The 142,615-nt window shown below is 40.9% G+C and overlaps 10 protein-coding genes and 1 long non-coding RNA gene across 25 annotated transcripts; 6 read left to right on the forward strand and 5 right to left on the reverse strand.

The window, feature by feature from the left end:
• Positions 1-4,351: 4,351 nt before the first annotated feature.
• On the forward strand, positions 4,352-50,322 carry pth1r (parathyroid hormone 1 receptor). Its single transcript, XM_058068816.1, has 13 exons — positions 4,352-5,354; positions 25,985-26,087; positions 32,136-32,246; positions 33,572-33,696; positions 35,519-35,613; positions 37,107-37,293; positions 41,209-41,362; positions 44,328-44,388; positions 45,977-46,043; positions 46,190-46,284; positions 47,674-47,815; positions 48,145-48,186; positions 48,264-50,322. Exons 1-13 carry the CDS (start codon positions 5,283-5,285, stop codon positions 48,645-48,647), a joined length of 1,638 nt encoding a protein of 545 aa, XP_057924799.1. The 5' UTR covers positions 4,352-5,282; the 3' UTR covers positions 48,648-50,322.
• Positions 50,286-68,747, reverse strand: tmie (transmembrane inner ear). 4 transcript variants are annotated; one of them, XM_058068817.1, is made up of 5 exons: positions 68,635-68,747; positions 66,092-66,165; positions 62,117-62,234; positions 58,257-58,406; positions 50,286-50,659 (listed from the first exon to the last, which is right to left on the reverse strand). In XM_058068817.1, exons 1-5 carry the CDS (start codon positions 68,675-68,677, stop codon positions 50,409-50,411), a joined length of 636 nt encoding a protein of 211 aa, XP_057924800.1. In that variant the 5' UTR covers positions 68,678-68,747; the 3' UTR covers positions 50,286-50,408. The 4 variants fall into 4 exon arrangements, with proteins under 4 accessions (XP_057924800.1, XP_057924801.1, XP_057924802.1 ...); XM_058068819.1 differs by lacking the exon at positions 50,286-50,659 and adding an exon at positions 56,951-58,140; XM_058068818.1 differs by lacking the exons at positions 66,092-66,165; positions 68,635-68,747 and adding an exon at positions 65,843-66,017.
• Positions 68,748-75,158: 6,411 nt separating this feature from the next.
• On the reverse strand, positions 75,159-81,049 carry LOC131126285 (coiled-coil domain-containing protein 13-like). Of its 4 annotated transcripts, none has more exons than XM_058068648.1 (11): positions 80,941-81,049; positions 79,980-80,125; positions 79,771-79,913; positions 79,618-79,701; positions 79,191-79,304; positions 79,011-79,115; positions 78,789-78,953; positions 78,557-78,724; positions 77,381-77,590; positions 77,212-77,300; positions 75,159-75,804 (listed from the first exon to the last, which is right to left on the reverse strand). In XM_058068648.1, exons 1-11 carry the CDS (start codon positions 80,958-80,960, stop codon positions 75,768-75,770), a joined length of 1,281 nt encoding a protein of 426 aa, XP_057924631.1. In that variant the 5' UTR covers positions 80,961-81,049; the 3' UTR covers positions 75,159-75,767. The 4 variants fall into 4 exon arrangements, with proteins under 4 accessions (XP_057924631.1, XP_057924629.1, XP_057924627.1 ...); XM_058068646.1 differs by lacking the exon at positions 80,941-81,049 and adding an exon at positions 80,509-80,750 and having other exon boundaries at positions 77,212-77,297; XM_058068644.1 differs by lacking the exon at positions 80,941-81,049 and adding an exon at positions 80,509-80,750 and having other exon boundaries at positions 75,160-75,804.
• On the forward strand, positions 80,863-85,329 carry LOC131126288 (uncharacterized). 5 transcript variants are annotated; one of them, XR_009129129.1, is made up of 5 exons: positions 80,863-81,007; positions 81,852-82,234; positions 82,333-83,520; positions 83,612-83,699; positions 83,843-85,329. It is a non-coding gene; the product is annotated as an uncharacterized LOC131126288 (long non-coding RNA). The 5 variants fall into 5 exon arrangements; XR_009129128.1 differs by having other exon boundaries at positions 82,333-83,699; XR_009129131.1 differs by having other exon boundaries at positions 81,852-81,949; positions 82,095-82,234; positions 82,333-85,329.
• Positions 81,086-84,299, reverse strand: LOC131126286 (coiled-coil domain-containing protein 13-like). Of its 3 annotated transcripts, none has more exons than XM_058068651.1 (10): positions 84,187-84,299; positions 83,754-83,911; positions 83,539-83,687; positions 83,334-83,476; positions 83,192-83,257; positions 83,013-83,126; positions 82,833-82,937; positions 82,294-82,443; positions 82,050-82,226; positions 81,086-81,990 (listed from the first exon to the last, which is right to left on the reverse strand). In XM_058068651.1, exons 2-10 carry the CDS (start codon positions 83,906-83,908, stop codon positions 81,784-81,786), a joined length of 1,266 nt encoding a protein of 421 aa, XP_057924634.1. In that variant the 5' UTR covers positions 83,909-83,911; positions 84,187-84,299; the 3' UTR covers positions 81,086-81,783. The 3 variants fall into 3 exon arrangements, with proteins under 3 accessions (XP_057924634.1, XP_057924633.1, XP_057924632.1); XM_058068650.1 differs by having other exon boundaries at positions 83,192-83,263; positions 83,754-83,930; positions 84,187-84,284; XM_058068649.1 differs by having other exon boundaries at positions 81,091-81,990; positions 83,192-83,263.
• A 105-nt stretch (positions 85,330-85,434) lies between the features above and the next one.
• Positions 85,435-88,109, reverse strand: higd1a (HIG1 hypoxia inducible domain family, member 1A). Its single transcript, XM_058068652.1, has 4 exons — positions 87,943-88,109; positions 87,608-87,682; positions 86,732-86,866; positions 85,435-86,237 (listed from the first exon to the last, which is right to left on the reverse strand). Exons 2-4 carry the CDS (start codon positions 87,675-87,677, stop codon positions 86,164-86,166), a joined length of 279 nt encoding a protein of 92 aa, XP_057924635.1. The 5' UTR covers positions 87,678-87,682; positions 87,943-88,109; the 3' UTR covers positions 85,435-86,163.
• Positions 88,110-89,590: 1,481 nt separating this feature from the next.
• LOC131125371 (5-beta-cholestane-3-alpha,7-alpha-diol 12-alpha-hydroxylase-like) lies at positions 89,591-91,829 on the forward strand. Its single transcript, XM_058066856.1, has one exon. The coding sequence runs from the start codon at positions 89,637-89,639 to the stop codon at positions 91,176-91,178; it is 1,542 nt and encodes a 513-aa protein (XP_057922839.1). The 5' UTR covers positions 89,591-89,636; the 3' UTR covers positions 91,179-91,829.
• A 6,979-nt stretch (positions 91,830-98,808) lies between these two features.
• Positions 98,809-112,561, forward strand: gjc2 (gap junction protein gamma 2). Of its 3 annotated transcripts, none has more exons than XM_058066862.1 (2): positions 98,809-98,907; positions 110,601-112,561. In XM_058066862.1, exon 2 carries the CDS (start codon positions 110,630-110,632, stop codon positions 111,878-111,880), a length of 1,251 nt encoding a protein of 416 aa, XP_057922845.1. In that variant the 5' UTR covers positions 98,809-98,907; positions 110,601-110,629; the 3' UTR covers positions 111,881-112,561. The 3 variants fall into 3 exon arrangements, with proteins under 3 accessions (XP_057922845.1, XP_057922846.1, XP_057922844.1); XM_058066863.1 differs by lacking the exon at positions 98,809-98,907 and adding an exon at positions 99,220-99,249; XM_058066861.1 differs by lacking the exon at positions 98,809-98,907 and adding an exon at positions 107,200-107,683.
• Positions 112,562-113,903: 1,342 nt separating this feature from the next.
• iba57 (iron-sulfur cluster assembly factor IBA57) lies at positions 113,904-116,164 on the forward strand. Its single transcript, XM_058066864.1, has 3 exons — positions 113,904-114,389; positions 114,538-114,872; positions 115,355-116,164. Exons 1-3 carry the CDS (start codon positions 114,040-114,042, stop codon positions 115,744-115,746), a joined length of 1,077 nt encoding a protein of 358 aa, XP_057922847.1. The 5' UTR covers positions 113,904-114,039; the 3' UTR covers positions 115,747-116,164.
• jmjd4 (jumonji domain containing 4) lies at positions 115,331-120,288 on the reverse strand. Its single transcript, XM_058066857.1, has 6 exons — positions 119,597-120,288; positions 119,360-119,525; positions 118,335-118,460; positions 118,003-118,270; positions 117,782-117,928; positions 115,331-116,939 (listed from the first exon to the last, which is right to left on the reverse strand). The coding sequence occupies exons 1-6, from the start codon at positions 119,859-119,861 to the stop codon at positions 116,604-116,606; spliced, it is 1,308 nt and encodes a 435-aa protein (XP_057922840.1). The 5' UTR covers positions 119,862-120,288; the 3' UTR covers positions 115,331-116,603.
• A 328-nt stretch (positions 120,289-120,616) lies between these two features.
• On the forward strand, positions 120,617-126,269 carry snap47 (synaptosome associated protein 47). The gene is made up of 4 exons (XM_058066858.1): positions 120,617-121,570; positions 122,600-123,096; positions 123,226-123,350; positions 125,574-126,269. The coding sequence occupies exons 1-4, from the start codon at positions 121,071-121,073 to the stop codon at positions 125,718-125,720; spliced, it is 1,269 nt and encodes a 422-aa protein (XP_057922841.1). The 5' UTR covers positions 120,617-121,070; the 3' UTR covers positions 125,721-126,269.
• Positions 126,270-142,615: the final 16,346 nt, after the last annotated feature.

Raw genomic sequence — 142,615 nt, forward strand, 5'->3', positions numbered from 1 at the left:
TACAATCAAATACCTGCCCTCTTATACAGATGATGTACATGTCAGAGTCTTTTTTTTCACCACAGTGCCATCTAATGGGACAAGTGGTGCCACTGCTGATGACATGGAAATACTGTATAGGTACACATATACATATATGTATACAGTGGTATGAAAAAGTTTTTGGATCACTGGTTCTTTGGATCAGCAATTTCATTTAAATATATCATATAGCAGACAAACACACCAATGTATGAGAAGTAAAATTTAGGATTTACAGAAAGTGTGCAATAATTATTTAAACAAAAGTATGCAGGTGCATAAATCTGGGCACCCTTGTTTTATTGATTTGAATATCTTTAACATTAATTATTGGAAAACCTGCATACACAAAGAAGAAAATCATGAAAAACGAGTTGCATCCTCTCTGAAGATCAATATAGTCGCCTCAAAACAACTGTCAAATTATCTGAAAGCAAGGATTGTTCAACATCATGGTCTAGGGGATAGCTCTGAGATTTCAGCTGTCAGGTTCCACTCTGAGGAACATAGTGTGGAAATGGAAGACCACTGTCACAGTTCTATTTAAGGCCCAGAGTGGCAGGCCGAGAAAAATCTCAGATAAGCAGAGGTGAAGGATGGTTGGAACAGTCTTGATCTTGGTACAGACGGTGTCACTGTGCATCGTTCAACTATTCAGTGCGCTTTGCACAACGGGAGGCTGTACGGGAAAGTCATACGGAAGAAGCCTTTTCTGCGAACATGCCACAAACTGATTCGCTTGAGGTATGCTAAAGGACATTTGGATAAACCAGCTTCATTTTGGAATAAGGTGCTGTGGACTGATGAAACTAAAGTGGAGTTATTTGGACATTGGCGGTGTGCGTGGTGAATGAAGAACACAGTATTCCAAGACAAACACTTGCTACCCACAGTAAAATTTGGTGGTGGTTCCATCATGCTGTGGGCCTGTGTGGCCAGTGCAGGAACTGGAAATCTTGTTCAAGTTGAAGGTCGCATGGATTCCAATTCAGTATCAGCAGATTTTGCTGACAGTGTTCAAGAATCAGTGACTAAGTTGAAGTTGCGCCAATGCTGGATACGTCCAACATCACAATGACGCTTAACACTACTCAAATTCTACTAAGGCATTCATGCAGAGGAACAATTATGTTCCGGAATGGCCATCTCAGTCCCCAGACCCAAATATTATTGAAAGTCTGATTTAAAGCGGGCTGTCCATGCTCGGAAACCATCACATCTGACTCAACTGCAGATGTTGGTTTACTTTTATTTGAACATGCATTAGGTTACAATGGAATAATAAATTCACAGTTCAACGTGTCCAAAAGGAGTTGGAATAAGCAAAGCTTATTAAATCCTAGCAATGAATGTGAGTGTAAATGGATGTGTATGTGTATACAGTATTTGCCCATTCAGTCGATCCCCCCATCTGTTGCAATGAGTAGCAAGCAGATAGTCATGTGGGGGTTAAATGTTGCATTTTCTGCCATATCCTGCCATCATGCTGTCAGCAACATGGAGATGAATGACACTTTAATGGAGTTCTCTTCATGGCAAAAGGCCTCTAAAGTGTACCAGCAACTTGCAGGCATTGAATTATTTCGATGCTTGTGCTTCGTCCTCTTTCACACCAAACAACATGTTGACAGTGCTTTTATTTTCCCCGCAACTGTGAATGAATGAAATCATACGCTTTTTCCATCAAGCGAGTGGTACCATTGCTGTTAATGACTGGAACATTTCAAACTATGGGCTTTGGACGCATAAGAAAAGGAAGCTTTACAGGAGGTAATTGCGTGGATGCATTCACGTCATGCAACATACATGTTCCAAGAACTACTTATAGGCCACCAAAGACCAGGTCAACCAGGCACCCACCCTCGACTGCTACCCTATACGAACTGCACTAGACCCTTCTGCTTGCCCCCTGCAAGTGGTGTGTCTGCAGTGTGGTGGTGCGGTGTGATCCCGTGTGGCTTCTTCATTGCTGGACTTCACCTGACCACAAGGTACTCGCCTGCGAGGCCCTCTGTGTTTGTCATAGGGTCTTTTGCATGTGCATTTTATTCTGACGCTGGGCTCAAAAAGTGACTACAATACATGTATTTGTCTCATAATTTGCTTCCAGCTTTTTGTGCAAAGATGAACCCTTCAATCTAAGATGATTGAGGTTAGATTGTAAGAGGTAGTCGGGTGGAAGGTTATATTGTAAGTACACATTATGATCATCACCACACAGTTTTCAACACACCTTCAAAAATACATACCGCTGAATACAAGAGACAAACCGATACAGATTTTGCATTGTGTTTGATCCAAGATGCTGGAGGTTGCTTGGTTAAAGGGTCACAGGACTATGCACGAGTCCCACGGTTTTCCAATTATTTTTGTGATGTACTTGTTTCATGATGTCTAGGGCACTCAGAGAGCCCTGATTGACTGCAATGATCTGTTTGTTTCTCACCTTCTTTATCAAAGTGCTAGCTATTTTCCTTCTGCCCTATGGTTGGTTATTTAGCAGTTGCATTCAAAACAAAATGCACCGACAGACACCTCGTTATCTTTTTGGATTTGTTCTGTGGTGCCTGTTTCTGTTTGATCTCCATGCACCTCTTTGTGTTGTCTGAACAAAGTTTTTTTTTTTAACTATTAACAATAAAAATCTATCATTTCCAATCCAGTCCTTTTGCAACACATCACAGAATAAACCAGCCAAGAATATGGACCCCGTGGAAACAGGGCAAACAGAAGGAACAGTGCGCCTGTATGACAAGCATGGCCGAGCATCAGAACGCCCGTTAGGAGGCTCTCGAGGGCCAGATGATCTCCCCCCTAACCGCGCTGCAGCTCAACGCCGCCGTGACAATGCTCCTTGCCATTGAAGCGGCTACAGCACTCCAAATGCTCCCGCACCACCGGATGTTTACCCATTACTTTCTAGTAGGGGTGCTCCGATCGATCGGCCATTGATTGGTATTGGTTGATTTATTTATAATTCATTCGTTCATTCATTTTCTATACCACTTCTGACTCCGTGAGCACAGTCGTGGTGGTTGCACGAGCTCCGATGACAGAAGAGAGTTCAAAGTTTCATAGTTTTAATGTTTATGTAGTCTAAAACTCAATATTCAGTGGGTCTTGGAAGTTCAGCAAAAATGCCCAAAACATATAACTATAAACATATAGTCAGGATGTGCTATATATATCACTATATTGACAGTTACTATGGTACCCATTATGTCATTGTATGGTCATATCACCTCGTACTTTGGTATGTGACAAAAGAAAATAAACTTAAACTATATTAAGAAAGCAGGAAGTGAACAAATGTAACAGTTACTGATTGTAAAAGTACCGGATGGAGGGGTAGGATTTAATTAGCTTTGCTTCTTCCTACTCCTTTTGGACATGTGGAACTGTGAACTGATTATGTGATGCATTCAATTGTAATCTGATGCATGTTCAAATGAAATAAAACCATTACCATAGTTAATAAGCACACACCAGCTTGTCACCTCTCTCATGTAGCAACTCCAGAGTAGAACAAGGTCCAGCCCCTCTTGAGGAGTTTGGTTCCAGAACCCAAATTGTGGGTCGAGGTGAAGTCCGGGCTCCTTCCCCACCAGAGAAGTAACATTCCATGTCCCAAGAACCAGAAATGTCATTTGACATCAAAAGAAAAAAAAAAATATATATATATATATAACGTGGATAACGCATGCGATGGACCCACACTACCTTTGCAATCAATGAGCGCGCCTGATCTAAGCCGTTATGACCAGGAAGTGAAATTGTGTCATTAAAAAGACTTCCTCCCAATAACACTCTCACACCCGCATTTGCCCCCTTTTGATTTCATTGAATTATTGTATTAAATAATTCCTTTACTGTATTGTACGTTGTTCATGTGTTCTGTGTACAGTGTGAGTGTTAAACCTAAAACTCGACTTGATTTTTTTTTACAATGAAAAACTATATTAATTAACCCATGTTTTCAGTTGCAAGTGTTTTCCTCATTTCTGAGCAAATAATGCATGAATCCTGGTGATATACTACATATATACATATATATATATATGTATAGCGTGTAATTCCTACAAGATGTAACATTTTGAGAGGCTGAAGGAGTTGGTTGGGGTGGGTGTGGGGGGGTTTGGCAATCTGTTGAATGTACAGTTTGTTTGAGTTGCTGAGAAAATATGTCATTTCAGAGTGGTGGTTTCTTCCCACGTAAGAGGGAGGAAGCCAATGAGCTTCTACCTGCCTCCTTTCCCTCCTCCTCCTCCTCTCTTTCCCCCTCCTTCTCCTCCTCTTTTCCATGCCCACACAGTCACTGCCGACCTCAAGCCTGACACATCTGGAGTCTCTTCTACCACGCAAGAAACTTCTTTTGCGCATTTATTCCACGCTCAACCACGAAGTCCTTTTACGCTCCAACCGGTGTGCTTTGTTTCGGACTCTTTTGTGCGTTTTTTTGGACTCTCTTGGAGACTACTCGCTTTTTTTTTGTGGCGGGGAGTGTGCCACGCGTGGAAGTGGCCGTGGCTGGACGTGATGAGTGTAAATGACGCTAGTGGCGCGCCCCCCACTTCCACTTTCACGGTTGCCAGGCAAAGTGACGCTTCGCCTCAAGGCAAATTGATGCGTAAAAGTTTTATTTTTGTTTAAAAAATAAAAAATAAAACAGAGATCTCAACTTTAGCGTGGGACCATGCTTCTTCTGTGGACCATCACCATGGATGGTGGCATGGGGAGCAACCTTGTCAGCTGAGTGACACTCCAATTTCTTCTCTTGCATTTATTTTTACCTAAGCGTTTTGGGGAAGTGGCGTTCGGACTAAACGGTTCCATACTGAAGGGTTTAAGTCTGAGGGGGGAATTTTTTTTTCTTCCATTTTTTTCTATTTAAAAAAAAATCTAAAAATAAAACGTCGGTTTCTTCCCTACAAAGACTCATTTGAAATTGCCACCGCAGAGCCAGAGCGACATAAATAGTCCTGACATGTGGATGTAATTTCACAGGAGGCAAGGGGAGGGACGGATACAAAGTGAGCATATAGATTATAGGAAATTAAAGCCTAGCTGCTGGATTATAGAGTTATGATTTCTCTCGCATAAGCAACCGGGGCGCCAGATGGAGTGAAAAAAAAATGTTTCTCATTCTGCTTTGAGGACAGTTAAGTCGATTAAGTAATTCAAATCTAAGCATCATCAGCATCTTTTGGAGCCCTGCCAGGACTTGAGAGTGGGGAAGTGTGACTGGTAGCAGGTCATCAGTGATGGGATCCACTGTGCTCGTACTCCGCAATCTGGATTTGCTTTTCATCTCACTGCTCTGCACTTTCTGCCTGGTAAGACTTTCTTTTTGTTATCTACTGACAAGCAATGCTGGCTCGATAATAAAATGCTGATTTTAAGATGTCTGTCCTGATTCAGCGAGATTCCCTGCATATGCCTGCTTAAGGTTGCCAAAAATGTTCTTTATTTCCACTTTTACTTTGATTGAGTGGAGTTTACGCCGCTGGAAACGACAACCACCGTGATGAAAACTGTTAAACAAGAAATGCATGGCTGTCAATGACCACAGTGCATCCCGTCGGTTATCCCGTCTGGGAAAAAATGTCTTAATTTTGTCAAAATTTAACAAAGAAATGCTATTTTTGCCCATTATAATCTGGTAAATCGGGCTGCACGGCGGTCTAGTGGTTAGCATACAGACCTCACAGCTAGGAGACCCAAGTTCAATCCCACTCTTGGCCATCTCTGTGTGGAGTTTGCATGTTCTCCCTGTGCATGCGTGGGTTTTCTCCGGGTACTCCGGTTTCCTCCCACATTCCAAAAACATGCTAGGTTAATTGGCGACTCCAAATTGTCCATAGGTATGAATGTGAGTGTGAATGGTTGTTTGTCTATATGTGCCCTGTGATTGGCTGGCCACCAGTCCAGAGTGTACCCCTCTTCTCGCTCGAAGACAGCTGGGATAGGCTCCAGCACCCCCGCGACCCTCGTGAGGAAAAGCGGTAGAAAATGAATGAATGAATGAATCTGATAAATCAACACCACCTGCCCTGATAGTGTTAGCAGTAATGGATGGCGTATGCAAATTGGCCGTACTGTACAGTACATATTACTATCTACACTGCAGCAACTTGTGATTTAGTCCTTGTGGATTTTACTACAGTAAATAGTCTGGTTCTTTGCAGAGTTCCTGAACTTGCTTGAAGCACTGCTTGCTAACCACATGCCTAGGGCACCCTCTAATCAATGAATGTTTATTGGCTGCAACCTACGCAATGAGTGCTAGAGAGACACCCAGCGAGGGGAAATCATGCTTAACCACTTAACATACTAGATCCAGTGCAGTATTTCTGCCTGTGCTAAGATGATGATAATGTGTTTGCACATTCTTGATCAAAAATGGAAGACTAAGAATTTAGAATTTAGACCAAAATTTACATTTTGCAATGTTGGATCTCAAGGAGGTTCTAAGTAGAACTTCAAAATGCAAGAAGAGGAAATGGGAGTGAAATAATTATAATGAAATAATAATTGCAAACGAGCATTAAACTGAAATAATGTTCATAATGTTCAAACTTTGACCAAAAGTTTAAGACATAGCTCATGAAAACCCAAACTCTCTAAAATAGAACTAATATTTTCAAAAAAGGACTCAGTAATGAATAGCTGCATCATTCTTGTTAATGGTAATGGTTTTATTTCATTTGAACATGCATCAGATTACAATTGAATGCATCACATAATCAGTTCACAGTTCCACATGTCCAAAAGGAGTAGGAAGAAGCAAAGCTTATTAAATCCTACCCCTCCATCTGGTACTTTTACAATCAGTAACTGTTACATTTGTTCACTTCCTGCTTTCCTAATATAGTTTAAGTTTTTTTTTTTAATGTATTATTATTTTTTTAATTTTATTTTTGTCCCATACCGAAGTACAAGGTGATATGAACATAAAAATTGGCATGCTCGATGCTAGTGTTTCCAGCTAGAGTTTTGTAAACTTGCCAGCCATGCACAAATGTTCTCAGTTGGATTTATATTAGGGGAATAGGCAAAATGGTCCAAAAAAGTGAGGTTATTCCTCTGGAAGAAGTGGTTTTGTCAGGCGGGCATTGCAAAGCATTGTCCTGTTGAAAGAGCCAGTCAGTCATTACCACACAGACGAGGGCCTTCAGTCATGAGGGATGCCCACTGCAACATCTCCACATAGCCAGCTGTTGTTCGATGACCCTGCACAACCTGACGGTCATTCTTCCATTGAAGGAAAAAGCACTCCAGATCATGATGCCCCCTCCCACTGTGCTGTGTGGAAAACATCTCAGGTGGGACCTCCTTGTCATGCCATCAATGTTTGAAGGCATCAGGACCGTCAAGGTTATTTTTTGTTTTATCATCACAGAATAAGACTTTCTTCCACCTTTCACTGTCCCATATTTGGTGCTCTTGTGCAAATTCCAAACGGCCCATATTGTGGCGTTGAACATTTGGTGAGCTGATGAACAGCCTATTTCTCTTTTGGAGTGAATGAATGAATGAATTTGGAGTGCATGAAAAAGTGGAAAGGAAACAGTACCTCTCTTTGACCACATGGTCATCCATGAACAGGTATATTACAACACAACAGCAACAGAACCATTGTTGTAATAGTGGTACGGCGCAAACTGCAAGTGTGACACATATCTGTTTTACACTGACAACTGAGTAGTAATTTTTAAGCATATAGGGGTAGATGGAGCTTAATAACAAGATATACTTTTTTTTTTATCTGGGGGCTAATTAAAGACCCTGGTCATTATTTGCCTTTGTAGACCTCATACCCATAGACTAGGAGTCCTAGTGGTTGACTAAATAAGGTGCTAATTGGAGCATTTGGTTTAAATGTTACAGACAGTGTAGTTTACCTGCATTGGCAGTTCCCTTATTAAATGCAGCTATACTCTGTATTAAGTGATGCTTTTTCTTATTTAAAGTGCACCTCTAGTCCACCATACTTGTGCTGTAGTTTGTATTTCCGTGGGTGTTTTTCCTTGATTCATCGCAGGTGTGTTGTTTGGTATAGACGCAGATACTGTATAGCCGGAATATATTCGGTGGAGTGCTCTTCTGCAACCATATCTTTCTAGTTCCATAGTTTTAATATGCTTTATTCTTAAATCCAGCACAGGAGTAACTCCTTAGTAAAAACACTAGAGATCTTTTGAAGTGGTCCTAAAGCTGTCAATATGACAGGAGGCTTGCTGCTTTCACACAAAGTTACTCTGTGTGTCTTGGCTGAGGCTTGTTGTGGATTCAACAGGCCCTTGGCCCAGATTTTGAGGAACATTGCCTTTTTTTTTTTTTCCTCCCAAGCGATGTGGTCCATCAGTGCCACAGCAGCGCACCTCCAGCCTCACCAGCATAAGTGATACGATCGTAACATCTTCAAGCAATGTGTACCCACTTTTAGCTCAAGCTGTTTGCTCACTCACTCTTCCTTCCCATCCCATTTCGCTTTTTTCCAAGCTGTGAATGAGCAAAAAGAAAAAAGGGACGTGGACACATCGGATGCCAAGGCAAAGAGTGGAAAGTCTGTGTCTCTATTTGTGGAAGGAACACAAAGCTTTTTCAATTTGAACGACGACGATGGCTCATGCCACTTTTCCATCCATTTAAACCCCCAACTAATCATTATTTTTTTCAACATGCTGATTAATATGACATGTCACAAACCCCAAATGGATATTTTTTTACTGACAATATTACAAAGAACAAGGAACTAGGAGGAAGAAACTACACTACATACACCATTGACACTCAAAATCAGGAGTTTCCAATGTGAATTTTTGATTGGCCTGTGGTGCAAATTAAAAATAAAATAAAAAAAAAGTAAAAAAAACAACTAAATTTTTCAGTATATGGCTCATCTCCGCTGGTCTAAATCATTTGCCAGAACTGGTGCCCTCTGCATGTTCACCATCAGTGCCTTCATTGTGTATCGCACCACAAGCTAGACCGATAGCTCGCAAACAAACAACCTCACTTCAGCGCAACAACTGTCCTCACTTACGTGGTTATCACATTTATTAAGCGGAAGCTACGAGAACTGCAATGAGTGTTTAATTTGGATCTCATGACAGCGGTGGCTCGCATGTGTTTGCATGCAATGGGTAGCTCTGATGACATCAGACTTTTGTTTGTGCCACACATGCCAGTTTAATGTCCGTGATCACTGTGTGATGTGAAGAGAAAGCTTCCAGCATTATTCTAATCATGACCTGTGTATGCATCACCATTCATATAGCATGTGGCTCAAGTGACATGTCAACAGAACAACAATCACAATAGACTCTGGCAGAGATGCTGGGGAGGCGAAAATCACACGTACAGTAGGGTGACGTGTTTTGGTCTTGATTAAAATCATCCCAGATGATCCTTGCAGTTAAGTGGATTAGTATTTAAACAATAAACAAATGTGGATGAGGCCATACTGACCAGTTTAAAATATGACAGAATAATGTTGTATGATTTTAATAAGATTATTATATATTATTATTCATTCATTCATTTTCTACTGCTTATCCTCACGAGGGTCATTGGGGGGTGCTGTAGCCTATCCCAGCTGTCTTCGGGCGAGAGGCGGGGTACACCCTGGACTGGTCGCCAGCCAATCACAGGGCACATATAGACAAACAACCATTCACACTCACATTCATACCTATGGACAATTTGGAGTTTTGGTGGAAACCGGAGTACCCGGAGAAAACCCACGCATGCACGGGTGAGAACATGCAAACTCCACACAGAGATGGCCGAGGGCGGAATTGAACCCGAGTCTCCTAGCTGTGAGGTCTACGCGCTAACCACTCGACCGCCGTGCAGCCCAGTATATATTATTATAATTAATATAATTATATATTTGTAAATTAAGGATGTTAGTATATATCACAATATACAATACAAAATACATACATTTTATGAGTACAAACTTGTATTATGGAGAAAAAGTTTCACTTTCAGTGGGCAAATATTATGTCTGTTAATGATGTTGTATTTTGGTTATTAAGGAGAGAAAAATTAGCAATTTTCACAAGACTAAAGCTTGACAGGAGAAATATGTATATTTCCCTGAAAACAAATCCTATATTTACAAGAAAGAATCAGCATTGTAGGAGAATACAGTTGTATTATTATGCAAAAAATTGCCATTTTTGACACTACAAACTCTATAACATGCTTGTCATAGTCATACCTTAAAATCAGTTTTAAACATGAACAAACAATTACAGACATACAGTGTACAGTATTGTACTTACAAAAGGTGCAATTTCACAACATCACATATTGTCGACGTATCTTCCTGCTGTAAAATGTTGAATCAATTGACTAATGAGACCTGAGATCTGCCAGATTCATTGCTGCAGCACTTTTTCGCCTGCAGATAGTGCCATAAAACCATTTTCTATTTAAATTACCATTAAAAAACATATTTACAATTTACAGCAGAGAAAGAAATCTAAGGATATGGAGGGTATGTATCATAAATACATACCATTAGCATGCAGACTGTTGAGGATGATGTAAAATTAATATGAGGTAAAATTAAATATTTATGTACTATGATAGTCTTTGATTTTGAAATTTCTGAAATACACCCAGTGGGGCTGTTTTTTTTTTTTTGCACCACAGTAAGTAAAGATGTAAGGCTGGCGACAGCGCATGTAATCAGAGATTGACTCCTCATTGACATTCAAACCGGTTCAAAGTGTTTCAGCCTTGATCATGCGGTTCTCTCTGATCAGGCCTCATTATGACATAAAAGGTCTGCCAAGTCCAATTTGAATCCACTTTCAGTTTGCTTTCATTTTCTCAACCTGTAAACTGTAGAAGGTCTCCTCCTCCCTCTGTCTCAGTTTATTTCACGCTGTTTATTCCATATGATCCGTGCGCCTGAGTATTTGAAGCCGACATGTAGACCACATCATATGCGTGTCATCTGAAAGATTATGGGATGTGTGATGTCAGAAAAACATCTCAAGCTGCAAGCAGGCGATTTTTTTAAACCACAGGAAACATGCAGCTCTGTGGTGGCGGTGTTCATATCCCGCTCTTACTTTTTTGAGTGAAATTTGATGAAATCTACCAAAAATAACATATAATTTTGGGTGCTGGACTGTGAAGAAGTGGAGTTGAGCTGCGGCGTGAAGGCTGAAGGACTTTTTTTTTCTGTGCAGAGATGGTATTTACACAATCAATCCTTGGTCATGAGTGTTCGCGGTGTTACGACTTGTCGTATTGACAATAATTCTTGTTTCCCATAATATTATAGTCCCTCATTTATAAATGGAATATTTTCATAGTGCTGCTATTGGCTGGCGACCAGTCCAGGGTGTACTCCGCTTCTCGACCAAAGTCAGCTGTGATAGGTTCCAGCATACCCCCTGTGACCCTAATGAGGATAAGCAGTATAGAAAATTGATATATGGATATTTGTATAGTTATACATAATTATATGCTGTTCATAGAGAGGCTATCTGTAAGTGGCAGAATTGTTATGTTATTCAACATGCATGCATCATTATGATTGCGACTTTCAAAGGTCTTCTGATCTGATGATGATGATGCCACGGTTATCTATCTCTTTAAATTACCCAGACTTTTAAGGTGTTGGGTTAATATGTGAGTGTTCAGTTTCGCCTGCATGGCGAGGCTCTGCAGTGGTCTGTGTTTGGCTCAGGAAAGGGCTTGTTTTCTTGACTTACTGTGACCTCTCTGCTTTTTTCCTGAGCCTTTCCATCTGCTAAAGGGCAGAGCATGTGTAACTCAATGCCACTTTTACACCGTCTTGAACAGATATTCTTAAACTATATCACTTCATTGGGACTTTTAACAACCATGAACCAGCATGACTTATTAATCAGTTTATGTTTGAAAAACCGTGATTGAGTTAAGCCCCGCATTTGAAACTGCGACGTGGCAGTGTTATGATGACATAACACCATGCCTTAATTAATCATTCTTTATTTTTTTTTTAATGCACAATTGTGAACATTGGTATTAATATAAATGCAAATGTAAACATAACACCAGAAAGTCAGACTCAGGGCAGATTCATGAATATTATAGAATTGCAATCAATCTGGTTGCCATGGTAAGAACACATATACTATATATTTGGAAGCCTTATGTTCTGAAGCTACTTAAGAAAAGATGTGCTCGTAGAGATGAAGCTCTCCATTCACTATTCATTGTCCCCAGTGTGTTAATAATGATATTCAATTCTCTTGTTGACAGCCAAACACCTGCAATATGCCTAAGGTGTTATCACTATCGGTATTAAAGCCGCTGGCATGTGCTGACCATTTGACCTATTTCACCACCTCCTTCCAGTCAAAGATCAGGTGAAATATCATCAAATATTAATGTGGTATACTCTGTGTGGTATTCAATCGGGAGTGCAATGACAGATTGCATGGCGTAATGTATCAATACAGTGCCGCAGGCCTCCTCTTGGGTGGCAATATGCTCAGAGTAAATTTTGTGGAGTTCCTTCCATCCATGTGAATATTCTCAGCTATGCCTTTTGTATTGACTGTAACCACAGTCCCCCCCCCCCACACACACACACTGTTTCTCCAGGGATTGAGTTTCAAATATACAGAATTCTTCAACCCCACTCCCACAGTCGTGCTATAATTCCGATAGAAGTTGGGTCATTTTCTTCCAAATCAACACAAGCAGGAGTTGCCGAACTTGTTTACAAGAAAATCTTTGCATGCCACATGGCTTAAGGCTAAGAGGGATGTCAGAGAGTTGTTATTATTGCCTTTGTTGGAGCTTATTGCTCAATAGGCATGCAGTTAATAGTCCGAACAATGAGTGTTAAAGCATTTTGTTTCTTTCTGCAATTTTACCCAATTTACTCCACTGGAATTCACATAAGTTAGTGTACCACTATCAAAAGAACATCAAAGGATTTTTTCATTCATTTATTTTCTATACCGCTTATCCTCACAAGGGTCGCAGGCATGCTGGAGCCAATCCCAGCTGTCTTCGGGCGAGAGGCGGGGTACACCCTGGACTGGTGGCCAGCCAATCACAGGGCACATATAGACAAACAACCATTCACACTCACATTCACACTTTGGAGTCGCCAATTAACCTAGCATGTTTATGGAATGTGGGAGGAAACCGGAGTACCCGGAGAAAACCCACGCATGCTTTCACATTCCTTTGCATCTATTATTCACTTCCTGCATTTCATCTCTACTTTGTAAACATCAACTGCTTGTATTGTTTCTTGAAATCGCTCATCTTGGTACATTGTTGTGGTTCTTTACCTTTTACACTATTTGGTTCCACATACTGATATACTGTGGGTTTTTAGCATTGTTCTCGCGTATAAGTGTTTAAAAATGTAATCCCAAATATAAAATTCAAAATCATTGAATTTTATATTTGGGATTTTCGAAATAGAGGATTTGTTCTCAAAATGCAGCATTATAGATTATCCTCACTGATCTTTATTGCAATACATTTAGCCAGAGAAGATTGCTTTTACAGTTATTACCCCATATCTCCTCACAATAAGTCATCTGGTAATGGTAATACCAACTTTTGCTTCATTCAGTATTGAGGTATTTATTTCTTATGTTGTATATTTTTGATATGAGATTTCCAGGTCTTTTTCTTATATTACGTATGATCCCCCAAAATATATTATAATTCACCCTTTCAATGTTCACACCGTCAATCTGTATTTTTGCTTGCATATCCTTTCTGCTGTTACCAAATAGCATTGTTTTTGTTTTACATGGGTTCAAGGATATCTATTTGTATCAAACCATCTTTTTGGTCTAGCTATTTAATTTGTAACTTTCTAAATTAGCTCTTGTGTGTTTTCTCCAGAACAAAATGCAAATAATATTAGCTTTAAATCTTTTGTCGCTTTACACATGTCATTAATATACAAGTTGAACAGTTTTGGTTCTGGTATTGACCCCTGGGGTACTCCACATGTAATATTTAAACTTGCAGGTGTGTGCTCTCCTATCGTCACATATTGTTTCCTGTTAGGTATGTAGCTTCTGACCCAATTCAAAACAAATTTTAATGTTAAGATGTTGTGATTAATTGTATCAAAGGCTTTTGTCAAATCCATAAATACGGCAGCTGCACAATTTTCCTCAGTAATTTGGATCAGTGCAATAACAGACTAATCATACTAATACGAATCATACTGTCAGTCTGTTGCAACTATTTATATACAGTATTTCATAAAAAATAGTACACCCCTAATATTTCAGTATAGAAAGTCATAGAAAGTAAAGTCATCAGTGTACAGCTTTTAAAGCAGTATGTACTTACTATCTGCTAATACATGAGTCAACACACAGCCATTGTAGCTTCCAACACAAGTGAGTACATCTCACGGTGAACTGGCAAATTGCATCCTTGATGTGAATATTTGTTGTGAGCATCATTGTTATCTAGCACTGCTTTAATCCTCTTGGTCATGGAAATGGCCAGAGCTACACAGTATGTTATTAGAATCCTCTTCCACTCCTCCATGATGACATCACCGGTGGAGCTAGTGGATGTTAGACACCTTGCGCTCTTCCATGTTTCTTCTTTCTGCTTAAGGATGCCACACAGGTATTCAATTGGGTACAGGTCTCGAGGAAACATACAGTACTTGGCCATCACGTCACCTTTAGTTCCTCAGCAAACCGTGTGGCATCTTGGAGGTGTGTTAGTCCTCCTTATCATGTTTGGCCCACTTTACAGGGAGCATGCTCCACTTCACAATGTCACAGTACATATTGTAATTTATTTCCCCTCCTAATGCTAGCAGCACTCATGCAGCTCAGACGATGACCCTACCACTTCCAGACACTATTATGTTGCCAGCTATTCAGACAATAATGGCTGTGTGTTGACCGTAAATTCATACCCTGAATATTGTAAGGTATATCCATGTTTATTTTTTATAGTATTATTGACCAATAAGAAGTATATTCTGAAATAAAAACTGTTGCTGAATTGTGTAGGTATACTTAGAATTGTGAGATGTATTTGACTTACTTTCTATGAAAGTAAGTCTCTATGTCCAAACACTATGCCTTTGTCATGTCTAAATTAGACAAAAGACAAAAGACTAGGCCAGGCTAGCAGTTGGATAATCACACATGTTTTTATTCATGTGATTTGTTTTTGTTTGGACTTTTGTAATATAATGTGCCTTATTTCCCGGAAGGCATTACTGTACACATTATGTATGTTAACCCCTTGCAACACAGCCTTGGGCGGGGAAATATGCAACATACATTATGCACTGACCATGACTGCCAATTTGAAGGTCATGTTGCACTAAGAAAACATCTTGTTTTCTTATGTAAACAATCACACCGGGATTGAACCGTTGAGACAATTGAGACAACAAAAGAACTGTCAAAAACAATGTAAAGTCAAGTCAAATTTATATATATATAGTCTCAAAGGTTTTTTTTTTTACAAGCTGCCAACAATAGATGAGAATAGACAACATCCCCTGGTTGAGCAAGGAAAAAATCAATACCCATGTGGGGAAGAAAGAAACCTTAAGAAGGGATGTCGAGCGGGCAACATACTGTATGACACAATATAAGTATATACAAAGTAAATTCAAATAGCATAATAGTCGGCAACCTTCACTATGAAAAGAGCCATTTTAGCCATTTGCCCAGTAAAGATAAATAGCCTGGAGCCGCAAAACATACATTTAAAACAAGGTCTTATAAACTAACAATAGAACACTATTGAATAGAATAACAATGGAATACTAACAAATAGAAGTGCAGTGAGCGTGCATGTGTAATGGATGCCAACAAGTATGGTTATCATGGTATCATCTTGGTTAAACCTCACTACCTAATTGACAGCCTGTTTCTTTTAGCTGGCTGTCATGAGCGCACATGCTAAGCCAATTATGAGTCTCCCACGGTTTTGGCCGTCAAATTTGAAGGGAACTTTGGGCTATCAAAGTAGTTCAGATACAAAAAGGACGTGTTGATTGAGTACTCTTGCTAGTATTAGAGATAAACTTAGAAAAATGTATGTGTCAAATACTGTAAACTTACTTGATTTGTTTACTCTGGCACAAACAAGTTCCCATGCCGCTGTTTTTGAAATTATTTCTAATTTATTTTTGAGAAATGTGAAATATCTCTGGGAAAGAATGACTTTTTTTTCCTCCATATTTACCTGTGTGACAGAGAACTGAATAGCATCCTATCTGCTCATCCTTGTGCTCATCCAATAAGCAGTTAGAACTCAGCCAGGATGCATTCATGGTCTCACAAAAAATTGGATTTTTTTAAACTCATTACAAAGATTGCATTTTCCCCACTTGGGTGTTGAAAAATATTCAAGCATTGCAAAGGGAGCCGCAACAAAGAAGCTGAAGAGCCGCATGCGGCTCTGGAGCCATTGGTTGCTCACCCCTGGTTTGGTTCATGGATATGTTGATATATCAGGAGAGTTGGTCAGCCAAAGTAGAGCAGCACCTCGAAGAAGTGGACCACCTCAGATCTTGTCCGATTCTGTCAGGGCGAGTTCCATGCACTTTTATCTCATTAGATCTCCTCCTGTGTCAGCAGTTTTAATGATTGGTGCCAGAAGTCCTTCAATCAAGATGACTGCACCACAATCAAACAGGATTATTTTCGATAACGAGGTGCACACCTAAGATGTGCTTAATGAGCTTTTATTGATGAGATGGTAACAATCTGTGAAACGCCGTTAAGACCATCACCAAGGTGAAGACAGCAGGGTGCTTACCACCTAATTGCACTCACCTTGTAGACGCACACACTATGGCCACTCCTCTCAGTTAGGGAAGGGTAATTGGTGTTTGATTCATTTTCTTTGATTGGTAAAATTTAATCTCACCATGCTCCAGTGCCTCAGCCTATATTCATCATCATATTTGGATCTAAGTTGTCACAATGTCTATTAAAACAGGACTAGGTCAACATTCTCATGTCCTTTTAGACGTAACACAGTGATACATGAATGAGAAAGACCCCTCCTTGCCCCTCCAAATCCCTGCAGGCTCCGCATTACGGCGTTGACGCTGAGATCAGGCGTCTACAAATGAGGTGTTTCATTAGATGCTCAAGAAAAGAAAAAAAAACATGTGTTTAAGCAGCGCAGATGAATGAATGTACGTAGGCCGAACATGGCCCCTGAACACCTCACTCACGGCCACCCCGGCAGGTATGAAATCACCGTCATCATTCATTCATGGAATTTTTCTTTTATAAAACAATTACCCCCTGAGAGCTTTCAGACATTTTAAGCTTTTCCTGTTTTTCTTGCAGCTGTAGATATTTTAGTTTAAAAGAGTCACTGAAAAATGTATGAGTCCATTAGGAAATACATGCTGTCTATCTTAATAAATATTGTACAGCGACCTCACCTTTTCTTACAACCAGGTCAAGGTGCTTTGAAAATAATGAGGCTGGACCTGAAGGCATTTGACACTCATATTCAAATTCATACAAAAACAATCCAGTTAAATCCTGTTAAAATGGAGTCAAAGAAAATAGTGGCACTAGGGATTAACACTTAGTACATTACAATGTACATTACCACCCCATAGCACAGCTTTTTAAAGGTTTATTGTGTCCATCTATCCATTTTCTGTATTGCTTATTCTCAGGAGGGTTGCAGCCATGCTGGAGCCTATCCCAGCTGTCTGTCATTTACAGTAATTTCCAATCTAACCTACTTTATTTATATAGCACAATTTATAAACACACTTAATTTACGTAATAATGCCGTTAATTGGTTCCAAGTAGGGCTGCATGGTGGTCGAGTGTGATTGGCTGGCCACCAGTTCAGGGTGTACCCCACCTCTCGCCCGAAGACAGCCCGAAGACCCTCGTGTGGATAAGCGGTAGAAAATGAATAAATGAATGAATGGTTCCAAGTAGGATTCCTTCTTAAATTGAATATTTTCATAGTTAGAGCATAGAAAAACATATTTTCATTAATAATCAAAAAGTTTAAAATCAAAGTCTTCCCTCAATGTCGTAGTAAACATCTAAAACTAAAATCCAGTTAATTCATTAAAAATATTTATTGACATAATATTGTTAATATTCTTACAATTTCCTTTTTGTCGATTCATTTTTTTAACAAATTTAAAACATTGAATATTTTTAAATACACTACAATATGATATAAAACATATTTTATTCAATTATCTATTTTTTATATAAACCTTATTTTTTAAAATATAAAATGTATTTTAATGACATTTTAAATGTTAATGGAATTTTCTATTTTTTCTTTTTACATATTTCTTCTTTATTTCATGTTTTACATTTTATTTCATCACCTCTGATATATCAGTTTTATTCATGTGCAATATAACTCAATGACACATTTTACGTGCTATATATGAACATTGTACTGTGATTTTTTTTTTTTTTTTTGAGGATGGATGTCACTGTGTGTATCATGTACACTTAACATTTGTTACATCTGGCTCGTGGCTTTTATAAATGATATTTATAAATGATAATCTTCATAATCCATACATTTATATGCACATAATCGCTCATTCACGACTAAATTTACATTAATTTTGAGCAGCTGAATCCCCAGTGTCAGGAGCGGGTCCATTATAATATGATGAATCTTATGTTACATAACCGTTAGTAGCTTTTAAGCCTTTGATGAACATAAAAAAGCTCTACTCTTCATTGGAGGCTTGGCCCACATTATGTTGTATTATATCACTTATATAACATCAGAATTGTCCTTTTTTGCATGTAGTTTGACTAAGCAACACAGCTGCAGCTTGATGTGCACACAGTGTTTCCATCTGGGCCTGTGCTTGCGTCTGGCGACCATAGGAGGGTATAATTAGGAGCTAAATGCTCCTTTAAGTCAGAATGTGGTCTGCAAGCATTTCCAAAGGACAACCAGCCTTGCGGTTTGTGGTTTTATCATCAAATGTAAATTGCAGCGTTGAAGAGGAGTGGCACTGACTCATAGGCTTCATAATGTCCAGGAACTCTCATCCGCTAAAACGTTCAAGCGCTGCCATGCGTCTAAAGTAACATTCATGCTTTTTTTTTTTTTTTTTTACCCCAGATATCCCACTGGCCACTAAAAACAAGATTCGGCCCAGTTATAATTTTGTAGACGCTCCTTATTTTGTGGAGGGGAAAAAAAAGCCATCTAGCAAAGTCCAGAAGCCCCCGAGACCCTTATGTTGAATACGTGCCAACAACAAGGAAGTCAATGTTGGCCGATGGTGTAAAGAATGGCAAATGACCAAAACAAGTACATTAAACAAACATCTAACTGTATGCCCATAAAAGGCAGGCTTTACAGCAAGCGGGGTAAATATTTTATATATGTTTTTTTTTTATCTTCCACGTGATGAAGTGTGATCTGGAAAGGAAAGGATCTGGAATATTTACCCCAAAAATCTCATCCTTGCTGACAGATGGGCCAACGGAGACTAATCAAACGTTGGAAGTCGCCAAAAACGCCTCAGCAAGAATGTTTGTCTATGCCGTGCAGTTTCCTGGCAAGGTTTTTATTATTTGTGAGATTTAATTAGAGGGTGATCAGGCTGTCAAACAGTCTGCTTTTCGGATGTTCTGTTACATGTTTAGGTAAATCACACATCCTGTATTTTATTGCAGTTTTGGGCTTTTTTCCTGATTTTTCCAAATAATGCCCCAATTCAATTGTTCACCATCTCCTTTTGTTAACGTTAATAACCGTGGGTCAAAAAACATTGGCTGCTACCTCCTGATGTTGTTTTTTTTAATTAACAGTCGCTATTTGAAGTTTGAAGTATCATGAATAATTCAGCATCAAGCATTTTTACTGACCTCTGCATGCACTTTAAAATGTGATTTGTGTTTCACACGTGCTCTTGAACTCATCAGCGACATTCATGCTGACTGACAGTTTGCTTCTTACCTCTATTACAACACTGGTTCTGTTCCTGCTGTGCATTATTAGTAGTTGTTAATAAATGACCAAAGAAATATACTTTTTCACTTTCTAAGACACTTGAAATTATTACATTTTCAAAAAATGACCTGATATCGTTTATCATGGCGAATTGGTTCACGATAAGTGCATTTCCGTAAAGTATGATTCAATAGTAATACGCTGATTTTTTTCATAGTTAGAGCATAGCAACTGATACTGTTACTATTCGTTAGAAATTTCCCAGTTTTTCAATGTTTAATGCGAACGGCGAATTGTCCGACTTTGTATGACAGTCAGTGTTGACAACTTAGCGATTTTGTTGCTAGATCTGGTAACATTCCAACCCGTTACTGCGCTTCAATCAAACTACGGTGTGGGCTGAGGGTCAAACAGGAGGTGCGCACATTAATCGTGTGTCAAAAAAATCAACGTTGTTAAAAGAAACTTACGTTAATGCGTCATTTATGCGATAACTTTGACAGCCCTAGACTAATAATAGACCATAGTCTATCACATAATAGGGATTGATACAATTTTCTATTGATTAATACATTAATAATAAAACACAATATAGTAAGGGAGTGATAATCTAACTGGAATATTAGAGGGACGACTGTAAGGCTATTCTCTGGAGAGGAAACACAGTAAAATATTAATAAAAATTTCCAAATGTTAATCTACCTTAACTCAACTAAAGCAAGTGAGGCCTCTAAATAGTGGTGTTATTATTTTTGTATCAGAGATTTTACATGTTAATGAAATATGACAATAATCACTTGTTGATCTTGGCACTGCTCTTTAAACGTCAATACTGCTTTAGTTGTTTCCCTTTAAATATTATTTGTCTGTAATTTGATTCTATTTCTAACTTATTACACAAAAGCAAGATGTAGGATTCATTATGTTCTGTTCTTGGATCCGTGTACATGTTTTGTTTCATGCCTTGTGAGGAAAATGTACCATGCAAGCAAGCGCCAGACTTTGACTCTCATATTCTCTGTGGCGAAGTTCAGGAAATGACTTTGGTTAACCACAAGTTGCTTGAAGAGCAAAGAAAAAAGTGACATGTATTCAAAAATAAATGCACAGTTGCCCCAATCAGGACTCATGGTATTGTATTTGGCGGCCTTGTGAGTCCCTTCACGAATGGAAGATTTTCTTAATAAAAATGTGTTGAATAAAGAGCATTTGTTGCACAAATAATTTCAGCATTCCGTGACCAAATGCCCACTGGCTGTGATGGCGTGCGCAGTATACAGTAATACTCTCAGTCCTAAATAAGCTCTCTCAATATTGCTCTAATAGAGAGCTGCAGTTTAAATCATGAAACCACAGTTTGCGCAGTGAAATAGAAACTTGTGGTTTATTCAAGTGGCGTTTGTATTCTAGCGTCCCGGTGATGAAAAAACATTTATTTACATGGAGCGTTTTTTTTTCTTCCAATTTTCGTTTGGCCGTGCTCTGAAAGGCACAAAAAGAATACTGTGTTTTTAAATGAAACACGGTAAATAAGAATGTGGATGTTTCTCCGTGTGAGCAACGTGTTTACACTGTTGGTTTGGACTGAGGCCAGAGGAGGAAGACTTTTCAGAAATAATCATGTGGGGAAGGTTCCCCCGGTTGTAAATTATGTGAGTGAAGAAAGAATTCAATTTTGGATTAGAATCACAATGATAATCAACTTTATTGGCCAAGTATGCTTAGTTAAATTAGCTCTCACAAACACAACACTTAATAAATAAATAATTAAAATGTTAGATTAACATATGCAAAAGCGCTAATAATATAATGACAGTGCAATTCAAGTAAGTGGGTGTGTGATGAATAGACAGTACTTCTCTGCCATGCAGGCCAATTTTGCCCAGTGGAGTTATGAACAGTGTTCATAAAGGTCAGTTTTTATGTTATGCTTTTTCTATTATGCTTTTTCTACTTTTCTGACCTATAAATGTACTTAGAAAGTTGTATTCTCGTGTTAAACGAAGCAAATGTTTCAGATCATGAGGATTGCACATTTGGAAGTGAGCCCTGAAAGAAGATTAGGTTGGCTCTGAACGCTCGGTTCCAGGGAGCTTTTTCTAACACTGCCTCTCTGTGACATCACAGGGAGTGGGTCTTTCTTTATATGGGTATGCGCTGTAAGCCAGATACGCTCTAGGGCTGCCCTTCCCACAGTTCTGCTTCGCTCTGTTCACGGTTGTTAGCAATGGCTTCCAGGTAGTATCCAGGTAGAAGTGGTTGGAGTTGGTGATGCCCAGCAAGAGAAAAATATCTGTGAACGGGATTTCACATGGCACTGTTTTTGTGAACAGGAACAGAAAATATCCGCCTGTTGCTGAAACCAGGAGCAACGTGCTTTCGCCGTGAAAGGTGCTTTAATGTCGCACACACGTGCCTGCACTGTGTAAACGCAGACCTACGTTACCAAAGGTTTTATTCATTTATTATCAACTCCTATACCCACAGAATTAGAAAGTGCGGTTCGGCTGTAGTCTGGAAGTACTGGGGAGTGTGAACAATCACAGAGAAGTGGCCGTGCTCAGTGGATTAAATTAAAACAGACCATTTTGGAAATCCAAAGAAAAACAGCTGGAAAAGGAACAGATTCTGAAGGATCTAGAAAAGCTTCTGTGGTGGTTATTGTGTGGAGCTGCTCTATAGGAATCCACAACTCAATACAAAGAGCAGAAAAATGAGTATAACTTAACTGAGACAAGTGAGGCCTGCAGTACTGTGGATGTTATGTTGGGGTCTTCAGGGGCGGATTCAGTCATTTGGGGTCTCAAGGTAAAGCTTGCACATCCTGGGGGGGGGGGGGGGGGGGGGGGGGGGCTTCCACATCCTTTTTTTTATATTTGTGAATATGTGAGTATGTAAGTTAGCCTTTTTAAAAATCTGTCCACTTAATTTGCTAATTACATAAACCCTGTTTACACAACCCCCCCAAAAAGATTTGAAATAAGTCTGTATATGAGAAAATTATCCGATTACCTGAACTATATAAAGCCCTTAAAATCCTCCTGGGGGGTTATTATTACCTAACAAGTGAATAATCTAAATGCTTTCACTGTAATTGATGGTAATTAACTATAATTATTTGATTGAAGAACATTAAGGGACAATCAATATAGTTTACCACTTTAATACTCACTACTCACTACTACTAAATGTGCTAACAGTGTCAAAGCATTATACAAGTCAAAAATCATTTAGTATGTAGTTTAAATGTGTGACAAACAAGCAAGAAAAGCTTTTTATTTTTAAATTGTGCCCTTTTTCTTTTTTTTTGCTGAGTTTACTTTATTGATTCATTTTCTATCGCTTATCCTCATGAGAGGGCGTGCTGGAGCCTATCCCAACTGACTTCAGGCGAGACTGGTCACCAGCCAATCACAGGGCACATATAGACAAACAACCATTCACACTCACATTCATACCTATGGACAATTTGGAGTCGCCAATTAACCTAGCATGTTTTTGGAATGTGGGAGGAAACCGGAGTACCCGGAGAAAACCCACGCATGCACGGGGAGAACATGCAAACTCCACACAGAGATGTACCCGAGGCTGAAATCGAACTCAGGTCTCCTCGCCGTGAGGCCTGAGCGCTAACCTCTCAGCCTGGTTTACTTTAATTATTTAATTTTATTTCTACCCTGGGCCAGTAATAAATGAGCAATATGACGCTGTATCTCATTTGGAAGTCTTTACTGGTGACTAATGCACATCCACTGCCGAAGAACTCATTTATTCCCTTTCAAAGTAGGGAATAATGATAAAGACAACATTTTACAAACGAGCTCGTCTTGCCATTTCTGTAGCAAGCCTCTCACTTCTATAGTCGGAGAGGAAAAAAACCGGAGACAAGGTCCCATGAAGCCTCCTGTGGAATATTCTATATTGACTTACGGTCGCACAGCCAAAAGGTAGCATCTATCCTTGTTTGCCTGTGGTTGGAGATGTTAGTCCATGTGCGGTTGTTTACAGTGTGCACAGTGTTAGCGTGTTCGGCTCCTCCACAGACTGGCCGTTTTTATTTCCAGGCTGAAAATAGTCAAAAATGGGGGTGCGACTGACGTATTGTGGTTTTGTGTGCAGCGAGGCCACTCACTAAATTAGGGGCCGGGGTTTCGCATTCATTTGGTCGCAGTGGAAACAATGCTTGCTTACACTTTCATTCTTAAAATGTTTCCTTGTCAGCAGCCTTTCAAGCTTCTTGTCTTCTATTTGAAGATATAAAGAAAATGAGGGTCATAACTTTACGATTTAAGTACATGTTGTTCCACCATATATGTTGTTCATATTGTGTGTAGTTCAAGAACAACATGTTATTCAACATCATGTGGAACAATTAACTGAAGATGAATCCACCAAGAGCGATGTTGCCTAAAATTAATTCCTCTGGCGTGTGTACCGTCAGGGGCACGTTTTAATCTTGTATCACCACTCATCATTAACCATTATGCCAGTAGCAACATGCTACTAACATGCATTAGCATCTGTGGTGTATGCATTGAAATGCATTGCACAAACAGGCGCTTTTATAGGTTACAATAAAGCTGTTTTGTTCTTCTATGGTTATCATTACACATTCTCTTTGTGGTGGCATCACAAAAATCACTATTGAGCATCATTATCTCCGCAAAAGGCAGGCAAGTTTATTTATAGCACCATTCTGACACAAGGTAAGTCAAAGTGCTTTACAGAAAAGAAGGGTAAGATCACTTCATAAAATCATTCCATAAAAACATAGACTCATTCTAAAAATATTAAACGCAATTCCCTAAATGAAGTCATAAAACAAAGCAAAACCCCCCTAAATAATTGAAAATAAACACGATTCTTTCAGTCGCCAGCCAATCACAGGGCACATATGGACAAACAACCATTCACACTCACATTCATACCTATGGACAATTTGGGGTCGCCAATTAACCTAGCATGTTTTTGGAATGTGGGAGGAAACCGGAGTACCCGGAGAAAACCCACACATGCACGGGTAGAACATGCAAACACCACACAAAGATGGCCGAGGGTGGAATCGAACTCGGGTCTCCTAGCTGTGAGGCCTGCATGCTAACCGCTCGGCAGCCGGTGCTGGACTAATATGGTCATGTTTTCTGGTTCTAGTCAGGACTCGAGGAGCAGCATTCTGGATATACGGCAGCTTTTTTACAGCTTGTTTAGTGAGCCTAGTGAGAAATCCATTACAGTAGTCTCTCCGTCAAATTAGTCAAATCCGGCTTAGACACATTTTTGAAAACAACTAAGCTGCAAAGGATTCCAGATTAATAAATGTAATATTTCTGTAGTTAAACAACGAAAACCTATTTATTTATTTTGTAAATATAGTTTTGACCATTATTAGAGCCCTCAAGATGTAAAATAATACCCCTATAGTCACCTTCACACTTGTTTTACCAATGTGATAGACATAATAATCAAAAATAAGCAATCTTATACATAAATAAATACGAAATACTCACAGTAGCCTTGACAGCATACTTCCTGGTGACTGTTGTGTCAACAATGTAACATTACTGACACATAGACACCACTGTGCAATACTACTCTTCTGCCAGTGTTTATGGTTAAGGACAGACTCATGATGCACTTCACTGCTGTTAGCACTCAGCTAACAGTCAACTCTAACTGGCTGATGGCACACACGTCACTTCACAGAACTTACAACAAGTCACAGATACTGTATTATACTTCATAACATGTCTTTTGAATACCTTTTGTTTGGATTCATTTAGCCACTTTTATGCTTGAAAATGCTTAATTTATGCCACAAATGCATCACATTTGTTTAGTTAAAAAATAAACAACTAATAATATTCAACCAAAAAAACAGTGATAATTTATAAATCCATCAATTTTGTGAAAAACCCCAATAGAACACTCTAGTGGGGGATGACTGCACTTCAAAGCGAATGCAACTGCTGGTTGTTCATGGACTTCATTTGTTTTATTTTTCTTGCAGGCACATGCAGACGATGTCCTCACTAAAGAGGAGCAGATTGCACTGCTGTTCAAAGCCAAGCGAAAGTGTGAAAGCCTCATCAAGTCAAGGCACAAAGTTCCTGGTAAGTAGTAGTACAGGATGTATTAGTGTGGGAACTTATACCCACTGTAAATGACTCACAGTACACAAAACACACTTCGTAGCAGCATATCATTTCATATGAAATATTCGTACAAATGACATTTTCAATTCGGACAAACAATAGAATGAAATGCAGTGACCATCAACAGGAAGTCACTCTTCAATATCTTTGCCCAGTAGTGTGTCAACGATGTTGAGCGTGGGAGTTTCCTATTGTTCCCTTCAATAACAATCATTTCAACCCGAATAAGCCACACATTGCTCACAATATTTATTACACTTGATTAGTTTTCCACTAGAGTGATTAATCTGTGGCTTTATTGACTTGCAAATGTCTCAGGCTGTCAGAGACCGAGGGATATCGAGACATTTTATACAGCTTAATGGTTTTACTGAGCCGAGCAGGCTTTGCTATCGGGGATGCTTCCAGATCAGGCATTCAAGTGGGGGTGAAGACTTGGTCATTGTTATAGTATGTGGCATATAGCAAATGTAGGAAATGTGCCAGGCACTGTGTTTACATACAAAGGACTTCATGAACACATACAACAAGGTCTACTCGGGACGGGGATGACCAAACAGCAGCAGCTTGTTGAGGACCCACATTGTAGCACTTTCCCATGCATTCATTTATGGTCACCCGCCACGGGTACATTTGGACAGCCACAGATAGATTTGGCACTGCTTTTCTTTTCAAGATTTGGTGGATACTTCCCCTTGAATGATTTGTGTTTTTTGACCAGTACTACAGTTTCAGAGCCTTTGAGATTGAGTGGTCTGGCACTGGACTGGTACTGTACATGTACTGTACATAGGGCAAAACACGCAGGAGTTTCACACCAACAGCTAAGGAGAGCCACAAAAGTGCATGCAGTAGTTATGATGCTTTATATCAGGGGTCTCAAACTCAATTTACTTGGGGGCCACTGGAGCTAGGGTCTAGGCGAGACTGGGCCGCATCAGGTTTTCCAAAAAAAAAACAAAAAAAAAACGCATTTATTAAAAACAGAAAAATGAATAAACTTTGCTTTGGTTTCGATTTTCTACAAGAAAAGCTCTGATAAAACATTCCACTGTTCTCAAATATTGTAATTTTTATTTTTCTGCACAAAATAAGATGAAACATAAATAAACAAAAACGGCAAATAATAAAAAGTTTGAGACCACTGCTTTTATATGTTTTTTTGCCATATAATAACAAATTACATCAGGGGGTTGTCTACAGCCACAGAGCAGCAAGACATGAAAAATTGCTTTTGTATTAATTTGTAGTTACCTGCGGTCCTGCCAGGGGGCGATAATTTGCATAATTATGGATACCTAAAAGAACACGCTAATCCAGCTTCATTGTGGTTTTCTGTCACTTGATTGTTTACAGAGATATTTGGGATTATCACAGCCAAACCGATATTATTTCCCTCTTGTTCCAAGCGAATGTGGTCATGATGATTTTGCCCATGTAACTGAAACCTGTAATTAACAGTGTTTGCTTCCAGGAAATGAACACAAAAGCTTTTGTCTGTCGCCTGCGGGGTTCCCAAATTTTGGTTTTGATGACTAGCCAAGAATTTAGAAAATATAACTCGTCACGTCTCATATTTATTTATTTCAGAGTGTATTTAAGAGGATGGCCAGAGATGCTAATGCATAGCAGAGGAGCCAATGAAAGCATTAGCTGGCGTTTGTGGGTGTTTTGCTCATCTGTCCACCATTCTGCATAATCCGTCCTGAGGGGTCAGTGTGACTGCAAGGCTTAGTGTACACTTCAGCAGCCGCCTGCCAGCACATTTGGACTGTTACGTCATTCATTTACGACAAAAAAAAGTCCAGCTTTTTAAACAAATGAATTGCATCAGCTAGAGATGAATCAATGAGTCCACTGAGATAATAAGTAAATATACATCTTTGGCCCGATCAGACAATACAGCTCATTTAAAGACATTACATAGCGCTATGGAAGAAAGGATACAAAATTTGCAATTATGTATACATGCAATGCAACATTTGTGCTTTAAATGGAAGTTTACTTCTATTGTGATGCTTTTGTGCTGTTCATTGACCTCTTTTGCTAGGTTACTCATGCTTGTTCAGTCTAATACAGTTAAAGAGTCCATGATTAATATTTTACCTGATTAATGAAACATACGTTCCCGGTGTTGTTGACTTCATATGGATGGATAAGCACATAACATATGTTCCCATTTCTGCTTGGTTAAAGTCCCTTTTTCGCCTTTAATGGCCTGTTGGGATTCTGCACCATAGAATACTCATGTCTGAGCGTGCTCCTCTCAAAGGCGTTTGCCGGTTTACAAAATACTGCAACATTCCTGATTAAAATAAAATCAACTTCAGATATTTACCATTTTAACACTTCAATATATAATCAAAATGTATTCAATATTAAGATATTCTATTACTATATAATATAAATGCATTTAATTTAACATGAAGCCAATTAAATCTATAATTAAAATATAAATATAAAATATATTCAATTGTTAATTAATTAATTAAATTAAATACTATTATTTTTTTCTCTGAAAAAATATTCATTTAATGTATATTTTATATATTTATATATTTTATAGATTTTTGTATATTACAGGATCAATTTAATAGATAATTACAATATTAATAATATAACTATTTAATTTATTGCCAATGAATACTGTCTTTTTTAAATAAGGATTATGTCCTGTTTTAATCACACACCCACATACTTAAATTACAGTTATTATATTATTATCCCTTTACACATCTCATTGTTACTCTTGAATTACTGCTTCATTATTTATTTATTTCTGAAGGGGAAGTTACATCCCGACGTAAGTGTTCCTACATGCGAAAATGGGGAAAATTGCAATACACACATACATAGCTGCCTTATTTAGCTTGGACCTCCTTGGTGGAGGTAAAAACCAGCGTTAGCGATGAACAAACTTTGGACATGTGACCCTGAAACACTTTCTGCTTTATTTCAACATTCTAACTTAATATGTTTTTGTTATTTGTGCTTAAAATACATGTGAGACAAGGTTCTCTTTGAGGGGAAACACGCTGAGGTTGTCATGGGGGAGGACAGTGGAGGGATGTGGGATCGATGCCCCAGACCTCGCTGAGTGAAAAATAGCTCAGACCCCAAGACTGTGGTCTGTGTATAGAATAACATCATCAGGAAAAACGTGGAGTCTATGTTTTGACATCTGCAGGTCATAATTAAGATAAGCTGTGGGTGTTTAACAAGAGAGATAGAGAGAGAGAGAGAGAGAGAGAGAGAGAGGCCCATTTGCATCACTAATACTGGACTTCCCTTGGAGCCTCCTTTTTGTTTGAATTGTGGTGCAGTCATTTACAGAAAAGCATACCATACCGTACCATATGTACATGTGTCTGTGTCATTTAGGCATGTGGTGTGGAAGTGGTCCTATAGTAACAGCTCTGGAAGTGTGGTCGGCTGAGGGGGCTATTTCATTTTGGTGACAGACAAATACAAACCATGCCGCCTTTACAGGTCTGATTGCAGCAATGAGAACTTAACTGATTCACTGGAGAGAAAGCGTCATTTCACTTTTATGCGTAGCTGGATATTAGCGGTCAGTAAAGCTGGGCAGATGCTTTTAATAATACTACAACGCAAATGCCAAACCATATGGAAGGTTCTTGCCCAAAATCTGGGGGTGGGGGACATTGCTCATGCTATGCAGTTAAAAATAAGTGCCAGTAGCACTGGTCTCCTCACTACTGTTGAAGTTCGCTTGAGCAAAGCACCCAACCCTGTCAAACTCACTGGGTTTAGGTTACTCTCGGGTAGTCCTACCATAGGACAGTACAAGGGGACAGACACAGAGAGTGAGAAAAAAATACACAAGACAATACCTGCTGGAATCTGATTTTAGAACCTGGGGATAAATGCAGAGGAAAGCAATAGTAAGTAAGTAAATAAGCTTTATTTCTATAGCGCTTTTCACAGACAAAGTCACAAAGCGCTTCATTCATTCATTCATTCATTCATTTTCTACCGCTTTTTCCTCACAAGGGTCGCGGGGGGTGCTGGAGCCTATCCCAGCTGTCTTTGGGCGAGAGGCAGGGTACACCCTGGACTGGTCGCCAGCCAATCACAGGGCACATATAGACAAACAACCATTCACACTCACATTCATACCTATGGACAATTTGGAGTCGCCAATTAACCTAGCATGTTTTTGGAATGTGGGAGGAAACCGGAGTACCCGGAGAAAACCCACGCATGCACGGGGAGAACATGCAAACTCCACACAGAGATGGCCGAGGGTGGAATTGAACCCTGATCTCCTAGCTGTGAGGTCTGCGCGCTAACCACTAGACCGCCGTGCCGCCCCACAAAGCGCTTCACAACATAAAAATATTATGCACATATAAAATACAATCAGCAAATATGAGTCGGTATAAGTTCAAATGCTTGTCTAAACAAATAAGTCTTAAGGTCCTTTTTAAAGGCCTCCACTGAGTCTAAAGAACGCAGGTTGCTCTTGCTTTGAATGCTCCATCTCCTACATCTATCTACATCATCACTTGCAAATGCTTGGTTAAACTGACTTTTTAAGAGGGTGTGGTGAAAAATGTCCGTTAGCACCTGTGAAGAGCAGAAAAAAAACTGCACAACAACAGATCTGTCATTTTAGGTAATAATTCTGCAGAAGGGGAAGACAGTTGAAACAGACGTTGAGAGTCTTGAGAGTCGACCTCGCCAACATTGGGAGACTACCAAAAGTGAACCACTGAAGGACAGGGAGGAAACAAATAAGAGCAAATAAGAGGTGAAGGAAAAAGGGGGGAAATCCATCCAAATCCATCCATACATCCTTCTGTGAATCGGAGAACAGTAGTTGGTGCATTCAATGCATTCAAAAAAGTAGGACAAATCACAGCCCGCATTAAACAATATTTACTGTCATATTATGATTAATTTCTATGTATTTTAATGTTAAATACATTGAGTTTGCAATTTTGATTAAATGTTTTATTATCGCTCACAGCTTTACTATTGCTCTGTATTTTAGGTATTTTTCATTTGTATATTTCATGAAGTAAATGTGCATTGAGGCAAATCCTTAATAATAATCGTTTCTGATTATTCCTAAATAGGCTTTTTTACTCACAATTTAAAACCAGTATCATAAATAAACAAATATTATTTTGAGCTGACACTGTAACCAAAAAAACATGTTTCGGTATGAGAGGGCTCACTCACTCACATTTTGTATTTGCTGAACGTTTGTGGGTGAGTTTAAGAGCTAATATGCTAATAATAAAGGAAAAATAGTAATACAAAAATATGCTTGCTGGCTGTATTGTTTGAAATAGTTCCAAAATGTATATCAATTTACTTAAAATTTGATATTTTTTCGTTGCACATCAAATCGTTTACCACAAAGAGATTTCCACTAGTTATTATTGATAAAAAATAAAAAGCTTAAAAACTGCGATCAATCCCGAGTTAACTATGAACAAAAAATTTGATGAATCATTATCAAATATTTTAATCGATTCACAGCCCAAGTTAAAATAAAAAAAAAAAGATTTCCATCACAAGGAATTAGAGAGTGACTGTAGGAGACAACTGTAACAATAATATATACAAGGACCCAAATGGACAACACGCCTGCTAGTGTTTGGTTTAATTTAACAGACAGACGGGAAAAACAGGACAAAAAGTACTAATGAAAAGTACTAATGATAGCTTTAACTTTATTTATCTTTGGTTACATACAGCCTGGGAAAAACACATCACTATTCCACAGCATGTTGAGAAAGACAGAATTGTAAGTCCGAGGACAATGTATGGAAAGTGGACAAATATGTGTGCTCTCCACTTGACCCGCAAACCAATTTCTTCTTTCTGTACATTTCTGACAAGAGTGACCCGCGTTGCTTAATTACATACTGTGTGAATGCCGGCAGTAAAACACACTGCTTCTTTTGTATGTGGCCCAAAAAAATGTGCAATCCAGTACGTGATGCTATGTTGCTCTGCTTTATGTCTCCATAGATGGCTACTGTGCATCAGAATGGGATGGCATTGTGTGCTGGCCTGAAGGAGCTTCGGGAAAGCTGGTGTCCACCGCATGCCCAGAGTACATCTATGACTTCAATCATAGAGGTATGATTTTTTTTTTTATTTTTTTGCACATTTGTCACACTTAAATGTTGCAGATCATCAAACACATTTAAATATTAGTCAATGACAACACAACTGAACACAAAAGAAAGTTGTTAAATGAAACTTTTTATGATTAAGGGAGAAAAAAAAATACAAAGCTACTTCACCCTGTGTAAAAAAGCAATTTAAAAAATGAAGGCTTTGGAGTGGCCTATAGTCAAAGTCCTGACCTGAATCTTGTTGACATGCTGTGCCATGACCTTTTAATCCTCAAAAATCCTCCATTGTGTGAGTTACAATTCTACAAATCAGTGGGACAAAATTCCGCCACGACACTTGTAAGAGACTCATCGTATGTCAACGCTTGATTGCAGTTGTTGCTGCTAAGGATGGCCCATACAGTTATCAGATTGATGGGGCAATCACTTCACATGATGTAATATATTACATCATGGATCCAATGCAATGAACAGAAGCCCAGAAACCAGACTCGCCCAGAATATACCGTACCTAAATAAAGGGTATAAACTACAGTAGTCAAGAGTAGTAGTAGTCTAACAAGCCATTTTGTATTCTAGAAGTGTGTACTATGAACCAAGGGCATAAACTACAGTAGGCTAGATTGTAGGCTATACCAGGTTGGCCAAACATTTTGACTGCATAAAAATGCAGTAAAATTGCAGTACTCACTTCATCCCGAAAGGAGCATTTCACTGCCTTTTTTCCATAGAAGAAAAGCTAGCATTTATTTTTTTTTAAAGTGAAATACAATGCAAAATATTTGTATATTCTGCTGAATGAGTGATATCTATTATACACAAAAGCTCACCAGAAGGTGATCAGACTTTTACAACAAAGTATCAGAGCTTTTCCTGGAGAAGGGTAGAGTACATGTACGTCACCCAATGTTTTTGGGTTAATACAAAGAAAAAAAATTGCGACCCAGTGTACCCTGCCTCTTGCCTGATGTCAGCTGGGATAGGCTCCAGCATACCCCAATGACCCTAGTGATGATAAGGGATGATAACTCCTCATTAGGCTCACAGGGTGTCTTCGGGTGAGAGGCGGGGTACACCCTGGACTGGCCACCAGGGCACATAAAGGCAAACAACCATTCACACTCATACCCGACAATTAACCTTTTGGAATGTGGGAGGAAACCAGAGTAACCGGTGAAATCCATGGACGCACTGATAGAACGAGCAAACGAGAATCGAACCCGGGTCTTCCTGATCTCCTGACTGTGTGGCCTGCATGCTAACCAGTTCACCACACCGTGCAGTCATCTCCAGCAAGTAATTAAGTCATTTTTGCTCCATATGCAGGACGGGCTTACCGCCGCTGTGACAACAATGGAACATGGGAGCTCTCCACGGTTAACAACAAGACATGGGCCAATTACAGTGAATGTGCAAGATTCCTTTCCCATTACAACCAGAACCACGAGAAGGTAAGCGCCATTTCTCATTGTGTCGTTCGCTGACACACTTCACGGTGGTGGTATGTAATGGACCCTTTGAACATTGTCATCTAGAGTCACTTTTAATTAGAGTTTATACCCATGATGCAAGGAAGGGCAGTGATCACTGGGCAGTGTTACTCTGCAATTAGGAAAATGGCCTGTCGGACTATTGTAACCAGTGACACAGTGGTCTCAGCTCAAAACCTTGTAGTGGCTAAAAATAGAACTGAATTGAGGACGCGATGAGTCCTTTTCACACCACTGCAATAAACAATGCAACAATGAACAATGAAAAATATGAGGCTTTCTGTCAGCTCTACTGCAGATCCACCAATGATTGTTATAAAGCCTTGTAGCGGGGATTCCACTTTACCATTGGTGTTGTTCAAATGGTTCTAAAGCACATTACATTACATTTCCCGGTTATCGAAAATCTTGACAAAAAAACAAAACAAAACTGTTGCTTCAATTCAACCCTGCAGGGCAGCTTGGATTGATGCATATGGTATGTCATTTCCCAAATTCGCCTTCTAGTGCTACAAATTGAAACCATTGCAGCAGTTGTCCGTTTTGTGATTCAGTTGTTGAGCATATTCTGAGGATATAGAAGCAGCGACAAGTTTGTAAACAATCGGAAGAGATTTGCCACAGCGATAGTTTTAGGAAGCTCTAGAATCCTGATTGCCTATGATAGGCTATGATAGCCTATGAAAGAGCATTTTGTACCCACATTTATTCTACCCCACTTTCCCGTCAAAATGGATGTAGCCAAAAAATGCCTATTTTTAAAACTCTCAAGGGTGTTGATGGCTGATTTTTCTATAACTGGAATTTAAGTTCAGCTTGTTAAAAAAACAACAACACCAGAATTGGAAAAGACAGCTGTAATTTTAGAAGAATAAAGTCAAACTATTAAGAGAAAAAAAGCCATATTCTAACGAGAAAAAAGTAGCAATTTTACAAGAATAAACTCACAATGTTATCAGGAATATAATGCCATTTTAGTAGCATAGAGCTGAAATTAGGGATTGTCTTAATCAATCAGTCAACAGGTTACCATGAGCAATAAGGGGTTGCATTCATAATAAGTTTAATTCACGTGTTTATTTTTTGGGATGTGCGGGCATACTTAAATGCAGCAAGTTGTTCTAAAAGTTGCAAAGTGAGTTATAACAATATCCACTTATTGTTTTACTTTGTATTTCTGTTCATTTGTCCACACATATTTAAATCACACATACGCATACATAAACAAAGATGTTGATGTGATGTTCGTAGTGCCCATGAATGCATCTCGCAATGACAAAGTCTCGTTCCAGACTAGAGACGTGTTTGCCTGTAGAGAGGAGTTTGTTACAGTGGAACAAAGTTATGTGTATTGTAAAGAGTTCTGTGTTGTCCGTTTGTCTGTGAAGCATTGAACGCATCCACAAACGCTGTGAACACATCAGTGGTCCGCCTCTATTCATTTGAATGGTAAAGTGCAATAGTATACAGGTACATACAGCTACAGTATGTTCGTTCGTTTAGATGCTGTAGTGAAGAACTGTGCTTTGTGCATAATAAGGTCAGTCCCATTATTATGGTGTGTGCCTCTGACACATAACCACAGCATCATCTGCAACGTTACCTACAAATGTCATCACCATTGTGTGAGAACGTGCTCGCCACAGCACCGTGATGTTTATTGTTTCATTAGTGACAGATGTGCCCCTAACGGCACTCGCATCAATGAATTTCTGACGCCCAATGTTTGCTATCCAGATTGTTGACCTCGACACTGCCCTAACCAATGCCGTTCTCCCAACAGGACGTCTTCCACCGCTTGTACCTCATCTACACCGTGGGTTACTCCGTCTCCCTAGGGTCGCTCATGGTGGCGGTGGTCATCCTGGGATATTTCCGGTGGGTCAATGGCGTCTATGTAATTTTCGATGGTTCACGCCAAGCACCTCCCCAGAGTCAGGTCAGAGTCAGAAATGGAGGTTGAAGCAATTAAGAAAGAGCAAAAACAGGAAGTGAAAAGAGGTGGTACTATGAATATTAAATAGAGTGAAGAGTATACAGTATTATCATTTGTGACAACATAAAACATGCAATAGGTACTAAATGCTACCTTTGACATCAATAATAATAATAATAATAATAAGCACGTATGTATGCAAGTTTGAGTGGATGCATTTGCCTAAGTCTACTGTACTGATATATTTCAGGGCTGATTAATTCAGGTGGGAAAGATGGCAAAGGCGTCGTTTCCTCATGTTTCCACGGTAGTGACTCTCACTCCACACAGGCAATTTCAGAAGCCTTTAAGAATGCTCCCAACTGGCACTGCAAATATGTACGGCCCAAATGACTTTAATAAGTTATCCCTGGGGTCCATCTGACGCTTTGGCTCGGTGGTGCAGAAAGCACTCCAGCCACCTCGACATGTCAGCTTGAGGAGACCCCACCGCCAGCAGCGGCAGCAATACTCCTGAAGGTTTTTTTCCAACCAGGGAAAGGAGACATTTAACTTTTCACTAGGGAAATGTGGGATTGATTAGTTGTCACACACCACTTCCAATCAATAGGATGCCTTGTCAAATATTTACCTCATTAAACAGGCTGGAGAGAGGAATATAAATTCAGTTCTATTAAAAAGGGGGATATTGTTGCTTGTGTTGCCATTTACATTTATTTCGTCATACAAATCCATAATTAGGACCAATAATGGCAATGCACAACCTCTTCACAATAAATTCTCAAATTTGATTAAAAAAAATATATATCTTCTCTGGAAGGATGTCACATGTTCTCTCAAACTTTTACAACACATGCTTGCAATTTTGGTTTTATAGCCCACAAATTCCATATTTGTGTGTGGGAAGCACCACTAGATATGAAGAACGTGTTCTAATGGGTGTGGAAATCAGCTGTCTTGCATTAAGTAGTAGTAGTAGTAGTAGTAGTAGTAGTGATGATTGAAGTGAGTATATCTTCCAAATGGACAATACTATATTGTGTCAGCTTTATATATACTTTACAATAGTCAGTATAAAGCTTGTATAGATGTTTAGACGTAACTCCTATGACAATTAGTCAACTTAGTATTGGGTAAATAGCTGAAAAACACAAGTGAGTGCACTTCCCAGACCATGACACTACCACCGCCATGCTTGACTGTCGTCAAGACATAATTATCTTCCTACTCACTTGTGTTGCCAGCTGTTGAGGCAATAATGTACATCCACACTGCTATAGCTGTATTCTGACTACTCCAAAGTTACCTTCAATAGTATTATCCTATGAGAATATATCTTTTTTTAAGTTGTGGGATAATGTATATACGATATGCATGTGTGTAAGTGCCAAACTGACAGGAACTAACCATCCTACCTTGTTGTCTTTTTGGACAGACGATTGCACTGCACCAGGAACTATATACACATGCATCTCTTCGTGTCCTACATGCTGAGAGCTGTAAGCATTTTCGTGAAGGATGTGGTGCTCTATTCGGGATCCGCCTTGGAAGTGGAGGAGCGTGTCACAGTAGAAGACCTCAAATCCATCACTGAAGCTCCCCCGTCCAACAAAGCCCACTTTGTAAGTACAGTACATTCGTATTATCAGTGTGGTTGTGTGTTGGCATCACATTTGTTGTGTACACCAGTAGAGAGAGGTGTGAAGCATAGTGAGCCTTCTAAGAGGATGTGGTCTTTTTTTTTTTTTGCAATGTCTCACCTGCCTTTTCCACGGCTGGAGCAAATAAACTTTTTTTTGCCAGCATGCCAAGCATTTACTAGGCTTGGCTTTTCCCCTTTCTCCTGTCAAACTGCAGTTTAAACTGTGTGCTTTTTCACGCATGTGTGAATATGCAAGCTAATACCTGCATTCACTAGGTACTTGTGTATATTCTGCAGGCTTACACAAGCAGAAAGAGTTGCAAAATGAAGGTTTTCCAGCATATTGTTATTATCATTATCTTATATATTGTTATCATTACTATCAAACAGCCAGGAGTGACATGGCTCAGGTGGTTTTGTGGTCTCCCATTGTCTCCCAACCTGAAGGTTGCAGGTTCGATCCTCTTTCTTCCCATGATATTGTTGACGTATCCTTGGGCAAATTGCTCCTGATGCTGCGTCATCAGTAGGTAAACGTGCCAACAGTATCAGATTCCTTTGAGCGCGTTGGAGATACAAAAACGCTAAACAAGTGAAAGACCGTTTACAATTTAAACCTTTCCGATCCCTATTATATATAGAATGAATTAGTAAAATGAGAGAGAAGAAGAGTGGAAGAGGTGTCTGCTGTGGACCAGGAAGTAGCAAAGATTGGTAAAGGGAAAGTGAGAAGAGCATTGAAAAGGATGAAGAGTGGGAAGGCACTTGGTCCTGATGGTATACCTGTGGAGGTATGGAAGTGTCTAGGAGAGATAGCAGTAGGGTTCATGACTGGGTTGTTCAATAGGATCTTAGGTGGTGAGAAGATGCCTCAGGAATGGAGGAGAAGTGTGTTGGTGCCCATTTTTAAGAACAAGGGTGATGTGCATAGCTGTGGCAACTACAGAGGTATAAAGCTAATGATCCATACAAGGAAGTTATGGGAACGAGTAGTTGAAGCTAGAATAAGGGCAGAAATTAGCAATTGTGAGCAGCAGTATGGTTTCATGCCAAAGAGGAGTACTACAGATGCAGTATTTGCTTTAAGAATATTCATAGAGAAGTACAGAGAAGGTCAGAGAGAGCTGCATTGTGTCTTTGTAGATCTGGAGAAAGCCTATGACAGGGTGCCTGGAGTGGTGCAGGACATGTATGATGACTGAAAGACAGCAGTAAGATGTGCTGTAGGTGTGACAGAAGAGGTCAAGCTGGAGGTGGGACTGCATCAGGGACCTGCCCTGTGCCCCTTTTTGTTTGCTATGGTGATGGACAGGCTAACAGATGAGCTTAGACAAGAATCTCCATGGACTACGATGTTTGCAGATGACATTGTGATTTGTAGTGAGAGTAGGGAACAGGTGGAGGAAATGCTAGAAGAGTGGAGTTTTGCCCTGGAAAGGAGAGAAATGAAGATTAGCCATAGCAAGACAGAGTATATGTGTGTGAATGAGAGGGACCCAAGTGGAAGAGTGAGGTTACAGGGAGAAGAGATTCAGAAGGTACAGACTTTTATGTACCTGGGGTCAACAGTTCAGAACAATGGATATTGTGAAAAGGAGGTGAAGAAGCGTGTGCAGGCAGGATGGAACGGGTGGAGAAAAGTGTCAGGTGTGATGTGTGATAGAAGAGTTTCAGCTAAAATGAAAGGAAAGGTATACAAAACTGTGGTGAGACCAGCCATGTTGTTTGGTCTAGAGACAGTGCCACTGAGGAAAAGACAGGAAGCAGAACTGGAGGTAGCAGAGATGAAGATGCTGAGGTTCTCATTGGGAGTGAGCAGGATGGATAGGATCAAGAACAAATCCATCAGAGGGACATTACATGTTAGAGGCCTTGGAGATAAAGTCAAAGAGGCCAGACTGAGATGGTTGGGACAGGAGGGATAGTGAATATATTGGAACAAAGATGCTGCCAGGTAGGAGGTGTAGAGGAAAACCAATGAGGAATGTATAGAATGTATAGAATATCAGTTGGAATACTTACTTCTTGACCTTTGTGGGGAATGTGGTGTGCCCTGAGTGGGCGTAGACTCAGAACAGTAAAAGAAAAATAGGTCAAGTAAAAATTACTGTATAGTGTGTAAGTTCTAAGAATAACTATAGTAGTAATTGTACAATACAACAGCTCATAAATAACTTAAATGAGTTACACCTTTTTTTGTTGAGTGTGCTAACCTCCCAGTAAGCTAACCATACCCATGAATTCTTCCCTGAAAAGAACAATTTCTGACAAAAATAGAAGGTTTAATTCTGAATAGACATATTTCTCTTACCTTCACTGCCAATGACACTCATTTATAAAAATATCTAGTCTCCAAATAGAAAAATAAACTCATAATATTGGAGCTCATGTTAAAGTGGGCTGTGTTTTAAACTATTTAAAATTAGGCGTATACATTCTGTTAGGTCAATTATGGTGTTTGAACAGGAAATGGAAAAAGATTACAACAATGAAAAGGTCAATTTCTCTTTTGACGGTAAAGGTTGCCGACCCCTGATCTAAATGGTAAACAGTCACGACACAATAAAGACCATCAGTAATGATCTCCGAGTGGACAGTAATAACAACATAGCGGCACGACAACAAGCACAACTGGAGCAGAATCAATGGACGGCCAACCAAACCGGTTGGCTCTCCTGTGGAGTTGTGTTAAATGGATCATGATTACCTCAATCCCAAATCATGTATGAGATGATGGTGGTGTTTGTTACGTTGGCATTACACAACATGTACACCAACACTCTCATTAGGGCTATAAAGCACATCACAGACAATCATATCAATCATAGGCTTGGGAAAACCTTTGTACTTTCGATTCTATGTGTTTATTTTATAGTCTTTTCACTTACGACCAGCGAGGACACATTCCAGGACTTCCTCATCCTGAAAAACAACCGTTTATGTCTTATCTTGGGCGTGGTCTCAGCTGCTGTCAATCACTACCTTTAAGTCTTGTGTGTGAATTACAGATTTGTAGGCGATGTATTTCTGTCCCAATGGGGGGGCAACAGTTCTATTTTCCTCCAATCGGTACCAACAGCTTGGATTAGAAGAAGACAGAAGGTGGTGAATTGCATGCTGATCACAGCATCAGATCACAATTGAATGCATCCCATAATCAGTTCCCAGTTCCACATGTCCAAAAGGAGTAGGAAGAAGCAAAGCTTATTAAATCCTACCCCTCCATCTGGTACTTTTACAATCAGTAACTGTTACATTTGTTCACTTCCTGCTTTCCATAATACAGTTTAAGGTTTTTTTATTTTATTTTTGTCATGTACTGAAGTACAAGGTGATATGACCATACAATAACATAATGGGTACCATAGTAACTGTCAATATAGTGATATATATAGCACATCATGACTGGTTCAAGACTCTTCATCCTTGTATTTAGCAAACATCAACTGCTTGTATTGTTTCTTGAATTGGCTCATCGTTGTGCATTGTTTGATTTCCTTACTCAATCCATTCCATAGTTTGATTCCACATACTGAAATGCTATGGCTAGCATAACGTAGTCCTAGTAAATAAGTGTTTCAAATTTAGTTCTTCCCTGGTTCTCAATAGTATTTCAATTTCCTCTCTAATGGTGAACTACTGATGTGGGATGATTATGAGAATGGAATTCTGGAATTCTGGTGTGCCCCAGCAACCAAAACATGACCTTTATGTCTCTAGACATTTACACTCAGTGCATGTAAATAATCTCTCCAGTTCTCTCCAATGTTGCAGTACTCTCAGTGAGACATTTACAGTATTTACTGTACCACTTCCGAGTCGATAGCCACAGGCTACCGTTAAAGTCACACAATGCTTTAGTGCAAGTGTACATACTCCTGTTGTCTTTCTGCAGATTGGCTGCAAGGCAGCTGTAACATTGTTCATGTACTTCCTGGCCACCAACTACTACTGGATCCTGGTGGAGGGTCTGTACCTGCACAGCCTTATCTTCATGACCTTCTTCTCAGACCGAAAGTACCTGTGGGGGTTCACTCTGATCGGATGGGGTGAGTTTTTGTATACTCTACTTACTATAAGCATCAAGCAGTCAGAAGTGAAATGTATCCCATACATCCATTTGTATGTGGCGCCACACCACAAAGAAAAATGGAGCACCACAAATATACAGTATTTGGCACATACTGTTCACCCTTGGTTATAAACACATTATAATGGATTTATAACTGTAGATACAGTAGATGACCTCATAACTCCCCTTCTTAACACACCTCGTATGCCAGAGAGAGGCTGCCAGAGAATAAGAGAACATAGCAGGAGCATCAGCGTTGCCAATATAGAGACTTTGCCAATACAGTAATCCCTTGTTTATCATGGTTTATTGGATCAGACCCAACTGTGATAAGTGAATTCCTGTGTAGTACGATTCCTTCTTTATAAATAGAATATTTTTGTATTTACAGCATAAAAATCCTGTTTACCTCCTTTCTAAATACACTTTTTAACATTATTAGAGCCCTCTGGACATGAAATAACACACCTTTACACTTGTATTACTCAATATAGTAGACATAAGAGGAAATAAACCATTTAAAACATAAATAAGCTGCTTGTGTTGCCATAAATGTGTTCCATAAATGATACAAGTTACGAGGGATATTTTACAGAATAAACAATCTAAAAATGAACAATATAAACAACCTAAAAAGTATTAACAAATTAACAATTTTACCCAGGATTATATACAAATACAGTTTACAAGATAATATGAACAAGCAATGACAACACAGGTTTTGTATTTAAAGACAAAGCTTTAATTATGTGTCAGTTTTAAAAACCTTTCTACATAAATAAATGGATAAATATAACCATGTGCTGGGTTTAGACCATTGTGAGAAAGGTTAGTTTTACATAACTGATGATGTGTTGTTCCAATAGTAATACCACCCCCCCCACCGAAAGAAATAAATGGCAATGTCTGACACACATTTAGTCTCTACAAACCCCACGACACGTCAACACAGCTCTTTATAAGCCAATCAATATGTCGCTAGTGACAGGCTATGTACCACAATCATTCCAAGTGGCTGTAATCAGACCGCTTCTTTAAAAAAAATGTGTTCATCTATATGTTTTCTATATTATCTATACTACAGACCAACCTTCAGCTTTCCAACCTTCACTTTTGTCCAAGATTCTGGGGAAAGCAGTTGCCAATCAGTTACACAATTCCTTCAAAACAACCATCTCCTTGAGGTGTTTCAGTCAGGATATTAGTATTCAAGTATAAAGAATCCAGACATGTGAAAGTCAGTCGTGGCTTCCCACAGGGTTCTGTGCGAGGACCTGTATTGTTGAACCTTTATATACAGTATCCCCATTAGGCAATCACTCAAACACTTCATTAACTTCCACTGCTATGCAAATGACACAACAACAACTAGGGGTTCTCCAATCGATCGGCCACCGAATGGATGATATCAGTGAAAAAGAACGATATCGATATCGGTCGATATGTGCTTGAAAATGGCAATCCCCATTCGGCGAGCCCCTCCCCCGATCACCTGCGCCTCCGCTGCAGCATTCAGAACAAGCATATCTGCTTAGTGCACTTAGCAGGGTGGGCACAATTTGGGGATGAGTACAACCTTAGTCCAGATTTGGGAGCATGCAGACACTATGTAGCACTTTTAGTGCAGGAGGAACTTTTGCATCAGCATCATATTCAGGTTCATGCTGGAGATTTCTCTAATGTTGCTGAATTCCAACAACTCTACAAAGATAAATTGGCCAAAATTCCTCCCCAGCGCTGTAAAAGACTCATTGCAAGCTATTGCAATGAATTGTTGCTGCTAAACCGATTATTATCACTTTTCCACACTTCCTTAATAATACAAAGTTTCAATTAAAACTACATTTTGGTTTCAGTTGTGTTGTCATATTTAAATTTGTTTGAAGATCTGAAACATATTTGTGGGATTAGGTTCATGGTTGAAACCAGGTATCTTGATCTCTGGTATATAGTATAGAGTATCGAATTAGTATTCAGACCCCTCTAGATTCTGTTTTTCAAATAATAAGCAACTTTTTCTCATGTTATTTGACTCTTTGCTGTTTGATTGAAATACATTTTTTTTTTCATTTTTATTTTTGCTCACTTTTTATCACCTAAAGTGTCCATGAAAATGTCATGTACGAACCCCATGAGAATTAGAATGCATGAGAATTATGCAAATTAGACGACATGATCTAGACCAGGGGTCGGCAACCTTTACTATCAAAAGAGCCATTTTACTCCCTCGCTCACTGAAGAAAAATAGAATGGAGCCTCGAAACATAATTTAACAGCAGAATATAGGGGCTGCATAGCGGTCGAGTGGGTAGCACGCAGACCTCACAGTGAGGAGACCTGAGTTCAATCCCACCCTCGGCCATCTCTGTGTGGAGTTTGCATGTTCTCCACGTGCAAGAAATGTGTAGCAACATGCTCACATCCAGAGCAAATTGCGAGTCTCCCAAGATTTTGATTGACTGCCAGATTTGGAGGGAATTTTGGGGTATCAAAGTAGTTCAGAGTTGATCAAGTACTCTTGCTAGTATATGGCCTCACAGAAAGTCAGATTTATTTCAAAAGTCATTACAAAGATGCATATTTTCCTCATTCGGGTGTTAAAACAAATATTTGAGCATTGCAAAGGGAGCCGCAACAAAGAGGCTGAAGAGCCACATGCGGCTCTGGAGCCGTAGGTTGCTGACCCCTGATCTAGACCCCCAACCATGCCCACGCCACCCCTACCACCACAACAAATACATTACAGTCCTGTGGGAAACACTCCGAGTTACTTTGATGAGCCTCACAGTGCCTGCATTGTACACACTGTGCGTATTGTTTACATTAGCACAGCGCATACAATGTGGATGCTGTGTTGTTACCAATTTGCCTCTGCTTGGATGAACAAACACAGCCTCTAAAACTTTGTTGGTGTTATTTATTTAAATATTTTTATTTTGCAGGCGTGCCGGCTGTGTTTGTGAGCATCTGGGCAACAGTGAGGGCCACTTTTGCAGACACAGAGTAAGTCACATATGACAACTGCACCTGAATACGCCACAGAGTTTTTAGTTACCCAAATCTGTATACAGCTGGTATAGTTGTACAGAAGTACACTGAAAATGACTCAACACAAAGCCATTATTCTTGTGTCTTGCATACACAACGCATGGTGGTGGTAAAGTCATGGTGTAGGGCTGCACAAGTGCTTCCGGCACTGGGGTGTCATGGTTAATTAAAGAAAAACTGCACTTTTTGTCCATCATTGACAATAATTATGTGGGACTTGAACATGTCTTTCTCTTTTACATACATTCTAAAGATATATAAAAAGATATATAAAAATAGGCGTTCATTTCTATGTTGCCGGGTGAAATCAATGCACCCAGGAAAGAATGCTTACAACAACCAATGTATGGCAACAAGACGTAAGTATTAATTAATTACGTGGCATCATGATTGAACCTGTTGCTACATGGTTGCATGGACATAAAATGATAAAATGTTATTGGAGGTGTTTTCACCCTTTAGGCGGCAGAGGTTTTTTTTCAGTTTTGACATTACTTACATGTTACATTAATGACATTATGGCTCATCAAAATGTCTCATCCACTAGTGATACTTTTCCCCTTCTCTCAAGCAAACCTAGCTATCATCATCGTCATTTACAGTGGGCTCTTGAACTGCTTTTATTAATACATACATAAATAGATATAGAATAAATAGATATAAAGAATCTATTTATTATGCCTGACTTTTTTCCAGGTATATTTTTGTGGAGCAGATCGTACCACATATGCTGTTATTTTTCCGCTTTTTTAACATTCCATATTGTTTGGTCTAGAGCAGGGGTGGGCAAACTACGGCCCGGGGGCCACATGCGGCCCACCAAGCGTTTGAATCCGGCCCGCCAGTTGCTTTCTAAGTAACTTCAACTTTTAACATACAAACTGGCAACATGACTTGCAAGTCGGATGTCTGATTTAGTAAAAAATAAACAACAAAACTGTAAAATTAAATGACATAGTTTGATGTGGTGTGATGTTTAAAGTGCTCCTAAAAAAGGGACATGAGAACATACAACTGATATAGGATAACACTTTTACAGATAAAATTAGACAAATAATTCAAGGAAAATGATAAGCATAAAATAGTGTGTGTGTGTTAAATATATGTTCTGGCCCCCCAGACAATTTTGTTAACTCAATGCGGCCCTCGAGTCCAAATATTTGCCCACCCCTGGTCTAGAGAGTGCCACTGAGAAAAAGACAAGGAAAAGACAAGGAAAAGAACTGGAGGTAGCAGAGATGAGGAGGCCGAGGTTCTCATTGGGAGTGACCAGGATGGATAGGATCAGGAACAAGTACATCAGAGTACATGTTAGGGGCCTTGGAAAGTCAGAGAGGCCAGACTGTGTGATCCCCTTCGTTTGGTTAGTGATTTCTGTTAAATGGTAATCATTGTTGCTGCTAAGACACTTCTATTGATATGATATTGATTCTTTAAAGGGCTGATGTGACAATGAGTGACAGGCCAAAAGCTCACACTACATAATCATGAATCACGTCGTTTATTTCTCACTTGTCCCCGTTTCCTTGTTACATTGTTGCAGGTGTTGGGATTTAAGTGCAGGCAATTTGAAATGGATATATCAAGTCCCTATTCTGGCAGCTGTTGTGGTGAGTATACACACACACACACACACACACACACACCTTGATGTGAAAGAAATGACTGGTATTTGATATCTCCTGCTGTTTTACTGCTGCAGCTAGATAAGACTTGTCAGTATGACCCCTCCAATTATGCACATTTCTTCCTGCAGGTGAATTTTATGTTATTTCTGAACATCATTAGAGTCTTGGCAACCAAACTGCGAGAAACCAATGCTGGAAGGTGCGACACAAGACAGCAGTACAGGTATGAACACGGCAACGATGCTGATTATTTAGCCTTCCCACCTGTGCTAATTAATTAGTGTGAGAGTTGGTGGTTGTGTTTTTTTTATTTTACTTACAAATACTTTGCAGTATAGTGCAGTGCAGTTCTACATTACTGCAACATCCAACCACAAAAATAAAACACTCTTCAATTAATACTGCTCTGAGAATGACATTTGTAACATTTATATACAGTATATGGACTAGAAATCTGAATGAAAAAAAATAAAAGTTGACCTAATAATACTCTATACTAATATACGAATACTAATCATACTCTAATAATAATGGTAATAGTAATAAATAATTCATTCATTCATTTTCTACCGCTTATCCTCACGGTCGCCGGGGTGCTGGAGCCTATCCCAGCTGTCTTTGGGCGAGAGGTAGGGTAGACCTTGGACTGGTCGCCAGCCAATCACAGGGCACATATAGACAAACAACCATTCACACTCACATTCATACCTATGGACAATTTGGAGTGGCCAATTAACCTAGCATGTTTTTGGAATGTGGGAGGAAACCGGAGTACCCAGAGAAAATCCACTCATGTATGGGAGAACATGCAGACTCCACACAGAGATGGCCGAGGGTGGAAGTAATAAATAATTGTTATAATAATTAAAAACTTTCTAAACTTAGTTAAATATTTATCCATAATAATAATAATAATGTAGTATTTACAATTTGAATACTAAGAACACAGTTTGTTCTAGGATTTTACCCATTAAACCAGGGGTCTCAAACTCAACTGACCCTGGGTACCACGTGCAGTAGAGCCTGGATAAGGTTGGGCCACATCAAATATTCACTCTGGAATCATGTTTCAACTAAGTGACGAACTTGTCAACAAACACTACCAGAAGCTGTCAAGAGAATGAGCTATGATGGGCCTTAAGTGGTAATAAGTATAAAAGATAAGTATAAAATATATATTATTATGGTGGTATTGAATTACCCAAGAGATGGTCAGAGGCTCTTAAACTTGCTTCAGAAACGACAGGAGTTCTTTACTCAACATAATTAAATAATGCTTTTCTGTGCGGGTTATTGTGTGTAGCCGCTCTATAGGAGTCCACAACTCAATACAATGGGCCAAAAAATTAGCATAATAGATCCTCTTCAATCATCACACAGCAACTGAACACAGTAGATAACACATACACTACCACTACTACTGCTATTACTGCAGTGGAGAATTACTGTACTTTGAGCAACTTCTTGCAAAAAGGTGTTGCAGGGCATGCTGGGAGTGCTTGCAGAAGCACTCACTTTTGCAACACTAGTGCCAAAAAAAAATCTTCCTCCATTATGGGGATCATTAATGTCCATAGTTACAAGGTTTTTACTGTTTTTCTTACAATTACAGAAAACTGCTGAAGTCCACGTTGGTGCTTATGCCTTTGTTTGGTGTGCACTACATCATATTCAATGCCATGCCGTACACAGAGGTTTCTGGAATTCCTTGGCAGATCCAGATGCACTATGAGATGCTCTTCAACTCTTTCCAGGTAAACAGACATCGCTCGTAATTCAAAATTTTAGAGACACTTCTCCATGCTGTTGAACGTGAAGGCGCTTTTGACTGGTACTTCAAAAGGTTAGCTCCTACCATTATGGTCAAAACTTTAAAGTCACGGTCACATGTTAAAGAATGAGATGCTGTCTTCAAACTTTTGACTGGTGCTGAGAAAGGTCAACTGTACTTATTTCCTTTGCAGGGCTTTCTCTTACCAATATAGGCAAATGTTTTGAGTCGCGTTCCGTTGCTATTAAATGAGAACAAACTTTTGTGTTGTACTGTACAAGGTCAATGATTTGTCATTGCTTTCTTTTCTAGGGATTCCTTGTGGCAATCATATACTGTTTTTGCAACGGGGAGGTAAGGGCTCCAAAAAGTATCCACATCAACACATCCCAGCTGATCGTGTAACAATACTAAATGTGCTGTATTTGTAGGTTCAAGCTGAAATCAAGAAGTCATGGAGTCGGCGGACTCTGGCGTTGGACTTCAAGAGGAAGGCGCGCAGCGGCAGCAACACGTACAGCTACGGGCCCATGGTGTCGCACACCAGTGTCACCAATGTTACCGCCAGGGGTCCACACGCCCTTCATCTCACCACTCGGCTGGGGCCGACGCCTGTCAACGGTCACCGCAACCTGCCAGGCTACGTCAAGAACGGCTCCGTTTCCGAGAACTCTGTAGTCGTGTCAGGCCAGCAAGAGCCCCACGCTGCTGCTGAGGAGCAGCAGGCTTCTGCGCCTTTACCGCCCTGCGAGGAGGAGAAGAAGCCGTCGCCTGTGGTGGTGGTGGTGGCGGAGGAGAGGGAAACGGTCATGTGACCTCTCAGTTGGTTCACCCGCATAACAGTGAATGTCTAACAGTCTGAAAACAGGCTGTTATTTATTTTTTACTTGCTTTACGTCCACTGCCATCATTTTTTGTGATCTTTTTGTGCAGAGACTGAAGTTGCCAGGTAACAGCCTTAACCAGGTCAAAGTAGATATATATTTGAAGGTTTGGTTTCAAAATGTTTGAAAAAAAAAAATCAGTGTTAAAGCAGAAAACACTCAGGTAATTGCATTCCCTCAGCTGGTGTTTCTACTTTTATTGTTAAGAAGCATTTTTGTGAACATTTCTGCTACTCATGAGTCCTTTCTAAGTACAACTGAATGTGTCAAGTATTACCCCCAATAACATTTCAACTTTTGCTTGGCAACTCTAAAACTGGTCTGCAAATACCCTTGGAATTCCTTGTGGCATCATGGTGCAAGTGGACAATAACACATTTGTACAAATAAAATCCAGTGCTATATATGCTGCTTATTGATGTACATACGAGTCACAATGTTTACAAAGACTTTCTAATTGTGAGCTAATGTTGTCTTTTTGCCAATATGAGGGTTTTTTTTGTGTGTATAGTTTTTCTTTTATGTGACCGCATCGGTGATATTTACAAACAAGCATTATGACATTCCGTGGGAGATCTTAAAAGCTGCCGCTGCACTTGTGCTTTGGTTGTATTACAGAGTAGCACAAAGAGAATACAAATTATTTTGTGTACACCAACCAAAAAGTCTTAATTCTGCAGTTAAATGCTGTACTGGTGATCAATGTGTTGGTGTTATAAAAACAGCAGTCCAATTATAAAGAGCATGTTTTAACCCTCTAACCTCCACATAACCTTCCAACATTTCCATATGTCAACAGACCCAAATTGTAAAGATAAGAACAAAAAAAAGCCTTTATTCATATGATTTATGGAATTTTGTACAAAAAAATAAATGTAACGTGATTACAGTGGAAACTCGAATTTCCAACTTAAATGTGGTGTCCCTCTTTGGCTTCAAACTACACTTTTTTCAACCAAAAATTGAAATATATGTTACCAATATTGGTTTAAAACAACAAAATTGGCCACATAAATGAATCACAATTGAAGTTAAACTTTACAGAAATTTTGTTTAGCGTTCATGGCTACCCCAAATTTTGTTGGAATCCAAAATTTGGAACCTCAGAGGCAATCAACTCGAGAAACATAGTTTTCCCAAAAATGTGGTTGAAGTCAAACATGTGTAATTTTGAGGTTCCACTGTAGTAGAAAACTGACTTATTCCACGTTTTGGATTAGTTGTTTTACTGTGATGATGTTGCAAAAATTTGAAAAGCTGTTAGAGCTTTTTAAAGCCCAAAATGATTGCATTTCTTGGCCATCTTTCTATACATCTTTAACTAAGAGTGCAGTACCAGAGCGTGGGTGTCTAGTATTACTACAGAAGCACTTTATCATCATTATTCATCTCTACATCTAATACAGTATTCTCTTCTGATTATCTCAAATGATTGTGGTTTTTACCGGTTGATAAAACGTAGAGCTAAAGGTCAAAGTTCATGAATGATACCTCTGATGGAAGAATTGAAGAGTTGTCATATGTGTTTTATTATCCTGTTGCCATAGAGATGTGTACATATCAGTGTAAAGTGTATACAATGTTGCAGTGTGACAATAAAAGGTATTTGGTGTAATATGCTTTCCTGAGACATGAATTTGGATAAAAATAATATTATGTACAAAACAAACAGGAAGTAGTATGTCCATGGGTTCACTTTGGAGCTTTTTTGGCTCCTCCTTTACCTCCTTGCTCTGCGGTTTTCCTCCCTCCTTCCTTGTTCGCCACTCCTTTCTCCCCCTTTTTCGCTGCCGATGCGACCTTTTCCTCCCCTTTACCTTCTTTGGCACCCTTGCCTCCTTCCCTTCTGGCTTCCTTGCTCTTCCTCTCTCCTCGGTCAGCGTCCACTTTTCCGGAGACGGTAGCCACCTCCTCTTCGTTCTCCTTGTTCTCGGCTTTGGCTGCTGCAGCGAGACAAGAAGAAGAGATGAGATGAGGTTTGTTAAGTAGGATGCAGGTCATGAAGACTGTCTCCTGTGTCTTGTAATAAGCTTGATCTGTTTGCACCCTCAAGAGGAATGTCTCAAGTGGGTAACAAATAAGTAGCTGACATCATTTGCTGAATGGGTTGACCTTCTCATGCAATCAAGGTCTTTCTTTGTATGTACAGGAAGCTTGTTGACACTTGAAGAATCATCTCAACCATCTTAAGGCCGGTGAAGTTTAGAGATATATTTTTCCACATGAATGTCATTTCAATTCCGAAATGTAGAATTTAAAGGGTATTATAGCTGGTCCCAAAACCTTTGGTTAAACTCTAAAATGTACAACTTTAGGAAATGTTCTTTTTATAGTATTTTGGAGTTGGTTTTATTTTTAAAATTCAGTCTCAACATCATTGTACAATTTGAGGGGTGTTCAACTTTGGAGTTTTTTTTTCAAGATTTGTCTGAAACTCAGACATATTTGACAACTCAAAAAGTGCTATTTCTCCAGGGTATTGTGGTTGAACGCCCAAATCTTCTTCTTCTTTGTCTTTGGACTTTTTGGTCTTCCTCTACGCCTCCTACCTGGCAGCATCCTTCTACCAATATATTCACTATCTCTCCTCTGGACATGTCCCAACCATCTCAGTCTGGCCTCTCTGACTTTAGTATCTCCAAGGCCTCTAACATGTAATGTCCCTCTGATGTACTCGTTCCTGATCCTATCCATCCTGGTCACTCCCAATGAGCAACTCCTCAGCATCCTCATCTCTGCTACCTCCAGTTCTGCTTCCTGTCTTTTCCTCAGTGGAACTGTCTCTAGACCAAACAACATGGCTGCTCTCACCACAGTTTTGTATACCTTCCTTTCATTTTAGCGGAAACTCACGCATGACACTTTTCTCCACCCGTTCCATCCTGCCTGCACACGCTTCTTCACCTCCCTTTCACAATCGCCATTGTTCTGAACTCCCAAATGTATTGTATGTAATGTATGTAATTCCAACCAGAACCCAGATATGTAGTTTGGGCTACAAACATATGAAACAAACAACCATTCACACTGGACCAGTACCCACGCGTACAAGGGGAGAACATGCAAACTCCACACAAAGATGGCCAAGGGTGGAATTGAACTCCGGTCTTCTAGCTTTGCAGCCTGCGTGCTAACCACTCGTCCGCCGTGCAGCCCTGAATGGCTGCAACAAATATCAAATCTACTTTTCAGTGTGTTTCTCAACATGAAGTAACCATGACTGCAGAGAGAGCAGCTTCGAAAGGTTGAGAAGCCAAAGGACAAACAACAGCAAATGTCAAAAACCACCAGAGGGCATAAAAACATGATTCATTATTAGAAGTCAGAGTTTTCTACCACTGAATATTTTCATCTTGGGGGAACAGTAAGTGGACTTGGAACCGATGTTTGTGAGCTTAACACAAAAACATCCTGTGCATCCCTTAGATCTCTGTGAGCGCCATCAGATGTACACACTGTAGCATCATATTTTGTATATGCGTGGGTTCAAACGAACAGCAAGTCCTATTTCACAATGTAGCTTTCTTTATTTTCAACCTCAGACTAAACAAGCCATGGAACTAATGTCTGAATCTTGTAGGAAACCCCTAGTTTACAATTTAATTTTCAATTTCTTTTCTTGTTTACCGTTTATTTTGTTAATTACGTGCAGTCGTACGTCACTATATTGCAGTTTGAACATCACTCTCTCACTCATCACAGATTTTCAAAAATTAATTACTTAATAAATAATAAATGTTTCATGGCTGACTATGGCCCATAATTAGTCCAAAAAAATAGAAATACAAGTTATATGTACTCTGGTCACTAAGCGGCAGTGACAAAACTATTTATATTACATTACCTTAACACTGCATGGAGTCAGCTATGCCACGTCCAACATGATAGAGTGAAAAATGTAGGCAGCATATCCCAGTGACCCTAGTGAAGATAAGTGGCAAAGAAGATGGATGGATGGGTGGATGGAGAGGCTCATTATTTAGCTGGTGACAATCTCTGGTACTGCTTTAAACTGGTTCAAGTCCTATATACGGGGGACAGGACTTCCAATTTGTTGGAATTGGTAACTGTGTCTCATACCAAATGACAATGACCTTTGAGGCTCCCCAGGGGTCATCAAATGAATTGTGCTCTATAAATAAATTGTCTTGCCCAGCCATCTTTTATATCCTTGCAATGATCCCATAGTTTGCACAATGTGATGTAAACAAAGAATAATAAGAGTGTAAAAGTGGCTATAGGGGAGTTAGTTCATGTCTACACGGCTCTAAAAATGTTAAAGCCCACATTTAAAAAGTTAAACAGTTATTCTAAGCTGTAACTAGGAAAATATTCAATTTATTAACATTGAATCCTACTTTGCATAAATTCGCTTATTGCGAATATATTCTGGAACCAATTAACAGTGAGGAACAAATGTATTTCATTCTGGAAATGTACATGAAATTTATGCCTTATTTGTTGTATTTTGTTGGCTGTCTAAATAAAAAAAGTTTTCAGCCAAAAAAAACAACACTTTCTGGTACCTTTGGCAACAATCTGGCAAACTCAGTGTAACACAGCATGCATTTAAAAGCAACCCTTTCTCAATCTATTATTCCTCTGTTCTCTGTTGCCCTGACAAACAGTCCAGCTTAAAAGAAGTATTTTTTTTTTTTACTTTGGCTTGGTGATTGGATGTTGCACTGCCTGTTGGTTTCGTCATAATACAGGGTTAGCAAGCAGGACTTGTTATACGCAAACCTGCAAAACATGTACTACTCAATGTGTGCTTAATGATTCATTGGCTGGATGATCTTATCATCGGCTGGACAGTGTTCGCCGTTATATGTCAATACCGCTTGTTGTCACCTGTCACTCATGGAGTTGCATTGCAAAAATGGTACAAAATAAATTATGTGTTGTTATTTCATTTACAGTTCTCTTAAGTCTTTATTTTGTGTGGTAACCAAACTCAAATTCCTTTTCACAGGTCACTCACTCGTCAGTCGATGGTACATAAAACCTTCAGTGACCTTTTCCTTGCTGTCCACTATCCGCTCTTCCTCCCTGCTGACTTGCTGTGGAAACAGTAGCAAGTGACCCAGAGAACATCTGTTGCTGCGGTACCAGCAGATAGCTCATGTTATGGACAAAAGTATTCCGACATACAGCTACTACATTCTTCAACCAACCCTGACCTCAACGACACCAAACAATCTCTGACCCGACAAACGTCCACCTGGAAATGTCAAAATATGTTTGTCTATACAATGTAATTCATCTTGAGCTTATGTGGGATGCCTTTCATATGAAAGGCTTAAAGCTTGGGATTAGCAGAACTAGGGATGAGCTAGTACACCACTATCTGTATCTGTATCTGTATCTGTATCTGCTCACCCATTTAAATTATCTGTATCCATAGCCGTACTTGGAGCCGGAAATGGGCAGGGCTTAGATCTGTACAATATTTTAAGTCTGAAATTGACATGGATTGATCAGAAGTTGCTATATGCATTGTTTATTATTCAGTTAGATTTGTATTGTGTACGTGTGTAAGTGATCCTTTAGACTTCATTCTTTAATTATGTGTAGTGATCTGAGTGATCATGAAGTTGGTGATTCATGCAAACATGGCAATCTGTCAGCCATGGTCCCTGTATTTTTCTCAAAAGCGTTCAGTATTACAAGCAGTTTTCCAACTGACTTCATAACACCAGCCAAACCAGCCAAAGCAAGCAAATGAAAAAAAAAACAAAATAAAAAACCACTGCCAGTGACTGATGCACAAACGTGCCCGCTGTCGTGATAAAAAATGCACCGTGTACTTCATGAAACAAGTTTAAGATTGCAAGGTTGCATACTGCAACGTATTGAGAGTGGTGTAATATTTTAGCATCCTTAAGTCAGTCATGCACGTGGAATGCTTGATGCCACTCATGTGCTACTGTTCAAGTGTACCTCGTACATCGGCCAGCATGACAGGTTACCGTTACCACCGCCTATGTACTGCTAATGTCACGATCGCGTTTGCGGGCTTTGCGATGTGACCCCAGGACCAAAAGTGCATATAAAATGTTGTTTTTAATGAAGTAATGGCAGCAGCAGGATAACAGACAGCAACTACCAAACAAGCCAAACCAAAGACAATTCACAATGAAGCCACAACAGAAAGAGCACGCACCTGAACTAAATAGGGATTATGAAATTAGAAGCAGGTGCGTGAAAAGAGCAGGAGCAAGTAAAATGGAAGGGAATGACAAAGGAAGTGGTTAGCAAAATAAGGGCATGGAAACCGGAACAGAGGCAAAGAAGGAAACTAAGAGAGCTGTCACGAGGGGGTGAATTCTTATCTTGTAGGTACAACAGCTATTTTATGATGCCTTCATGGACTAAGAAACATTTCAAGAAAAAAAATGCGGTCATGCTATCCCAATTGAGTTGTTTTGTGTTCATGTTAAAGAACAAATTTACCAAGTAAAACAGTGGCAGGTTGAAGAAAACCTAATAAAGTGGAAGCATTGTGACAAATGCAGAGCCGTTTTCAATTTCCCAATTGCACCGTGTACGTGAATGAGGCACCGCTGAGCTCCTCTATGGCTGCCACTTGCAGAGTAATCTAGGTAGAGTCGGTCGTTGTGTGTGACTGGCCAATCGCAGCGCATGGAGAATGTACACACAATGACAGACAGAACACAGACACAGAATTAATAAAGTATTCTGTCTGTATTCTGTCATTATGTATTCACTCTCCATGAGTAATAATGAGCATTTTCTTTAAACACAAATACAGATATTGACAGAATGCACTCATTCCATACTCATATCTGGCAAATCTGGATAATCCATTCCAGAACGGATAATCGTTTATAACAAGCTCATCCCTAATTAGAAGCCTGAAAACAGAAGAACAGACACATATCAGGAAAGCACTTTCCAACTTTGGGTATCCTGACTGGGTCTTTGTCAATTCTGACAAGAATAGAAGGCAAATGGGCTGGTCTTATGGGGCTGGTTTGTCTGAAATTTTTGTTTTAGATTCATATGTTGTTATCGCGGCAGCACGGCGGTCTGGTGGTTAGTGCGCAGACCTCACAGCTAGGAGACCAGGGTTCGGTCCCCGCCCTCGGCCATCTCTGTGTGGAGTTTGCATGTTCTCCCCGTGCATGCGTGGGTTTTCTCCGGGTGCTCCGGTTTCCTCCCACATTCCAAAAACATGCTAGGTTAATTGGCGACTCCAAATTGTCCATAGGTATGAATGTGAGTGTGAATGGTTGTTTGTCTATATGTGCCCTGTGATTGGCTGGCGACCAGTCCAGGGTGTACCCCGCCTCTCGCCCGAAGACAGCTGGGATAGGCTCCAGCACCCCCCGCGACCCTCGTGAGGAAAAAGCGGTAGAAAATGAATGAATGAATGAATGTTGTTATCGCTGGTTGCCAGTTACCCATAAAGTTGCAGTGCAAACCAGTACAGAATAATTTCTTCTGTGTTTATTTCATTAACAAATCTGGTTATATACACAATAGACACAAGGAAAATAGTCAACATTTTCCCCCTGTTAATTCAATGTGTTTGCAGCATATTCTTATATGGTTATCTTTTCACTAAAAATCCGTTTTCAAATCTGCCAGACAAATGAGGTGAATTCGCACAAAGCATCGATAATATAAGTCAATATCGCTGATACCATCCTGCATGTTGCTCAGCATCAGATCGGAAACTAAATTAGTGGCTCACATCACTATTCTCTTCTTAATATGTTAATCGACCAGCTAATCCTTGAACCCAAATGTAATCATTTTTGGTCAGCGGCGGAGCTACGGGGTCACTCGGTCACTCTCTCCCTGGCTATCTGGACATTTCAGGTATCAACTTATTGCCACGCCTGTGTGAGTAATGTTCTCACCTTGCCCCCCCATGAAAAATGTCTGGCTACACCATTGCTCATGTCCTTAAATTTGCAACTCGATTCTAGTCATGTGACCCAAGTCCCCCACCTCTGCTAAACCATATGTTTGTTTTCTTAAAAACCAGCAAGCATCACCGCAAATACAATGAGGTGAAAACGCCAGACAAAAACAAAGAAGCAGAAGCATTTAAATACAGTTTGAAGAGTGTAGGATTAGCTTTTTTATTTCTATAAGCCGTCACACCGGTGCAAACATGCGTGAGCGTGCGTCACCATGGCGACAATAGGTAGGAAAGCCATTAAAATGATCATGTTTAAAAGTGTGCTTCAACATTCTGACGTTACATGTGCTCATTCCACTTTACTACCCCAGTAAAACATTGCTCATATATAGAGTAATGGTTGACGCTGTAAAGTCTCAACAATCAATAATAAACATTTAGGCTCAATATTTGGCAATCTTTACATTGACATGATGTAAAATTTGGAGACACGTACATTCTTTTCATTGGATGACAACACTCACTATTTGGCAAGCAGTAGCGCTCATTTGCTAACATTTCTCGATTCAGTTGCTTTTAAAAGGCAGGGTCAAAAAAGTTTGCATGGTTTAAAAGAGAGCACCAAAATGTCTGAACTCAATTAATTGTTTAATGATGTGACCTTTTTAATCAAATTTACTAAGAATTTCTTCCATGGCTATTTTCAACCAGTGTATAAATGTCAAAGCATGTGGGAAGTGAGAGTCTGCCGGGTCTGACCAGGATCCTCGCCCACCTGCAGCGCCCACTCACCACCAGGTGGTAACACCTACACCCCTCTCTTCAAGTATGACGACACAACCACAAGATCCATCATGAGACTGTGGCCCAGGTGCCAACTGTACATGTGGGTACCATTATGCTTGGGCATGGAGCGCCACAGTCCCCACTTTCGGCTGGCCCCCAAACTCAGTCTTCACCCGACTCCTTTGGCCTCCCCCATGAGTGGTGAGCTCATGGAAGGAGAAACTCACCATCACCATCATGCCCCACTTCCAGGGACAGTGTTGACAATAAAAAACAATGTAGAACGAGGGTCTCCTGTATTTATTTCTCTGTTGGCCATAGTTGGCAGCCTTTTATCTCAGAGGAGACTGAGGGCTAAGTGCAGCCGGTGGAGTACAATCTTGAAACATACAATGGGCTAAGCTAACGTTATAATGTGTGTATTTAAGTCATTTCTAGCCATGTCTCTCCAAATGCAGGCATGATGAGCCACATCAAAGTGAAGACAAGTAAGTACAGACTGCAAAATGGACATCAGATGTATGCTGGGGCTTTTAGAAAAGTTCTGTTATTTGAGTAGAGACTCTGAGATTGATGACAGCACAGAGAAAAAAAAGAAAGAAGAAGAAGGTAATCAGGTTGCCTCTGGCAAAGTGAGTGACGGCGACTGCTCCTCAGTGACCCCCGCCATGGAGAGATCACTGTTATTACGACTCTGGCTTTGGATATGCTCAGAGAGTGTCTGCACAGTGGAAGAGTCAGGAGCAGCTGGAAGCAAAAGCGAAGACAAGAGGACAGAAGACAATAAGTAATAAGTGTGAAATTAAAGGAAAGAATATTGAAAAGAGACATCACACCAAAGATGTAAAGAGGAGGCAACTTACATCCTGGAACCTCTGTCAGCTCATTAAGAGGTGGCACTGTCTCCAATGTGTTGGCATATTTCTTGGCGGCCTGCCTTTGTGCATGACGTGCCTCAATCTCCTTTTTGGTCCTTGGGATCCGACATTTGAAAATGCAACACAGAGTGATCACTGTGGGGAAGATGGAAGAAACCAGTTATTTATTGAAGACGTGAGCTGCATCACATTGGCACTGATTGAAGCCTCTCGTGTAGTTATGGTTGCGACGCGACTGAAAGACCATGCTAATTTGTAATTTGTTTGTCGTGTCATGGAGCTACGTTGCTGAATATATGAGCTACGTATATATTGTTGAAGTAGGTTTGAGGTACTTCTATTAAAGGAAAACTGCGCTTTTTTTATATTTTGCAAATCATCCACAATCCTTATGGGAAACATTACCAAATGTCTTTTCTTCTCTGTGCGTTTTAAAGAGAAAAAAAAAAACAGCGAGCACACCTACACCCCACCAAAATAATGTTCTATTTTCCATAACTGTCCTGTACCAAGCTACAGCAACATTCTTATTGTAGCAGCTACCACAAAGAACTACCTTTCTGGTGAGGCAGTCACCAAATTAACGTGATGGGGCAGCACGGTGGAGAGTGGTTAGCATGCAGGCCACACAGTCAGGAGTCGGATTTGAACCTCCGCTTGGGCATCTGTGTGGAGTTTGGTTAACTGGCGACTAAAAATTTCCATAGGTATGACTGGGAGTGTGAATGATTGTTTGTCTACATATGCCCAAAGACAGCTGGGGTAGGCTCCAGCATACCTGCGACCCTAGTGAGAATAAGTGGCATCGATGATGGATGATGGATGGACACCAATTTATGCTGACTAGGAATACAAGACCGACTATGAATACTGTAGATAAGCACATTATTGTAAATTATTAGCCCACATTCCATGTTTTGTTTATACACGGCTCGATGGACTGTGATATCATGTGCTATGTGTTTGATATATCAGAATCAATACCTTGGTAACTTACTCGATGGACAGTTGTCCGTCTTTACTAGTTTATTTTGACTAGGTGGACAGAAGTTTCTACGTTTGTTGGAGAAACGTCCTCCTCGCCATAGATGTCAACAACAAAAGCAGAGCTGCCTGTATTTGGAGTTGAGCTTGACAACGTGATCAATGTAACATGAGAGAAAGCTAATTGCTGTCAAAACACAACCACTCTGGAGACATCTCTCTTAGCTGTGAGAGAAGGCTTCAGGTTATGTTCCGAAATAGCCATACATTCATTTTCTTCCACATATCCTCACGAGAGTGGCAGGGGTGCTAGAACCTATCCCAGCTGTCTTTAGGCGAGAGGCAGGGTACACCCTGGACTGGTCGCCAGCCAATCACAGGGCACATATAGACAAACAACCATTCACACTCACATTCATACCTATGGACAATTTGGAGTCGCCAATTAACCACAAAAACTCCACACAGAGATGGCCGAGGGTGGAATTGAACTCGGGTCTCCTAGCTGTGTGGCCTGCGCGCTAACCACACGGCCCGTTCAGAAACAGTGACATCACAAAATTAGTTTTAGTGCAGTTAGATCATTTTGGCTGTGCTGAACTCCTTACCACATTTTTAGTATTTCAATTAAATGTCTGCCCTGTCTGAGCTCATCTGGATATATACTCTAAGAGAGGCCTTCGAGAGCCAGCATCTGGCACTCACATGGTGTGAAAAAGACTCGCAAGGCCAACACACTGCAGCAAAAACTCATGTCCAAACAACAACAAATGTGTTTTAGAAAGTTTATGGTAGTGAGGTTAGCTTGAGTGAAACACATTTACAGCATGTGGTGTGCACAATTATTAGGCAAGTTGTATTATTGATGATTCATTCATTCATTTTCTACCGCTTTTCCTCACGAGGGTCGCGGGGGGTGCTGGAGCCTATCCCAGCTGTCTTTGGGCGAGAGGCGGGGTACACCCTGGACTGGTGGCCAGCCAATCACAGGGCACATATAGACAAACAACCATTCACACTCACATTCATACCTATGGACAATTTGGAGTCGCCAATTAACCTAGCATGTTTTTGGAATGTGGGAGGAAACCGGAGTACCCGGAGAAAATCCACGCATGCACGGGGAGAACATGCAAACTCCACACAGAGATGGCCGAGGGTGGGAATTGAACCCTCCTAGTCTCCTAGCTGTGAGGTCTGCGCGCTAACCACTAGACCGCCGTGCCGCCGTATTATTGATTATTAGTTTTCAAATTTAACAACAGTGCTCTCGGTCAATCAAAAATGTAAATAAACCTCAAACTTGAAGAGAAGTGGGGTTTTGGCTTTTGTTGAGAATATCTGTGTGCACAATTATTGGCAATTATTGTGCAATATTAAGGGCTCTAAATGCAATATACTAAGTTCTATGTGAAGTATTTCCATAATGCCTCATATTAACTCACTAGCAAGATCTCAGTGTATAGACTGGTCATATATCTCATCTCGTTTCATATTATCTACATACTGTATTGTATAGAACTCTGGGAAAAACTGTTGATTTTGTTAATACTTGGGTTGTTTATATTGTTTATTTTTCTATATTGTGTATTTTGTACTGCTTAACTGATTCTGTACTCTTGCTGCTGTGCAATACAAATTTCCCCACTGAGGGACGAATAAAGGCATATCTTATCTTATCTTATTAGGCAACACAAAGAAACATTGAAATATTCCCATCTCACTACTATAGTTTCATTTTTTCAAGTCAGAATAACAAAACAAACTTTACAAATAAACATTTCTGGCATTTCCAAAAATACCCTTCATTTCAATAACAAGGAAAAGCTTTCCATGCATGGAGTCTGTCAGTTTCTCCATCATTTCACCATTAACTTTTTGTGCAGCAGCAACCAAAGCCTCACATACACTGTTGAGAGGAGGTGTACCTTTTTCTTTACTGTAAATCTTACGTTTAAGGGCCCACAAGTACTCAGTAGGGTTTAGGTCAGGTGAGCAAAGAGGTTGTGTCATTATTTTTTAAGACCTTTTTAAGACCTTTACTAGCTGGCCACACAGTGGAGTACTTGGATGTATGAGATGGAGCATTGTCCTACATAAAAACCATGGTCAGTCTGTGAAAAAAGTGGCACTAGGTTTGGGAGTTGAGTTTGAGTCCATCTTCAACCTGAAAAGGCCCAATGAGCTCATATTTTAATAATCCTAGTCTTTACCAGTAGCCTACCTCCACCTTGCTGGTATCTGAGTTGGAGTGGAGTTATGTGGTTTGCTGATGCATCACAGGCCCATCCATCTGGTCCATCAAGAGTCACTCTCATCTCATCAATCCATAAAATAAAATCTGTCTTCAGATATTTCTGGGCCAAGTCATAGGGTTTCAGCCTTTCTTACCTTGGCCATTTCTCTGAGCACTGAACACCATGATCCGTACTTCTGGACACTACAGATAGATTCGAGATTTGGAATATGACAGTCATGGACGATAATGGGTTCCTTGAAACTACATGTTTGATTGGCATATAATTTGCATGACACGTTTCTTGCGACTCTTTCTGAACTTGCAACAAAACATTTAATAGATCTGTGGTCATGTCCTAATATCTTGGCAATTTCTGCAAATAAGTAAAGAAGCTGCCTAATAATTGTGCACACCTAATAAAAGGTACACTCTCCCTTTGTACACACTTGCACATTACATGGTATGCTTAAATCCCATCGGAATTTCAGTTTATTCCGCTTGGTGTAGGAAAATATGCATAAAAAATGAGAATATGGTCAAAATACTGACTTGCCTAATAATTGTACACATGGTGCATTCACTGCCTGTACTCTAGTGTGTGGTGCATTGATGCCATACTGACCGACTGCTAAAACGAAGACAGCAAAGATACCGATAACCTGCCATAAGCGCAGCCCCCAAAAGACAACTGTTTCTGATGTGACCGGGTCAGGCTTCTTTGGGGGATCTGTGGGTAGAAGCTGCGGGAGAGAAAAAGACGAAAATAAAACAATGAATGAAGAACAACCAGTAAAGACATAAGCTCAATATAGTATTACGTATCTATACAAACCACTGAATGAGTTTCTGGCACAAGCATGAATAAAAACACTAACAGACCTGCCAACCTTCAAGAAAGTTTACCCACAGGGCTATCACGCCCCCCAAACAACTTTTTTGGCATTCCATGGTGGCCCCAGAACACAACATAATCTACTAACGTCCACTAAACCAATGGGCAAAGGAAGAAACTTATACCATCTTAACATGAATCTAGGAATTTTGTTGGATTTTGTATAAAAATGCACTGTAATAAGTATGAAAGAGTAGCCACTGGCCAATGAACTGCTCTGCTGGGAGGAAATTCATTATGCATCATTGTAGATTGTAGGTCCATCCATCCATTTTTTTGGGAGATTATTGTATATTTTGGAATATTACTTATGTACTCAATTACAAGGACTACTTATTTCATAGCGATTTAGTGTAAAGTTGCTGTGTGATGATTTTAGCATTGTTTATAAGATGACGCCGTGAGTCAAGCTGTTATATTGAGTAATGACCTCCTGCGATTTCTGATTTATTTTTATGATATGGGCCCATGTGGATTATGGTCCAGTGCAGTTTTATAAATGTAGTGGTTGTGGCTTAAACACCAAGGTTTCTTATAAACTGGATATTAGGGTAATTGAAGCTTCTTTCAGTGGGGTGTGTAAAGGCACCTTGTCTAATGTGCAGCCAGAGCAGGGTCACATGCGTCAATGTTTCTATTTCCTTCCGAATCAATCTATCCACAGACACCACTCAAGCATTCTCACAAGTCTGCATTCTCTCACGTTTCCATCCTGAGACGTTCTGCCTATTGCTATAACTCGACCATGTCAAATTTAGTAGAATTTCTGTAAAATAGAACCACTAATGGCAAAACAGCTGCCTGTAGAGCTAAGAAAAAAAAAGAAAATTAAATGAACAAAAGGAGATCGATTTGTTCCTTCCTGGGTGATGCCTGCGTCGATCAGCCAATTGGATGACCAGAGGTTATGTTGGAAACTCTATACTTTAGTTGCCAATAGATAAGAAAAGGCACACTTATTGCATTTGCTGCAGACATTGATTCGTTTACACCAGAGGTAGGGAACCTATGGCTCGGGAGCCAGGTAGGGCTCTTTTGATGACACTATCTGGCTCTCAAGCATTTCTTACCACAATAAAAATGTATTTTTGCTAACATCACAGAAATGACTGTTAAAAATAATATTAAAAATCAAAACTTTCTTATGCATTTTAATTCGTCCATCTATTTTCTACTGCAATACGGCCGACCATATCTATCTTTCCTGATGATATTTTCCAGGTCAAACACCAAAACTTGATTATTACTGGGTAATGCGGTAGTCTACCTCGGTCATTGAGATGTCAAAAAAACATGTAAATGTAAACTTTCCTCCCTTAGTCAAATAGCTAAAGCTGCAGAACCAAGCCTTCTGGTGAAGATGGCCAAAAGAATGAAATACGTGTACTGAATACGGTTCAAAACCATGCAGCAGCAGAAGTTGCATTAATGGCAGCAAGTATTAGATTTATTATTAGACACTGCGCTGCTCACAAAAGTATGCTGGCCACACCCCATTGGCGTGGGGTAGTGTGCCTGGTCTACGTAATTAGAGCCCATTATATCTAAAACTGTTGGTCTTACATAAAAATGCACACATTTTATTGCATTCAATGTTAAAAAAAAATGTATATGGCTCTCACAGATACACATTTTAAAATATCTGGCCTTCATGGCTCTCTTAGCCAAAAAGGTTCCCGACCCCTGGTTTACACTGTGATGTGGCAGAACAACAACAACAAGGACGCATTTGTAGGCCTGTCACAATCATTGATAAATCAATTAATCAAACAATAAAAAAAATGTTTTTGTTTGTAAAATGTATAATGTTGTTGAATTTATTTAAAGGCTCTTCACATTCCAATTACAATGTTAAATATTCTTGAGAAATTAAAGTTTATTGCTTTTGATACAATGTACTCTCATTATGCCATGTAATTAATGAAAAAAAATTGTCTCAAAAAATGTTATCAATAATATTGATTATTGACAATAATTAGGAGGACAATTATCATTCAGGAAAATTTGTTATTGTGACAGGGCTATGCATTGGCTTTTTTGAATGTTGGAGCTGTCACTGTTTTTTAATAATGTTAATAAAATAATGTTTATTTGAAGCATGAAAGGATGCACAATTCCACCAAAAATTTGAATTATTTGAATAGAGACAACTATAAAACACAATAGGTGTATTTTTTAAAAGTACTGATTTTAGTAAAGCTTTTTCGCCTCGGGTGTGTACAAAGTCAGAACAACTGAGCTGTGCAAATGTCTGTGCAACAAACCACATCAGGTCTACGCTAACAAGATTTCAGCACTCTCCACCAATCACAATAAAACCAAAAAATATTACTTGAAAAAACTCTAAATCCAATATCACTGGCATCAAGTCACAGCACTATGATGAAACATCAATCAACACTTATGTTTGTGTGCAACTCCCACACCTGGATTAGCCTTGAAAGGATATTTGGCACAGTCTTAAATTACTTTTTTTTTGCGTTGGTTATATAATTCAAGTCACATCTTTTGCAGGGTGGATTTCATTTCCTGTGGAATGAAATCGGCATTGCCACAAACAAACCAAGAACAGACTGAAAAGGTACACCGATCTCATCAGACCTTATGTCATCTGTTAGCTCTTCCTTCATATACACTTATTTACACCCATACGCACATCAAATTAGGTCTTTTTTTTTTTTTGCTTTTCCTTTGGCTTTTACTGTGTCTATGATGCTGCAGGGATGCCACAGAAAAAAATGGGATGATAACCATAGAAAGTGGGCAGCACGGTGTACGAGTGGTTAGCATGTTGGCCACCCAGTCAGGAGATCGGGAAGACCGGGGTTCTATTCTCTGCTTGGGAGTTTGCATGTTCTCCCTGTGCGTGAGTGGGTTTTCTGCAGGTAGTCCCATTTCCTTCCACATTCCACAAACATGAATGAATATCTATCTATAATCTATCTATAAGTCTATATGTGCCCTGCCATTGGCTGGCGACCAGTCCAGGGTGTACTCGCCCAAAGTCAGCTGGAATTAGGGTTTAGATGGCATATAGAAAATAGAGTAGAGGAACAGATGGTAGATCAAGCCAGATGTCTTAGTCTTATGACTTTCTACCATATTGTGACGTAGGGAGTGCATGTGTGGCTCTAGACGAATCAATAACAACACAAGGACAAGTCCTCCATAATAGAATTTGTCTTCTCAATCAATCAGCTAACGGTCAATAAGTAAACATGCAATGCATCATATTGGACCAGACCGTCTGCAGCACCGGAGAGAGGATTTTTTAATTCTTTAATGACAGTTAAAATACGAGAAACTAAACGGGAGGGCGACAGGGAATAAGGAAAATATATGGTAGATTCCGGGGAGGGTTGACAAACATGAGACGAATGCAACACATGTACTAGTTAGAGGTTGTTAGGTCACCTGTGACATTTTGATGGCAGTGTTTGTGTAGCATGGTCTTACCTCAGGGTCAGGTATCTGTGACAGAACCAAAGACAAGCACTGGGACAGCAGCAGCGGTCCTGTGAATCCCCGCAGGAGGATCTGCGGATCCCCAACCATTCTCTTCTCCCTGCATCCACCCTTCCCCCTTCTTTCACTTCTTCTTCCTCCCTTGTCTGGTGCCGAATAATACCAGAACTGGACCACAACGACGCCCCCTCCCAACCCACTGCCCTGCCAAGTGATTAATGGTAGATATGGTCTACTCACAATGATGGTTCCCTGCTCTCCTCGTGTCTCTTTTCTATCCCTCAATGCCGCAGCGCTCCGTCCATACTGCTTCCCTGTAAGGGAGGAAGTCAAGTCTGGCAGTCGGGGCCACGTTAATTAATTAATAGACCTGGTGTGGTTTACAGCCAGCTCATCCTGTGTACGTGGGTGTGGGGGGGATGGGCAATACTGTAACAATGAGAATGGCCTGTGCAGGATAGGGAAGCCAATGGCAGCCAGCATCCTCATCTTTAATGCCTGCTTGGACATCCACAGCAGAAATGACAAAATGCTCACAGCCTGATAGTGTGAATTTATGATATGGGGGTGCTGGAGCCTGAACTGTGGACTGTTGGTATTTGCCTTGGGGACCAAAATGCACGGTGAACTCCATAGGCTATTGCTAGGCTCTGCAAATGCCATTTTTCACCATGTAATCAACTTCCTTTAGTCTCAGGGCACGTTTTTCAGGATTGACCCTGTATGCAGGTTATTGCACGGGTTTGGCATCACCAACATCAATATCATGGGCCAGCACACTTGTCTCAGAGGGAACATCAGAAAAAATATTCTTCAATTAATTCAGCATATTCACCAGGCCTAGACTGTTTATGGTCATCTGCGTGTGCTGAGTCAGATTTTAATACAACACATTCACCAACTCGGGACTCAACCATTCCTTCATTTACCTTACTTGTGTCATAGTATGGTTTAAGCATGTTAATGTGGCACAAACTTTGTTTTTTTTCTGAGGATGGTACGCACTGGGGGGACAGTGGGTGGTTCCCAACTGCTGCATAACTTGCTGGAAAACTTTTGACATGAAATTTGTTCCTTGATCTGATTGGACCACTCTCAGGATGATGCCGAACAGTGAAAAGAATTTCACCAAGGCTTTAACTAACACTTTTAGCTGTGATTTTCCTTAATGGAACAGCTTCTGGAAACCAAGTGGAAGCGCACATTATTGTAAGAAACTGGTTTGGTTTTAGGCAAAGGGCCTCCACAGTCCACCTGCACTTTGCTGAAGGGGTCCTCAAAAGCAGGTATAGGCTGCAAAGGTGCAACTGGCACTACGTGGTTGGGCTTTCCAGTAAACTGGCAAATTTTAAACAACTTAAAAAAAATTCTTAACATCTGCTTTCAGACCTGGCAAGAAGAAATTTTGTAAAAAAAAAACTTTATTGACCCCAAAGTAGCCAGCCATACTACCAGCATGTGTCAGCTGCAGTATCTCAAGACGAAGTGGTGTTAATTCCTTTAAACGGATGATACGTATGTCTTTTCTGCCGTTCGCGCTCGCTTTCTTGGTATTCTGTCCCTTTATTTTTATGTTAAAATTTTAGTTGCTCCAACTTGAATATCATTTCTAATTGTTTTAATGGAACATACTCAGCAGGGGCAGTTTCACCCTCTTCATCACTATCCTCTGATTTTGCCTCAGAGTCATCAGGGAGAACTTGCTCCTCCAACAAATAAACCACAGCCTCTTTAATGTCATTCTTACTGCTGCCTGCCTTGACTGTGATGCCATACTGAACTGCAATTTTCAACAAATCTGCCTTCTTACAAAAGGTTGAGTACCTCCCAAGTGGGGGTTGCAACAAAGGACTCCAAATAGAACTCCATAGTACATGCGGTGTTTTTCAGACCTTTAGAGCAACCAAAAAATTCACAAACTGGTAAAATAAAGGTTGCTAAGGTGGAAATTAACATAAACTGCATGTAATTAAAAAATGGGTCTTGGGTTCTAAAAGGTGGCATGGGAATATTAATTCTTCCTGCCACCCATTAAGTCTATCAAAATGATAGAACAAAAAAAAAACAGTTAAAGAAAAGAGTGGAAATCAGTGGACCAGGGGAAGGCTAAAGCACAAAATCATACACAGTGCAGTTTATTCTCACTAAATACCAAAAAGTCAACTGAGGGTGTTGACTCTCACACACTCACGAAAAAGAAAAAACACCTGAGCAGCCCTGCTGATTACTGAGATCTTCAGCTGGGAGTGGACACCACAGGTGCTTCCACTTGCTCCTAAAGAACAAGGTGATTCTTGTGAGGAAAAAAAAACCAAACAAAACTCATCACAGCTGTAATGTAGTAAAAGTGAAGCACTGTGAATATTTTGGAATGTACATTGACGTATGCTACATCCTTTCTCTTTCAACTCCACTGTAAAGGTTTACAGATGCCAATCGAGCTGGAGAGATACTGCAAAGAAGAACGGGCGAAACTGCCTAGTTATGTATGACATAATATTCAAATATACATAAGTACATGTGCGTCAAGCCACAATCTCTGTCATTTATTCATTGTATACTTATTTAATATCGTGTTGTCTAGTATAATTTCCGTCCATATGGTAGTCTGTCCATTGTGTCCCATGTCCATATGGCCATACGATCACTTTTTAACACCTGCAAATGTTGTTTTCATGATGCGATGTTGTGTATAGAATTTTAAGGCTGTTTGGACTCAGCATCATCATTCAGCATGCACGGAGTCAGCATGAAATAATAAAATAAAATTTTTAAAAAAGCACCTGAAGTCAGTCGGGGGCTCAGCTGGCATGTGGTCCCTCTCATGGCCTTCCCCAATTATTGTCTCTGTCTCTGGTGTGTGTTGATCTCACTAATGAGATGAATCAAAAAATCAAAAAAGGATCACTGGCATGTGAGCAGCTGCTCATGTCCATCACATCATCAAGACACACAGACGCACACATTAAGGATGTCTGCTTTGGTGGTGGTGATATCACGGCCAATGACTCAAACTTCCAGCTCATTTCTACACATCATTTGCACTCCTAAAATTGACTCAAATATGAACTTAAGTGCCATCCCATTCGGAACCCATAGGGTTCAATATAATGTCAGTCCACGTTTTGCAGCTATTACGGCTTAAACTCTTCATGGAAGGCTGTCCACAAGGTTGAGGAGTGTGTTTATCATATTTTTTTACCATTCTTTCAAAAGCACATTGGTGAGGTCACACGCCAATGTTGGTGGAAAAGGCCTGGCTCTAAGTCTCCGCTCCAATTCATCCCAAAGGTGTTCTATCGGGTTCAGGTCAGGACTCTGTACAGGCCAGTCAAGTTCATCCATACCAGTTCATCCAAGTTCATCCATGTCTTGATGGACCTTACTTTGTGCACTGGTGCACAGTCATGTTGGAAGAGGAAGGGGCTCGCTTCAAACTGTTCCATGGGAGCATGGAATTGTCCAAAATGTTTTTGTATCCTGGAGTATTAAAAGTTTCTTTCATTGGAACTAAGGGGCCAAGCCCAACTCCTGAAAAACAACCCTACACCATAATTACTCCTCCACCAAATTTCACACTCGGCACAATGCAGTCCCAAATGTACTGTTCTCATGGCAACCTCCAAACTTAGACTCATCCATCAGATGGAAAAGCCTGATTCATCACTCCAGAGAACTCCAGAGTCTCCTGGGTCTCCATTGCTGTACAGTCCAGTGGCGACGTTCTTTACACCAACTGCATCCAGCGCTTTGCATTGCCTTGGTGATGCATGGCTTGGATGCAGCTGCTCGGCCATGGAAACCCATTCCATGAAGTTCTCTGTGTACTGAACTTGGGCTAATCTGAAGGCCACATGAAGTTTGGAGCTCTGTAGCAATTGAAGTCGATGACCTCTTTGCACTATGCGTCTACCACTGCGTGTCTGACTTCCTGTTGTTCCCAAACGCTTCCATTTTCTTATATTAAAGCTGACAGTTGACTGTGGAATATTTAGGAGCGAGGAAATTTCACGACTGGATTTGTTGCACAGGTGGCATCTGATGACAGTTCCACGCCGGAATTGACTGAGCTCCTGAGAGGCTTCCGTAATATATCGATATTCAACATAAATATGAGTTTTGGTCCATATCTCCCAGTCCTACTCCTGACCCAAGGTTTGGGGAAGGCCAACACTACTGGGAAACAATGCAATGCAAAAACAGCATTAAATGTTAAATGAAACAGTAAGTAAGTGGCAAGTAGCAGAAGAATAATTTTATGGAGTCTAACACTGTGTACTTTAAACAAGTTGTCTACTTAAGGGTCTAATCAAAAGGTTGCTAGTGTTTTGTTTGAGATAAGAAGGCCACTTGATGTCTAATTACTGTAAATTTGTCATTAGCGGGAGCTGTTTATTTATTTTCCATTAAATGTAAATGAGAGTGACTAAGAGCTGAATGGCCCTCATAGATTGCCCCCAAAGCGACTAAATGCCTTTATACACTGATGGCTAACTTTAACCTCTACCTTCCTTCACGGCTCCACTGTTTACTTTAACTTTCTGGACACAGTCAATGGTCTGCAGGAAGCGTCGGCACAGAACGAGGGAATACCTCAGAGGAGAGGGACGGATAAAGGAGTCATTGAAAGCTGGAATGACAAATAGGTGAGGCTGTTTACGTACGCTGTGTTGACTTAGTTTGGTGTTTGGCTTGGTGGCTCCTTGGCCATCTTGGAATAAATCTACGTAACGCTCCTGCGTAATCAGCCTCCATAAAACAATATCAAAACTGTTTGGAGGAAATGTAATTTACCGGAACGAGATGAGACTCGTTAGCGGCTGAGAGGGTCAAACAAACTTGTTTTGAATTTGGGGGGAATGTTGGTTATGTTGGCTTTTATCACTATCAGGTGATCCAAATACTGGAAGCTCCTCATTTGGAATTTGACCGCAACGTTCTGCAAAAATACACCTCTAAATTTGCACATAACTTTCACGCTCATGCATGACTTCACACAGGACTTCAGCTCAGTAAGCATCTAATGCAGGGTTTCCCAAACTTAGGGTCAGGACCCCAAATGGGTCACAGATCACTTTTTATTGGGTCGCTGACTGTAAAGTAAACATAGTGGAGTAAATATAACAATCAGAATAGTGATAAATAATAACAGAGATACACATAACATGACACGTTAGAGACTCTTCCTTGTATTTTGCAAATATCAACTGCTAGTATTGTTTCTTTAATTCGCTCATACTGGTTCATTGTTTAAGTTCCTTACTCAATCCGTGCCATAATTTGATTCCCCATACTGAAATGCTGTGGCTTTTTAACATTGTTCTCGCATGTAAGTGTTTCAAGTCTAGTTTTTTTGGAGGGTAATAGGTTATTTTTTCATTTATTTTCATCAACAAAAGGCAGTGGTGTCATCCACAAATAATACGAACTTTAAATCTTTCATAACTTTACAGACGTCGTAGATATACCAGTTGAACAGTTTTGGTCCCAATATTGACCCCTGGGGTACTCCACACGTAATATTTAAACATGCAAATGTGTACTCCTAGCTTAACATATTGCTTCCTGTAGCTTTTGACCCAATTAAAAACTAATCCTCTTTATTGCGTACTTTTCTAATTTAGTTATTAGGATGTCATGATTGATTGTATCAAAGGCTTTTGTCAGACCCATAAATACTGCAGCTGCACTTTCTATGTTCTATAGTATTATAGTGATTTCCTTCGTGATTTCAGTCAAATGTTAGCTCTGTATCCGTACTGACTTTCTGCTTGTAAGTTAATAGTATTCATGAAGTTGTCAAACCTGTTATTGAGTAGCTTTTTGATAATTTCAGAGAATTGTGGTAATAAGTAGGTCGGTAGGTAAATTGATGTTTGTCTCCATGTTTTAAAATTGGAACTACTTCAGTTGTTTTCATTTAGTTTGCAGACTGAAATGATAAATTACTGATGTATGTCAGCGGTTCTACCATCGCACTGATTACCCCTTCTAAATTCCATTTTTATTCCATTCCAATCAGTTGATGTTTTTTTTCTTCAATGATTTCCTGTTTTGCCACATCAGTGAGAAACTTGGAATTAGGATTCCTTCTTCCAGTTTTGGGCCAATATATACAAAGTAGTTGAACTTTTCAACCATCTACAACTTTTCCTATTAATACTGTTTAAAATGTAATGTACTGCTTATGTACTATAAATGTAATTTAATGTTTAAAAGCAAGCCCAACAATTTTAGTGAAAGTAAATAAAATACTTCTTACCATTAATGCCACTTTTGGTGGGGCATGGTTTTGCACCGTACTCTTTTGTTCTTTTTGTCATCTTCTTTGTCAAAAGGGTTGGCTCTGCAGAATTAGCTAGCTGTTAGATTAAAGGAGTTTAGTTAGGTTAGTTTTCTTCTTAACCTCACAATGACAAGGGTAGGCTACCACATTATTATCCAGTAATAATTAAGTTTTGGTGTCTGACACAGAAAATATCGGAAAGACAGCTATGTGGTAGAAAATGGATAGATTCAAATGCATAAGAAAGTTTTATATTTTAACACTGTGATATATATAAACTGTCATATTTTACTTTAAAATGTCAGTGAAAAAAACAAAACATTTTACTGTGTTAGAAGAGCCAGATACAATCATGAAAAGAGCCATTTCTGGCTCCCAAGCCATAGGTTTGCTACCCCTGCTCTAAATTAAAGTGACTGATTTGTGGTAAATGTTCATTAATTTCACTGCACACCTCATCTGCCCCCTCCCCAAAAAAACAACTATTTAGTTCAACGTTTTCCCCGGACTTGGACGCAGCCATGGACCATGTCAACTATTTGCTCCATCAACAGCCTTTCTGACGCACATAGCTACTTTTGATACATATTTGGCAAGCCAGCAGGAGTCGTTAAAGAGGGTGGGGGAAGTGGCGGGCGGCTGATATCTCCACTGGCAACAGTGAGTGATAACCTGCAGCTGAGCAAAGCGGCTTCGATCCGGCCGCATGAAGGCCAAACACAGGCCGTGTTTGTCACGCGCCGCATAAAGGCCGTCTTCATCAGCGTCCTGATATTTTTGTCTTGTGGCCTTTTTTCTCGAAACGTCCAATGGGGACCTGCCAATCTCCCCACTGAGGGCTGGAAGAAATAGTGCGGTATTTTCAAGCCGTACACTAAACTCAGCCATGGTTTTAAATTAAGCGTGGGGCTAAAGAGGAGGAGGGGGGCAGTGGCGGGTGCTGTTGAAATCCTTCTGGCAGCGTTGGGTGCAAATAAGGATGTTCGTTTGAATGGAGGAGTCTCACTGTCGAGGATGAAGACGCTATACGTTGACAGTGTACATACATTACACATGGACGCGTTCTGGAGACTACATTGAGAGTTTGTGCTGTGTTATTTATGACCACCATTCCCTCATTTGTTAGCTGTCTGCTAACAAATGATTACCTTAGTTGCAAAGGGATAAACAGGCTTAGGGGTTTATTAATACGCTTATAGCAATGAGTACAACATTTGGCCCAACACTGTTACTGTGTGAATGACAGTACTGTCTTTTATGCATTAAACTGACTTTTATTTTATCATTATTATTCATGTGAAATTCACAGAGAAATTAAGTAAGAAAGTGTACAGTAATGTTACTTTTTTCCGACTCAGCAACCAAATTAAATGGGTTGATTCAAAATCGTCATACTTTTTATGCAATTTGCTCACTAACCAATACATAAAAGGGTGATGACAGCATAAATATGTATGTGAGTTTTGAACAGTGTCACTTAGGGTTGTGTTGCTTTGTTTTTATTTGTGTTTTTGATCATTTTTCATTTTGAACATTGCTCCCTCACTCTATTGCCAATGTAACTTTGTTCATTTTCTATTGCTTATTCTCACGAGGGTCGCGGGGGTGCTGGAGCCTATCCCAGCTGTCTTCGGGCAAGAGGCGGGGTACACCCTGGACAGGTCGCCGGTCAACCACAGGGAACATATAGACAAACAACCATTCACACTCACATTCATACCTATGGACAATTTGGAGTCACCAATTAACCTAGCATGTTTTTGGAATGTGGGAGGAAACCGGAGTACCCGGAGAAAACCCACGCATGCACGGGGAGAACATGCAAACTCTGCACAGAGATGGCCAAGAGTGGGATTGAACTCGGGTCTCCTAGCTGTGAGCTCTGCACGCTAACCACTCGACCGCTGTGCAGCCCCCAATGTACATAACTTTTCATAGTCAAATCTTTTACAAGTTATTGTACACGTTTAAGTGGCTGTAGAATCACACACTCACTAACACAAAAACAACAGCATATGCTTTTCATAAGTAAACATCTCATCTGAAAGTCTACTCCTGTAGAAAATATTGATATTATACACTGGTTGAAAATAACCCTGTGATAAATTCAGTGTAAAGTTGATTTTAATACGTATAAAGTTCATATCATTAAACAATTAATGGGGTGTTATGTCCTGTCTAGAAGACTTTAATCATGGAAAAAACGTATTTAGCACGTTTTGTATGTTCTATGACAATATTTTGTTTACTATCATTAAATGCTACTTTGCAGAAAATCATTTACTGTATTACATTCAAGTCTGGAACCAATTAACGGCAATAAACGAGGAACCACTGTATGGCAGACTTTGCTGGAGTAGCACAAACACGGTTATATTCCACTATTATTATTTTAGCTGTGTTACACTGAACATTTCACAAATATGTCCTCCATTCTTGGCATTGAGAAGGTATCTTTTCAATGATTTGGATTTTCTGGCTGAGAAAAGCAAAGTTAGCAACAACAACCCATTAATATATTTATCCGAGTGAAATGACTCGAAGCAGGTTTGGTAAAGGTTACAGCCTCCATTTTTGGCATTGAAGTTGTAGTTGTAGTAGTAGTATTGTAGTTCAAGTACTTCAGTGCTTGTGCTCCATTGAGAATGAGGTGACCAAATGTTGTTTCCGCAGGACATTTTTTCACATCCTATGTCGGGTTTCAAATTGCCATGGTCCAATTTTGTAATTCTTACCTTCAAAAATCTTCTTACCATGCAAACAAATGGCCAAAGATGAGATTTTCAGTCAAAGTACTCATGCCATTGCAGGTCTGGTAAAGGCTAAAACAGAAATTACAGTTAATTAAACATTTCATTTTCTGATTGTCAGTATGGGGGGAAAAGAATATGCAAATATGCAATCACAAGGAATGGTGCCCATGCAGTGACTGCTGAGATAAACACTTTACTAATATACAAACCTCAAGCATATACCCTGAGGCCATAGACAAAAGAAACAATCACAATCTCCAAACGTGAGAAGCAGACTCCCAAAGTCAAGTACGACGAAGGTGAAGATGGAAAGGAGGAATAATAAGGACAAAGAGGAGCCTGTTCCTGCAGGCTGCTATCTGTCACGTGACAAGAGAAGGTAGGAGTAGTGGAGGCCAAGGCCAAGTTGCGGCGCTCGCAGTCTTGACTGAGGATGTCACAGAGCCTACAGGAAGCCATGCTTGACTTGTCTCATCACGTCAAGCAAGTAAAGCTGCAGGTCACCATGCTGAGTGCTCTTTAGCGATGCCCTCAGTGGCTCCATTTCCTCCAGCTCAGTGGCCAGCCAGGAGACAACATCAGCATTTCTCAAAAGTGAAATAAGCCACTGCGCTTCATCTTAAGTGTAATTCAAATGTTACGGACAGAAAGAACAAATGAAGGGGAAAAAGAGGTTGGAGAAGAAACAAAATGTGTTCCTACAGTACAACAAAGGTTTCTACGCGTTCATGTTTTGCCTGGAAAGGTTCTGATGGGTTGAAATGAGTCAAACGTGATGAATCACTCTTCTGGTCACCTGTCTTGGCTACTGTGTAATACCATTAACTGGCAGAGGACTGGGTTGTCTATAATGTAGGTTCCTCAGCGATGTGCACTGTTACAAATACCACGGCCCGTTGACAGCTGAGGGAAGCCTAGTGGGGAGAGGGAGAAAAAAATTGTAACAAAATATATCTGCAATAATGACTTCCAAAACAAGAGGCATCAAAAAAGACAATGCTCACGTTATAGCTGTAATATATATTCTATTGGATTAACGTTTGCAGAAACATTATACACTGTGGCTTTCTACAGCTTGTGTAATGCTTTAAATCCAAGTATGAAGTGATTATATTTGCTAAACGGACAATAAAATATGAAGAAATCCTATGTCGAGGAGTGCAGTTCCCCTTCCTCTGGCAATGAAGCAGCAGGGGCACACGTGAACTGGCAGGGGCTTGTAGCTGCAGGCTTTCTACAGCAAGGTACAGCTATGGTGGCTGGGAAGTACAAAACCATAACACAAAGCAGCTGATGGACCAACAAACTAAAAGTAAGGAGGATATTTTCATGACTATTTACATTGTAGATTCTCAAAACTATGAATTAACACGTGGATTTATATACTTAAAAAGTGAGAAATTACAACAAATATTATTTAAACAATTTAACATTTTTTTAAATCGCTGCAAAACCTTGGTGTTCTCGCAATGAGCTTCATGAGGTAGTCAGCTGAAATGGTTTACCCTCCACAGGTGTGCCTTGTCAGTGTTCATTCATTTTCTACCGCTTTTTCCTCACAAGGGTCGCGGGGGATGCTGGAGCCTATCCTTGTCAGTGTTATTTAGTGGAATTTATTGTCTTACTAATGTGTGTTGTGCATCCAAATATGTGTCCTGTACTGTATATTCCTTTAACAAAATGAGTCTATTACTGCTTTTCTTGTTATCCTCTCAATGGGCAACTTGTATTAACATTAGAGCACAAAAAATTAAGCTTTGTCAGTGCCTCACAAGCCTCAACCTGATTTGAAATACTCCTGAAAAATGATATTATCAATTTATTAATCTAGACTGTAAAGATTAAACTCAAAACTGGCACCAGGGAAATGTAACACAAATGGGAAAGCTGTGAAGCATACAAGCATATTCAAGAGTCAAACTGCACTAAAATTGAAATTACTCCCTGCCTCTCAAGGCACCCGACAGTTGATCCCCCTAAATTCTAGACAAAATTGTGTTTTCAAATGTGTCAAAAATACACTTTTTACAGGCACTCAATGCAATAGTAGTTGATTAACCAATATTTTGCATACCATTATTAGACATACATACCACATACACATGCCATCAACATGCAATCAAGCTGTACAAAAAACACCAACAGAAATAGTATGGCCCAACTAATTTTGATGTTTTATTTATACCAGACACACATTAGTAGACATTGATAAATTAATATCCTTTAAAGCATGCGTGCAATAAAGCTCTTGTATTGGATTAAGACAGTTGTCGCTTCCTACATGTACAGTGCTGTACTGTACTAACTTGCACGGTACCTACACAGACGTTTGCTTCTCAATAGCGCCCTCTTTCGATGAAAATGCTGAAGTGGCGCTGCTGGTGTCCTGACCTTCCACACTCTGCTCCTGCTAAATATGAAAACAAGTGTATATGCATTTTGGAACCAATAATACAAATATATATTTGAATGTTTCCAACTTGTTGCCACCTTGACTGAAAACTCCTGGATTTTCTCCTCTAATTCTTTGATGGTGTTCTCCTTGTCCGCAACCACTTGGTACAAGTTCTGGATGAGAGTATTCTGCATGGACAGCTCTGTGTCCAGCCTCTGTACCGTTTTCGGCTGGGTCACCGTGCTCCGTGCTTCCAATTGTTTGGTGAGCTGAGTCAGCGTCTCTTGCATCTGGGCCTTCTCCTTCTGTTACGTATTGTTGGATGGTGTCAATCACCAGATATAGTGCAATCACTGTATCAATCAAAAAATACAGTGGTGTCAAAAAGTCTTTGCCCCCTTCATAATTTGTTTTCCCATGTTTGTCACACAAGGTTTTAGATCATCAAACAAATTTAAATATCGTGTAGTCAATGACAACACAACGGAACACAAAATGCATTTTCTAAATGACACTTATTATTATTAAAACAAAGTCCAAATGTTCATGGCCCTGTGTGAAAAAAGTGATTGCCCCCTAAACTTGGGCCACCCTCAGCAGCAACAACTGCAATCAAGCATTTGCGTTAACTTGCAATGGGTCTCTTACAGCACTGTGGAAGAATTTTGACCCACGTTACAGAATTGTTGTAATTCCGAGACTACCCTTAATGTTGTTATTTTTGCCAGAAGTGATTTTGATCTTGGAAGTTTGCCATGCAGGCCGTTTTTGACCAGTGTCTTTCTTATGGTGGAGTCATGAACACTGACTTTAACTGAGGCACGTGAGGCCTGCAGTTCTGTGGGGTTGTTGTGGGGTCTTTTGTGACCTCTTGGATGAATCATTGCTGCGCTCTTGGGGTAATCTTGCTTGGCCGACCACTCCTGGGAAGGTTCACCACTATTCCATGTTTTGGCCATTTGTGGATAATGGCTCTTACTGTGATTTGCTGGAGCCCAAAAGTTTTAGAAATGACCGATACATCTCAATTACTTTCTTTCTGGGACAGATAATAACTTTTTCACAAAGGCCCACATAGGTTTGGATTTTTATCTCCCTTAATAACTTTCATTTAAAAACTGCATTTTGTGTTCAGTTGTGTTGTCACTGACTAACATTTAAATTAGTTTGATGATCTGAAACATTCAAGTGTGACAAAATGCAAAAAAATAAAAGAAATCGGAAAGTGGGCAAACACTTTTGCACACCACTGTACGTTATTGAGATATTACCAGCAGAACGTCTACAAGCTCGTCGTCATGTTTACTTTTAACCCTCAGGGCGGATATTTGAGCTGCCTTTTCATCAGACAAGCATTTGTTCCTAGCTTTGGAGGCTTCCAGCTTTTTCTTCACCTCTTCATGCTCTTTCTGGAGTGCTTCATAGCCAGCTGAGATCCTCTGGAAAAGAAAGAAATGAGTAGGGTGACTTCAAAGAAAAATAACTACCAAAAGGTATACACACCTCCAAGGCTTCCTTCTTTTCCTTCTCAATTGTCCGGATGTAGCACATGTTTCGGACCTGAGTTGGGATTTTTTGAGGATTTCCAAAACTAGCACGTTCTTCTTCCACGCTCTGAACACATGCCTGACTCGTTGCCTTCTTTAGCTGCTGCTCCAGATCTCGCACCTATTATACACACTCTAGTATTATCCTGTACTGTACCAGTGAAAAAGGTCACTTTACCCTTGCGTGGAGAGCCAGTATCTGCTGTGCACGTCCTCTAAAGCTACCTGGACAACTCAGTAACTGCTGAATGTTTACATCTTCACCGACTTCGCTCATCAAAACCTAAAACAAAGACCATAATGACTAAGCTATTGGATTATTTGTTTGGTGGTCATGACAGATAAGATTTTTTTTGACCTTTTGAGCCACTTTTAACTCCTGTTTGAGAAACTGAACCTGGTTGCGGTACTCAGTAGCTTTTAGCTGGGCAGCAGCTAATTTGTCCTTCAAGGTCTTCACCACTGGACTCTCCTGTTTGATGAACAAAAGAAAATGATTAACTTAAGGGGTACGGTTTGGCACCGAGTCTCAAAGCATTGATGGGAACTGGGATCAACATTGCGATTCTCCCAGGATCATTCACTTTTTTTTCGATTCCTAGTTTAGATTCTCACTGGCGAGGACCAACGAAAGATGTGACGAGAAAGTTTATGTTTGCTCAGTACAACATTTGCAACACAGTATCGTTTAAAAGATTAAATGAACATAATTGAGCGGTCACCCCTAGAATCGAGAGGTCATGTGACTTAAGTGTTTGACATGGCAGCCATATAACTTAACTTACCTCAGTGTCATTGGCTAAGTTTGGTTTCTGGACATTGTTGGCATCAGTCTTTTGTCCTGGTAGTGACTGCAGAGTAGCCTGCAGCTGTAAAGAAGAAGCAAGAAATCTAAATATTCATGTAGAAATGAAATTGAATTATCCATCAGAACCAACCTGCTTTTCAAGATCCTTGATTCTGTTGTTGTGCTGTTTGAATTTCGACCTTTCCCGCTCCACTTCAGCAGTCAGCTCCCTGTTCTTCTTGGACAATGCCACAATCTTGACAGCAGCCGCGTCTCCCGCCAAGCTGTTTGCACCTAAACAACAACAAACACTCATGGCTTTGTGCCATTGTTGAAAAAAATGAGGACTTCAAAACATACCGGCCAAGATCAACACTCTCTCATCCTCCAGGGTCTTCCTCATGTTGTTTATTTCAAAGTCCTTTTCACCAAGAAGTTTTAGTAGACAGTTGTTTTCATCTCGTAGCTCCCTCATTTGGTTCATCAAACTCTCATTCTGTCTGTGTCTACGTGACAGAATTGAGAAAATGGCAATAGGAAAATGGAAAATTATATAAATACACATATACATACAAGAGCCACTTCGTATTTTTGGTTCAACCAACCAACAATTGAGTGTATATGGAAACTATAGGTTTAACTATAGGTTAAATATGGGTCATAGGTTAAAATAACTATAAACAATGTGTAAATGAGTGCTTCAAAGCATCAATGCCGTAATCTGAAAGTTTTAAGATGCATTTAGACCATTTTTAAAGCTTAACACATTCGGAGTTCAAGTTGAGCAACTTCATATTTAACCACTTCGTATAAAACTATATACTATTTACTATATACTACACTACACTATAAACTATATACTATATACTGGCGATAGTATAAAACTCACAAGTTGTTTTCCCAATTGATTGCCTGGTTTTGCATTGTTCCTGGGGCAAGTAAGCTAGTTAGCAAACAGATGACAGGTAAACACGCCAAACAAAATATACCCAAATTGTTTGAAACGGTGTTCATTACCACAACCTGTTGAAAACATTGGCTGCTTATTTCGCAAACAGTGCGCGAAAAAGCGTTATTTCTCATTCTCGGGTATGTCAGCCTTTTATGCGCAAACGCGTTGGCACTAGTGCTGTCCTTTGTGCGCATTCGTAATCACCGGAAAAGCCTTTATTACGCAATTTGATTTAGTCACACATTGTTGTTGCGTCATATATGAAGTCCTTCAAGTCAAGCATGTGTGAAGGACCATCAACACAACAGCCATAGTGCTTGTTGGTCAATATAAAGAGCGATAAATAAGACAGATTTAATTTGGTGTTACCTGTTCTGAAGGTCGGCCATATTGGAGCGGTACAGGTCAGCGAATGACTAGAGACCGATAATTGACGGTAAATGTAAAAAGTGATATTTTTTTTGTATTTAAATATTTATTCAACCAAGCGTGTAACTTTAGTGCACACAATGTCAATAGTACACACAATACACAATGGATTGCTATTTGGATGGCTATTTGAGAATTTCCCACACTAGATTTTCAAGAATGACATCTCTCGTTCAAAATATGCTAAACTCATTCATTCTTTCATTTTCATGTTCAGTTAATTGGTTCCTGACTCAACCTTGATAAATGAATTTCCATCAAGTAGATTCAATAGTAATAAATAGTATATATTTGTAGTTTGCATAGGCAACCCGTATATGACTTTTTTAAACATGAAATGGCACCCATATAGTCCCCTATATCGCCTCCATCCTTTCATTTTCTGTACCACTAATCCTCACGAGGGTCGCGGGCGTGCTGGAGCCTATCCCAGCTGTCTTTGGGCGAGAGGCGGGGTACACCCTGGACTGGTCGCCAGCCAATCACAGGGCACATATAGACAATGCAAAACACATGTGCAACAAATTAAACATGTAGTGTCATTTGCATGTCTTATTCCAATTAAATGTCAGCTGGCAGCATGAAATACAGGATATATTTATGGCGTATTAACATTACTTTTTATGTAGTTTTAATTTAAACTTTAAAACTAAATATACACTATTTACTAAAATATTAATTTCACATTTATAATTGCAATGTAAATATAGAAAAACATTTTCTGAAGAATTTTGAGCCCCCCCCCCTCCTACTTTTTTTTTTACAGATATTGAGTTAAATATGTCAGCAATTGTCATTTGGGGCATGCTTGATTTTCTCCTCCAATTCTTTGATGGTGTTCTCTTTGTCAGCCACCAGTTGGTACAAGTTCTGGATGAGAGTTTTCTGCATGGTGAGCTCGCTGCTGAGTGATGGTACCGAGCTGGGATGGGTCACCGTGTTCTGTTTGGTGAGCTGATTCAGCATCTCCAGCATTCGGCCCTTCTCTTTCTGCCATAAAAAGAAGATAATTTATTGTTCCATCAACCTTACATGCCATAATGTCTTACCAGCAGGGCGTCCACAAGCTCATCATCATGTTTACTCTTCACTAGCAGGGCAGATATCTGAGCTTTCAGAGTTTTGGCTTCAGCGGACAGACATTTGTTTCTGGCTCTGCAGGCTTCCCGTTCTTTCCTCACTTGATCGTGTTCTTTCTGGAGGGTTTCATAGCTCGCTGAGATCCTCTAAAGTGGTATTAAGAAAAAGATGTTGCATTATGTCCTAATTTAAGCTAAGAAAAAGTAATGGCACCTGAAAGGCTTCCTTGTTTTCTTTTGTGATGCTGCGAAGGTGGCTGATGTTTCTGTCCTGACTTGGGATTGTAAGAACACCAGGAAGTTCATCATTCGGGTCACTTGACAGAGAGGACTTCAGCTTTAGCTGCTGCTCGAGGTCACGCACCTGTCACACACACTGCTCACTTTAGATCACCTTAGCATATGTAGCTCCTATTTTTATTTCACTTCATTTTCTTTTACTTGATTATTTTTTGCATTTTTAGAAGTTATTTTTTACTTGTTGACAATAATCTGCATCATAATGTATAGCAAGCACTGCCCTTTGCAAGTGCAGTTGTCTGTTTTATAACTTAATTCCAATTAAACACCCACTTATTCTGTTATATACTGTACAAACTTAGTCAATACAGTCTCAATGCGTGTGTCTTATATTGGGCACCAGGCTCAGCAGTCACATATAACAGCATCCACGTGCACTTTCTAATGTATTGCCTTTGCACTTCTATGGAGTCCTTTCTTCTCTAATTTGAGAGCTCATTTCCTCCATCTTACCCTTGCTTGGAGAGCCAGAATCTGCTGTGCACGTCCTCTAAAGTTGCCTGGACAACTCAGTAATTGCTGAAGGTTGACATCTTCGCCAACCTCACTCATCAAAACCTATAGAAAAGAGCATTAGTATTGCATTAGGATCCATATTTGTTTGATGTCCATGAGAAATAAAATGTTGTGCACCTTTTGAGCCACTTTTAACTCTTGTTTAAAAGACTGAACTTGGTTGCGGTACTCTGTGTTTTTCAGCTGGGCAGACGCTAATTTCTCTTTCAGGGTCTTCAGCGCTGGACTGTCCTGTTATGGTGGACCGATCATAAGTAGACTTAGTATCTGATGGAAACATTTCTCATTACACTTACCTCATGGTTTTGCTGCTGCACAATGACATCAATCTTTTGTCCTTGTGGTAGTGAACGCAGCGCAGCCTGTAGCTTTAAGAAAAAAGCAGGACATGAGACCAGTTAATCTAGAAAATGACTTGAATCGGACATCTTAACACACATCTTTCTCCAGCTCCTTGATTCTGTTGCCGTTTTGTTTGGATTTAGTCCGCTCTCGCTCAACTTCAGCAGTCAGCTCTCGGTTCCTTTTGGACAACTCCACAATCTTGACGGCAGCAGCATCTCCTGCCAAGCCAGACGCACCTACGGCAGTCCACACCATCAGTCTACGGTTCATCATGCCAAAAGTAATTATAGAAACGTACCAGCCATGACCAACTGTCTCTCTTGTTCCCATTTCTTCTTCATGTGTTTGATTACAAAGTCTTTTTCGCTTAGAAGTTTCAAGAGACGACCATTCACATCCTTTAGTTCCCTCAATTGGTCCAGCAAACACCCACTGTCATGTTGAGGTCTACAGGAAGTGGTTAAGTGCAACATAGTTTTGTTTTGGTTGTTTTTTTAAGTAATATTTTCTTACCTGTCTCCAATGTTGGGACTATCTTGATTTTTAGAAAACTCTAAATCACCGACAGACAAATCCTTTTTTCTTTTGTTTTGATCCTGTAGGTTTTCATGCTGTTTTTGCAAAGCTTGAAGCTGAAGAGTCTTCATTTCATCACCACCATTCTCCATGATCTGTGTTACAATGACAAAGCTGACAGAATTTCAATACAAGAGCTCTATATAGTTTAAGACAATAATACAAATAAATAGAAAATTGTTTATTGGAGCTGTAGCCAGCATTAACTGACCAAAACTATGCTTACATGACGTGACGTTGTATTGCATCTCATTATAGTGTGCAGGTGTATTCATGCAGTCAAGTACATGATTAGCTTTCTGCAACACCACCATTTCTACAAAAACTACAACGTATTTTTACAAAGCATAAAAAAACAATAGTAACTCACCTGTCATTTGTTCAAGTAGTGACATAGGCTGTTTTGCATCTGTTAGGCGAAAAGAGCCCCTGAACTCCAATGGCTTCCTGTGCCACGACCACTGCCTCCATGGCAACGGCGCTGACGAGACCTCTGGAGAGGTCTCGCGGGAAAGACAACCCTGTCATGGCCACTTGCAAACGCGATGAGGTCATGTACATTTAGCAATGTCTACTCTTATTTTAAATATGTATGGTGGCCCAAGGAACTGATTTGAATAATAGTACGTAGATACAAAGGTAATAGAATATTCGGCACACTTTTTGTAATTTACATTCTAAAAACATGCCTATTTACTTAGGTGGTGCATATATTATTTAATATTGTGTTGCAAGGGGGGCTGTTTATAGCGATGGACACGGAGTAGGGTGCCTGCCTCGGCATCCAGGAGAGAATACAGGAGGAGTGAACTACCATCCGCTTCCGTAGTGTGACCTGGGCGGCTTTGGCCGCCATGATAGAAGGCAGAATCCAAAAAATGGCATTGAAAATGTACTCAGGGACACTGCTCAGTCACTAAGTGCACAAATAAACAAAATTTTTAATTTTTCTAGTTCCCCCCAAACAGGTACGTGTGATAAAATGTAGTGAAGAACTGGAGTCTGAGGCGGGGTGTGGAACTTAGGAGAGAACTTTATTCTTTCGAACATTAACTCACTCTCCTCGCTACGTGAGACATAATCGCCCACCTTGCAACCACAAGAGAAAAACCCTTTTCCTCACGCCCACCCCTCCGGGTGACAACCACCCCCCTATCAATCGTTCCGGGGTGAATTATGTACCGGCAACCTAGCACTATAGTAGATTTATTGTTGTAAATAAACAGGAAAGTTGGACACAATATACATATATTTAAAAAATAGTTGGTTTCTCTGGGTGAATTCATGACAAGTCAGTAATAATGACTGTAAAATGTATTAACAATGCCATTATTTAAATAAATGTTGCTTTGTGTAAATACTTCCAGTTAAATATTCATATATGTTTTTAAATCATAATAAAAAAAATACTGTGATAAATGATTGTGATATTACTGTGATAAGAGGCTGAAACACCTAATGAAGTTGAGGCACACAACTGATGATGTCGTATTGGAGGCACCCCAAGACCTTGGCCAACCACCCCCCGCCGACATGGCAATTTCTGTGCTGAAATACATTTAGGGATATGTAACAACTAGTCCTAAGAAAACTCCTATGCAAACACACTAGTTAGGAATAGCTTTGATGCTCATTTATTTTTCAATAAAACAAAAACATACATGTCAAATACAGAAACAGTGTACTTATATAATTAAAATAGCTATGTTTGTGATATAAGGCCTTACTTTCTGTGTATCATCGAGCTGGGTGTGCAATATAGATAAACAAGCTATAGTTTTATAATGCAGTTAGTGTTTGCTCATGAAGCTTCACTTGTATTATAATTCTTGTTACTGATACCATTTCAAGAACTGTTACAATTCAGTCTGTTACTCTTGAATGGATAAAATCACATTTGATGTCTGAGTAAATGTACTTAAATAAAACAATGATACTTTTATTTTATGTTCTGCTGGTTTGAACAAAGGGATTTTATCTGGCAAAAATCCTAAATTATCATAGCAGTATGTTGAAATGGATATCTTGTTTGAGACAATACCACAAATAAAGGAAATAATAGTGCTAGTATTTATAAATACACTTTCATATCTATAAATATATTTCACATATAATTTAATATCACCCCACCATTCAAAAAGTCCTGTTAAAACATTACCATAACTAAATAATCAGAAGTCATAATCATGGATCAGAAGTCGAATCAATAAATGTTAATTCTTCACAGCTGAGGTGCACTATTGGAAAGGATGTGTACATAAAACAGCACAACCCATCTTTAAATATAAACCTTGTACACACCTTAACGTGAGGTAATATTAAGGGTCGTTAAATGAGGAGCCCACGTTCACTTGGAATCCAACGTGTTCTGTTTTTCTACTGGCTTTGCAAAGAAATCCCTGTACATTGAAAACAAGACACCTAAAAAAGAAAATGCAGTTAAGAGGATGTAACATTTGAATACAAGTAGTATTTTATAGGGGTGACACAAGACACTCGGTTCACGAGAAAATACACTGGGTCTACGAGGTGAGACTAGATTTTCATGTGACTTTTAAGAAAAGTAGATGACAATGTATTGCAGTCTACTTATATAATTTCTACTACGTTAGTCTACGTTAGTCTCTGCACTCTGTGTGTATGCTAGCAGCCCCACCTCCACCCACACAAAGTGACTGTATGACTGACAAAAGGGCTATGCCTGAACACGCTTCCTGCCCGTTTGGAGGTGAGGGGCGAGGAAAACAGATATGCAATGGCAATTTAAAGAGGCCGGCAAAATAACCAAGTTCATTTATGGTGTCCCTGGCATAGTGCCCATGGGACATTTTTGTTCTCAACTAGAATTCGTCCTGTTTGGATCTCGCAAGATGTTGTGAGACGAGATCTTGTGACACCCCTAGTATTTTACATACCAACAGTCATGGCTCCCACTACGAAGCCTTGTGCGGCCACGCGCATGTGGATCAGGTGCACTGACATTTTTGTGTCTCCACGGCTTTTCATTTTCCACAGTCTGTAGCCAACGATTGCGAAGAAGCCAGCCATTCCTGCAAATATTTCATATAGTGTCCAGCTTTACAGATGCCATGTGTAGAGAAGAAGGTGGTGGTAAAGGGACACAATGATATGCAGGGTTTCCACTACATGAAATGGATTGTAAAATAAGAGACACCATATTTTGGAAATGAGCTTTTTTTTTTTTTTTACGTGAATACAATGTTAATAAAACATCCCATGAATGAACATGTGCTATATCAAGGGTGGCCAAGGCTGAAAACGTGTGAGCACCCCTGTGCCACATAGATAAATGTATATTCTATTATATACATATTGACCACAATTAGTTTGAAATAAAATACCAATATCAAATATAAAAATGTTTCACTTATTTTGAAAAATGTGTACCTAAACCGCCTGCCTGCCCTGTTGGCACTTGACAGATATTGCTGCCACGGTGACACCTAAGTGACACAACACAGAGGTGGCAGTCCGCCTCCCATGCAGCCCACCACCACAGCATAAAAAAAAATCCCTGTTATGGGTCATAGTAATTGTGATTACAGCTGCCTGTGACTGTTTTTTGTCACAAGGAGATTTATTTGATTTGTTATACAAGCAGATAAAGCACCTGGCATGTGATTAGATCAGGACATACAGTAAACTGTGAATGGATAACAGAATCAGGCAATGTTCCTTCTATGTACAGTAGCTGAATATAAGCGAGACAAAATATTAGGAACAACTGTTAGGTAGCAGTGATGTAACCCAGGAAGGCACCGTGTACTCACCCACAGGAACAAATGGATTCTCCTTGGCTTTTCTCATAAATTTGGACTCGTTCTCTTCGTATGTAGACATTTTGACTGAAAAGATATGAGACAGTTAGCAAAGTTAGCTTAAACATACCGGAAACTAGGTTTAGAGGTTACGCATGAAGGGCAAAAGGGAGTAAAATCCAACTATTAGGTCAAAATATCAGAAAATTAAACATCCGAATACACGACTACCATTCAAACTGTGGCACAGTTCAACCAAACATTTACAAGCGAATGTGCGAAATGAACAAATCTGGTGTCATTTACGTAGCGATTGTATATAATCAAACTTGATCATTAATATGTACCTGTATATAAAAAGTAAAGTTACTCGAGTTAAACAGTCAATAAATTCAGCTTTCAGCGTTCGGAATCTCTGGGGTTTCAAATCCCACGTAGGAAGGAAATGACCAGGCGTCCCTTTAGTGATGTAACAGCCATTGCACGCATATATGACGTCACAGGATATGCGTACATGTGCCTCCCGTGGTGTGTTCAAAGACATGAGTAAAATTATACACGGTGCCATATGCTACACTGTATTTCTGTTGTGTTCATTTGTTTACTTATTTACTAACATACAATGTATTGTGACAGTGAATAATTTAATACACAATTTAAAAAACGTTTGTTTTGTTTTTGTTTTGGTGCTTTGATCCCCCAGCGCGTCATTCAAGCCAGATCTGCCACTGGGTATGGCTTAAAGGGGAACTGCACTTTGTAATTCACAATCCTTATGTGAAATGTGAACACATATTTATTTCCCTTTTCTGTGCATTGTAGCCCAAGAAAACAAGTTAATATGAGCGAGGTATCAACGGACGTCATGGGAAATACAACGAATTGTGGAAAAACGTTTCTTTCGTTTCTTGCTCATGTTAATGCCAATATCAAACAATGCAACTTTGTTAGAGAGTTGTTTTAGAGGGCTTCATAGTCAGAATAAGTGTGTCAAATGACGCGAATTGTTTGCTAGCTCATATTAACTCGCATTCTCGTGTTATAATACACAGAAAAGAGAAAGAAATATGTGTTCATGTTTCACATAAGAATTGTGAATGACGGGCAAAATTCCCCCCCAAAAGTGCAATTCCCCTTTAAGAAGGCCTATTGGGTGATTGGTTGCAGGGTCCAGGGGAGGAGTCCTCTGCAGGACTGCCAAGATACAGCAGAGGGCAGCAGACCAAACAGAATACAGATCACATAATAACCAGATCTACGTTTTTTCTATATTCTCATGTAATATAACAGTTCAGTTTACACCGGATTGAGTCCATCTGCACTGTGTTGCCCCGATAGTTAGTTGTATTAGTTGCTCAAACGAACAGACAAATGAGTGGAATGCAATTGCTGTATTCAAATCATTTTTTCTAAACAAAATAATAATAATAATTAACGAATAAATTTGATAAACTGCAGGAAAGCGACTTCTACTTTTTTCCGCTATTTCTTCAATACTCAAAATCAAAAGACTCGGACTCGGGTTAAAAAAAAATAAAACAAAAAAAACCTTATTGGGACTTATTGGGACACATTGAAAGAGAGGGCAAGGTCACTTCTTGCTGACATGCATTAACATTGCTGTGAAGTGACTATTATCAACTAGATCCTCTTTGAACACAACAAATAAGTCACTGGTATCTTCTTTTCACATGAGGTGTGTCACTTTTAGAAAATGCAGGCGTTTGTTTTGTTTTGCTTCAGGTTTTGTAAGCGCAAAAACAATTGTTTGTACTTCAATGGCAGTGAAACATATAAGCCATCTTTTCCTCATCAGGCAGTATTTCACATCACTTCATTTGAGAGGTAATGAAAAAGACATTATAAATGTGGTTTTATGTTGGAAAATTCCACTTGTAACTGTCCATAAATGGAATCCTGCAGAGTTCCCGGAAAAGTGAAACCCAATCCCCGTCTGCAGGGTGGAGCCAAAACACAGTTTATGACTCAGGATGTTGACCTAAAGTCCAAATCAGTTGTTGGTGTGTCAGACGGATCAGTCATGGGACTGCTGCTGCCGATCCTTCTCGCAATTATCACAGCACTGGTGGGAGGCTTGTACCTTCTTGGGGTTTTCCGCCAGCGCAGACCAGGAGAGCCCCCACTGGATAAGGGGCTCATCCCGTGGCTGGGCCATGTTTTGGAGTTCCGCAGGGATACACTGAAATTCCTGGATAGAATGCAGAAAAAGCATGGTGATGTGTTCACGATCCAGTTGGGTGGCTTCTATTTCACCTTCCTCCAGGACCCACTATCTTTTGGGCCGTTTGTTAAGGAGAGCCGAGAAAAACTGGACTTCAATAATTTTGCCAGGTTTCTGGTGGCCAGGGTCTTCCAATATTGGTCTGTCCCAACCGAGCACAGTTTTCTCCTGCAGTCCAGCAACAAGCACCTGAAGGGGGATGGCCTGGCGGTCCTCACACAGTCCATGATGAGCAACCTGCAGAACCTGATGTTGCACAACATTGGCAGAGCTTCAGAGGGAGTGGAGAAGGCCTGGGTTGAGGACGGACTCTTCATGTACTGCTACAACATTGTCTTCAGGGCTGGCTACCTGTCCTTGTTCGGCAACGTATCCCCCAAGTCTGAAGACAGTGAGAATAAAGCCAAAGAGAAAGACAGAGCAGAATCTGAGATTTTGTTTCACCAGTTCCGTGAATACGACAACCTCTTCCCAAACCTGGCATATGGGGTCCTGCCTCCAAAGAAGAGACTAAAAGTTCAGCGGCTGTTGGAGTACTTCTGGAATGTCCTGTCGGTCGGCAAGGTAAAAACAAAAGACAACATCAGCGGCTGGGTGTTGGACATGCAGCTGTTTCGTGAGGAGCTGGGCATGGACGAGTCCATGATCAGCAGGTACATGTTTCTCCTCCTTTGGGCCTCGCAGGGCAACACAGGCCCGTCCTCTTTCTGGCTGCTCCTGTTCCTTATGAAACACCCGGACGCCATGGTGGCTGTCAAGGACGAGGTAGATCGGATAGTGAAAGAATCTGGACAAGAAGTCAGACGCGATGGGCCCTTGCTGAACCTTACAAGGGACATGCTGGTGAAGACCACCATCCTGGACAGCGCCATAGAGGAGACCCTCCGTCTCACTACTGCACCCCTCCTCACCAGAGCTGTGGTCCAGGACATGACGCTAAAGATGGCAGACGGCCGTGAGTTTCTCGTCCGCAAGGGGGACAGGGTGTCAGTCTTCCCTTTCGGCTGCGTCCACATGGACCCAGGAGTCCACCCCGACCCAAAGTCCTTCAAATACAACCGATTCCTCAATGCGGACGGGAGCAAGAAGACGGAGTTTTACAAAAACGGCAAGAAGGTGAAGTACTACAACATGCCCTGGGGAGCCGGGGTGTCCATCTGTCCGGGTCGCTTCTTCGCCACCAACGAGCTCAAACAGTTTGTGTTCCTCATGCTGGTCTACTTTGAGTTTGAGCTGCTGGATCCCGAGCAGAAGATCCCAGAAATAGATGTCAAGAGGTTGGGATTTGGCGCAATGCACCCTGAAAACGACGTTCAGTTTCGATACAGACTCAGATTTTAAAACTTCACATCAAATCCATTTAATCAGCACTCACTCAGCATTTTATTTGCACCATTTTTCAATGACACCTGCATTTACATGCAATGTACTAGAATGTCAACCTTTGTTTTATAGCTGTGTTTATAAGGAAATCCAGCAATCAATGCTATTTTGCTAGAAATAATCTCACACTATTATGCCGCTGATTCTTCTGCAGCAGTTCTAATGATCCTCTTTAATGCCTTGATATGTCATGAAAAACATGTTTGCACAGACCTGCAAGACCTTAACTCACACAATATGGGACCAATATTCACACTCGGAAGTATGGAATGTATTTAAAGTGTGTCATCTGGTACTTTAATGAGAATGTATTGTGTAATTTTACATGTTCCAGGAATGTGAGGCACTAATGGCTGCCTGAACAGTAAACAATAGTACATATATAAGTTGGGACTATAATCAGATGCAATAAAATCTCACAAACATACACCCTGGGAACATAATCCTGCTGTGAACCTGAGCATCCTTTAGACTCTCCAGAAGTGAACAATGTTTGGGAAAATGCCGGTTGACGCCGTGATTCTGTACACTGGCAGCCTTTGATCAAAATCGTAGAGCGGCCGACCTGTTGTGGTGGTTGCTGGTTGCAATAAACTTATCTTTGTTCAACTGGTTTGCTTCTTCATCACAACATCATCATCCTCTCATTTGAAAAGATGCAAGGCCTGAATATACATGAGACGCCAAACCGCTAATATGATTTAGAATAGTCAATCCTAACGACTTAGTGAACATGAAATGTTCTTTTAAAAATTATCAATCACTCTGTGATTGATCACGATTAATCACAATCATGATCTTTTTAAAACTGGCTCGGTCATGAGTGGCTGCCTATCAAGCAGTTACCTTTACTTTGCGCTTAATTAAGTAGACTGGTACGTTTTTGGATTCTTATTTTGTCCTCCTTGCTGAATTTGAAACCCTTACATTTACAATATATACATTAGAGAGGCTAACTCATTAGCTCGGTAGTTTGTCCGACTACATTATGTCTGCAGTGGTCCCGTAGCCTGTGCCATGTGGTGTAAAGGTGACTATAGGGGTGTTATTTAATATCTACAGGGCTCTGATAAATAGAAAGTCAAAAACAGTTTTTTAAGCTCTAACATTCCATTTCTTAACAATGAGTACCATTTTGGATCTGGAACCAATTAACCGCCATAAATGAGGGACAGCTGTTTTGTTTTCCCTTTTATTTAACCAGGCTAAAAATCTCTTTCACAAGAGCGACCTGCAATCTACAGTACAGGTCAAAGGTTTGGAGACACATTCTCATGCAAATGAATTAATTTCACAACTTTTAACTTTGTTTGGTATGGTTGCTGGCATTAAAATAGCATTAAGATAACTGTAAGAACAACAACATTGAATTAAAATCCATATGCTGCAATTCAATGTAATGTAACATGCATAGCTCATACATGCAAATAAAAAATCCTTCTGATGAGTCATCTAAATTTCTCATTTACGTGAGTTATATCAGGGGCATCAAACTCGCTTTCACCATGGGCCACAGTGCAGTTTCCCCTTGGAGAGCTGAACAGACACACAAACATAACCACATAATCAACCACACACCATGAATTTGTACATAATGGCAGGTCTGCACCAACCAATATTTGAGACGCACTGGTCAACAGAAGGGGCTGCACGGAGGACGAGTGGTTAGCGCACAGGCCTCACAGCTCAGAGACCCTAGTTCAGTTCCACCCTCGGCCATCTTTGTGTGGAGTTTGCATGTTCTCACCCTGCATGCGTGGGTTTTCTCCAGGTACTCCGGTTTCCTCCCACATTCCAAAAACATGCTAGGTTAATTGGCGACTCCAAATTGTCCATAGGTATGAATGTGAGTGTGAATGGTTGTTTGTCTATATGTGCCCTGTGAATTGCTGGCGACCGCCTATCGTCCGAAGACAGCTGGGATAGGTTCTAGCACCCCTGTGACCCTCGGGAGGATAAGCGGTAGAAAATGAATGAATTAATAATTTGCTAACTGAGTAGATACATATTTATTTCAAATAGTTCATATGAATACTTCAGTTAAAGTACATTCAACTGGGAAAATAGAAGGTGGGTGTGCTTAATTGTGCCTTGTGTTATCTGTGCAGAGAAATTATCACCAGAAGAGAAATCATCACATCCAAAAAGTCACAATATGCTCAACGCTTAGGAATGACTGTTAGATAACTGGTAGTACCGGTTGTTATCTATTCTGAAGCTTGTGACTGAAAGTGCAAGAACAGTCTGTTGGAAAGCTATCTGGCGATCACTGTCCATGTGGGGACAATTACTGTCCGAGAAAATTCCAAGTCCAAATTGTCCAAGAGCAATAAGGAAAATGTCACATGCATTATACACATTATATTGTAAATACCTAGTAGTACATACCTACATAAACTGCAGGCTTACTTGAAATGCAGTGCTGGATTTGTATACTGTGGTATACATGGGGTGGGAGGAAAATGCTATACTGTCTCTGTCATGACCTCTACCGGCCTGAGCTGCTGTCAATTAGATCATTTGGACAGGACAAAACACCTCATTAGTTGGTGCTGTTCCTCTTTGGCTCCAAATTACACTTTTTTAAACCCCCCAAAATTAAGAACACCAAACACTGGCACATATTACCAATAATGGTTTAAAAGAATAGACTGAACAAATAAATGTCTATATTTGTCATAATTCAAAGTTAAACATTGTAAAACTTGTCATTCAGTGGACGAAATCAAATTCATGACTTTCAGTCACCACTGTCTCGTATACGCAGACACAAAACCAATCTCAGAGACTGACAATTTGGAATCAGTGTGTACCAAGAGCATCTGTGGTTCCTGTTGATGTTGTCTTTACTGGAAACACTTGGGGTCATTTGGACTCGGCATCGACCACCACAAAGAACAACAGGTCAACCTGCATAGTCAATGTGAACGCTCTGCCACAGTTGTGGGCCATTCCCATCTGTGTGGGGTAGCTGCTTGTGACTGATTCTGTTTGTGTTGGCACCCGCAACATGACTTTGCAATGTTCTCTATTTTGCAATTGATGCCAGGCCACTAGACATAGAGTCTAGCCAAGCGCTTCACTTTAACAACAACTTAATGTCATGAAGAGACTCTAGAACTCCGAGAAGAAGCTTGAGAGGAATAATGACTCTGGTGGAGGTATGGAAGTGTCTAGGAGAGATAGCAGTAGGGTTGTTCAATAGGATCTTAGGTGGTGAGAAAATGCCTCAGGAATGGAGGAGAAGTGTGTTGGTGCCCATTTTTAAGAACAAAGGTGATGTGCATAGCTGTGGCAACTACAGATGTATAAAGCTAATGATCCATACAAGGAAGTTATGGGAACGAGTAGTTGAAGCTAGAATAAGGGCAGAAGTCAGCATTTGTCAGCAGCAGTTTGGTTTCATGCCAAAAAGGAGTACTACAGATGCAGTATTTGCTTTAAGAATATTCATAGAGAAGTACAGAGAAGGTCAGAGGGAGCTGCATTGTCTCTTTGTACTCAGGGTCAAAAGTTCAGAACAATGGAGATTGTGAAAAGGAGGTGAATAAGCGTGTGCAGGCAGGATGGAACGGGTGGAGAAAAGTGTCAGGTGTGATGTGTGATAGAAGAATTTCAGCTAAAATGAAAGGAAAGGTATACACAACTGTGGTGAGACCAGCCATGTTGTTTGGTCTAGAGACAGTGCCACTGAGGAAAAGACAGGAAGCAGAACTGGAGGTAGCAGAGATGAGGATGCTGAGGATCTCGTTGGGAGTGACCAGGGTGGATAGGATCAGGAAGGAGTACATCAGAGGGACATTACATGTTAGAGGCCTTGGAGATAAAGTCAGAGAGGCCAGACTGAGATGGTTGGGACATGTCCAGAGGAGAGATAGTGAATATATTGGTAGAAGGATGCTGCGGTAATTCGTTATAACCGATATCGATATAACGAGACTTTACTGTAGATTAAAATTATTTGTTGAATTTGCATGGATTTTCACACAGACAGGTTGCATCTTGAATGAAACCGCTGCAGTTGGACAGGAAACCAACTGAAGCCTAAGTCTCAATCTTTTTGCATTGGTATTGATCAATATTGATATCAACATCGCTATGTGTCGTGTTGTTCCTTGAAAATATACAGCATACTGCCATAAATGCTTGAAGAAATGAGGATTGCACTCACTTTTGTCACTCTACTATATATTTGTACCCACAATAATAAACATTATAACTATATGACTTCCTGTCTGCCTCATATACTGATGACAGTGGGCCTCCAGCCATGTCGGTGATAAGTTGCTCTGTAGTGACCTTCCACATTTAGCTGAGGTAAATAAACAACAATGCTAGTTAGTCATTGGCAACTGCAGATAAAAGCAGATTTTCTTTCTTCATCCCACTGGAACTGACTATGTGACTATGGTGACTATGAACACGTATTTAGGAAGAAAAGTAATGCTGTAAAAATAATATCAAAATGCCGTCGGAGAGGAGTCTCAAAAATACACCTGCAGATTTTGGAAAGTTCCTCTGTTATGTTCCACTGTGGATTGATTGCTGCTTCGAGACAAAAAAAACATCCTGTGACCAGCGATATTGTCTATCATAATATCAATAAAAGGGGACACCTAATGTCACATAGACGTTTGGGTGTTGTTTTGAGAAGAGTTGTCAAGCCAGATTTGCGTCACTGGAAAAAATACAACACAGCAAAAAATGTCCTTTACATCCAGCTGGGGAAAATGCCTTGAACACACTTTGTTGGCCTTGAAAATAACCTTTAGAAAATAGCTAACGCAATGCCTAGAAGATGGTGCTGAGATTGTTTTATTTGATATATACATATTTGATATTATGTGTCTCCTTATTCATTACTCCATTTATCCATGCTTGGCATCAGTGCTGGAGAGCTCCAATGCATTGGTGTAGGGCAGGGGTTTCAAACTCATGCCACGGTGGGCTGAGACACTACAGGTTTTTCTTTCCAGTCGTTCACTAAAGCAGGTGATTTTAATGATTAACCCTCCTTTGGTTTGAGGGACGGAGATCGTCAATGAAATCACCTGCTGGAGAAACTGGTTGGAAAGAAAACCTGCAGTGCTTCGGCCCTCTGTCGACACGTAGGGGAACTGGCCTGGAACCGAACCCTTGGTAACTGTGACAAAGGCAGCAGCATGTACAGTAGAATCCTGCATATTTGCAGTTTGGCATTTACTCCTACACAGTGTAACATGTCCATCCATCCATCCATTTTCTATACCGCTTATCCTCACGACGGTGGTGGGCATGCTGGAGCCTATCCCAGCTGTCTTCGAGCGAAAGGCGGCGTACACCCTGGACAGGTCACCAGTCAATCACAGGGCACATATAGACAAACAACCATTCACACTCACATTCATACAGTGCATCCGGAAAGTATTCACAGCGCTTCACTTTTTCTACATTTTGTCATGTTCCAGCCTCATTCCAAACTGTATTAAATTAATCTCTTACCTCAAAATTCTACACAAAATACTCCATTATGACAATGTGAAAAAAGTTTTTTTTGACATGTTTTGAATTTATTAAAAATAGAAAACGAAAAAATCACATTTACATAAGTATTCACAGCCTTTGCTTATTACTTTGTTGATCCACCTTTGGCAGCAATTACAGCCTCAAGTCTTTTTGAATATGATCCCACAAGTTTAGCACACCTATCTTTAGGCAGTTTTGCCCATTCTTCTTTGCAATAAGTCTCAAGCTCCATCAGGTTGGATGGGAGACGTCTGTGCACAGCCATTTTCAGATCTCTCCAGAGATGTTCGATCGGATTCAAGTCTGGACTCTGGATGGGCCACTCCAGGACATTCACGGAGTGGTTCTGAAGCCAATCTTTTGAGATCTTGGCTGTGTGCTTCGGGTCGTTGTCCTGCTGAAAAATGAACCTTCGCCCCAGCCTGAGGTCAAGAGCGCTCTGGAGCAGGTTTTCATCCAGGATATCTCTATATATTGTTATTCATTTTTCCTTCTATCCTGACTAGTCTGCCAGTTCCTGCTGCTGAAAAACATCCCCACAGCATGATGCTGCCACCACCATGCTTCACTGTAGGGATGGTATTGGCCTGGTGATGAGCAGTGCCTGGTTTCCTCCAAACATGGCGCCTGGATTTCACACCAAAGAGTTCAATCTTTGTCTCATCAGACCAGAGAATTTTGTTTCTCATGGTCTGAGAGTCATTCAGGTGCTTTTTGGCAAATTCCAGACGGGCTGCCATGTTCCTTTTACTAAGGAGTGGCCACTCTACCATACAGGCCTGATTGGTGGATCGATGCAGAGATGGTTGTCCTTCTGGAAGGCTCTCCTCTCTCCACAGAGGAACGCTGGAGCTCTGACAGAGTGACCATCGGGGCCTTGGTCACCTCCCTGACTAAGGCCCTTCTTCCCTGATCGCTCAGTTTAGAAGGTCGGCCAGCTCTAGGAAGAGTCCTGGTGATTCCAAACGTCTTTCATTTACGAATAATGGAGGCCACTGTGCTCATTGGGACCTTCAAAGCAGCAGAAATTTTTCTGTATCCTTCCCCAGATTTGTGCCTCAAGACAATCCTGTCTCGCAGGTCTACAGACAGTTCTTTTGACTTCATGCTTGGTGTTTGTGCTCTGACATGCACAGTCAACTGTGGGACCTTATATAGACAGGTGTGTGCCTTTCCAAATCATGTCCAATCAACTGAATTTACTGCAGGTGGACTCCAATTAAGCTGTAGAAAGATCTCAAGGATGATCAGTGGAAAAAAGATGCACCTGAGCTCAATTTTGAGCTTCATGGCAAAGGCTGTGAATACTTATGTAAATGTGATTGCTTAGTTTTCTATTTTTAATAAATTCAAAAAAAGTCAAAAAAAAACTTTTTCACATTGTCATAATGGAGTATTTTGTGTAGAATTTTGAGGTAAGAGATTAAATTAATACAATTTGGAATGAGGCTGTAACAAAAGGCTGTGACAAAATGTGGAAAAAGTGAAGCGCTGTGAATACTTTTCGGATGCACTGTACCTATGGACAAAAACATGTTTTTGGAATGAGGGAGGAATCTGGAGTACCTGGAGAAAACCCATGCACGGCGAGAACATGCAAACTCCACACAGAGATGGCCATGCGGAGATTCGAACCCAGGTCTTCCCTATCTCCTGGTTGTGTGGCCAACGTAAAAAACAAATCCACGATCTAGCCGGAATGGGTCCGCTACTTACTACACTAGTAGAAGATGCCTGGTGAGATCCAGCCATGCATTTCTAATCCATTATGGTTATTATTGTGGTTGTAGACTGAGAGCTTGTGCAGGTGTAGCCAGTAAACTGGGATTTAAAGAAGATAACTCCATCCACCGCCTGATTTTTGCCTTCTTCCTGCTGCCAAACTAGCAACAACAAAAAAATCATGAATGGGCCTCTCGTAGAAACCATGAATAAATAAATAGTCACAGCCATGGAGGCATACGGGTGAAGGGTATGGGGGAACAAGAACAACAATGGGGCCTTCTCAGTACTGATGCTCTGCTGCCTGTACTTGGTGGTGAAAGGGTTTTGATGAAAATGACCCATTGTCTGCCATGTCATCCTTCTTCTTGTGAGCGTGAGCAGCAACAATGCCTCTGGAAGCCTGCCCTGAAGGATGCTCAGCCATAAAACACAGACAAGGCTCCATCCACGTGGACAGGTAGGTCACATTTACAAGTGGGTATACTCACTGGTCACGGGTGCAGAAAAACAACGCTTTCCTAAAAATACTTAAAATGACTTTTTCACTGAATGTGTCCGTGCCTCTGTTTGCGTCTGAAAGTGTGCCAGCACAGTGCTTTGAAATATGTGCAATATCCCAATGTGTTATTCGTTTTTTTTTAGTTACAGTTTATTGTCTGCGTGTTTTCATACTTTCTTTTGCTGGGTCATTGCTCCTGGACTCTTATCGCCCCAGCAGCTCGGAGGGATATAAGGCAGGTCATTGTCCTCGTTGTTCTTTAAATGTATCTGTCAGCAAGGACAACAAAAATAAAGTCAGGTCAGTGAACATTTTTAAGGCTTAGTTTCACACATTTAGTCATACATTGATATGCTGAGATAATTTGGCTGAAATGTAACTACCAATAGAACTTTTGTCAATTATATTATGTATGATGAAACCGGCAATGTTATATTTTATGATGCCTTTATTTAATTGTACATAATATGTATAATGCTTATAATGCTTGCGGTAAATAATAATTATTTATTTGTAATTTTTACTACGTTTATTATATTTTTCGATATATATTTTTTAGACCAAAATACAGTTTACCATATTTATAAAATATATATTTTTTAAATATAGTGCTTCCCTCCAACTAATTAAAAACACACTTTGTCATATTTAAGACTAATATTTTTTCCAACTCATGAAAAATAGCCATGATATTAATTTTTGTATTTTGCATATGTATTTTATACACTTAACATTTTAGATGTTTTACAAACAATGCTTTCAAATAACTAATGAAAAACATAAATACGAAATATTATCTAGTCATGTTGTTTTTCTGAGATATATTTGAAAAAAAAAGTACAGTACATAAAGTATTTCAAAACATTTGTGTCACTTAAGAGACTTCTAGTGACCCTGCAAAAAGATGCAAGTAGGTCTTTTTTCATAAAATATAGGCGCCTTTGTTCACTCAATATAAATTGACCCTTGACAGACCGTATAACCTTGAGGCTCAGTTTGAATGATTAACCTTATACACAACCCTAATGTGAGCGTATAACCTTCTTCTATCACTACTCTTCAAAGTGGTGTCATCTGCTAACGAGAACTGATATAATGTGCACATTTGAACCGTTGCATGAGTAAGTGTGAGATAGAGGCTGCTGTTAATCCCCTTTAGTACTCCTTGCAGTCTTGGTAGTTCACTGGGTTGGACTAAGGCGTCTGCAGCAGGGAGGAAGATGCAGTTAACATTTGTCTTGTACTGCAAATGACCCTGACGAGGTCTGCCGCTCCTCCAGGCGTGCCCCTGTTCTGCCCATGACATTGCCAGTTAAGACAAGATAATGTCAAAGATGAGCCCCCCCACCCCAAACACACACACACACACACACACACACACACTCTACCACTACCAGTCCTCCTTTGCGCTCTGCAGTCAAAGCTATGTTATTGTCTTCATTTGGATGGCAAGTTGTGTTTCCGGTTTCAGTGCCCTGATGAGGAAACTTCATTAGCTGGTGGGTGTTCAAGTAATCATGTACAAATAACAATGCTTTGGTTTGGCATGTATAAGGGGGGAAAAATGGCATATATATGTTGGTGGTGTACAATCGTTTCTCGCAAAACAATGTTTAATACTGTGGTTGTATTTTGTAGTGCATTGTACTGAGAGCTGGTTCTCATATTTTGACCCACTTACTCTTTTAATAAGATTTTTTTGCAAATATTAGATATGTCTTAAAGGAGAACTGCACTTAAAAATAAATATTTGCCCATGGTTCAAAATCTTTATGTTAAACATGAACATTGGTGATTCCTGGGTCTTTTTAAGCCGTGCATTATCTGTGCAAACCTCATTATCTGAAACGTTGACATTGTTTAACACCAGAATACAACATTCTAACTACATTTATATGTCGGAAAAATGGAAAAAGGTCCCTTTTAAGTTAAATTTAACTTGCACAAATTGCATATAAAGCTATGAAATACATGGAACAGAGTAGTTTAATAAAAGGGAAAAACACACAACACAAACACCTAATTCCTTGTGATGACTTGCCACAAAGCTAAACATCAATCAGGTCAGGCTGGATGAGAGTGGAAAAGTCTCGAGTGCACTTAGTAGCTGACAAAGTCCAAATATGAACTGGCGTCCGTAGCCCACAGACACACGGTGTCCATGTACTGTAAATGACTGAAAAGAATGTGTACAGTTGTAATATAGTGGAGATGGCGTAAAAATTATATATCTGTTCATATCTTGTTTGTTTGGGGCGCGGGGAGATGAAGATACCAATATTAGGTCATAAACAATTGGAGACATATCAGCTGATTGAATTCATTCTGATTTTTCAACTTACAAAAGACAAAATACCCGATTTTGATGGCTTAAATATAGTTTGAAACAATTACATTACTAATCTCAAATTGGTTTATTTAATTAAATTGCAAATTGTGTGGGACAAGCAACCTCTGAGGAATTCAAACAGAAAATAAATCAAAAATAGGATGTGCAAAAGGCAGTAAATGTCTGGGAATTCTAATAATCATAAAATTAGTGGAGTTAAGACATTTACTTCCCAGAGCTGCCAACGTTTGGTGGTTGCAATCCAGTAGATTGCTGTAGACTGCCCACAGAAGTTTTAAAATTAACTTTTATACAGGCACATCCCAATACACTAGAAAATTTATTTGGTTCGCGTCCGTTTCAGTTAAAGTCAGACCTTCAGATAATAATGATGCTAACCAAGGTTACGCTGTACTGAAATAAATGAGCTTTGTTTTTTATTGCTATCAGTCATTTCACTGTTATTGAAAACACAATAAAAATGTCTTAGATTTATCCCAAAACAGGTAGTGAAAAAGAACGGTTGTCTTATATTTGGCCCAATACAGTATTTTCTCTTTTTGCCATTTGAGTCTTAACGGATGTGTTCTGATCCCGCTGTCTTAGGTCATCCTTTCTGCATCACACTTTATGGGTTGTGTTATTAACTTAGGACGCCAGGGGTGTTCTATTTTTTGCACATGACTGAATGTACTGTACGGCTGTCTTCAACTAAGGATTTTCATAGTCGAATCTGATTCATTAGATTTTGTTCATAGTCAACTAACCGTCAATTTTTATTTATAACTTTCAAGAGCACAGCTAATGGGGTTCCCTACAAATATATACATATCGTTCGCAACTAGAAAAAGGCTAAAACACTCATATAAGCAACTAAACATGGTACATGTGCAATAACAGGAATCAGGCTCCTCCAAATTGAATTATTGAAAATTTGATCATTTTAATAAACACAAACAAACATGAACTGTATGTTTGTGGAAGCTACATACATATATACATCACATGCACCCGTTCTTTGCTGCCTGTGCTATTATAATTCTGAGAAATAGATCACATGGTGGTGCTGTCATTAAAATTTCTCACAAAGCTCAATGACCTCATGTGTAAAATCTTAGCAAGGGTTGCCAAAATCATTAAGAAAAATGTTTTTGCTGGGGCACAGGTGGGACGAAGCAACTAATTTCTTAATCCCTAAGTATTCCATGCATTTCATAGCATTTTTTTTCATAGCATCATTGATGACAAGCACTAGGGGGCCAATGATCACCGCTGACTGCCTTGTAAATGTTGTAGAAATTGCCTCTGCAGTTTGAAATGTAAGAATGCGTTTAAAAATGCGATTAAGAATGAGCAGGTTGTATTTTGACACGGGCATGGTGGCTCCCACTGTGTTTTTATAGGTTCATAACAGTGACATGCACATGCAAAGCAAGTAGCCTAGCTCGCATAGGAGGCAGTTTGCCGGCATCCACCTCAAGGCTTTTCATCTCAGTCGCTTCAGTGAAGTCGGGCCTTAGTAAAACTGGCACGGGACGCGCTGGGCCCGGGGGTAGGATAGGCTGGGCTGGGAAGCGAGGAGCAAGATGAACAAATGAGATGGGACTGCCACCACTCTCAGGCAGCCTATGGGATAGCCCCCCCACGCCGCCGCCGCCACCCGGCCACAGCACTTTTAATGATAGCGCCACACAGCACAGGCGGCCAAAGAGGAGTTGCATGTTTTCGCTCTGGTGTCTTGTGTCACTCTCTTCTCCAAGGGGGGGCATATCTGAGTCACATGGGCGCAGCTCGATCTGTTACATAAAAGCGGACCTCCACAGCCTCACAGTCTGCTCGCATCAACTTTGTTCAGTGCTGCCATGTGACTTTAAAAAAAACACAACTGGTGATGACATTAGTCTGGGCTAATAGATAGTTGCCGACATCTTCACTCAACTACAACCCTCACAGCTCCTTCTGACCTCTTAAAAGGTGAACAGACATTACGTCTTTATTTTAATCACACATTCTCAAAATGGTGATATTTGCCCCTGCTGCTACAATTCAAAAAATAAACACCTTTTATTTACCGTCTAATGAATATTACCCTTATGAATATTAAAGAGCGTGTTGTGGCTGTCACATGATGCCAGACCTTGGAACTAGAGAGAGACAGCAATGTCAAAGCAGTCTTACAGGAGAATGCAACACTTTTTTTTGCCTGGCTGCGGGCACTTCAATCAATAGTTATCAACATGAACCACACTGTCCCAAAGCTAGAACAGCCCAAATTATCTGAGGACGTGAGGGGCGACTGTTGCTTAAAAGTTGTCATTGGTTGGGCTCTGTGGGTTATTGCCGTTTTGTTTTGTTTGTTTTGGCGTTTTTGTTTCATGACATAGTGGTGTGTGTGCTGTTGTACACTGACTGGCCACAACATTAGGTACACAATCTAATGCGATCCAACAAAGAAATGCAAAGACAGTGGGACCTTGGTTAGAGTAGTGTTCATTTTTAAAATTTAGAGCAATTTTTTCTGGTTGACATACAATATGTACATATGAGGTGTGTCTTGTCATTTTATTAAACTGTGTGAGCCCAACTGTGTTCTCAATGTAAATTTAGCCTAAGGGTCCTTTGTAACAGGAACAGGAAGCCAGCTCCAAACTGTCGTGATGTCATCAGTGGTTTGCAAATAACCATCAGTAGCGTGAAAGAAAGTTGCAAGTGCCGGAGTTTTCATAAATAAGGCAAGAAAAACTATTGAATTAAAAAAAAAACACAAAAGGTGGCGTCCGAGTGGATCTGGCTGGCACATTGCCGTCTTTAACAATGTCTACATGTCTTCAATAAAGTATAACCAAAAAAGTATAACCAACCAAAATTACCTCAAGAGCTCAGGAACAAATTATGCAAGAGGTCACAAAAGACCCCACAACAACATCCAAAGAACTGCAGCCTCAATTGCCTGAGTTAAGGTTAGTGTTCATGACGCCACCATAAGAAAGACACTGCACAAAAACGGTCTGAATGGCAGAGTTGCAAGATGAAAACCACTGCGGAACAAGAAGAACATGTAGGCTCGTCTCAATTTTGTCAGAAAACATCTTGATGATCCCCATGACCTTTGGGAAAATAAGACAAGACAAAGGTTGAACTTGTTGGAATGTGTGTGTCCCATTAAATGTGGTGTAAAAGCAACTAAAAAAAAATAAAACATACAACGGTAAAATATGGTGGTGGGCGTGTGCTGGTCCGGGGATGTTTTGCTGCTTCAGGAAAAAAAATGAACCCAAATAAAAACAAGACAGGACATAAAATAGAACCTTGAGGTGCTCCATAGCCAAGAGGGGAAGTCTTTGATGAAAATGGACCATGTCAAAGGCTACCGTCACTTTAAACTTTGGACTATCTCAGACAGCTTGGACAATACTGGGGTAAAGTCTTTGAGCTTTGAACATAAAAACATCAGACGGTTTGGCGCTGTGCAATAAATGTCTACAGATTGACGCTGGAAAAAGAACCTGATGTCTTTGATGTCTATCATTGGACATAATACGTATATTATCTTAGCAGACTGGATAGCTTTCTGACCATTTCCTCAGCATTTTCTTAAATGCCTCCTAGACACTTTCAAATTGTCCTTTGTCCACTTCTTTTCAGCTTGGCAGAAGCCACGATTCACCAGCAGGCTGAGACCGCCTGTTTCTAAAAGGAGCAACTAAAACAACAAAATACGTCGATAGAACGTTACTTTTTGAAAAGACGTCTCTAGATGTATTCGACAGTGAATGAGTTAATGATGCGGTGCTTTAAAATGAAGGGTCAAGTCTGCTTTTCTCATTCATTACTGCTATTTTAAGAGAAGCTGTGCATGTCAGTATCAAATTTCATTAGATCACTATGACCTGCGAGTGCTAATTGTCCATCACAGCCAGCCACTTTCACGCACTGTCTAGGAACGCTGATTCAAAGTGATGTTCTTGTTCACTTGCCAGCCATCTTTCATGGGACCATGAGATTTCACAAGGAGAGAAATATGTAGAAAGTTGGAGATTTAAAAAAATTATATATATATATATTTTTCCAAACACGTGCTTACGTGTCCCTGCGGGATTGCACATGTCCGACTCCCGAATGCTCGCTCCAGCAGCATCCTCTGTCTTCTCACCAGGGGTGATGGCTATGCCACATCTCCTCCGTCACATGGAGAGGGGGGGCTGGAGGGGCAGGCCTCTGGAGGAGGTGTCCTGCAGGCCCATATGGCTTTCTTTGCACTGTAAAAGAATTCTCAAAGAGAAATCCATCTCTTTTCACTGAGCTTTAATATACCTTCTAATAGGATGTTATCTCTGCCTGCGTATACGTCATCATTGAGGGTTCTTGACAGTACCATTTTAACGTTATGCTGACTGTGATGACGGCCAGATACGTTTAAGTAATACAAGCCAGACACTAAACCATTTCTTTGTCATCTATTAAAAGCAAATGCAGTTTTGAAAGATCCTTTCCCGAATGTGACAGCGAGACAGGGTACACACTATTTACAAAAAAAAGTGTGTGTGCGCAGTCATCGTAGCGCTGATCATAAACTAAGTACATGTGGAGCAGAAGTGTGCATGGAACTGTGACCTGACCAGTGATATCTGGCCATGCTCTTGGATTGGAAATGTAAATATTATGACACTTGATGTGAATGAGCAGATCTGCACTCAATGTTACAATGTCTCAAATGTCCTCACATTTTTTTTCTTCTTCCATATACACATGACTAATGGAGAGCAATTTAATAGAGAATATTTTCTAAAAAAAAAAAACAATTTTAAATATCGCTCCTTTTGCTCTGGATATTTCATTCTCATAAGTGTTTTTAATCGCCACGTTATACATTATTCTGACTTTTTTCTTGTAGAAATATAATTTTTTCTGGCCATATTGCCATTTCTTCGCTCTTAATATTCCAACTTTTCTCTCTTATTTCAATTTCATTCTGGTAATAGCATGACATTATTACCAAATACATACTACTTTATTCTGAATACCTTGGCTGTTTTCCCTTTAATATAACACTTTTACTCACATCAAGTCTTCCTTCTTTAAGAAATGTGATTTAATTGTTGTAACACAGTGGAACCTTGGAAAGGTACACCAAAATGTTGCCTCAGTTCGCATCCTTTCTAGCAGCCTATGCTAACAAAATGGAAACCTAACCGGAAGTGTCGGACCCCGCTCCATTGCCAGTCTATGATGTCATCAGAGGTTGACTCTGTAGTCCTTTGCTAACTAAACACTTATGCCACGTCTCTGCCTTTCTTATTGACCACAGCGTAATAACGCATAGTGGAAGATGGAAGGAAGATGCAAGTGACAGCATTTTGACGAGTAAGTTTCCTCCCTCACTGCTCATCATTGCTGTCTCTGTCCTTCGGTGGAGCAGGACAGTGATAGTAATCTGCCACTGAAACTGCTCCTCTGTTGGGAGATGATGCTTTGTAATTAAAGATGCTGGTTGTCCATGATGGATAGGAGCCTCCTCAGTGTCCTTTGCTCTGCCACAGATGTCAGGCTGTCCAACGCAGTGCCAATGACAGATTCTGCCTTTCTCACCAGTTTCCCCCGGTGTGTGGCGTCCTTTTGAGGCTACTCCCCCAGCACACTACTGGATAGAGAATAAATCCCCATGGTAACTTAAGTCACAACATATTCCACTATCCCACTTTTGTGCAAATTGAGCCAGGATAACCAAGATATCCCGTCTTGATCCCTTATCCTAGTTTTGTCCACCGTGCGGCCACGTGGTTGTTAAATGAATAGCTCTAATAAAACATAGCATTATTGTTGTGAAAACAGATTTTTTATTAATTGGACCTAATGTGAAGTTGTACCTAAGATGTCCAATGTGTGTGTAGATGAATGCCTATGTAGGGAAAGGGGGAGGTATACAGTACATACAATGAGAGAAAGAGAAAAAGGGAGAGAGGGTCCGTCATCATCTGTGTTACAAGTGTTGCACATGACCGCTGTCTGTGTCAGGATTAACACGCTCCTTCACAGTGGTGTTGATTTTTATTCTGCAGTACGATATCCTCAGGTCTGAACTCTTGGATGAGAGTCACTTGCCAGGGGACGCCCTCCCCCTTTTTTATTTTTAAATAAGACTTCCTACGTGGTCAGAAGACTGGTCTACTACTATCTGGACACAAGTCACAATGTGAGGCTGCATGTCAAGAAAAACTACATGAAAAAGAAGAACATATAGATTAGTAAATTCCGACATTCTTTTGGGGGTTGTGGTGCTTTGGGACACTTCCAAAAGACTGAAGAACCAGGGGACCTGAGGATGGAGGTGGTGTATGAATCAGACTGTGCAGGGGATCTACAGGATGATCTTTTGGATGAGAAATGCTTGTGCAACTTCTCCAGGTGGGTAAATGAGATGCAATGTAGTGCCTTTACCATGTCTTTTATCATGTAAAATATGTATATTTGTACATACGTTGAGTGCAAAATTAGAAAATAATGAACTTTACATTCAATATTATCCCTACTATCAGCAGTGTTTCAATGCGTACACCTGAGCGGAAAAATAATCAAAAAAATAGCTAAATATCAGAAAAAACAACTAAATATTTGGCGCACCAATTGTGGACCTCATTAGGTCTACTTAATGATTAATAACGTTAGTTATAGTTTAAATATATCTATGCAATTATTATACATTCTTCATCAGCTATAAGTAAAATCCAGCTACTTGTCATTTTGACCTTGCCAAAAAATGCTTATCACAGGGAAATCGCATACTGTATACTTAATTGTGTTAAATTTGTCGTCATAAATCAAAGTGTCTCTTTAATTATACTCAAAACACTCAATCAAAATAAACAGTCCCTGGTGCCTGTTTAGCACCAGTATTGATGAAGACCTATAGTGTACTATCAGCACCACTTCTAATCTAATTTTAAGGTCTAATGTAAACTGATGTCCTCATTCATTAAAATTTGTGTGAAAAGTGCAGCGAGCAAAGCCGCCTTCATGTCATGCCATCCTGAGGCAGACTTACCTACCACCGTTGGTGCCATCTGTCTCCATGAGGCTGAAGCCCTCCCCAGTGTCAGCAGTGCCGGATCTGGAGGGGGGCTGTGAGGCGGCCCTGGCAGAGCCTCTCCTACTCCCTCAGATGGCAGGGGAGATGGCATATCCCATGCCGGGTCAACATAAACTCAGGTCCTCTGACTGAACAGCCTGAAGGGACCGTGAAGAGAATTAAGCCCGGTTATTTTGGGGTTTACATTGTCAAAGGTTATGTAGGACATCGTACCACTTTTTGACTTGATTCACAGGCGTACGGTACCTAAAATGGGAATAATGTAAAGCAAGCAAGTAAATGCTTAAACTTAAAACGTGGCGTGCCTGAGAAACCGAAAAGAAAAACAAACAGTAGTTGTCTTTTGCCATTTGCGGTATGTGTTAAATACTACTACAAAGATTACTACAAATAGAGGACCTAAAAACTCTTTACATTCCTTTTGTACCATGTCATATGATTCTTTGGTGGCTACACTTTAATGCTATAGCCGTTTTCTGTTTTCTGTAATAGTCAATTTTTGTTTTTTTCCTGCATTCTTTAAAGGAAAACTGCACTCTTTTGGAATTTTGCCCATCATCTACTATCCCTACTTGAGACAAGAACACATGTCTGTCCCTTTATTGTGCATTCTAGATAGCTGCTTCATATTGGCAGTTTTTCAGCAAGAATGCACATATCTGCGATTCACCTATTCTGCCTATGAAGCCCTCTAAGCAAAAACTGCAAACAATGCTCCATGCAAATTATGCTACTGATGCCACAGAAGGCCTACTTTTCTGGTGTACTGACATGGCCAGACCAGCTTTGTATATAGCTGTGGTATCAACCACTATGTGCTCCATGTATCAGAATCAATATCATGGTGATTACTCGATTGTCAGTTGTCCGTCTGGTTCAGCTGGCCTCGGGCATCTTTTCCAGGTGCTTTTGGGTCAGTGGATAAAATGTTTCTCCTACTGCAGGGTTTGTTAGAGTTAACAATTCCACATTCATTATGATCGCCAGGGTACCTTCCGTTGATGGCAACACTGTGCCAGAACACTGCAGCAGAACACTTGATTAATGTCGGTATGGCTTGGCAAGCTTCACTATTTACACCACCAAATCACGCTGGTCTTGAGTCTCCCGACCCCTGAACGATCTGACCTTTCACCCTTTCTTTTTGTCCTCTCAGTTTCTAAAACCTATAGCTTATCCTCTATACCGTATATTCAGACTCAAAAGGATAAGGATTGTAGAAGATGGGAAGATGTTTATGTGCCCTGCGATTGGCTGGCGACCAGTCCAGGGTGTACCCCTCCACTCGCCCAAAGACAGCTGGATAGGCTCCAGCATACCGCACGACCCTCGTGAGGATAAGCGGTAGAAAATGAATGGATGAAAGATGGGCACATTTCTAGAAGGAGTGCACTCTATTTACATTCACACTATACTTTCCATCCAGCCATTTTCTAAGCCGCTTTTCCTCGTTAGGGTCATTGAGCACATAGCTTTCTCTTTTTCTCTGGACAGCAGCCAATCACAGGGAGAGAGGAAGCTGGAGTCGGACTGTGCAGCCAACATGCTAACCACAAGGCCATTGTGCGACCCCACACTACACTAGAGTTAAAATTTTGGGGGATCATTTTCATCTGCAGTGGAATTGGGACTTTCAAACCTCCCAAGTTCTGAGACACAAATCCTTAAAGACCGAGCTACTGATGGCCGCTAATTTGACCTCCTTACACCATCGATTAGGAAGTTTGATCAGGGGAATCAGGAACCGTGAATTGTGCAACTACCCTAAATAGCCCACAGTGTCACAAATGGTAACTTTTGTAATGGATAAAAAGCAGAAGACAAATTTGAGAGTCTATACAGACATAATAAAGCCTGAGTGCTTTATACTGGACCTCGAAGTTGTTCAATCTGAACAACAGTCTGCCATTGGTTTCCTTTTCTGTGTTTTGGCATCTTTGGTGTTGCTTTTATCTGCAGTGGAACTGGACTCTCAAACCTCCCAGTCCCCAAATGTCCTAAAATCTTAAACCCAAATCCTTAAAAACTGAACTACTGGTAGTCCCTAATTTGACACCCTTCTATGTCTGAACCATGAAGTAAAAAGAACCAAAGTTTGGGGGTGCTCGATCACCTTCTGCAAAGAGCCCTCGTATGAGGACACAAACTCCCAGTAAGCCTGGGCACTTGAATACAAGGAAATGACAAAGTGTGTTCATACAATGAATGATTCCATTGTCTTTCCTCTCTCCACAGACTCTAGTTAAAAAGCTTGCAAGAGCAACATGAGCTGGAGTTTCCTCACTCGTCTCCTGGAAGAGATCCACAACCACTCCACTTTTGTTGGCAAAGTGTGGCTGACTGTGCTCATCATCTTCCGCATTGTCCTCACGGCAGTCGGAGGCGAGTCCATCTACTCGGATGAGCAGACCAAGTTCACCTGTAACACCAAGCAGCCCGGCTGCGACAATGTATGCTATGATGCCTTTGCGCCGCTGTCGCACGTGCGCTTCTGGGTCTTCCAGATCATCATGATCTCCACGCCGTCCATCATGTACATGGGCTATGCCATCCACAAGATCGCCCGCACTTCAGAGGAGGAGCGGAGGAAGAACCATAGAATGCGCAAAAAAACAGCTCCCCACACCAGATGGAGAGAGGGTTACCATCTAGAGGATGTCTTGGAGGGAGAGGATGATGATGACGCAGAGCCTATGCTCTATGAAGATACACTGGAGGCCCAGGAGGCCAAGCCTGAGAGAAACAGCACTTGCAAAGAGGCACCAAAGCACGATGGCCGGCGGAGAATTATGCAAGAGGGGCTGATGCGGATCTATGTTCTTCAACTCATGTCAAGAGCCATCTTTGAAGTCGCTTTCCTGGCAGGACAGTACCTCTTGTATGGGTTCCAAGTTAGTCCTTCCTTTGTGTGCAACAGAGTTCCTTGTCCACACCGAGTGGACTGTTTCATCTCCAGGCCCACAGAGAAAACAATCTTCCTGCTCATCATGTATGTGGTAAGCTGCCTCTGCCTTGTGCTCAACGTGTGCGAGATGCTCCATTTGGGAATTGGCACTTTCCGAGACACCCTCCGCCTCAAAAGGAAGCATGATCGGCGGACCTGCGGCTACCCGTTCTCCCGCAACATTCCAGCCTCCCCTCCCGGGTACAACCTGGTCATGAAGACGGATAAACCCAGCAGGATGCCCAACAGCCTCATCACTCACGAGCAGAACATGGCTAACGTGGCCCAGGAACAGCAGTGCACCAGCCCGGATGAGAACATCCCGTCGGATCTGGTGAGCCTTCACCGCCACCTGCGTGTCGCCCAGGAGCAGCTCGATATGGCCTTTCAGACTTACCAAACTAAGAACACCCAGCAGACTTCCAGAACCAGCAGTCCCGTTTCGGGGGGGACGATGGCGGAGCAAAACCGAGTCAACACTGTCCAGGAGAAGCAGGGAGCTAGGCCCAAGTCAACCACAGAGAAGGCTGCTACCATTGTTAAAAATGGAAAAACCTCAGTCTGGATTTAGAAATAAATGTGTGATTTAATAATAAATATTTAAGACATAGTGACTACACTGATACAGCTGGACGATCTGTGAGGTGGACTACAATCAGACGAACAAGAAATACACACAAAAACTGTTGAGAATCATCTTTGTTACTGTCCTGTGTCATTTTGTGCTTTCTACCATTAACATAGTAGGCCTGGTTAGTCACCTGATCTCTAATTGAACTCAATCATCACGATAGAAACAAGAGAATTCCAAGCAACAGTGTTTATCTAATCTATCCTCGACTGCTGCTGCACCATCGGTTGATTACTCGGGAAGGATGAATGGTGGTGATAATATATTTAATATGAATGGATATTATATGGATGTAATATGGATGGGTGTTGCTGGAAGCAGGTTGAAATGTAAAATAATATTTTGATAAAGTAACAATCCATTTACCTTCATTTCATGCTATCCTGTTTATTCCCAAAAAACATTTTCTATAAAAAGGAAGAAAGAAAAATTACTTCCTTTCTATATTACCGATTTTGTGTTATCTAAAGATGATGCATGCTTTACATAGGTTTCGATAGAAACCCCAACTTCGCCATTTAAACTACACACTGAATTTATGTTTAGGCATGTTATGTCAAGATTAGCATCTTTAATATTTTCAAAATTGATTTTAAAGTTTAATCCTGCCTTTATCATTAATCAAAGTGCCTCAAACTAAGACTGTTGTAATCTATTGTAGATAAAATAAAGTTATCCTGAAGTTCTGTGACTCTGCATTTCACACTTGCTGGTACGGCATATGATAGCAATTCCCACATACTTTGCAAATGTGCAAACTAGTGGCCGACAAAACACTTGCTGGTACAGCATATCATAGCATTGCCCACATACCATGCAAATGTGCAAACTAGTGGCCAACAACAGCATAGCAATTACATCAGAGCAATCTGATTGAAGTGCTACAATCATCCGGTGATGTCATGACATCATTGTTTGTCTCTCCATGATGTCACCTTTGTTTGTCTTTTGACTAATATAGTTATGAAAAACCTATACTTAATAGAATAACCCTTTATTACTCCTGTTCTACTAAGAACCTTTCTTTTCAACTTAAACATTACTACCCGCCAGACGGAGCCTAATTTGGTTCTTCTAAAATGGCCCGGAGCTTCATTCTGACCCCAGTTCTCCCGTTCCAAACACGATCAGTTCCGTGGTAAAGTTACTGCAGTCGAAAATGTGTAGATGTGAAGGGCAACTGTACATTATACATAAATGTGATGGTGACTGTACAATACTAATTGTGACATATACGTAGCAGTCACACAGTAAACACAGGGACCGCACGAGTGCTTAACATGTTGGCCACAGTCCGGAGATCGTGAAGACCTGGGTTTGAATCTCCGCTTGTGCATCTCTGTGTGAAGTTTGCATGTTCTCCTTGTGCGTGCGTGGTTTTTTTTCCTGGTACTCCGGTTTCCTCCCACATTCCAAAAACATGCTAGGTTAATTGGCGACTTTAAATTGTCCATAGGTATGAATGTGAGTGTGAATGGTTGTTTGTCTATATGTGCCCTGTGATTGGCTGGCGACCAGTCCAGGGTGTACCCCGCTTCACGCCCGAAGACAGCTGGGATAGGCTCCAGCACCCCCGCGACCCTCGTGAGGAAAAAGCGGTAGAAAATGAATGAATGAATGAATGTGAGTGTGTATGGTTGTTTGTCTATATGTGTGTACCCAGCCTCTCGCCCAAAGTCAGCTGGGATAGGCTCCAGCATACCCTTGTGACCCTGATGAGGATAAGTGGTATAGAAAATGTCAGGGTGGACAATAAACACACTGACATTTGTGACTAACTTGTACACAATAGTATACAACACATTTTTCATGCACCTGAATATAAATGGAAACAAAAAATACAGTATTTTATAATTGTAATAACAATAAATATAATACGTACTTACTTGTGGTACTTATAACATAAGTATAATAACAATGAGATTATTCGTTTTGGTTGTTTACATCCAGCCTCAGCCACCCACGTGCTCTACTGTTATCACGCAAAGCATTGTGGGTAATCCAACATGGTGGCGACTACAGTGTCCTGTATTACATAGCAGGCAACATTTCCCTTTTTTATCGCTCATGTCCGTAGTAAACTCCCTTGACAATTCAAAATGAGACTGTGGTGTATCGCAAGGCGGGCGCTCACCTCTGGCGGCCCCCTCAATATTTTCGCCGGTAAATACACGGGTTTCTGGCACGGCGTTTCGGCCAGAGCGGGTCTCCGGATGCGGCACTACAATCAGTCGGCACTTGACGGCCAGGGTGAACCGGGCAAGCTAGCCTGCTGCTACCGCTTAGTCCATAGAGCCATTCTCCGTGTCAGTGGAGCCGACGTAAGCCCCTTCCTCCAGGGGCTTGTGACCAACGACGTGCTCGCCCTGGGGGACGCTGGATGCGGGGCCTTGTATGCTCACATGCTCAACGTACAAGGAAGGACGCTCTATGACGTCATGTTGTACAGGTGAGCCATCATGTGACTGTTTTGTTGTGTAATGTAATGTGATAGAATACTAAACCTATAAAGACAATGGGTGTACTATTTTTTTACTGCATTTTACTGGAAGCCTTAATATTTTCACCTGACATCAGCTTTCTGTTTGTCCTTACAGTCATCAAAAAGCCGATACAGGATGTGCTGTTCTCCTCGAGTGTGACAGTACCATGAAGGACTCTCTGTCGAGACACCTGAAAGTGTACAAGACCCGCAGAAAGATCGACATAAACCTGTGTCCGGACCTCTTTGTGTGGGCGGTGCTCCCCATGCAAAAAAGCCAAAAACCAGAGCTGTCTTCTCCAGATAAGGCCGTGGTGTGGGAGATGGATCCACGGACGCCTTACATGGGGTGGCGATTGGTGCTGGATAGTCAGGTGGATCCCTTGGATGTGATTGCATCATGTGATAAAGGGGACATAGAGGATTATCACAGGCACCGCTATTCCATAGGTAAAGTATATAATATAGTAATGCAGTGAACAGGGATGGCACGAGGCTCACAGCTAAACTGTTTTATGTTACAATGCACAAGCCAAGTATAGCAAAAATGAACAAGAAATTAAATAAAAGTGAAAGTAGACTCCATTGGGAGTCTCAGGAACCTCATGACATTCTTTATTATTATTTTTTTTACCAGTCTGTTGTTTTATACAATATAGCAATTTATTATAACTAAGGATGCCTGATAATATTGACTGAAATTGACAAGAAAATTAGATCAGATTATGTTGATATTTTTTTTCCGTTTAGACAGAAAAGTAATTTTGCCTTCTGGTGTTGCCAGAGAGTGACAACACAGCACAAGGTCAACATTAGATCAATGATATTGTTATTCATTAAAAATATATGTATGCTTCTATCCATATACCGAGTGATTCTGAAATATGTTCTATGGCTTTAAGATTGTTTACTGTGCTGCCTTTGTTGTCTAGGACTTCCCGAGGGTGTGAAAGACCTCCCTCCTGGTGTGGCATTACCTCTCGAATCCAATCTCGTCTACATGCAAGGCATCAGTTTCAGCAAGGGCTGCTACATCGGCCAAGAGCTCACAGCCAGGACACATCACACCGGCGTGGTTCGCAAACGTCTCATGCCGGCCCGCATATCAGTGCCCGTCCAAGACCTGGAGGAAGGAGCCTCGCTGCAAACACAGTCGGGCAAGCCAGCTGGGAAACACCGTGCGGGGGTGGGAAAGCTGGGCCTGAGCCTGATCCGCATGGCCTATGCCAAGGAGGTGTTGACAGTCAAAACGACTGACGATGCCCAAGTGACACTGGAGGCCTCCGTGCCCAACTGGTGGCCTAAAGACGTGCAAAGCAACTGAGGGGAGGGGCGGGCTGTATTCTTTCTTGTAATGTGACTTACATGACTTGTGACACATTTCAGATATAAAAGCCTTGGGTGTGTCTTTGCCTGACTGACAAAACTTGAATGTTGCTTTTGAAGGACAAATCAGGAGATTGACACGTGCCACAGCAATAACCAAAGTCATCAGTTGTTTGAGTTTTAAATGAACATTACAAATAAATATGTATATCACTTTAGAATTTTAAATAAAAGTATCTACCTAAATATGAGTTCCCCAAAATCTACTCCATCACATTGCTAAGCAATTGAGGCATATTTTTTTTGGCGCTATACTGCTTGACTGTAACCAGTATAGGTGCTGTAGGTTCAGTCACAACTACTTTGCTGTAATGTTTGACTTGTTTTTGGTAAATACATTTTTCCTGCATTAAATCTTTAACTTGTATACATTATTTTGTGCTGCAATAAATGACAAAATTTTACCATGTTAGGTTCAGGGGTGGAACCAATTACAAATTTTAAAAAGGTGAACAAAAAAATGCAATTGTGTATTTATTCTCATTGAATTGCTACACAGGCTATTACTAGGCTGCTCTAGTCTGTCTGCTAAGACAAAAAGTATATTAATGATTTTTTAAAGCATAACTTTCATGCAATTGCATGCACTGAAATATGTTCATATTGATACCAATATTCAGTTTTTAATTCTTTTTAACAAAAAAGTAGATAGTATTAATAAATAAAGTAAAGTACAAAAAAAACCAGTTCCTTTTAAAAGTGTTCATAAATATTTCCACAGCTAAATTTCAGGGTAATTTACCAAAAATGTTATGCCCCTTTGAAACTCTATTCAGAACAGAAATTCTAATATCCTTAGTCCTGATAGAGGAGATGCTGCCCTCTGGTGGACTGTATGGTGTCCCGGATTTGCTGCAGTAACGTTTCTGGTTGCACGGTGGATGCTGAGTGATCCAGCCGCTTAAAATCTTCATTGCAGAGCAGCAGCTCCAAAATGTGAGCCACTCTCTGCAAGTCAAAGGCAGCATGATAGGGTCCAAGGGTGATGAGCGTCTCCGAGAGATGCCGTGGGTAACTTGAGGCGTCTCCTGTGGAGCAAGTGTTGAGGACAGCCATGCGGTTGTCTGCGATGATTTTGAGGAATGATGCAAATTCCCCATAATTGATGCCGGAACATGCCTTCATAATGACCTAGAAGTGTAAGACACAATTTCAGTGGTGTGAAAAAGTGTTTGTCCCCTTCCTGATTCATTTATTTATTTTTTACATGTTTGTCACACAAAATGCAGTTTTTAAATAACACTTTTTATTATCATGGAAGGGGAAAAAATATCCATACCAACATGGCCCTCTGTGGAAAAAGTGATTGCCTCCCACCAAAATAATGTATTGAGCTCAATCAGTTTAGAAAAGGTTATAAAGCCAGGTCTAAAACTTTGGGACTCCAGCAAACCACAGTGAGAGCCATTCTTCGCAAATGGCGAAAACATGGAACAGAGGTGAATGTTCCCAGGAGTGGGCAGCCAACCAAAATTACCCCAATAAGACGTCACAAAAACATCCAAAGAACTGCAGGCCTCACTTGCCTCAGTTAAGGTCAGTGTTTATGGCTCCACTATAAGAAAGACACTGGTCAAAATCAACTTAATTACGTCCTTTGTGTGAATATTTACTATTAACTGGCATGGAGTTGACCAGAGCTGTACAGGTTGTGACTGGAATCCCTTCTTGCATTCCCCAATTATGACACCATGTACTCCTACACTGGCTCCACAGTTTGGTTTCAGGTCAAGAGGAGACCTAATTGGCCAATGAACCACAGCACCGCAGTTGCTGACAGCACTTGTGCAGCCCCAGACCATGGCTCTAGCTATTTACAGTGTGAGAGTGGCTGTGTGTTGTGTCGTAAGTGAATCGGAAATACAATATGTAGACTGAGTAGTGTATAAGTATATTGACTTTCTATAGTTTTGTATACTGAAGTAAATATGCACAAAATGTTTGTGGCATAGCAAATCATAATCGTACAGTACCTGACAGTGCTGATGCCATGAATCCATTGTGTTTCTCCACTCGTCTATCTCTTTCTGCACAGACGACAGCTCTATCTGCAGGAACTGCCACATAATGTCAACGTTGCAGCCGTTCAACCAATTATGATTGATGGAGATGGTGTCCTCCTGCAAATATAGCAAATACGTATACGTATAGTGACAATATTTTGACATCTGCGTGCCATTATTTGCCTTCTTACCAGATTATAAACTTGATGATGCCAGCCGCTGGGCACAAAGATAATCTCACCAGCCTCTTGAATGATCTCCAGAGGCTGACAGGCCTCTTGGGCGTGCGGGTAGAGGCTTGTGTCGTGAAGCTCAGCTGACGTGACGTCATACGGGAGGTTATCATTTGTGTCTCTTAAAAACTCCTCCTGGCCCGGAGGATACAGAAGCCACTTCTTTCTGCCACAGATGTTTGCCGACCAGCTGTAAGAGCGGAACACGTCGGCATGGAACGGCGTCCTAGAGATGGGTAGCGCAAACATGTTATGGAATATCCTTACTTATCCAGTTAATGCAACATTACCATGAGCCTTTGGGTCCCATGTAGACGAAGCGGTAGTCGTCCACTTCAAGTGAATCCCAGTATTCATTCAGCCAATCAGAGGTGAAGAAGATTGGCGTGGTGTAAACATTATGGTCAGGAAAGTCCCTGCAGTGTAAAGATAATATTACATGCAAAGTGGAATCCAACGTCAAGGCTGATAATAAAGGATTTATTGTTTCCCTCCATTTATTAATAATTTTATTTTGATTCTTGTTTTCATATGACATTTCCATATCTTATCAAACAGAGCAAGTCCACAACAAGTATCAAATTCAACAATATTAAAATATTTGTAATTTTATTTTCATAAAATTATTATTATTAATTTATATTTTCATTCATTAATCTTCTACCGCTTATCCTCAGGCAACATATAGACAACCAGTCACACCACACCCACGTTCATATGGATAATGATTCTATGGACAATTTAGAGTCGCCAATTAACCTAGCATGTTTTTGGAATGTGGGAGGAAGCCGGAGTACCCGGAGAAAATCCAAGCATGCACGGGGAGAACATGCAAACTCCACACAGAGATGGCCGAGGGTGGAATCGAACTTGGGTCTCTTAGCTGTGTGGTCTGCGCGCTAACCATTCGGTCATTGTGCAAATGTAAACCTGTCATGTTCCTTAATGGTAGGCATGTCTGTAAACCATACCCTACCTAGTAATTTTGTTGTACGTGTTTACTACAATGTCGATAAAGCTTTCATATAAATCTTTCTTCTGGTGGCTAACAAGAGAAGAAATAATTTGGTGCATTTTGCTAGTTGCTGTGTTAAAATCGAGGTTAATACTGCCATGCTTTTATTTTGAGGCTTACTTTGCACGGAACAGGAAGTGACTGTGTGATCACTTTTAACAGTAATGTTGTTGTTGTCTTTTTGATATTACAATAGTCAACATAACTTTAGATGTTAGTTGGTCGACACAGGCGGGTTGTCAACATAAGCAGGTTTCACTGAGTATTAATGGTCTTGCATGTTATCCTGTGTATTGGTACCTTGACATGTGCCAGTCTTTAAGGTAAAGGCATCCTTTAGGTGACGAGTGGCCGTTCTGGATGTGTTCCTTCCAGTATTGTATGAACTCTTTGAAAGGCATTACTTGTTTGGGGTTGGAATTGTATTCCTTTGCATTGCAGTTTGCCACAGGGACGGGAGTCTCATCTGAAATGAATCAAACTGAAAATCAAGCCATATTTGCATCATGTACTCACAATGATATGCTAAATATTTACCGAATTCTTGCAGAAGCTTCTGGAAATTGGGCTTCCCCTCCTCAGTCACCCATTGTTTTCTACACTTCCACTCCTCAGTGAACCTTTTGGAAAACATGCACGGGTGATTGGAAAGCAAGTACTTTTTGAAAAATTTCGAATAGCACAGCTCCTTGTCGATGTACTCGACGAAATGTGAGGAGCAAAATTGCTCGTAGGACTGCCTCGGGATTTTGACAAGACTGCAACAGTTGCGGTACGAATCCCTGTCCATGTTGGGCAACATGAGCCAGGCTAGCCAAGTAGCGAGGTTTGCTGTTTGAAATGCCGTGCTAGAAGTAGTTTCACATGACTTGCTTTTCCACCTTGACTGTAAATTTTGTTAATTTAGTTTAGTGTGAACATTGCGGGTAAATATCTATCTGCACGATGGAGGTGACCATTCCGAAAACGTAATTTCGTGGTCCGAAGAACGAAGGACATATCCATTCTGCTACATGCAATTTGTTTACCTGTCACGAACATTTGTAAACAGGAGTGCTAACCGTATCAATGCAATACATATATTTAGATGACAATAAATAACTAAGTCCTAGCTGCTTGCTAGCGAAAATGTTTGTTGTAAAAGAATTGTTGCGGTAGGCCAAAAACATCGCGTGATTCATAAGTCGGACGGTAAACACTGTCACACGCAGCAGTGCGCATGATGTCATTTCCGTTTCAGAAAACTCTTTGGCAAGAGTATTATAATAAATGTTTATGTTACTCCTATTGCCAAAGCCGTGACTTTGAAAGACGATTTGCACCCAATACGTCTGTTTCTAACGCGTTTAGCCAATTTGTCAGCGTACTTCAAAGACAAAAGGCCACACTCCACTTCACAAGGTGGCAGTAATTGATCCTAAACGTTTCTTGCCAACCGACAATAAACAACAGAAGAAGAACTTCCTACGTTTCAAACGGAAATGTGAATTGTTCTTTTTGCTGTGCCTGTCATGCAGCTCGGCGAGCAGGAGAAAGGAGAATTGATTTGAGGCAAGGAACATATATTTTGCTTTTCCACGGGGCTAATATATATATAAACCTGCAGTTAAAGAAACATTGTCATAAATAGTGGCCCGGTACTTGGTCGCATTTTTAATTTAGCAAGCGGTAACAGGGGTGAGTAAGTAAACAGGTTAACGGAGACAAGTAACCGTTGAGCCGAGAGTCAGGAAAAAAAATCGAGTTTTGCACGGCTCGTTCAAGACTCGCACATCTCTATTTACTACTCACTACAACATACGTACGTACGTAGCCAAACAACACGATGGCTTCATCTGTTAATTTCGACAAGAAATAAATCAAAATAGGTGACAAACGCCTTGAGGTTTAAACACTACATTAGGAGCTGTAAAATGATTTGAAAGCTTCAAGTTTTGACGTCGTGTGCATGTAGCAGGTTAGATAAACAAGCTAGCGCTCAATTTTCAAGTTAGCCAGCAGTCCCCCCAAAATGAGCCGAGACGTTCCCATACACAGCTGGCCTGGCTCCTACTACATACACTCAGACAAAAAGTGGGAGAATGGTACCCTGTCCCTGAGCAGAACCTCACTGCGTTTCATCTCCAACCAAACGAAGGAGAGCCTGGCTAGCTTTCTCCTCTCCAGGATCATTGAGATAAAAATGGAATCGTCCAGCTTCATTTTCAGCACCTTGACAATCTTGGAAGAAGGCAACGTCAAACACTGGTTCGGTTCCCTGAAGCCCAACAGGGCGGTGGTTTACAACGTGCTGGAGCATTTCTGGAGAGAACGCCTCATGTCCTCCGGCTCGGAGGTCAAGGGTCCCACGGAAAGTCAGCCCTCCAAAGGCCGGGAGCTCATCAGCCTTGTGGCCGGGGCTCAGAGACGACTGGAGGACACCGGGAGAGTGCTGAGCCACCAGGGAGAGCAGTTTGATAACATGATGCAAGGCCTGGAGAAGATTGACTCTGACCTGGGGGTGGCAGATAAGTATGAGTTTTGGAAAAAGAATAGAAGACTGCAAGTGCACTTGATGACATAAAAATATCCTACTAGAGAAGCACACGAGAGAAAACAGATCAAATAAATTATTTAACAAGACACAAAGTATAAATAGAAAAAGCATATTATTTAAATGCCATACAAATTGGTGGACATGGACACAAACTGCATTGAAATGATATAACGGTATTATTGTGGGTCTGGTATGTACGTTTTGTATTTATATTCCTTAACAATACAGTGGCACATCTTAAGATGGAATCCATTCCAGGAGGCGAAGTGACTAATGGTAATAAAAGTACTCTGTTCCAGTGTCACATAATACCTTTTATTAACAGTACAGGCAGACAAGTGTAGAAATAAGGTAACCGCAATCAGTAGTAAAAACCTACTTAGAACAGTCTTACTTTAATGACTGACATTTTTTTAGTGCTATTTATGATTTTTTTTTACATACACACTTTGCAACTTTGCATGTGTCCAGCATTATTGAGGTAATTTATCACATACAACACCATAACAATAAGGAGTAGGACAGTAGGCCACAAACGTTGGTATCGCATACTGTAGATATGTGAGCAACAGTGCTTACATTACATTTTAAAGGGGACCTGTGTATGGAGTTGTGGACTCCTATAAAGCAGCTACACACAATAACCTGCACAGAAAAATACTGAAATACTATTGAGAAACTGATTATATCTATTTATATTGTACTATATTGTATTGACTGAACTCAAAAGTGAAACCAGCGAAAAGGCCAAAAAAATGGAGAGTAGTGAAGTATACAAGCATATTCAAAAGTTAAATTGCATGCTGAGTATGACAAATTCATACCCGTTGGCAGGTCTGCAATAATACTGAAAGTCCTCCCTGCCAGTCAAGCCTCCCCTGACAGTTGACAGTGGACCCCCAGGGGGTCCTGCCCCACTATTTGGCTATTTTTTGTCATAACATCAGTCTGTTTTGCATAGGTGAACTTCAGAAAAAGTTATAGAGTATCTTTCTGTCATGCAGACTCTTGTCAGAGCTGGAGTCTCCTTCCTGGTGGCCTTTCGGTAAACTTCCCTGGAAGACTCATCAGGAGGGCAAGGCTGAGGATGCTGCTCGGGCGGCCGCAGCAGCCTACAAAGGCCCCAACAGGAGTAAAGTAATCGCTAGTATCCCTGCTGTCGTGTCCAAAGGCAGAGACTGTGACTTGAAGCCGGGCTGTCTCCTGGTGATGGTGTCCTCCCTGGAGGTGAGGGACACGAGCTGCCAGCTGCAGCACCACTTTGAGCGAAACGAAATAGACGAAATCTTGGTGCACAGCCCCTACGAGATCACGGTCAGGCAGAGGTTTATTGGGAAGCCGGATGTTTGCTACCGGCTCCTTTCTGCGAAAATGCCGGAGGTGTTGTCATTGCTGGAGATGCAGTACAAGAAAAAGGTGGAGTTCACCAGTGAATATGCTGCCTTTAAGGGCACTCCTGTTTCATCTCCATGTGACGCAGAGTGCTCCATTTCGTATGATGGTAAGTGACAGACACTATAAATTTGACCACTTAGTGGCAGTATAGCACTGTTTAGCCATTACAGACACATTCCATTGCTTGTACTTGAAATAAACATCACTTGCACTCTCTAACCATCTCCAACCTCAGCTTTGGTGCACAGGTGCCTGGAGACAGACATCCCGATGGCCGTCCCGGCGGGAGATTTGTCTCAGCTGCACGTGCAAGTCCTCCAGCCGACCGTCAGCCAGGCTGAAGCCCAAGAACTCAAGCAGGTGTGGTACACACAGACTCCCGACCACATACGTGTGTATGGGACTTTCAGTTACAACCATGTGAAACATTAGGACACCCCATGTTTATTTGTTCATAATAGATACACATTAGTTAATACTACAGTAGCAACTAATCTTCCTGGGGTGCATCACACAAAGCAAATTATGGCAGCAGCTGTCAATTATTTTGGTCATCAAGTATGCTACTGAAAATTTTGTCGATTAATCGAGTAATTGGAAAAAAACTTTTTTTGCTTGGTTAATTCACAAGAAAAAATATGTCTCTAAATAATGAACAACCAATTGGTTTAATTGTATAGACAATCAAACAATAAATTTATCAAAATGACATTGTGCATAATGCAACTGGTGAGTATTCCTAGGGCTGTATATACCCATCCATCCATTTTCTATGCCGCTTATCCTCATTAGGGTCGCGGGAGTATGTTGGAGCCTATCCCAGATGACTCCGGGCCAGAGGCGGGGTACACCCTGGACTGGTCGAAAGCCAATCACAGGGCACATATAGACAAACAACCATTCACACTCACATTCATACCTATGGATAATTTAGGATTGCCAATTAGCCGAACATGCATGTTTTTGTGGGATGAAACTGTAGTATCTGGAGAAAACCCACGCATGCACAGGGAGAACATGCAAAGTCCACGATCTCCTGACTGTGTGCCTACATGCTAACGCCACCGTGCGGCAGCTGTATATACCCCTCATCCATCAATTTGTTTGTGTGTAGCTGCTCTATACAAAGGGATGAAAATGAGCATAGTAGTTCCCCTTTAATAACAGCGCCACTACGTGGTGTATTTGTCAGAAGAACAGGAGCACATGCAACACAGTAAAGGTGCATGTTTCAATATATTTTCACTCTTTTGTGTGAATCAGTTCAGTAGATGAGTTACAAACATGGGTGTGTCCTTATTTTTTCCCCAACACTATGCTGCAGTTACAATTACTTGCTACTATCAGGTATTAATAGTACCCAAATATGTATTAAAATATCTGCCTTTACAAAGACATTGCATCGGCGACAAGACAGGAGCAAAATATTAGAAACTGTTCTCTGTAAGAAACTGTAAGATGCAACAGCAAACCACAACAACAATATTGTTAAGTGAATAGCTCTCTGACAGTGTTTGACAGAAGTGATGGTTCAAATGGTGCAGCTGTACCCAATGAAGTGGTGGAGGTGGGTTTGAACTCAAATGGCGGCGCCCGTAGTAAATAATCATTCGGGTTTAGTAGCATGTATTTTAATAGTTCCGTTCCAAGCCACAATTCATACGCTGGGATTTTTTCTCTCCTTTTTATGCCTCAAGCTTTCGGTGAGACCACAAACCAAAGTCCGTGCAGGCTGTAAGGGCGGGAAAGAGACACGGTTGGTTCTTGGGGTGGGACTGCACGACACGTTGGTGCTCTCAGAGACACGGAACACCAGAATAGTCAGTTCAAGGGATTTGTGTGTGCCCCCCCCAAAACCTGGCAGAACACAGAACACTTATTATACTTATTATTCATTCATTCATTCATTCATTTTCTACCGCTTTTTCCTCACGAGGGTCGCGGGGGGTGCTGGAGCCTATCCCAGCTGTCTTCAGTCGAGAGGCGGGGTACACCTTGCACTGGTGACACAGGGCTACACTTATTATCACGGTGCTAATTATTATCACACAGAGTGTGACGTGCTTTTCTAATTTCCTTCTGATTTGAACACACCAACAGCGGTACAGTTCCAACACCATTTACTGTTCGTATCTCCAACACACATCTGTAGTCCGGTCATTCTGGGAATGACAGTCCTCATTCTCATTACAAGAATGTGAGATGCATTCAGGGACACGCCAAACATAATTGTGTGTGTAAATAAACAGGAAGATAAAAATATTATTGTTGCTCACTTCGTAACTCTTAATTCGGATGTACAATTAAAGAGACCGGTGTTTTTTTTAGACTTCTGTAGTATTTTTTAGATTGATAGTGAATTCATTTGGAGCTGTTGATACACACAAATATATATTGTCCTGTCATTTATCTAAGATATTTAAATTTATCATATTTTTGATGCCAATGGTAATTAATCATGATTAATTAATTTTAAAAGTCTGATTAATTAACCTTTAAAAAAAAAATCATTTGACAGCCCTAGACTGCCGGAATGTGATGTTTTTACCAAAAACGTGTGTGTGCACACGTGCGCTTGTGCAGATGCTAATGCAGCTGAAGAACCTGGCTCTGGAAGCAGAGACGGAGCTGGAGCGGCAGGACGAGGCACTGGACGTCCTGACCAGCTCTACGGACCGAGCCACCTTGCACATTGAGAAGCACACCTGCCGTATGAAGCGACTGCTGTGAGGACAACCAGAGACATTAACTGTATTTATTATTTATTAGCATTTAACTATGACCCTTTTGCAAACCTGGAAGGCTCTACATCACATCACAAATCCATTTAAAGCTGGACATTTTTTAATATCGGTCATCATTACTTTAACATCATTACATCATTACTTAACTCTCATTTCCTGGGATGTTGAGCAGACAGAATGACATGCACACATCAAAACGATGCATAGAGCATACATGTAACGCATGCTCCATTACTGTTTTACAGCTAATATAAGACATGCCCATCACGTCTTGCATGACTGTCACTGTCCGTATAAGATAAAAAAAAATGCTGAAATAACCCGTACCTGTGTAATATGCATCCTCTAAAGAAGTCAAATATGTGTAAAAGACTCATGGATATTAATGATGTCTGTAGTCGATCACTGTAGCTGTTTAAATACATGCAACATCAACATGACAATTACTTTAATAAGGAATGCATGAACAATAATTGACTCATCGTCTGTCATTGAAAAGATTCAAATCCAATGAAATAAACCATAACCATCATTATTTGTTGGAGTCGCTCCTTTTTTTAGTATTAAAAAGTATCTTGCCTAAGAATACTTCAACTTAATCACAGGAGGACGGAGGATCAAACCCTCAACCTTCAGTTTGGGAGACGAACACTGAGCCAAGCTGCCATGCTGTTTTTGTAAACAATTAGAAACTAAAAAACAATTAATGTACTGTGTAATATAATTTTATTTAAACTAATCGAAGTACAATAAAATACAATTAAATTAAGAGTATCAGTTTATATCAAATAAAATACAATTTAAGAACTAAATAAAAAAAAACATTTGAAATGAAATAAAATTGCCTGGCAACAGAAAAACAAATTTAATCCAGGGAATTTTGTCAATGTTGCTTATAAACTTAAAAAAAAACTCAGTTAAAATGTTTAAAATAAACAATATATTTCAATTATGCATTGTTATAATAAAAAACAAATAGTATTCTTGTCTTAACACAAAACTACAACCTCTAAAACCTTGGAGGGAAACTGGCAGACAACAGCAATAAGATAAAAAAAAAAACAAAGTTCTTGTTATGGAAGGATTTATTTGCATGTGGTAAACTGCTTGAGTTGAAGTGTCATGTCAGTACTGTAAGCAGCTTGACTATACAGACTGGAATCTGCTATCATTTGAGTTGAATAATCAGACATTAAAGTCTATTAGAACAGTATGTGTCAGTGAAGCGGGTCTCCAGAATTCTTTCTTTACTTCTTGACAAAAATCAACAAAGTGACGCCCTTCATAGCCGGCTCCATTGTGACAAATTACAACAGAGAAGTGGAAAACACCGGCAAAATCCAAACGGATGCAATTACTGTGTAAGCGAGTGCACGCCACTCATATAACATCCTGTTGGCAACAAATGAAAGTTGGACCGCTTTGACCAAACGCTTTGGGCTGCCTACTCCCAGACAGTCAGCTTTGAAGCCATCATCCCAAACGGATGCTCCGTTTTGACGTGGTGAAGTGGCGGCGAGAACACCACACATGCTGGCATGAATTCCACAAGCTGGCTGGCGTGGTTTGGAAGCAGTCTCGCAGTACGCAAGGAAGTCTGACCACAGATGCACGAGATGGTATGGCTACATAGTGGGAATCAGCTGGCCTTGACTTCCAAACACTGTGAGGCGTGTGCTCTTGCTGGAAGCAGCGTGACTCCGTTGATGGAGTCACGCAGAAAAACAGGAAAAAAATGTGCGGCTGCAGGAGCACTTGCATGCGTTTAAGTCATGTGACTTGAATACAACTAGAAAGATCATCCTTGGGAATGTTTTTCACCATTGTTCCTTCATTGTTTTCCTATTCATCTACTGACGTCATCCATCCTATGTGACAAGAAACCTCACAAATGCTACTCAAAGATTCTATGTGATAGGAGCTGTTTTTAAGGACCTACTGCGTAAAAATACTGGTCAAAGATCCTCTATATTATGAAACCGTTCTACTGTTTTTAAGGACATAGTGCTGTTTTTCAAGACCTATTGCATAAATACCGGTCAAAGATCCTCTATATGATGAAAACATTCTACTGTTTTTAAGGACATACTGCAAAGATGCTGGTCAAAGATCCTCTATATGATTAAAACATTCTACTGTTTTTAAGGACATACTGCAAAGATGCTGGTCAAAGATCCTCTATATGATTAAAACATTCTACTGTTTTTAAGGACATACTGCAAAGATGCTGGTCAAAGATCCTCTATATGATGAAACCATTCTACTGTTTTTGAGGACATACTGAAAAATGCTAGTCAAAGATCCTCTATATGACAAAGCTACTAGTATATTTTAAGGATGCAACGCTGTTTTTAAGGCTCTACTCTGTAAATGTTGATCGAAGATCCTCTACATCTGACAGGAGTGCAATGCTGTTTTTGAGAGCCTACTGCAAAAATTATTGTCAAAGGTCCTTTATATGACAAAATCGACTGTTTTTAAGGACCTATTCTAAAAATGCTGGTCAAAGATGCACAGTATGTAACTGCAACAGTGTGCTGTTTTTAACAACATATTTCAAAAACACTGGTCAAAGATCCTCTCTGTGACAAAAGCACTCTAATGTTTAAGGACGTACGGAGAAAATGCTAGCCAAAGATCATATAAATATATATATGGCAACACGACTGCAGTTTTTAAGGGTGTACTGCAAAAATGTTAGACAAAGATCGTCTGGATGACAAGAGTGCTCCGCTGTTTTTAGGAATCTGCTGTAAAAATGTTGGTTGCTTCTTGTACTGAACTTGTAAACTAGTCTGATGTCATTCACAGGCCGAATTTACCTCGCAGTCCGCCAGTTGAATGTCCTTGTATCAGAGGAATGATTAGACCACGTCTGGTTTGGTTTTTGGCCTCTCCTCACCAGCGCAGGTGTTGTCGGGGTTTCCATTTGCTGAGGGAGTTTCTAGTTTCAGGAAATATGTTCTGTTGGTTAATGTTAGAACTGGGAGAAAAACCTTCCTGGAAGAAAGGTGATTGAGTCCAAGCGGGGGGTGGATGCACTGTACGACAACAGAAACACATGCAGGCACACCTGTGCTCACGTTTGTCTTTTTAGTTCCCGTTGTTGTTGTTTACATGCAGATCTCAGATGTTGGTTTGGGCCAATGTGGCTGTCAATGTGATTCTTTCCCAGGTGCTGAGCTCATTGATGACATCATGTGACCACACAAGCAGCAATAAGGAATTTTTTTGTTTGTTTCAGAGCGCCCCCTAAAGGGCTATATTGTAACTTGTAAGCCAATATAGTAAATATACTGTAAATGAATGATGGGAAGCACACACTTCTTGGGATCTCTATCCAATAAACAAATAAATTCAGAGACGTTGGTTAGCTTCCCCGCTCGGGCATCTCTGTGTGGAATTTGCATGTTCTTCCCGTGCATGTGTGGGTTTTCTCCGGGTACTCCGGTTTCCTCCCACATTCCAAAAACATGCTAGGTTTATTGGCGACTCCAAATTGTCCCTAGGTATGAATGTGAGTGTGAATGGTTGTTTGTCTATATGTACCCTGTGATTGGCTGGCGACCAGTCCAGGGTGTACCCTGTGTCTCGCCCAAAGACAGCAGGGATCGGCTCTTGCATGCCCGCAACCCTCATGAGGATGAGTTCTTAGAGGACTGCGTCATACCTGGGAATGGGGTCATTCACACTTCCTCACTAAAATTAAACTTTTCCCCTCCTTTCCCCTCAGAGTTCCTTAATCACTCTCCAGCTGAGACTCTTTGCAAGGAATTTTTCGACTAAAGTTAGGAGCTTTCTGCAGGGACTCTGAGAAGCATATTTGTGCATACGGGCCCTGGTCGTTTCATGTTAATACGGAATAATATGCTTTTTTCACTATGTCACCATCTGCTGGATGTAGTGGTGCACTGATCTATTTGCCTAACCCCAAATCTATAAAATCTATAAAAAAAATGCATCCCGAGCAGCGCTCGCGCTAATGGGGTTATACGCAAGGCAGCCAAAACAAGCATGACTGGCTGCGATGTGGTGAAATCCCCTGATGTAACCAAAGTTCTTTCTACTCTTATGTAGCACAAGATGATGTGATAAGTGTTTAAAAAAAAGGTGTTGGGAATGACCTGCCCCATTTAGCAATACAGCATCACCTCCACGAAACACATCATTAACTCTCAAGGTGAAGAAATATTCTATAAAGATGCCTTTTTTAGCCGATGGGTTTAGTTTGAACACGCTTACATTTAAGTACATTTTTATACGCTTACACAATTCAACATGTCTGAAACAGAGTAGGAAAAACAGAAACTTTTCCATGTATACTCGGCCATCACTTTGTGATTGGCCAACTGCACTTTTTTTGAATTTTGAACATCATTCACCATGTGAAACATGAACACATATTTATTTCCATTTGCTGTCCATTCTAGCATGCGAAAACAAATTAATATAAGCTAGCCAACAATGGAGGTCATGGAAAGCAATAATATTGTCACTCAAACCCTCACAAGAAAAAGAGTCCAAAATTGTTTAGAAAGGAGCACATTTCGTCATTATCCGTAATTGTGCTCTTCCTGCTCTGTGATTGGCCAGTCACACACTGCGACCGCCCCTACCGAGACTGACTCTGTAGGCTGCAGCCACAGAGGAGTTGCGGTGCTTCATTCACATACACGGTGCAATTGGCAAGTTGAAAACGGCTTGAGTGACGTTGCCCACTGCTTCAGCTTTATTAGGTTTTCCTCAGCTCATCTCTATTTCAGTTTGGATCCAAGGTTACTTGTTTCATAATGTGCGCAGTGCATTTGACAAGACAGCACTGTGCAGGCTTTGGTTGCATTCATCACTTACGCAACATCTCAGGTAGCATGACCGCTTTTTTCCTTGAAATATATTTTTGTCTCATTCCATGAAGTCATAAAACAGGTGGCAGTACACAGACAGTGGTAACAGTAACCTGAATTGACTGGCCACAAAATTAGGTACACCTGTCGTAAGTACAAGAGCTGCATCAAACATCCTGACTGTATGGCTATCGTACTACATTATATACTACATAAGCGTGGTAAAATACTTTATTGCACCCCTCTCAATACGTTGCAGTACTGTGTGTATGTTGCAGTCTTAAACCTTTACATTTGTACATTACACAAAGCAGAGCTGTATACACCACACTCACTTCCTGTTTATGTCATGCCCACCAAGTACTGATACGGGTACAGACAACTAAAACAGGTTAAATTAAATTGTGGCACAAACATCTGCATAAGAACAAAACTCTGGATAAATACAGTTGGTGAAATGATAAACTGAGCTCAGTGAAAATTACTTTTTTCTGCTCTGGATTCAAAGTACCTCCATATTACTGAGTTACTGCTAATACCTTCTTCCACCGCTGACAAGGTAGTCAGTTTGCTTCCACTGAGCCTCTGGGCTTCTGCTCCAGAGGCATGAGGGAGATGGCGCAAATCCAGTCTATATCGATATCAACGATATGGTTGGTTTTGATATCATGCTTAAAGTAAATATCAATATTTTTAAAACATTGATTTATCACATGGCATTAGTGTGGAGCATGTCAACACTTGATGTTATTGTCAGAATAACCTATACTGTTATGAATTGATATCGTATTTGTGTGCCAATATCGGACAATATTATGGGGCATTTGTCACGCCCTGTGTGGGTTCGTGCGTGACAGTTTGTCTATGTTCCCTGTCTGGGCTTTGGTTTCCCTTTTGAACACTCTTATTTTGTATTGAACTTCCTGTCTTTGCCCTGTCTTCCTTCGTTGTCCCAATCACCCACACCTGTCCCTAATTTGTGTCTATTTAGTTCAGGTGTGTGCGTCTCCCTGGGTTGGATCATTGTATTGTTTGTCCGTCAGCTACCTGAGTTGCTTTGCTCTTCTGTTGCTATTAATGCACAGAATAAATATTATTTACCTGCACTTGGTCCTGTTCTCTGCATCCTGGGGTCGAACCGCAAAGCAATGAAGCCGAACCGTGACAGAATGATCCAACCATGTGACGACGACCTCGCGGAGAATGATTTTCGGACCTGGCAGCATCTCAAAGCCTTGGAAGAGGAGGAGATGGCGAGACCGCCATGGGAACTGGAGGAGATGGCGTGGTTTTATCCCGGACACACCGACGACACTCCAGACCGGCCGCGACGCCGACGCAAGCCGCGGCTCCGGAAGGCGAAGCCACGCTCGTTCTCCCCTCCATGCAAAGCCAAGGTGCACCCGCCCTCCTGCCCTGCCGGTCTCGACGAGCCCGACGGAGATCTCGAGTTCGACAAGTGGACCCGGCAGTTTTTCAAGGCGTTGGAGCGGACGTGTGCGATGTACACGCCGGAGGAGCTGGAGACTATGGTATGGGGGCCGGACTACACGCTAGTGCCGAGGGCTTCACGCGCTGCACACCCTCCGACGCGGCGGCGTCGCCAGCGCACGGCACGTCGCCAGGAGGTGTGGCCGCCCTCTTCCGCCTCGCCATGTCACGCCACTGCACAGCACTACCCTCTCGCTGTTGCCGAGTCGCAGCCCGTCGTGCGTTCCCCGACGGCTCCCGTGGCAAGTGGCGAGGCTCCCCGGATTCCTCCAGTCCCCAAGCCACGCAGCCCCAGGGGTTTCCAAGACCCGGCTCCCGTGCCAAGCTGCGTGGCCTCACAGATTCCTCCAGTTCCCAAGCCACGCAGCCCCTGGGGTTCCCAAGACCCGGCTCCCGTGCCAAGCTGCGTGGCCTCACAGATTTCTCCAGTTCCCAAGCCACGCAGCCCCAGGGGTTTCCAAGACCCGGCTCCCGTGCCAAGCTGCGTGGCCTCACAGATTCCTCCAATTCCCAAGCCACGCAGCCCCAGGTGTTCCCAAGACCCGGCTCCCATGCCAAGCTGCGTGGCCTCACAGATTCCTCCAGTTCCCAAGCCACGCAGCCCCAGGTGTTCCCAAGACCCGGCTCCCGTGCCAAGCTGCGTGGCCTCACAGATTCCTCCAGTTCCCAAGCCACGCAGCCCCAGGGGTTTCCAAGACCCGGCTCCCGTGCCAAGCTGCGTGGCCTCACAGATTCCTCCAGTTCCCAAGCCACGCAGCCCCAGGTGTTCCCAAGACCCGGCTCCCGTGCCAAGCTGCGTGGTGTCACAGATTCCTCCAGTGCCCAAGCCGCGCAGCCCCTGGGGTTCCCAAGACCCGGCTCCCGTGCCAAGCTGCGTGGTGTCCCGGATTCCACCTGTGCCCAAGCCGCGCAGCCCGAGGGGTTCTCAAGACCCGGCTCCCATGCCAAGCTGCGCGGCGTCCCTGATCCCGCCCGTGCCCAAGCCGCGCAGCTTCAAGCCCAAACAAGTGGCTGTGGCCGGGACTGCTGACCTGGAGGAGCCAGTGACCCTCCTCCAAGCCTCCCTCCTCCCTACCCTGGTTTCGGCTCCCTCGGATGACGGCGTCTGGGATCCGCCTTCGAGAGGGGGGGCTAGTACCACCTGCGGGGCTATGCTGGAAGCGCAGCCCAGCCTGCCTATGGAGAGGGGGGATGGCGCCACCTGCAGGGGGAGTGAGGAGGCACAGCCCACTCCACCTGCAAGACGAGGAGCAGGGCTTGCTGGAGCAGATGAAGAGGCTCTGGCTTGGACGCCTGCTGCTTCGCCGTCGCCGCGTCGGGGCCGGACGCCTGCTTCTTCGCCGTCTCCGCGTCAGGGCCGGACGCCTGCTTCTTCGCCGTCTCCGCGTCAGGGCCGGACGCCTGCTTCTTCGCCGTCTCCGCGTCAGGGCCGGAGACCTGCTGGACTTTCTGCTGGAGCCCAGGTTCTGCACCCAGGGCGCCCCCCTGAGGAGGCCTATCCCGCGCATAGTCGAGGGCGCCCCCCGGAGAGTGCTTACCACCTCCGCCGACCCAACCATTCCCTCCATCACTTGGAGGGGTCTTGCTGGCTCCGCCGGGCCTGCCGCCCCGGCCGGCCCCCAGAAGGGTCCCGTCTGCGACCCACCTCCGGTCCCCCCACCACCCATCCCTCTTTGACTGAGAATTGTTTTGGACGTCTGGGATCCGTCCTTGAGGGGGGTGTACTGTCACGCCCTGTGTGGGTTCGTGCGTGACAGTTTGTCTATGTTCCCTGTCTGGGCTTTGGTTTCCCTTTTGAACACTCTTATTTTGTATTGAACTTCCTGTCTTTGCCCTGTCTTCCTTCGTTGTCCCAATCACCCACACCTGTCCCTAATTTGTGTCTATTTAGTTCAGGTGTGTGCGTCTCCCTGGGTTGGATCATTGTATTGTTTGTCCGTCAGCTACCTGAGTTGCTTTGCTCTTCTGTTGCTATTAATGCACAGAATAAATATTATTTACCTGCACTTGGTCCTGTTCTCTGCATCCTGGGGTCGAACCGCAAAGCAATGAAGCCGAACCGTGACAGCATTCCTACTATACAGTATATACAGTACACTATATAGTAACCCATGCTGAGATGTAGCCAATTGATCACTTTATGATCCTAAAATGCACACTATATTTCCTTTCATTAAAAGGCTATCTATAAAGCTCCACAAACAGGTTGTCAGGCCAAGAGGCAGCCTCAAGTCCTTTTACAAGCAGGCACCCCCCAAAATGTCTGTTTTTAGTGGCTCTGACTGCAAATGGAAACACTTAACTCCCACAATAAATTCACCAATCCCAACTGTTCCCACAGAGGACAGATCCCCGGCTACTAAATGACAAATTTGCAAATTTATATTTTAAACATCAAATCTTCTTGGATGTCGTAATGGCTTTGGACTACGTGAACCCATAAGAGAGGACTAAAAAATAAAGAGGGTTGTTGCTCTGGCGAGCGTTCTGCAGTTTGATTAAAATTAAAGATGTGCCTTCTCCCCTCCCACCTCGCTGGGTAAAAATAGCCATTCTTGGTTAGTCATTTTGTGTGCAATGTAAATACACAGGCCAGTGATCTGGAGGACGGCAATTGTTTAGGCTCATGCTTGGGGGACATGGGGCGTTTGGGGGTGGGTGTAGTGGTTCTTGTGTGTTCCACATGAAACAGCAACCATGGTGCACACACCAGTGGGGTCACCCTGTGTAAGCATAATTAAAGGCCCTGCGTGTTAAACTCACGGAATGATGAGTTTGCAAACTGATGAGGCCATCTTGCACCACTGAAATAATCCCAGTTATCATTCTCAGTTTTGAAGGTGTGGAGACGGATTCATGTACTAGCAGTTGAGTAAATAGATTTGCTGTTGAAATATCGCCTCAGCTACGATGTGACGCCATCCCGTTTTTCGCTGAGGGCCAGTAAAAGCATAACAAACAGCTGGGTTTGGGGCGGGGGGTTACATTTTGGTGGGGAGTGAGCCACACGCAGCGTTGTTGAATTTAATTGAAGAACTATCAAGGTTTGTGAGCTGGTTATTGTGTGTAGCTGCTCTATAGGAGTCCACAACTCAATACAAAGGGCTGAAAAATTAGCATAATAGGCTCCCTTTAAAAGTAAAGTTAAAATCTTGTCTCGTTTTCACAGACCCAATCTAGTTTGGTCTTATGACACCCCCCTAACATAACAGTTTTGTTAGCATGCTAATAAAACGGTAACAGTAGTCAATGATCACATGGTAATGACATCAAACCAGGTCATCAACTCTGAAGTTCTTTGCTAATTAACACAGTTATCCACATCATCACTAAATACAGACCAATATCAGCTACAACATTTCCTTCAAAACAACCACCTGTTTGAGGTATTTGGTCAGGATTGAGAGCGCATCACAGTACAGAAACAGCATTTGTGAAAATTACAAACAACTTTGTCACTGCATCAGACAAAGGCCTTGTTGAACATTAGCATGAGTGCTAGCAGCGCTAGTTAACAGCTTTGTGCAACTTTGGGCGGATTCACCCCTAAATTTGCTGAAATTACATAAATGCAGGGACACTCAACGTAAGAGTTCCTCCATATTTGAGTACACAAGTGGATGAAAACACAATTACAATGTAGAAGTTAAAATTTCATCATCAGTATTTATTTGTTTTGTCATCCGTGTATTCATAGCAACATATGACCATTCTCACCTGCAGTTAGGGTGTGGCAAACAGTATTCAAAACAACGTCTAAAACCTCTCAAATGGGGATTATTTCCATAATTTTAAGGAATTTTTTGGACAACACCTATTTTGTGGATACTCCTTCCGCAATCCCAGATGCTTTGTAACCTCAAGGGGGATAAGGGGGCACGGGGGGAAGCCGCCAGCAAGTATGTAACTGGAGAAGATGAAGCGAGAGCAAGAGAGGCTAGCTTGGTGTGCTTCGGAGAGGCCCAAACCAAGATTACCAGATGTTTACCCAGCCCGTCCATATGTGGACTGTATACTGAACGTAGGCATAGATTGGTTTGAGAATCATGAACCTTTGACCTCTCGTCAACCGCAGAAGAGAGGCGACCGTGAAGCCTGACGCGCAAACAGGAAAACGGAGCGTCTCTCAATCAGGAATCTCCTTTTATTGTAGGCAAGCATGCACTCCGCAACGATGCCGCCTGGTTCCAATTAAAGCATTGAATATCAAAGACAATCACTCCCATTTTAACGTGCATTCTTTACGCGTTTATTTGGATGGGAAATTTGTGGGTGGAGCCCTCCGCTAATTGGTATGGGAAACTTGCACCTGTGGTAGACCGATGTTTTGAGAAGTCAGAAGCGTCGAATATTTGCGTTCTGTCCTTTTGGAGAGGGAGCCCGACTTTGTGTGAAAAACAATTCCAGACGGCATGTGATGTGGAAGATTTTCTGGAACAATACGGCTGCGTGGTGGTTAGGAGTTTTCCAGGATTTTATTTCAAAGGCTCATATAATTTGTCAGTCATCATGAACCCTTTAACCATGAATTCTCTCTTAGATAGCAACCTAAAAGGATTTTTTTCACACTAGTGGCACCAGTTGCTGCAATGTAGTCATGTCTGCTGTGCAATGAATGATGTCACGCTCTTTTACTGCATTCATACGCTATGCTCATTTGCATTGCTAATGATGCTGGTTGCACTCCATTCTTGGAGGCTACTCATTGCATTTCATGGCTATTCTGAGAAAACAAATCCATTAAACTGATGCTACATCAGGGGTAGGGGACATACAGCCTTAAAAATAAGAACAGGAAATATGAACAGAAGCTTACAGTTAAATATAATTTGCTATTCAAATATTGTCAAATGCGGTCCAGGGTGTACCCTGCCTCTCGCCCAAAGAGAGCTGGGATTGGCTCCATCATACCCTAGTGAGGATAAGCGGCAAAGAAAATTGATGGATGGATGGATGGATGTTGTCTCTGAGAGGAATTTACATTCTTACATATGGCGTCCCTCAGGGTATACTTCTCAACCCTGTACTAATTTACTTATTTTTTAAATATGGTATTTTGCAGCTGTCTATACTGTAACTCTGAATTGTCCTATTTATCTTAAAGGGGACCTATTACACTTTTTGCACTTTTCTGACCTATAAAGGTTGTTCGAATGTTGTATTCTTTTATTGTTGTATGTTGTATTAAACGATGCCAAAGTTTCAGATGATGAGGTCTGCGGATTCGGAAGTGAGTCGCAAAAAAAGTTAGGGATGGCTCTGAGAGTTTTTTCTAACACCGACTCTTTGTGATATCACAATGTGCTGACAACGAGCACAAGCTGTAGCCCCAACTCCTATGCCAACAAATTTAGAAAGTGGGGTTCGGCAGTAGTCCGGAAGTCCTTTGGAACGCTTGGGAGTGTGACCAATCACAGTGGAGTGGGTGTGCTTCAAGGCAGGCCGTTGGTGGAATAAATTGAAACAAACTTTTCTGGATACTGGAAGATCTTGAAAGCTTTCTGTGTGGGTTGTTGTGTGTAGCTGCTCTATAGGAGTTCACAACTCAATACAAAGAGCCAAAAATTAGCATAATAGGACCCCTTAAAAATCAAAGCCACACTAACATGAAAAGAAGTGTATCTATGAAAAAAGGTCCATAATTCAAATATTGTCTTACTATATTGTTTTATTGGAAGAGGTTATAGGAGGTATAGGAGTTAATTGGTTCCTCATGTTGATACATTTATTTCCAAGCAAATCCATTATCCATCATTAGGACTTTCAAACCAGCCATTTGAAAATGACTATACAGACTGTATTCAGGCATTGTACAATATGGCTTGTTTCAACTGAAGGACACTGGGAAAAAGCAATTTATTTCTTATCTCAGTCAGACCTTGAGAAGTCATTTCAACTGTAGACACTCCTCATTGTTCACGTAGTTGACTCGTGACAAAACAAACCGTTTTCCCTTCCAGTCATGCAGCTGCACAACTCCCTAGCAATAAACGAAACAGTTTGAACTCTTCTTACAATCAAAGCCATGTCTCACCTTCTTTTACAATGTTAAATACACTAAATAAAGCCCAAGGTCCCGGGGAAGGTCCCACTGACTCTACCATGACCATGTGTGTGTTTACATCCCGTGTGTGGCAGATCCATAACGACATTCCCTCCTGTCTGGCGAAAGAGGTGGCAGGATCTCCCAGCCTATATCGGCAACTATATATAAAGCCAAGTGCGTCACTCACCTCCTCTGTGGTTTTTCAGGGACCAGAGGCACGTCTATAAGTTACTTTGCTGTTCTGTCATTAGTGGCACGCTTTCATCTTTCAAATTATAGACCTACATCATTAGGTACTGCTCACATATGCAGGAACAGGAACGTGCCATGAGGTCCCCAGTCAGGTTTCTTGTCTTATTTGTTTTAAGTGACATTCAACACAACTTTTATACAGGTTCATGTGTATAAAAATATGTGCAAACTTGATTGCGCTCAACTACTAACAGGGTGCAACAAGGGTAGCATATGTGAAATGAGTAAAATAGCACCTGCAAACCATTTTTCCTTCCTGCCGTGGTTTCCTTAATTAATATGCAGAATGTATACTGATTATCAGAACACACAAAATATTGAGAGGAGGAGAAGCAAATTAAATAATTTTGCACATAATAGGATTTATCAAATGTGAAACCTGTTTGCAGTCAATATTTTGGCATCTTTTTAGCACGTTTGGAAGGCAGTTGCAAACCGGCCATAATTGTAGCAAGGACTACTGACAGAGGATGGCGAGAGGGAATCTTAATGGCGCTTGTCATATTTGGACTGTCAGAAATAAAAACAGTAGAGACATACCGTCTAATCAGCAATGCCATTTTTGAGCTACTGGAAAGGCTGATTTGGAACATGTCACAAAAACGAGCCATGTCAAATTGCCTGTGGAAAACTTCCTGGCAATGCTGCATTTTCTTGCATCTGGCTCGTTCCAGTGCACCATCTAGTACCGTTGTAATAACAAGTCGTGCACCCCTGTCACGTCCCTTGGTACATCAGTGCGGATTTTAATGTGGATTTCACCTGGCTATACAACTTTCTAAGTAATGTGTAAGTAGATATCCCGATATAAGTACAGCTGTCCCTTGTTTATTATGGTTAATTGGTTCCAGATCTGACCACTATAAGTAAATCCCAGCAAAGTACGACTCAATATTCATTCATTCATTTTCTTCCACTTCCTCACAAGGATTGCGGGGGGCGCTGGAGCCTATCCCAGCTGTCTTTGGGCGAGAGGCGGGGTACACCCTGGACTGGTTGCCAGCTAATCACAGGGCCCATGTAGACAAACAACCATTCACACTCACATTCATACCTATGTACAATTTGGAGTCACCAATTAACCTAGCATGTTTTTGGAATGTGGGAGGAAACCGGAGTACCCGGAGAAAACCCACGCAGAACATGCAAACTCCACACAGAGATAGCCGAGGGCGGAATTGAACTCGGGTCTCCTGGCTGTGAGGCCTGCGTGCTAACCACTGGGTTAATAAATGAAATATTTTTGTAGAGCATAGAAATCCTTTTTAGGACTTTTTATATTTTAGAGTAGAAGGTTGATATCAAGGTTGATCAAAGGTTCTTTCAACTCGACTTAAAAAAAAAAAAGTAAAACCAAATGTCTGCCGTATTGTATCATTTAGCGCTTGTATCGTCTCTGTGAATTTGTATCAGGATTCCATTCCAAGTTTGTGAGCGTCATTTCGGCTGAGTCACTGCTAAACAAACGTGTTGTTTTATTCGTTGTTTTATGTTGATGTCATGTTTCACGCTGTGTCAAAATGTTAGCAAGTTGACAGAGCATAAAAAGCACATTTTGAACCTGTTATGAAAAGACGTTATGGTGCAAATAAGTTATGGGAATGAGAGCAACACAACATCATGTGGTCGATACAACAGTATCGATGTCGTCATGGTTACCACACCTTTGACGTAATATTTTCGCCATCGTAAACCCTACTGGCCCGCTTCACTATAATATTTCTCTTCACGGATATAGAGGCCCATTAAGTTGGACGTTGTTGATAACTCGGATGATGTTAGCTTCATATACTGCAATATTTTCCAGATGTCAAATACATTTATATTAATGTTCATTTTCTAAAAACATAACATAACACCTGCTCCCCATGAGGTCTCCGGGGAGGTAATAACGGCCAATGAAGTGAATTCACAGGACGCATGTTGCCTTTTTACAGCTTGTTGACATGCAGAGAGGCAGTAAATTATCACTATTATTGTTGGCATCATAAGTCGACTCCCACGTTGTTTGAATCTTATGCAACATTAAAGGTCACGACAATGGGGGACTCACCTTGTGTTTTACTGCAAATACATCTTATGGCTGCTTCGCCAATAGTACATAATTAGATGAGCGCCATTTCCACGTCATATCAGGTTTGTGTCTGATGATTGGCACCTTTATGACGGAGAGCAGTAACTTGTTATTTTAATGATGTCCTTCCTCTCTACCTTCAAGCGATGATGGATGGGGCCACATAACATGATATGGGTCCACATCAGCTTTCTGTTGGGTGGTGTCTGTGGGGGAGTGGGGTGCTTTTTGGTAACGGTGTCAGACTAACCTTTAAGTCGTTTAAAAATGGGGGAAATAAGCATGTAAATGCCAAATATCCTTTGATGCGCAAGTGACCTTTGTGTCCCTTGAGACTGTTAATGAACAACAACATCTTCCTCGCCGGTTTGTTCCTTTTTTGAGAGAATTAGGACTCAAATGCTTGCTTTTGAAATTGTGATGGGACATTTTATAGTTTTCAGGTCATATGTTGTCAGTTTGAATTATTGTAACTGAACACATTGAGTATTTTATAGAATCTCAACATTTTTATACAGTGCAATACACAAGACACACCTACATGTGGCGCTGTAAACACACACAGACAGAATCATGCCACACACCCGAATTATAGAAGAAGAAACAACACATACGCATAAGGTCCGTTGTTTTATGCTTGTGCTTGTCTAGACTAGTTAGTTCTGCAAGTCATGTTGGAGTATAACACGCCCCAAAAGATCAGGAGAATGGCAACTGGGAATCGTGCCAGTGAAAAACTGAATGACACAAAAACCTGAGGTCAAATGCTTGTTAAGTTTTCAATGTAACCAATATTTTCAGGAAAAATGTGCCCTCTAAAGTCGTCACAACATGGAAATTCAAACCGCTGTTGTTCATGACGTCCCCAATTTTTACGAGACTTCAACTCAGCAAGCACCAATTTGGCAACACTAATTCAAAAAGCCGCCCTCACAGCAGGCTCTCGGGCATCACAGCCGACCATTTTATCTGCAGAGAAAATTCCAGCGGCTGTTTTTTTTTTACTGTTGTTTACATACACCCAAGAGCCAATGCGACAGTGGCTGCACAGCTGATTGCTGATGTCACACATAAAATGGACTCAATTTGCCTGGAAGGACCAAAGTTTATACTTGGTACTTATAATCACTGTCAGAGGAACACAACTTTAAGGACTTATAAGCAATATAGGTCTTGTGTGACAACACAAAATAACTCAATGATAGACTTGTGTTATGGTTCAGTGGGCGGGGAATATAAATCGTTGCTTATGTGCTCTTACGGTGCCTTTTTCTGATGCCAGTATACAAACTGCTTTTAACTTTTCACTGCTTAACTGCTTTTTTGACTTTTTTTATTACCTGGGTCAATGGGCTGTCTGTGAAGAACAAAAATGGTCAAGGTCTGCTCCAAGATTATGGAGTCCAGCAGAAGGACATGTTTGTAATTTGGAGAGAGCAAGTGACAGATAAGGCCAAGAGAATTATGAGCCAACCAGAGCACATATTTGCCCCAGAATTATGTCTGATGCCCTAAGGCAGCCACTAAAAACTGTCACAATCTGCATCTTTGCCCGTGTGACAGTTTTGTGTTTCTTCTTGTCTTCCTCTGTTCCTGGTTCATGCCCTTATTTTGTACTCACTTCCTCTCTTGCTCTGTTCTGTTTTCCGTTCCTTTCAATTATCTCCCGCACCTGTTTCCTATTTTCTGTTGCCTATTTAGTTCAGGTGCGTGCTCCCTTCATTGTCGTTGTTTGAGTTGGACTTCCGAGTGCGTCGTTCTGCTGCATAGCATAAATAAATGTACTTTTACCTGCATTTGGGTCCTTATCTCTGCATCCTGGGGTCGAACCGCAAAACTCACAAAAACATCCCTTCTGCCATTAATATCAGACATAACTAATTTTAAGCAATAATTGGTGTGAATATCTGGGTGTGTTTAATTTATCTATTTTATTCTATAGCTGTTATTGATCTGTTGGGATTATGGATGGATAAAGATGATTAATTAATAATAAAAAAAACAACAACAACTCAACATGACGGCCAGGACATGGCCTGGGAAAACAGGACGTTTGGTCACATTAGTGTACTGGTCCCACATGTCCTTGAACAGTTGAGACTGTGCAGAGCTGCATGCAGGACTAATTGGTCAAAGCAGCAGAGGACTGACCTTCAGTTTAGATTCAGGCAGTT

The sequence above is a fragment of the Doryrhamphus excisus genome, chromosome 3, assembly GCF_030265055.1.
Source record: "Doryrhamphus excisus isolate RoL2022-K1 chromosome 3, RoL_Dexc_1.0, whole genome shotgun sequence".
NCBI classification, from domain to species: Eukaryota; Metazoa; Chordata; class Actinopteri; order Syngnathiformes; family Syngnathidae; genus Doryrhamphus; species Doryrhamphus excisus.

What these genes read in the sequence shown, in the direction of transcription:
- pth1r (XM_058068816.1), top strand. Translation starts at nt 5,283, where the DNA reads ATGGGATCCACTGTGCTCGTACTCCGCAATCTGGATTTGCTTTTCATC. An exon ending in GTTCACTCTGATCGGATGGG is followed by an intron (nt 41,363 to 44,327) that starts GTGAGTTTTTGT and finishes TTTATTTTGCAG; the next exon opens with GCGTGCCGGCTGTGTTTGTG. An exon ending in GACACAAGACAGCAGTACAG is followed by an intron (nt 46,285 to 47,673) that starts GTATGAACACGG and finishes TTACAATTACAG; the next exon opens with AAAACTGCTGAAGTCCACGT.
- tmie (XM_058068817.1), bottom strand. Translation starts at nt 68,677, where the DNA reads ATGAGAGGGACCACATGCCAGCTGAGCCCCCGACTGACTTCAG. An exon ending in GAGCCCCCGACTGACTTCAG is followed by an intron (nt 66,166 to 68,634) that starts GTGCTTTTTTAA and finishes CCTCCCTTACAG; the next exon opens with GGAAGCAGTATGGACGGAGC. An exon ending in GAGAGCAGGGAACCATCATT is followed by an intron (nt 62,235 to 66,091) that starts GTGAGTAGACCA and finishes TCTCTCCCGCAG; the next exon opens with CTTCTACCCACAGATCCCCC.
- LOC131126285 (XM_058068644.1), bottom strand. Translation starts at nt 80,702, where the DNA reads ATGAGAAATAACGCTTTTTCGCGCACTGTTTGCGAAATAAGCAGCCAA. An exon ending in AAAAGAAGGAAGCCTTGGAG is followed by an intron (nt 78,725 to 78,788) that starts GTGTGTATACCT and finishes TTTCTTTTCCAG; the next exon opens with AGGATCTCAGCTGGCTATGA. An exon ending in TCCAGGAGTTTTCAGTCAAG is followed by an intron (nt 77,301 to 77,380) that starts GTGGCAACAAGT and finishes TTTCATATTTAG; the next exon opens with CAGGAGCAGAGTGTGGAAGG.
- LOC131126286 (XM_058068650.1), bottom strand. Translation starts at nt 83,908, where the DNA reads ATGGAGAATGGTGGTGATGAAATGAAGACTCTTCAGCTTCAAGCTTTG. An exon ending in AGTCCCAACATTGGAGACAG is followed by an intron (nt 83,688 to 83,753) that starts GTAAGAAAATAT and finishes CACTTCCTGTAG; the next exon opens with ACCTCAACATGACAGTGGGT. An exon ending in AGCTTGTGGACGCCCTGCTG is followed by an intron (nt 81,991 to 82,049) that starts GTAAGACATTAT and finishes TTTTTATGGCAG; the next exon opens with AAAGAGAAGGGCCGAATGCT.
- higd1a (XM_058068652.1), bottom strand. Translation starts at nt 87,677, where the DNA reads ATGTCTACATACGAAGAGAACGAGTCCAAATTTATGAGAAAAGCCAAG. An exon ending in GAATCCATTTGTTCCTGTGG is followed by an intron (nt 86,867 to 87,607) that starts GTGAGTACACGG and finishes AAATATTTGCAG; the next exon opens with GAATGGCTGGCTTCTTCGCA. An exon ending in AGTGGGAGCCATGACTGTTG is followed by an intron (nt 86,238 to 86,731) that starts GTATGTAAAATA and finishes TTTCTTTTTTAG; the next exon opens with GTGTCTTGTTTTCAATGTAC.
- LOC131125371 (XM_058066856.1), top strand. Translation starts at nt 89,637, where the DNA reads ATGGGACTGCTGCTGCCGATCCTTCTCGCAATTATCACAGCACTGGTG.
- gjc2 (XM_058066862.1), top strand. Translation starts at nt 110,630, where the DNA reads ATGAGCTGGAGTTTCCTCACTCGTCTCCTGGAAGAGATCCACAACCAC.
- iba57 (XM_058066864.1), top strand. Translation starts at nt 114,040, where the DNA reads ATGAGACTGTGGTGTATCGCAAGGCGGGCGCTCACCTCTGGCGGCCCC. An exon ending in TATGACGTCATGTTGTACAG is followed by an intron (nt 114,390 to 114,537) that starts GTGAGCCATCAT and finishes TTGTCCTTACAG; the next exon opens with TCATCAAAAAGCCGATACAG. An exon ending in CAGGCACCGCTATTCCATAG is followed by an intron (nt 114,873 to 115,354) that starts GTAAAGTATATA and finishes TTTGTTGTCTAG; the next exon opens with GACTTCCCGAGGGTGTGAAA.
- jmjd4 (XM_058066857.1), bottom strand. Translation starts at nt 119,861, where the DNA reads ATGTTGCCCAACATGGACAGGGATTCGTACCGCAACTGTTGCAGTCTT. An exon ending in AAAGACTGGCACATGTCAAG is followed by an intron (nt 118,461 to 119,359) that starts GTACCAATACAC and finishes TTTACACTGCAG; the next exon opens with GGACTTTCCTGACCATAATG. An exon ending in CATGGCATCAGCACTGTCAG is followed by an intron (nt 116,940 to 117,781) that starts GTACTGTACGAT and finishes TTACACTTCTAG; the next exon opens with GTCATTATGAAGGCATGTTC.
- snap47 (XM_058066858.1), top strand. Translation starts at nt 121,071, where the DNA reads ATGAGCCGAGACGTTCCCATACACAGCTGGCCTGGCTCCTACTACATA. An exon ending in GACCTGGGGGTGGCAGATAA is followed by an intron (nt 121,571 to 122,599) that starts GTATGAGTTTTG and finishes TCTGTCATGCAG; the next exon opens with ACTCTTGTCAGAGCTGGAGT. An exon ending in AAGCCCAAGAACTCAAGCAG is followed by an intron (nt 123,351 to 125,573) that starts GTGTGGTACACA and finishes GCGCTTGTGCAG; the next exon opens with ATGCTAATGCAGCTGAAGAA.